The sequence below is a fragment of the Brachyhypopomus gauderio genome, chromosome 20, assembly GCF_052324685.1.
Source record: "Brachyhypopomus gauderio isolate BG-103 chromosome 20, BGAUD_0.2, whole genome shotgun sequence".
In the NCBI taxonomy this organism is placed as follows: domain Eukaryota; kingdom Metazoa; phylum Chordata; class Actinopteri; order Gymnotiformes; family Hypopomidae; genus Brachyhypopomus; species Brachyhypopomus gauderio.
In genome coordinates this window covers 14322351-14456174 of record NC_135230.1, presented here as the reverse complement: position 1 = coordinate 14456174, position 133824 = coordinate 14322351, and the positions used below count along the sequence as shown (strand labels likewise).

The 133824-nt window shown below is 44.0% G+C and overlaps 10 protein-coding genes and 1 long non-coding RNA gene across 15 annotated transcripts; 8 read left to right on the top strand and 3 right to left on the bottom strand.

Moving 5' to 3' along the window:
• The first annotated feature begins 12218 nt into the window (after positions 1-12218).
• LOC143484061 (helix-loop-helix protein 2-like) lies at positions 12219-12587 on the top strand. Its single transcript, XM_076982523.1, has one exon. It carries the CDS (start codon positions 12219-12221, stop codon positions 12585-12587), a length of 369 nt encoding a protein of 122 aa, XP_076838638.1.
• An 8029-nt stretch (positions 12588-20616) lies between these two features.
• On the top strand, positions 20617-62390 carry LOC143484667 (vang-like protein 1). 2 transcript variants are annotated; one of them, XM_076983520.1, is made up of 9 exons: positions 20617-20807; positions 34215-34486; positions 41012-41141; positions 47341-47772; positions 48000-48175; positions 50713-50846; positions 54692-54848; positions 58284-58521; positions 58916-62390. In XM_076983520.1, the coding sequence occupies exons 2-9, from the start codon at positions 34416-34418 to the stop codon at positions 59174-59176; spliced, it is 1599 nt and encodes a 532-aa protein (XP_076839635.1). In that variant the 5' UTR covers positions 20617-20807; positions 34215-34415; the 3' UTR covers positions 59177-62390. The 2 variants fall into 2 exon arrangements, with proteins under 2 accessions (XP_076839635.1, XP_076839636.1); XM_076983521.1 differs by lacking the exon at positions 20617-20807 and adding an exon at positions 32927-33131.
• Positions 62391-63949: 1559 nt separating this feature from the next.
• Positions 63950-72065, bottom strand: LOC143484668 (calsequestrin-2-like). 2 transcript variants are annotated; one of them, XM_076983523.1, is made up of 12 exons: positions 71999-72065; positions 70580-70823; positions 69763-69847; positions 69507-69607; positions 68926-69037; positions 66159-66232; positions 65771-65901; positions 65638-65683; positions 65498-65552; positions 65275-65375; positions 65113-65187; positions 63950-64516 (listed from the first exon to the last, which is right to left on the bottom strand). In XM_076983523.1, exons 2-12 carry the CDS (start codon positions 70814-70816, stop codon positions 64298-64300), a joined length of 1236 nt encoding a protein of 411 aa, XP_076839638.1. In that variant the 5' UTR covers positions 70817-70823; positions 71999-72065; the 3' UTR covers positions 63950-64297. The 2 variants fall into 2 exon arrangements, with proteins under 2 accessions (XP_076839638.1, XP_076839637.1); XM_076983522.1 differs by lacking the exon at positions 71999-72065 and having other exon boundaries at positions 70580-71011.
• On the top strand, positions 71668-77985 carry poglut1 (protein O-glucosyltransferase 1). Its single transcript, XM_076983524.1, has 11 exons — positions 71668-71803; positions 72211-72301; positions 72417-72560; positions 72653-72788; positions 72937-73058; positions 73249-73308; positions 73480-73579; positions 73750-73808; positions 76781-76948; positions 77120-77176; positions 77280-77985. The coding sequence occupies exons 1-11, from the start codon at positions 71728-71730 to the stop codon at positions 77434-77436; spliced, it is 1170 nt and encodes a 389-aa protein (XP_076839639.1). The 5' UTR covers positions 71668-71727; the 3' UTR covers positions 77437-77985.
• A 1073-nt stretch (positions 77986-79058) lies between these two features.
• timmdc1 (translocase of inner mitochondrial membrane domain containing 1) lies at positions 79059-83486 on the top strand. Of its 2 annotated transcripts, none has more exons than XM_076983525.1 (8): positions 79059-79186; positions 79695-79961; positions 80305-80467; positions 80830-80918; positions 81013-81080; positions 81205-81283; positions 82228-82338; positions 82446-83486. In XM_076983525.1, the coding sequence occupies exons 1-8, from the start codon at positions 79137-79139 to the stop codon at positions 82570-82572; spliced, it is 954 nt and encodes a 317-aa protein (XP_076839640.1). In that variant the 5' UTR covers positions 79059-79136; the 3' UTR covers positions 82573-83486. The 2 variants fall into 2 exon arrangements, with proteins under 2 accessions (XP_076839640.1, XP_076839641.1); XM_076983526.1 differs by lacking the exon at positions 79059-79186 and adding an exon at positions 79197-79539.
• A 456-nt stretch (positions 83487-83942) lies between these two features.
• On the top strand, positions 83943-98698 carry LOC143484666 (glycerol kinase). 2 transcript variants are annotated; one of them, XM_076983518.1, is made up of 21 exons: positions 83943-84125; positions 85522-85595; positions 85902-86008; positions 87648-87725; positions 87833-87912; positions 88889-89026; positions 89346-89455; positions 89621-89687; positions 90022-90039; positions 90980-91015; positions 91130-91197; positions 92573-92615; positions 92716-92796; positions 93242-93320; positions 93648-93744; positions 93904-93988; positions 94083-94203; positions 94353-94496; positions 94697-94783; positions 95419-95505; positions 96693-98698. In XM_076983518.1, the coding sequence occupies exons 1-21, from the start codon at positions 84033-84035 to the stop codon at positions 96701-96703; spliced, it is 1704 nt and encodes a 567-aa protein (XP_076839633.1). In that variant the 5' UTR covers positions 83943-84032; the 3' UTR covers positions 96704-98698. The 2 variants fall into 2 exon arrangements, with proteins under 2 accessions (XP_076839633.1, XP_076839634.1); XM_076983519.1 differs by lacking the exon at positions 90022-90039.
• Positions 98699-101704: 3006 nt separating this feature from the next.
• LOC143484672 (indolethylamine N-methyltransferase-like) lies at positions 101705-103179 on the top strand. Its single transcript, XM_076983528.1, has 4 exons — positions 101705-101881; positions 101912-102148; positions 102226-102433; positions 102558-103179. Exons 2-4 carry the CDS (start codon positions 101989-101991, stop codon positions 102979-102981), a joined length of 792 nt encoding a protein of 263 aa, XP_076839643.1. The 5' UTR covers positions 101705-101881; positions 101912-101988; the 3' UTR covers positions 102982-103179.
• Positions 103180-103242: 63 nt separating this feature from the next.
• LOC143484675 (uncharacterized) lies at positions 103243-105254 on the bottom strand. Its single transcript, XR_013122680.1, has 3 exons — positions 104960-105254; positions 104043-104215; positions 103243-103874 (listed from the first exon to the last, which is right to left on the bottom strand). It is a non-coding gene; the product is annotated as an uncharacterized LOC143484675 (long non-coding RNA).
• A 4264-nt stretch (positions 105255-109518) lies between these two features.
• On the top strand, positions 109519-110523 carry LOC143484673 (indolethylamine N-methyltransferase-like). Its single transcript, XM_076983529.1, has 3 exons — positions 109519-109678; positions 109753-109960; positions 110100-110523. Exons 1-3 carry the CDS (start codon positions 109519-109521, stop codon positions 110521-110523), a joined length of 792 nt encoding a protein of 263 aa, XP_076839644.1.
• Positions 110524-113650: 3127 nt separating this feature from the next.
• Positions 113651-124203, bottom strand: pwp2h (PWP2 small subunit processome component). The gene is made up of 21 exons (XM_076983517.1): positions 124079-124203; positions 123776-123888; positions 123543-123637; positions 123292-123391; positions 123046-123189; positions 122606-122741; positions 122175-122443; positions 121791-121929; positions 121554-121629; positions 121333-121469; positions 121064-121212; positions 120410-120557; positions 119869-120019; positions 119405-119585; positions 118852-118999; positions 118526-118634; positions 118227-118292; positions 116906-117124; positions 116594-116744; positions 115714-115788; positions 113651-114085 (listed from the first exon to the last, which is right to left on the bottom strand). The coding sequence occupies exons 1-21, from the start codon at positions 124094-124096 to the stop codon at positions 113911-113913; spliced, it is 2799 nt and encodes a 932-aa protein (XP_076839632.1). The 5' UTR covers positions 124097-124203; the 3' UTR covers positions 113651-113910.
• Positions 124204-124744: 541 nt separating this feature from the next.
• LOC143484674 (thymosin beta-11) lies at positions 124745-126987 on the top strand. The gene is made up of 3 exons (XM_076983530.1): positions 124745-124870; positions 125775-125887; positions 126073-126987. Exons 2-3 carry the CDS (start codon positions 125788-125790, stop codon positions 126102-126104), a joined length of 132 nt encoding a protein of 43 aa, XP_076839645.1. The 5' UTR covers positions 124745-124870; positions 125775-125787; the 3' UTR covers positions 126105-126987.
• The last annotated feature ends 6837 nt before the right edge of the window (positions 126988-133824 follow it).

Sequence of the window (133824 nt, the reverse complement as noted above, 5' to 3'; positions counted from 1 at the left end):
CTCTCTCACTCCCTGCTTTAACTTGCCCCCCAAAGCCCTTGTAGCCATGGCAACAATGTTGATCGATCCAATGCCATCTGATGCCAAACCCCTTGAATAACTAAAAAAGACAAGAAGGGGGAGACGGGCGGTTTGGATTGACAAGCTGCACCTTTTCATAAGTGAGCCAATGAAAGAGGTACTTGAAAGCAAAGAGTAAGTTGTTAGTGATGAATTAATGGAAATTTGGAGAATGTGTTTTATTAGGCTAACTAATCAAACCAGAGTGATCTATTCAGACTGGAGTGGTAAACAGAACTGTGATACGTACGATTCATATATATCGCGAATCACACAATCCACAAACTGAGACTCCTGTCAACATATTAGAACTGGAGCTTCCTCTCACTTGTGTATATGCACGCTTGGTTCTTACTGTAACACCGTCCAGATGAGGCAGGCTGTGCGTGTGGCCTAACCTTCAGTCGCAGGGGCCGAGCTTCCTGCAGGGTCTCCGTAGCCGTGTGTCGTGTCTGGGTCTCGAGGCTCCGACCACACGCACGTGTCACGCTCCGTTTCTTCACTCGGACCGAACGCCACCGGGCTGCCTGCGCGCAGACACGGTATTGCGCCTCGCCGTTTCACACTAAGACAAGACGGGAAAAGACTCCATTTGAACAAAGATGTAATCAAAATCAAACCTACTTTTAGGTGCTTCAATAAAACCAGCCCAGTATCCACAGCAGCGGAGATCAACTACTGGTCCAGTAATGGCAGCTGTACTCCGAGATCCCATCAGATATACAGCAATTTATCTTTGCCCTCCAGAAATATTGTCAAGATATAAGAAAGCCTGTACATACGGCAACTTGACCAGAAGGTTTTCTCCTAGCAACCCTGCATCCATAAAACAGCACTACTGTTGCTGTAGCGATAGAATAGATGACGGATTTGTGGCCCTTGATGACTGTTGAATGGCGATTAAGGCTATAAGAAGGAGAAACTCCTCTGTTGATCTACTGTGTGTGTGTGTGTGTGTGTGTGTGTGTGTGTGTGTGTGTGTGTGTGTGTGTGTGTGTGTGTGTGTGTGTGTGTGTGTCAACTACACACTACAACTACATGCTTTCGTCACTTTGAGGTAAACTACAATAGGCGTATACAAGTTTATGTATGCCAACTCTTTACATGAATCGAATATATTGCTATATTTTATAGCACATTTTCCAAATGCAAGTGGTAGTTCATAACTACTGACACCATTACTGACTGACTGCCAGGTGACTCAACTGGCTGAGCACTGTGTTGATGATGTCAGCATTAATTGGCTTCTTTTGTCTGTGATCTAGTTTTGGCCAAAAGCCAGATAAATGTAAGTGCAAATACTGATCACAGAAGTACCTACGAGTACCCCATAAACTGATAAACAGGCACCTACATATACACGTGAAAGAAATCATGGAACACGTGGAACAATTGGGCAGAAAAAAAGATCAATTAAGATCAGAAAATGATCTTCTGCCCACCAAGTCCATATAACTGACGGCAAACGTTTTGGTGCCCTAAACACAGAGCAAACATTCCTACTGAAGGAGGAACTCTGGGTAAGTATAACAACACGCTGTTTGGTGCTCGTCTGGTTGGAGCTCTAAAGCCAGTGATAAACAGCAGAGAATAAATAAACAAACAGGGGATTATGTTCGAATAACATAATTGAGTGCTAAAGAGGTGTGATTACGCAAAATGGTGTGAACAAAATCAAATATGGAGAAAGAAGAGAGGGAGATAAAAGGAACGAGAACCCAAAATGTTATTAGAGGAAAAGCAGATGGCTGAAGTCAGCAGACTCGAGGGAATTTGGGGATAACTTGCCACACCTACGGTTACGAGCACCAGGGAGGGTTTTAATAAGTGCCTGGGCGCGTGTGTGCATGTGCACGTGAAGATGTGTGTGCATGTGAACGTGTGTGTGCATGCACGTGTGGCCAAATACAGAGACATTTTGGAAAGTGAGTCAGGGCCGCATGTATGATGTCATAAGAGAGATGAAAGGAGTCTCCGTCGAATGTTCATAACCTCACCAACATATACAAGAAAAATACACTTGCGCACACATGCACGCACACACACACACACACGCACACAGATGCACATGCTCAGATGACAGGCAGAGAGTGTAAATGAAGGATTTGGGGTTCCATCCCGTTACATTATGCAGCAGATGGTGTACAGGCCGAGCCAGGCCGGGGCAGTCCCAGGGGTAACACACACACAGGAGGGGGAGGGGAGGAGAGGCGAGAGGGGAAGAGGGAGAGAAGGGACAAAGCTGCCCTTCTGCCCCACTCATCTCCTCTCCTCTCTTGCCCCTCTCCTATCCTCCGCTCTTCTCCTCTCCCCCCTCTCCTCTCCTTTCCTCTCCTCCTCTCTCCTCTCCTCTCCTCCTCTCTCCTCTCCTCTCCTCTCCTCCTCTATCCTCTCCTCCTCTCTCCTTTCCTCCCCTCTCTTCCCCTCTCCTTTCCTCTCATCTCCTCTCACCTCTCCTCTCCTCCTCTATCCTCTCCTCCTCTCTCCTTTCCTCTTCTCCTCCTCTCACCTCTCACCTCTCCTCTCTCTCCTCTCCTCCTCTCCTCCTCTCTCCTCTCCTCTCCTCTCCTCCTCTCTCCTCTCCTCTCTCCTCTCTCCTCTCCTCTCTCCTCTCCTCTCCTCCTCTCTCCTCTCCTCTCCTCTCCTCCTCTCTCCTCCTCTCCTCTCCTCCTCTCTCCTCTCTCCTCTCCTCTCTCCTCTCCTCTCTCCTCTCTCCTCTCCTCCTCTCTCCTCTCCTCCTCTCTCCTCTCATCTCTCCTCTCCTCCTCTCTCCTCTCCTCCTCTCTCCTCTCTCCTCTCATCTCTCCTCTCCTCCTCTCTCCTCTCCTCTCCTCTCCTCCTCTCTCCTCTCCTCTCCTCATCTCTCCTCTCTCCTCTCCTCCTCTCTCCTCTCCTCTCTCCTCTCCTCTCCTCCTCTCTCCTCTCTCCTCTCCTCCTCTCTCCTCTCCTCCTCTCTCCTCTCCTCTCCTCTCCTCTCTCCTCTCCTCTCCTCCTCTCTCCTCTCCTCTCTCCTCTCCTCTCCTCTCCTCTCTCCTCTCCTCTCCTCCTCTCTCCTCTCTCCTCTCCTCTCCTCTCCTCCTCTCTCCTCTCCTCTCTCCTCTCCTCTCTCCTCTCTCCTCTCCTCCTCTCTCCTCTCCTCTCTCCTCTCCTCTCTCCTCTCTCCTCTCCTCCTCTCTCCTCTCCTCTCTCCTCTCCTCTCTCCTCTCCTCTCCTCCTCTCTCCTCCTCTCTCCTCTCCTCTCCTCTCCTCTCCTCTGGCCCTGTGTTTGAGACCCTCTGTCCTTCACTCTCCCTCTTTCTCCTCCCTCACTGATTCTGCTTTTCTTCTCGAAACCTTCCTCTCTCCTACTCTTCCTCTGTTCCTCTCGTCATATTTCTGCTCTGTTCTACTCAGATAACCATCGCTTTAACCTCCTGTCTCAGCCTCTCTCTGTCTCTCATTCCCTCTCTTTCTCTCCCTCACTCTGTCTCTCTTTCTCTTTCACTCTTTCTCTGCACTCATCTGAAGCTGCACCTGAGGACCACTGCAGAAGGTCGTGACCCTGAAGGACTAGAAAGTGTGGGAAGGAAGTGTGTGTGTGTGTGTGTGTATGTGTGTGTGTGTTTGTGTGTGGGTGAATGAAAGAACATTTGTAAACAAAACCAAAGAGATATGGTACCAATTTACGTATGCTACAATGTTAGTTATGGCAGTTCATTTGCTTCTATAGAGAAGAACAATTACCAATAGATTGATTATGGTTTCTGTTTTTAGAGTTACACTGATAGTGTTGTTTATGCCCACTGAGCTGTACACATCTGTTAGAGGAGCAGTGTTCACTCCAGCCTGCTGCTGTACCTGTAACACACACAGCCCACACTGCACTTGATCTCACTCTGTTTTACATATACTGTTTTGCATATGAATGTCTGGACCAATGAAATCGTGTACGTGGTGCGAAAACATTCGCATTGTTTACATCTGCTCTCCTATGGCAAGACATTTTATTATGGGTGGACTCCTTTATCTTTTATCTCAAATTTCACTTGAACTGTATAATAAAACATCCGTGAATGCAGAATAATGTGTTCTTTAATTAAATGTCCTTGAATTATCTAGTTGCATTAAAGCAATTTATATTTGCAGAATATAAGATATAAAAGATACTAATAACAACAGCATAAACTATAAAAGCATAAAAATATTACTATATTTTAACTTAAAAATTGATGCAAAGGAGGATTATGAATCGATCCACAATTCCATATTCTAAATGTCAAAAAGCACCTGGTGAAGTAAAAAAAAAAATGTAGTTGAGGCTAAATACAAGAGACATTATTAAAGGAGACAATGATGAATGACTTTTCTGGGGCTAGCATAAACATGGCTTAGAGGCTTCGTCATGTGTCTCTTGACATGCAGAATTAGGCTTGTGAGAACCTGTTACCACAGCACAGAACGAGAACTACATAGTACAGAGACAGGTCTAAACAAAGATTGGTTCAGACCAGCATAGTCCTGTTAAAATGTGTGGACTTGGTTAATCTGGCTGTGGTGATGGATGGAGTGGTGTGTGTCCTGGCCATAGAGCGGGATGAAGTGGTGCGTGTCCTGTCGTGGTGGCAGAATGCAATGGCGAGTGTCCTGTCCATGGTGCGGGACAGAATGGTGCATGTCCGGGCCATTGTGAGGAACGGAGCAGTGCACGTCTTGGCCTTGGTAAGGATTGGACAACAGCGTGTCCTGTCTGTGTGACGGGACGGACTGGTGCGTGTCCTGTTTGTGTGGCGGGACGGACTGGTGCGTGTCCTGTCTGTGGGGCAGGATGGACTACAGCGTGTCCTGTCCGTGTGGCGGGACGGACTGGTGTGTGTCCTGTCTCTGTGGCGGGATGGACTGGTGCGTGTCCTGTCCGTGTGGCGGGACGGACTGGTGCGTGTCCTGTCCGTGTGGCGGGACGGACTGGTGCGTGTCCTGTCTGTGTGGTGGGACCGACTGGTGCGTGTCCTGTCTGTGTGACGGGACAGACTGGTGCGTGTCCTGTCCGTGTGGCGGGACGGACTGGTGCGTGTCCTGTCTGTGTGGTGGGACCGACTGGTGCGTGTCCTGTCCGTGTGGCGGGACGGACTGGTGCGTGTCCTGTCTGTGGGGCAGGATGGACTACAGCGTGTCCTGTCCGTGTGGCGGGACGGACTGGTGCGTGTCCTGTCCGTGTGGCGGGACAGACTGGTGCGTGTCCAGAGGCGGAGGCTCACTATAAATGCTGCTGGCTGTTCTCACTTCACAGTGCTGCACCCCCATCTTCCTAACAGTATTCTCAACACCTTCTGCTTCAACATGCCAAGAGATGCCTCTAAGTATCCTGTGAGAGAGACAGATGTGTGTGTGTGTGTGTGTGTGTGTGTGTGTGTGTGTGTGTGTGTGTGTGTGTGTGTGTGTGTGTGTGTGTGTGTGTGTGTGTGTGTGTGTGTGTGTGTTTATTGAATGTGTGCTTGGGGGTGAGTGTTTCTGACGTAAGGGACCAAGCTTGCCATTGTCTCTAGAGGTCTTTGGTTGGATGTGTACAAACCTCCCCAGTCTCTCTCTCTCTCTCTCTCTCTCTCTCTCTCTCTCTCTCTCTCTCTCTCACACACACACACACACACACACACACACACACACACACACACACCCTTTCAGCCTCCAGGCTGATCTCAGGTTTGGCTTGTTCGATGCGTATGTCCAGTATTACACTTCATTTCCTGTTTCTATCCTGTGCCACTTCATTTGTAGCCGAGTGTGTGTGCGTGTATGTGTGTGTGTGTGTGTGTGTATGTGTGTGTGTGTGTGCTGTGTCACACAGCCATGCACTTCGCAGTCAAACGGGTCGCCCATGTGCCAAGCTGCTGCTTGGATGCTTGTAATTCAGGGGCTAATGAATGAGCCAGTGCACAAACAAGTTCATTAAAGCAGAGAGACCCATGTCCAAGTCCACCCAAAATGGCCTCTCCACGCTGCCATGTGGCTGTCCTGCTCGCTCGTCCTGGCACCAACCCTGATGCCAAGGGAGCAGTGAGGGGTCTGCAAATCACACATGTCCAAATGCACACACACACACACACACACACACACACACACACACACACACACACACACACACACGCACACTTACCCTTGCGGTTATACTGGGGTGCCGTGGAGTCCTGGCATGGCTGTCTGTCTAATGAACCCATCGGCCAGCTGGAGGAGCAAAAGAGGAACGATTTAAAGAGTCGGAGCAGAGCTGTCATACAAACACAGGCCAGGAGGTAGGAGAGAGGGGGGGGGGGGGTTTAGATGTGAGGAGTTAAATGAGGAGGGGCAGCGTGTCCAGTGACCCAGGCCTGGAGGAGAGAGAGGAGGAGAGGAGGAGAGGCGAGAGGGTGCAGAGATGCGAGCGTGCTTACGTCCGACCGAGCGGCAGCAGAAACAGGCGAAAAGGCAGAGGGCTACTGGTTACAGGCCAGTGATGTGAGGCCCAGCGAGGGGAGACAGAAACACGGGGCAGACAGACAGGGGGAGTGAGAGCGAGAGGAAGACGCTATTAGCAGAAGCATTAGCAAGTGGGAAAGGGAGGGAGATCATGCGTTCTCGCAACCAGATGCTGGAGACATCTGCACCCACCTGATTCACTAGCTAACTAATGGGGCCTCTTCTCACCTGACTCTGGGACCCTCCCACCAACTGATGCTTTACGTCGTTGTGTGCCTGTTTCTCTCGCCCCACGTTATTTTGGCCCCGTTCCCTCCGAGCCGCGATTCAAGCCAAGAATTCTGCAGTAGCATCTGGATCCAATGCAATTTCACAGTGGGAATGAGCGGTGTCAGTTCTGGGCCCCACGCAAGGATGGCAGACCTCAGACTGACGGACCACATCCCTTTTGTCTGTCCATCATAATTTGCTGTGCAATTGATGACAGGGAGAGGAACTTTACTTACTACGTAACAATCATGGCTAAATGATACTATATGTGCAATTGAAGAAGCTGTCAAAAATCAGATCAAAAACGTAGATGTATATACAGAACTACATGTAGATATGGTACTCTATGGTATATGTATCAGCTACAGCAGTGGTCACCCCTGCTCTGTATGGACTACTAGAGGGTCATGTAGTGTTCCACACTCCAACCCACATGGCTCAACACCAACCTCCACAGAGCTGAAGCGAAGGCTTCTCCGACCGAACACACAAACATGCCGGGCACGCATACACCTTTTTGATCTGATGTTTGACGGGCCGCTTCAATGATCCTTCCCAAAACCACAACCCAACTGTAGTGAACCACATAATAATACGCAGATTTGTTTTATGCAGTCAGGAAATCACTGACATTCACAATATGCCACTTCATATTTCCATGTGTGAGTGTGCATGTGAGCGAGTACATTAATGTACATGTGTGTGTGTGTGTGTGTGTGTGTGTGTGTGTCCCTGCTGGGACTACAGATGGTGCAGAAGGCTGGCAGGAGACTCAGTGATGGCCACATTCTCACATGGGACCACAGGCGCCCTGCTCTTTCTCCCACACCTCCTGTTCATTACTGGCCAGCTCCAGTGTTATTGTCAAGGCCCTCTGCCACACACACACACACACACACACACACACACCAGACACACATGGTCAGCCAGGAGCAATCAGTGGAGAGTGCAGAGGTGGCAGGCTGTATCGCTAAGCACGCCGTGCCGTCCGGTCAGAAACCAGCGTTGCGTTTCTAGCTCAAGACGTGACGTTCGTGCGCGATACGTGCCAGACAGCTGACCGCCCCCCCAGCAGCATAAACAGTGCAGACTCCTGCATGGCAGACTGCAAACTCATTGACTGCCCCCGAATCCAAACTATTGACTATTGTGATAGAGACTATTGTGAGGATCTGAACATCTTCAGCGTAGCTGATCCCCGATGGCTGACGCTACACTGTCAGTGCTCATTCACTCCCAGTGTGTGTGTAAACAAGCCTCTGATCTGCTCATCCCTCAATACCCACGTCCCCCCCCTGACCCTCCCAGTTTAAAGGGCAGATCAGGAAAACATCGCTCTCTCTTTCCTTCTCCCTCTCTCTTTCCTTCTCCCTCTCTCTCTTTCCTTCTCTCCCTCTCTCTTTCCTTCTCCCTCTCTCTCTTTCCTTCTTCCTCTCTCTCTTTCCTTCTCCCTCTCTCTCTTTCCTTCTCCCTCTCTCTTTCCTTCTCCCTCTCTCTCTTTCCTTCTTCCTCTCTCTCTTTCCTTCTCCCTCTCTCTTTCCTTCTCCCTCTCTCTCTTTCCTTCTCCCTCTCTCTTTCCTTCTCCCTCTCTCTTTCCTTCTCCCTCTCTCTTTTTCCTTCTCCCTCTCTCTCTTTTCTTCTCCCTCTCTCTTTCCTTCTCCCTCTCTCTCTTTCCTTCTTCCTCTCTCTCTTTCCTTCTTCCTCTCTCTCTTTCCTTCTCCCTCTCTCTTTCCTTCTCCCTCTCTCTTTTTCCTTCTCCCTCTCTCTCTTTTCTTCTCCCTCTCTCTCTCACTTGGTCTTCAGTCCACTCGTCTTCTTCCGTATTGCATCGCACTCTTCCAGCATGGTATTGGCACGAGCCAGAGAGACAGAGGCAGGGAGGTGTGGACTGGGCGCCGTAAGGGAGTAGAGAGTAGGGAATAGGGAATGGGGAATAGGGAGTAGGGAGAAGGGAGTAGAGAGTAGGGAATAGGGAATAGGGAGTAGGGAGCTAGTCCTCAAATAGCACCACAAGAGTCCTTTACATAGCCCAGGGCATTTGTGTAGAGTCTTGTGCACTTCTAACACACAGCGTCCTCGGCTGGTTCATTAAAAGCTCGTCTGTCCCCTGATGAGAGAGTCTGACCCCCGCCTGTTTTTCGCCTGTTGAGTGGACGTCGGATAGCGTCGGCTTCAGGAGGTAGCCACTTACAGGTAGGGGTCGCGAGCGTGTCTAATTGAAAGCGCAGGTCGGCGCTCCGTCGGTGACCTTTGTGCAGAGTGTGAGTGACACGCTTGTTTGTCGTGGGGCCAGCTTGTGTAGCCTAATTGCTCCAGTCCTGCGGGTTGGAATCTTAAGACAGAGCGCTCCTGTTCACCGCTACCAGCACGACACAATTAGGGACCGTTCGACCCCACACGTGCTCACCATCAGCAAAGCATCCTTCCTCTGTCCTGAGGTGTCAAGACACAGTACACTGAGAGTAGCTTGTCAAGCAACTGCTACTCCCCTCCTTTTGCTTTAAACCCTCTCTCTACCCTCTCCCTGCCCCAACAGCCCTTGAGCCCACACCCCTCCATCCTCCCAGTTTCCTCCAGTGGACGGCCCTCTTTTGCATCCACCACCACCCCCACCTCCTCACCACCACCACCCCTGCTCGCCGCGCCGTGGCTCAGGGCCACGGAGGCTCAGTGGAGCCTCCCTCATCGTTTTAATCAGCTCGTTAGGCACGGTCGGCCGCCGCGACACCCTCCCTGTCCCCCCACCGCAGACACACCGACCCTCGCGTGCCGCCCTGACCCGGCCCTACCGCTCTCCCCGGGAGGGACGTGGAGCAGAGCGACGCCGGGGTCGCGTTACTGACCCGCCCGCTGCCAGGAAGCCGGGCGAGTGCCAGGAAGGCCCTACACCACGACTGCCACACCGACTCACTTATGCAGAAAGCTTTGAGAGGGAAGCTCTCTAGATGAGCAACCGTCAGAAACAAGCCATGACAAAGTCTGTGTGGATTGTCTGGATATTGAACGGTATGCTGTTTGGAGACGGTGCTTGTTTTGTTTACAGAAACCAATAAAATTATGTAAAATTATGTAAAGCAGTAGCTTTAAAAAAATTGGCTTTTTTATACATGAAATAGTATAGAAATAAAGCATGTCTTAAAAAATGGGAACTTTATTTGTCCATTTCCATGGTGTAAGGGTCAGTACACAGCCTGGACTTGCCTGATGAATTATCCTTGCTCCTCCTGGATAAAAGTAAACACCCCCCCCCCCCCCCATTCATGCCAGTCGCGGGTTCTGCTTGATTGACGTTTTGTTTTAATTCCTGTAGTTTGTCAGCATGCTCCTGGCTCTAACAGGGGGGGATGTGCACAGCGCTGAACCGTTTGCTTGGGGCAGACTTTCTGGTGGACTTTAACATGTGATGTGATTTTCTTGCAAAAGAACAGAGCAAGAAACAAAAGCATATTTCACATGTTCACTGCTGATAAATTGCATTAAAAAATGCTCATGCTCACTGTTGTGTTCTTTATATATATATATATATATATTCACAAAGTTTCCTGTCATCCTGTTATTGTTCTGATATCATCAAATTGCAATTTTTGTGAAATATGTTTCTTGATTTGACATTTTCCTGCCGTCTATAAATTAATCTATAAAACATAATGTTTAGTTGAAATAGCATCTTCTATTTTTCCTTTTATGTCGGTCTATCCTCAGCACCCTGTTCCAAGGGCCTTCGAGGGGTGGGGGGTGTGGGGAGTGCAGGGGGGGGGGGAGGCGAAAGAGGGAGGTGTGATGTTAGAAGGGGGCGGTGTTAGACAATACCACCCCACAAATATATTCCATCTTCCCGTCATTCCAGAGAGCGTTCAGTAGGAAGTATTATTTTTGCCTGATCTCAGCGTTTCCAAAACCGGACCCGATAGTGCTTGTTAAACAGAAAGGACGTGAAAATTAAGCTGAAATGCTTTTCGATTTCAGGACTGTAAACCTTATCGGCATGTTGTTCTTGTAATCGCCGTCTCATTCAAGAGGACTGGCAACATTTGTGCACTTTCTTTATAATCTTATCGGCTCTGCCATCTCTATTGTCTGAAGCCAGGGGTCAAGAGACATCACCTCTTCAAGATTTTTATCTCCGAGAGGCAAATAGAAGCCTACATGTGTTATTCTTCAGAAAGATATCTACAACATAGCCTTAATTTGTCGCTACAATTCGAAATACAATACAATTCGAGATAAAACACAAGAAACAATTCGGTCGTTTTATACGTTTATGATTCGTAAGTAGGGTAAATGAAGTAATCTCTGATGTCCATGAAGGATGCTTGGTGAAAGAACGCACGGAAACGTACACGATTAGTGGAAAGAGTTGGAGTGAGCAGTTCAAGGACATCAAGGTTCTAGTTATTGGGACCTAACAGCATATTACGGTTTGTTAGATGTTTCTAAATACGTAATATATATACGGTTTAGAATTTTGTCAACTTTGCTGAATGGAAATAAACTTTCTTGACGTAGAATAATCTAGGTTATTGTATGAAAATGTATTTAAAATTATTGGCTAGATCATGCATTCTTTTATATCTTGAGGTTTTTCCTAGTTTGTCCATAAGTCTATTTTAACTGTCATTTTTAATTAGAGCTTATTTGTAGTTTGTGAATCATGCAGTCTCAACGTGATTTTATTAAATGCAATTTAATTTCAACAACAGGGCTTTCTAAATTAAACTATATGTACACTAACGAGGAAAATTTATGTTGATCCAGTGTTGATCCAAACCCAAAGTTCCAACAACAGATGTTAACCTTTTGAACCTCTTATTATTCTTGTTCCGTTTTGTCCTGTCAGACAGCACGCGCCAAACGTTATAGAGTGACAGATGGATGATTTTAATTACGAAACATGACTAGAAAATTATCATATTTGCGCAAATGTTTTGGAGGGTTGAACACCTAACCTATAGGCTATGAGTAGAAATTAGGTTGAGGTCTTATAATAATATTAGAGTTTAATACAAAACCTTTTAAAGCAGTAACATCATATGCTTTTTTATTTACTCGTTCAATTAAACAACAGAGAGAGACACCGAAAAAATGCATGGGCTTTTTGTTTTCTGGGTTTTAGCTGCCTAAATATTTCGGGAAATATTACGTTTAGCTTGTTTTGCTTTTTGGGTAACTTTAAAGACAGAACCTTAAAACACTATTTCAAACTATTTTTATGACACCGTGTGTATGTAGCCTCATTTGAACTCACTTAATCAGTAACTTTCCTTACTGTTGCCTGCGGGGATATCAAGAAAACAACAAAAATGAACCTTTGCCGAGCTTCTATTGTGATTGTCAAAACAAAGAACCCAAACAGAACTCTCTTTATGACTTCATAATGCATAGATGCGCACGTGGAATGACATGGGTGCTGTTATTTCAGGTCCTGTGGAACTAATTTCCAGGAAACCCGTCGACCGAAAATGATGCTGAGCCCAGACCAAACTGATCCCGACCTCCCGTGGAGCCAGTCCGACGCCGAGACAATGCTCAACAATATCAAGGTTAGCTGCATTTCGGACGAATCGACGGAGGGAGAGGGCAAGACTAAATCGCTAGCCCCGCAGGCCCTTACCAGAGAGGAAAAGAGAAGGCGCCGGCGCGCGACAGCCAAATACCGGTCGGCGCACGCCACGCGCGAGAGGATTCGGGTCGAAGCCTTCAACGTTGCCTTCGGCGAGCTGAGGAAACTACTACCTACCTTGCCCCCTGACAAGAAGCTGTCCAAGATCGAGATTCTAAGACTAGCGATTTGTTACATCTCATATCTAAACCATGTTCTGGACGTTTAGCAAACGACCCCAAGGACAAACGAGGGTCAGCTTTTAAACCCCCTTCAAGGTGTTATTATTTTGCAGTTTGTGGTATAAAATATTTTCTCCGCGTTATTTAACGCAGAGTTGTTAGGGGAGAGGGGGTATTGATGCCACTTGATAGCTATCACCCAAGTGTTTGTCAGACTTTAGGTATTAGTCTAATAACTTTAATGACTTCGTTTTCAACATAGAGTGTCTATATTATCCCCTTTAACCATGGTAAGCACTCCAAGAGTCGTAAACCATTTAAAAGTCTGTGGTCCCTTTTGTAGGCTATATGTTGAATAAGAGATGCAATAAAGCCAAAAGGGACTTTAAAATAATTCGAATAGCTTCTGCTGTGGCAGTTCTATACGACCACAATAGTATAGACATCACATTTTGTAACTGGAGAGTGCGATATACAGATCACCAGTTGCACTGAAACATAACGGTTTGACCAGGTAAGCGCTCCCCCATCCGTTTAGCTGCTCTGTAGATCTAGCAAGTAGTTTTCCAATCAGGAAAAAAATTAAATACGTATACGTAAGTGCCGCTTAAAATATAACATTGTGACCTTAACTATCCTTTTGTACATTTATTTATTTATTCATCTATTTATTTATTTATCTATCTATTTATTTATTTATTTACCTAATTACTTATTTCGTCGGGTTTTTTATTATTTGCTTTAAGGAGGCGATGTTTTAGATAAGTGTACAGTATGTTGGGTGTTTGTATGTAGGTTACTGCATAAACAGCGTTACTATATGTGTTAGACTGTGACATTTAACCTTCTGCAAAAAAAAACTGCACTTTTCGGTGTTTATTTATATATTATATATATTTTTTGTGATTAAACTAGAGTTAGACTATTCTGAAAACTGATTTCTTCATAAGTCTATCCTTCATTAGATATGATAGCTTACATAACTGAAGGAGCTAAGAATGATGTAAACCCCTTGAGGCTGCTATCCAATCGTGGCCATTTGAATCGTGGCCATTCCTGTTAACAAGAAGAAAAAATAACAAGTGGTCCTGAAATACATTTATGAGTAACATAAAATCTAATTTGCCAACAATAATCCCCTTTATGGTCGGACCTAAAAAATATGACTTATGAAAAGGTAGAGGAAGTTAAGAACACACTTCCTGATATGACCAAATATGACATAAGACGTGATCCGTTTTGGTTTTTTTGGGGTTGTTTTTTTTGGTGTTTACGTGTCGCCGTTCGAAACGTTTTATTTGTGCATCCATGAACGCACTGAAACAGATAATACAGTACGTTATTTTATAGTGGGGGAAACATATCTGCTATCCAAAGAATTCTTGTCTTTTCAGGGTCGTGCCCTTGTTACGTTATGCACATATTTTGTAGTAGAGTTGCCGTGACTGCTGGTTTTTAACAAAGACATTTTTCATATTTTACTGGTGAGTTGTTTTTTGAAATAAAACAAAAATAACAGAAACTGAAACGTCTTTTGTCTTTTCGTGTTTGCAAAAGATGAATGATGGCTCCCCGTGTTGCGCTCTGACATTTGATCACATTATTGATCAAACGGAAAGGCTAGAGTTCATTGATCCTTTCCCTTGATCTTACAGTTTGTATATGGGCCCACATATATTTGCCATTTCTGGGGAATGTAAGTTAAGCATATGTCTTTACAATGGCTGATGTCAGTTCTCACCGATCATTTCAAATAGCCAAAATTAGGCTACTTGTTCTAGAAACCGCAGTCGTATTTTGTGCAGATGATGGTTTATTGCATAACGGAAAAGGCACAGCACGCAGGCGGAGTGGTCAGTCCGCATGGTTAGCTTTAGGAGTGAGATTTTTTTGCCCGGCGAGTGTTTGCTCCTCGTCCTCCCTCTTGGCTGAAAGGCCGTTTCCCCAGAGAGGGGGCAGGTGTTACACCAGACGAGCCAAGACAACCAAATTACTGGCCGTCTGGCACCTCCCGTGGGAAACAGACTGAGAGGGAGAGAGCAAGATGGAAATTTATGTGTAGGAGGGAGCTTTGTATCATCTATCCTAATACAATATAAAAAAAAATAAGAATTGCACGAACATATATAGCTACTAGTTAAAATACGGTTATAATACATGCATTAGCTGCATCAATATAAAACGTAGACTGGTGCAAACTGTGACCTTCGCTTTTCAAATATAAAGGTCCACAAATATTTTGGTCAAGATTGCGCAATGCGAATGTCATCCTGCAGGAAGAAGGCGTCACACTGGCAATAACCCTGTTTCGATCATACCTAAGAGTTAAGCCACAGATAGGAATGACAAAGCAAGTTCATGACCTAGAACAAACCATGACGTGCACGTTAGACCTATGCACGAGACCGTATTAAGCCCACAGCTGCCACTGCTCACGATGTAATTATGTGTCTTTTAATAGCACGTGTGTCTTTTTTAATTTTTGTCACTTACAAAAATCTTGTGTGGGCTCGATTTCAAATTCTTGGGGTAGCTTTTGTCGCAGTGTGCCGATGCTGAAGCGACACTTCAGCATCTTTGGCCCAATTCAGAGGCCAAATTCTTTTGCAGTTCTTTGTTTTGAACAATGTGCCAATTCTCTTGTGCACGCGAGTGCACACGCGCTAGAGGATTTGAGAACGCGTCTAATCATTAAAGGCTTTACACGTTTTTAACAGCGTAGATATAAATACAGACGCAATGTTTTCCAAGTTCTGAATCAGCCCTGTTTCAAGGCATCGTATTGTCATGGACCATGGGCCAAGAACATTTATAAATATTTTTGAGTGACTCACCATATATTACGATATTGTTTTTAATAACTGTAATAGGCTATATTTTTACCTATCCAACTTGCCCACATTCTACATAAAGGAAAGTATCAAAGTTTACTGGATGAAAACTTCAGTATAAGTACAGACATATAGCCCATCTTATCGCACTGGGTCTAATAATGCTTCTAACCTAAGAACATTCCAACCTGGGGATCTTCTAAACTGAAAACCTCCTAACCTGAGAATCTCATATTTCTCTTAGTTTATGTGGCTCAAATATTTGATGCAATTTGCTAGACATGGTATTTCTAAGAAATAACATGAAAGACTTTATCTTTCAATCAGTTTTATGAAAGAAAAATGAAATAAAGAAATGAAAGAATCTTTCTTTCCCCTCTAGATTACCACTGAATGGCTGAATCCTTGCAAAACAAGTGCACTGCCCAGGTCTAGCCTGAACAAACATGTGCTCTTGTTTGAATGTTGATGACATAGCCCTGTGTTTTCTGTTTTCCTTGACATGATGCACCTTAAATTAATGTCATTATAGCGAACTGTCGTGTTGCCCACCAGATGCCTCAATCTATCTGTAAAACCTGAAATGTGAACAGCAATCAGGAAAAAAACAAGATGTTTTTAATTTTTGATTTACAAAATCCTGGCTTTCATCTTGGACTGTAACTCCATCAATACTCAAGACCTTTCTTCATTAAATGTTAATACCCACATGCATGGCTTTATTTGGTCATGTGACCAGTTCCTACATCTGCTGTTTCTGATGCATCACTTCTCAGTGTTCTTCAGCCCAAAGCTCCTACCAGTTGAAGCACTGCACTGGGTAGTCACCGCCAGTGTAGCCAATGTGAGTATGTGTGTGTGTGTGTGTGTGTGTGTGTGTGAGAGAGAGAGAGAGAGAGAGAGAGAGAGAGAGAGAGAGAGAAAGAGCCATATTGCTCCTCTTTTCACCATGGATTATGTAATGGCAAAAGCCTACAAGTGACCATATGTCAGAAAGTGTACAGACGGGCACAGAACCATAATCACTATTGTCCTCCTTTATGAGAGCTTGCTTTCTCATCATTCAGGTGGACTTTTGCAAAAACCTGAAATGGGACAACACACACACACACACCCACACAAGTACACACAAACCCACACGTTCTCCTTTGTTCCAAGGTGGAGCGTCTTGTCTTCTGGCTAGAGTAGAAAACATGACAACAAGCAGCCATATGTCCACAGGTCTGGGAAAAGCATCTCAGAGTGAGAGGGGGGCTAGTTAGTGTGTTCCCCTCTACTCCCCCCCCTCCTCCTCTCCCTGCACCTTCATTATAAGTGTGTATGGTCTTCAATGCCTTCAACCCCTCCCACACACACACACACACACACACACACACACACACACCCTCTCAGAGTACTCTCCACCCTCCCCTTTTTTCTCATCCTCTTCATAGCCATCAGAGGTGTGTGTTGATGCACAACGTGCACGCGCGCCTGTGTGTGTGTGTGTGTGTGTGTGTGTTACACTAGCTGTAAGACACAAAGGCCGATCCATGTGTTGAAATGTGGCCCCCGGGATGGACCACATTATGCCTGTCTACTTCACCAGCAGGGTCCCAGGCTAGTGCTGGCTCATGGCCCTTTGTCTCCAAACAGATGGAAATAGACTGAGTGGAGTGAGTGGAAGAAAGAGATAGAGAAAAGATAGAAGAAGAAGAAGAAGAAGAAGAAGAAGAAGAAAAGGGAATGGGGAAAAAGAGAAGTCAGTCTGTTCTCATTAACTCGGATATTGAGAGAGTCCTGTTCACAGTGCGTCAGATAGCTTCGGTCTTATTCAAGCTCACGCTCGGACCATCTGTACACACTGGACCTGTCATACGGCGCATGCTTGTATTAACGTTCATACGTGCGCTAACAATTCGGTCTTAAGTTCTAATTTACTATGGGCCAGTGAAGCGTTTTTTACGCCTGATGGTAATGGGCTATTAATCTATTATATATACGCATTTGTTCAATTATAAACACTGTAGAACCACAAGCAGTTCTGGCGTTTTTGCTGGCTAAGCAATTGGACATGTATATGCCAAGTTAGCAAAGTGTTAATATATTTAGTCAATCAATAGGATGCCTCATGGTAACGGAGTATAAAAGTAATATTAATAGAGTTAGAAATATTTTGAGCCGAACAAAAATTTAAATGGTGCTTTTGTTTCGTTGTCAATTGATTTGACCGTAAAATAATAAAACAGAAGTTTGAAGTAAAAGTTTGGCAAAATACATTCAATGGAATTCATACGGAATCTCTGAAGATTAAAGCGCCTCTTTGCACTACTAATGCAGATTCCTTACAATGTTTAACGCGACTATAACGGGACTACTACCACTAATAATAGTAATAATCATCATCATTATCATCGTCATCATCATCATCATCATCATCATAAAACAAGAAAGAAACTAGGCCTTTAAAATAATTTAGTTAAATAATTAATGATTTAGGAGAAACGAATAAACTTCAAATGCAGGCTGTCGTCTAATTGGCGATGCAGATATTGTCTATACGCTTTTTAAACTGCTTCTTAATTTTACATGTCCTTTGTAAACCTCCGATCCTTAAACTTATAAAACTTATATCCTCAGGGAGAGAGAACCATCCGTCTAACAGACACCGAATTTAATGGTTTCAGGGCCAGACGTCAGCCCTGAATAGCGACCATCTGCAGGCTGACTTAAATAATCGTGAAAGGCGCGTGTGATCGGGCCCGCTGTCCCCTCTGCGCGTGCCCTTTCAAACGTCAGAATACGCAGTGTCGTTCACAGTCCCACACTAATCGATCAATTCGTCCAAAACTCACAACACACTACGCCGCTTCCAGGCAGGTGCAACGACTTTTGTTCCTAGGAAACAATCGCGGAATGTTTTTTTTTTTTTTACAACACGGGACGTTTTTCGAAAATGAGAACTAATATACTATGAAAAAATAAATGTCTAAGAACATGTCATCTCTGGCTCGCGATGCTGTTGAACTTACGAAAGAGAACTCGATTTATGTAGAAAACCTGATGTCTGGAGACTGGTGCGTATGAGATTGTATCGCCCCTTATCGGACAAAGGTGGTGAAGGTTTACAGTGTTATGCACATTTAAATGTTGTCTTCTGATATATTTTAATATTTTTATGAATATTACACGTTATAATGGTAGTACAACACGCGATATAGTGATTCTATTAGTAGTAAATCATGATAAGATGTTCGCATCATGACCTGCGTTGGCCAAAAAGACCATCTGTCATTGAGTATATTTGGCCACAAGGGGGAGGTCTTTCCTTTTAATAAAAATGTAAGGTGGGGAAAAAAGTTACTTTTGCGCTTATTTATAATGTTGGTGTCGATCCACGAAATATTTTTTGAAGACACGACACCCCACAATTACAAGTGATGCCGTTTGTGTCAAAATTACAGACGGCCCCACATGGGCTTGCATGCCTCATTCCCACTAACAACTTCACTTCAATTATCATGCGAGGTCTCCATTAGCCCTTCTTCAGTGAAGAGCCCATACTGATTAACTGAGTGGCGGTAAATCATATGGCCCGTCGTGTTTGTCTGTTCCTTGGGGGTGAAAGAAAGGAAATGTCAGAGGTCATGAACTCAGTGTGACCTCGTCCCCTTTAAGCTACGGTCATAAATAACAGTAGGGGATCCAAAAGAAGTGTTAGGGTTAGGGTTGTCCACTGCAAATAGCAACTGCACAGCCTAAACACTTATAAATGTGACTGCAAATGTGGGCCTACAGAGAAAAGGTGCAAGTTGTGAGTTGATGGCACGAATGGCAAATAAATAGGACATTAATTATTTCTTCTGAGATTCACTGACTTTGAAGTATACCTTCAAAAGACCTTGCTTAGAACCATTCTGGAATGCATATTGAATTAAGATGACAAGAACACAATCTGAGATTTAGGTCATCGTTATTCTGCTTGCGTTGTTGGGCCAGCAGTGAGATGCATCGATCAATATGGTGATAACACATGAGGACTGCTTAAAGCACCGAAAGCATTAGGATCCTTTCATCACTGATCACTCATTACTCACACCACTATTTTCACAATTTTTCTCCCATTATAAAAGATAACACATGTCTCAGGTCTGCAATAAGAAGGTGAATGTTCAGGGAGTCAAATAAATTGAACTGGTAGTTTCAAATGTTCTAGAACTTCAAAACTCTCAAGAGACAATGAGAGATAAAGCAATATTTGCATTCACAGAATTCTAGAATGCCTGGGTTTGCCTCTGCTGTCTTCACATCCACGTGGCCATCTAAATGTCTGTACCAACATATATTTGCACTTTGTGATTTGTTCTAAAGTGGTTTTAAAGGGATTCTAAAGTTTCAATAGTGGAGATCAGTTCTTTTTCTTTGAATTTCCTCATTTCATTACTGCCATAGCAACAACTGGCTATGCAAACAGATATGTCATTAATATAATTTCCACTAGTATTGAAATGCCTTGACACTGGAAATGACATATCCTCCTTAATCCTGATGTGTGTGTGTGTGTGTGTGGTCTTGTTTGTGTGTCAACACTGCAAACTATACATGTAGACTCAGGACCTCAACATAGAGGAAGAGGAGGGAGAGAAGGATGAGAGAGTGAGTGAGTGAGTGAGTGAGTGAGAGAGAGAGAGAGAGAGAGAGGAATGAAAACCATCTAAAAATTGCCTGCCAGATTCCACTTTGTTTTTGCTATGTCTATTGCAGACATTTTAGCTCAGACGTTTGCTCAGAGAGGACTGAGCTAGGTTGTACTCTATAAGGGTATGTAGACTAAATCCTGAACCCTCTGCATCATGCACTGGGTCCGTCCCATTAGTATAGGCCTAATGCTTAAATTTGCTGAACGTATGTGAGAGGGGGGGCACTTCCTTCCCTAATCTGTAAGTCTTTAATGTTGACTGATAGCCCGTTCATTTTTATAAACTCCACTCTATTGTTTTGATAAAGTCCAGACCCATAGATTACATTTAAATTCACTGACTGCTATGTCTCACGTTCAGAGAATTAATTATTTATCCTTGTATGTTAGCACATAGCTACATTTCCTGAACAACGTATCACACACATTAGTAACAAACAGTAGGCTACTATACAAATGCAATTTTGGATGCAACACGTGAAAGTTGTGCAGTTGAACAATGCATATCGTACAACGTTACGAAATATTACATTGAACCGAATTGTCTCCCGTTCCCCTAGCGCGTCGCAGTCGTTATTACACCTTCCTTTCACTTCCAAGGGAAACACTGCCCCCCTGTTATTACAAACGTGTCGAGGCGATTCCACAGCTGGGGCTTCGAAACCGGGTCAGTTTAGGTGCGAGGTGAACGGGGGGATTACGTGCATGTCATTTTTTCCGTCCTCGTGTCTCTGTCGGAATGCCACGCTTCGGTAAAGGTAGGTCGCTGTATTATTCACGATGTCTGCCGAGCGTTTTCCGCGTGCCCACCCGGTAACACAGCGTTAGGTTTAGTTGGCTAGCACGCGACGTGCGAGTGCCGCGAGCTCGCTTTACATTATGACGTAAAATTTAGAATCAAGATCCATTTCTTTTGCATCACTGACCGTCTCACTGTCTTATTCTGATTTATGTGGGTTGTGTGTTTCTGCTCATCCTGAAATTGATAACGTGCAGAATTCCGCCAGATATTCTTCTCCCCCGTCCTCAATTGACCACCAGCTAGCGTATCTTATCTTCAGAAATGTTTTAAAGAAGAAATGTTTTCCTCTTTAAACGACTTCAGTCAGCGGTTTAGTTTAATGTGAGCAACTTGGAACAGTAGGCTAACATGCTTACTCGCATTTAAAAAAAGTACTCAAGTGCAGTGCGCATACTGTCAGTTCCGCACTTTTCTCGCCTTGTAGTTGAACGTTGTATGCTGGTGCGTACAGTGTCTCGTTTGAGAGCCCGTGGGTGTCCTACACAACTCCACATCTTGAGTGGGAAGCGTTGACACGCTGCTGGAAACGTTCATGTCGCCTACTTTGTTCTCCACCACTTCTGGTCCTCTCTGTCTCTGGGCAGGGTTGTGTTGTTTCATGTGTTCTCTGCTTCTACCGGTTTGTCGAGAGGGGTTTGTATTATATTGCTCGGTTTATGGAGCTGGGCTGGGCTCTTAAGGCCTTGGAGAAGACCGGGGAGTTTCCTACCGCGTCCGCCATTTGTTTGGCTTGCGGGAGGCTACAGGTAGAATTGGGACTTGGCAACAGAACACACATAACCGGAGAGGCAATAATACACATAATCTCAGGTGATTTCTAAAATTAATTTCACTGAGGTGAAGTTTCGTGACTACAACGTCAGCGACTGCTGTGAATATTACACGTTTCACTATATTAATATTTAGTTTTGACTAAGGCACTTTAAACACTTGAGACCGAATCTGATTCCCAGTAGAAGACTGAGTGTATTGCTAAGCAACGTTAACTGGGTGAGTCTACCTGCGTGTTTAGGCTGTGCTTAGAGTTTCAGTACACTCAACACTGAAGCGAATACACATGAATCTTTAGCACAGTGCTATTTGTCCTTCAGTTAGCCTAATCCTGCAATAATAATGAGTTTTATTTATATAGTGCCTTTCACAAACCCAAGGTTTACCGTGCAACATTTATAGACAGAAATACTGTTGAAAGATGAAGGACTTCAGATCAGACATAAAGAAAGAAATCAGTTCAGTTTCATAGAGAATTTCGAAATGTTTTGACATTTTATTAAAAGGATATTTTTAACCACTTAATGCATTTAAACTGTCCATGTCTTTCACCTTCCACATTCAAATCTGAAAAAAAATCCCTGTTACGTCAAGCAAATGCCAAACAGTGATTTTCACTTTAAACACACCTTGGCACCAAAGTGGGATTCTGGTTGTGTTTTCAGGAAAATAAGGGTTTCTTCCCTGCTGTTCCATGAATAATTCAGCACAGACAATTATATAGTTTGTCTGCGCTGGGAATCTGACAGCAGAGAAAATGTGTGATTATTATACCTGGTGTTCATGTGGATTCCACGTTTGGTTTAGAAACACTGCTCACCTGTCTTACAAGTCTGTGACTAGGACATTTTCCAATCCATATCCTGTTCAAAAATTAATTCATCCTGCAGTGGTAATCGGTTCTCAAAGCCACATGATCTATGAAGCCTGTCATATTTACAGACTGCACTAGGATACGTCTGTCAGCATTTTGGCTTAGTTATAGCGTAATGCAAAAAGAAATAGTATCTCTGTATATGGTTGGAGGATTTGACCAACATTTTTCAGAGGCTTGTGTATGACTACAGAAGTGTACGTCAGAGTCTAATGTCCTTATGAATTCTTTATCGCTGCTTTTTCTTACTGATTCACCTCTTAGTTACGTCCTGGGTACTAAACCTCCATTTAGGTTACTTTTTTACTTTTTTATATGGCCCTGGTTCTGTATATCTGTTTTAACATGTTTAACTGGAATACAAAGGCATTGTCGGGCTTGTTTTCAGATTATTAGTTTTATTATAGGGAAAGCTGTGTGATATTGTATTGTATGTCAGTTGAGGATTTCTATTTTCCCCTCACTGTCTCTGTCCATGTCTTTATCTATGTCTTTGTCCATTTCCCTTGTTTGTAAGTTTGGTCCTTTGAAGCTGGGCGTGTTGTCATTTCTGGTTTGGACAACAGCCAGCTCCTTTTCGTTTGTGCCTCAAGATTTGTGCCTCTTCATTTCTCTCTCTCTCTCTCTCTCTCTCTCTCTCTCTCTCTCTCTCTCTCTCTCTCTCTCTCTCTCTCTCTCTCCCTCCTCTTCCTCTCTGTTGAGGTCCATAGTTCAGGAGTGGTCGCAGTGCTGACACTCAGGAACTGGACCCAAGTCAAAGAAAGTTACACTGCCATCAGCGATTTAGCTTACAGCTTCACACAACCAGGACGTAAAGATCAAATCTGAGATTAGCTGTCGTAATGCAGGCCAACCTGGGTCTAGATGAACACGGTCTCCTTCCTCAAACTCCTGTGCTTTCGTTCCATTGAGTGGCATGGCGAATCGATTGCCTCCTCGCCTTTGCACATTTGAGCTTCTCTATTATTCCATTCTCATGTCTTTTGTTTCTTTTGTTGTCATCCTGTTACTTGTGTTCCGCTCTAGAAGTGTGTGTGTGTGGGGGGGGGCTCTGCTTGTTTATAGAGCAGTTTTGCACGATTGATATGGTCGCACCACACCGACTGTGAGATGAGGATGATTTTCAGATCTCCTGCGTCTGTTGGCAGGTTTGTTTGTTTGTCTTCTCCCGCTCCGGCCCTCTCCTGTTGCGCGTTCCTCGTCCCTCAACTCCGAGAGCCCAGCAGCTTAATGATGGGGGCGGGGGCAACATACTGTATGTAATAATATCTCACAGGTCAGAGGTTACGTTGAGAGATGCCTTGGGTTTGGTGTTGGGTTATTATGCTTTTTTAATGCTATGCTACTTTATGGAGTTCCACGTGCGTGTTTGGGAAAACGCTTCTCCAGCACTCTCTCCTCGCCTGCTCCTGCATAGCAGTTTGAAGGTGCATCAGCTCCTTCAGACTTCTGGAATGTTCTGATAGGGGGTGTGGCCAGTCCTTACGGGAGGATGTTTACGCAGAGAGAAATGAAGCGACAGAACAGACGTAAGAAAATAAACACGGTTGCCGCTGGTGAAGGCTGGCCTGCCTCCACCAGTCACCGCTGTTCATTTTGATATATGCCATTTGACAAAACAGTTCAGCACAGTCCCCTGTTGATTAGAACGGGGACTTTGTTGGGTTTGAAGTTGCAGGCTATGTTCCAGTATTCTATTTCAGTGTTTACACAGCTTTTAAGAAAATCCTCCCTGTGTTAGACTTCAGTCTCCGTCTTGGTGTTGAGGGACCGGAATGGAAGTGCTTGGTGGTGTTCAAAGTGGAGCTCGTTAGCTCATCTGTAAATCTCTGCATGTCAGTGTTCAGGGCCTCGTCCATGTCCTGTTAACCCCATCAAAGCCATGTTGCTCTGCCTGCGCTAAGAGGATTATTTGTGACTGATGGAGATGGTTGCTGATTAGACATCTCCGTGTCGTTTCCTGCCAGAGACGTTGAGCACCCCTGACACACACGCCCTCGCGAAAAGGTCTTTTGGTATTGTGACTGAGCCTTAAGGGCCATATAGGACACGTTAGGAAATTCCTGCTATTCGGCATGTCGTGTAAACGGAGAGCTTCTCACGTCGAGCATATTTGGGAATATGAGGGTTGTGAGTAGCGCGCTAAACTGAGTGTTGCAGAATGACTGGAGCTTGTCATGCAGCAGGCAGTCTGGCGGGACTCTGGCAGTGATGAGGTCCTGGGCTTCAGGGTCCTGAAGTCCTTCCTCAGGGCTGCTACCAGGCAACCAGTGCTTTCTAAATTATGGCTGAGGCTTTCTGAAGCTGCAAGTGTATTAGGCATGAGGAGACTCACAAGCTAGCAGATCCCTCTAACTGACGAACCCAGGACAGAACATGTTTATGCCACTGCAGATATGCTGAGGGTGTGGTGGAGGTTATATTAGCATTTTAAGAGAATTATTGAGAAATATGTTTAGAGATCATTTGAAAAATATTGCTTCAGTTGATTGATCAAAACGACAATTATTCTAGTGGATAATGGTAATATTGCATGAACTGATCTAGTAATGCTTTTGGTTCTGATACTGTATGGGAGGATTAGTCTCAGAATAGTCGCCATGTCATACATCATGCTGTCTGGTCTAGTGACCATCAAAAGCACTGAGCGCTTTAAAATCACTCACAAACACTAATAAACACTCATTCGTACACATTCGTGTGACTTGCAATGCCACGTCATGTGACTAGCCATCTCGCATCACTCATAAACACGTATTCATAAACACTTCTGTGACTAGCCATCTCACACCACTCATAAACACTCGTTCATAAACACTTCTGTGACTAGCCATCTCGCATCACTCATAAACACGTATTCATAAACACTTCTGTGACTAGCCATCTCGCACCACTCATAAACACTCGTTCATAAACACTTCTGTGACTAGCCATCTCACACCACTCATAAACACTCGTTCATAAACACTTCTGTGACTAGCCATCTCACACCACTCATAAACACTCGTTCATAAACACTCATTTGACTAGCCATCACGCATAGCTCATAAACACTCAATCATAAAACTTATTCATAGACACTCATGTCCATCTCACATCACTCATAAACACTCAATCATGGACATTCATAAACACTCATTTGACAGGCTATGTCAATTGACTCATCAGCACTCATTCATACCCACTAACTATAATTGTATAATTAAGCTTCTGCCATAATTCACCCATTATAGCTGTTCCAACACATAACATGGATTCAAAGTAAACACCTTCTGTCCTAATCGACATGCTGCTTTCTTCTAGTCCTATTGCTCTTCACCACCACCAACTCTCTTCTGAGAGGTGCAGGCGTTTTCACTGTGCTCAGTGAAGTTCCCGTGATGATTAACCTCTTCTCACTCTCCGTTTATCTCTTGGAATGCTCTGTCTGAGATGGAGCAGGCATGGCGGATGAAAGAAGGAGAGAGTGCGTCTGTTTTTCGTTCTGACCCGTGTGTCTTACTGCGCCGTTATTAATCGACTGCGGGTAAGTGTTCGGGAGATGTGATGTGATACAGGAGCTTGCGGGACATGAAGCTGGCACACACACACACACCCCTACAAGTCACAGCAAAAATAAATAAAACCCCTTGGCTACATGTCAGGGCGGTTGTGTATGGGTAAGAGAGACAGGGGTGTGGTGTAACAGCAGCGTGGGGTCAGGCGGTCCGCTCCCCAGGGCAGCTGTGGTACTGTGGGCAGAGAGCGAGGCTGGACCTGGACGTACGGGGGGGGGGGGAGGTCACCTCGCAGCCTGCTGGGTCCACAGCAGTGACAGGTGCTGCTGAACATGCAGGGGGACAGAAGACCCCCCATATGACCTCCCTCCTGTTTTTGCATTGTTTTTGCTTATGTGTCGAGAGCTAAGAGGTTAAAAAAAAAGGCAAAGCCCCTGAATCTCAGGACTGCAGCAATTGATAAAAAAAAATACTCCATACCGGTTGTTTTGTTTTCAGAGCTGTGCTGAAGTAAAAGTTCAAAACTAGGCAGATCTTACGTGTACGTTTTTCTGCATTTGGCAGACGCTCTTATCAACAGTTTCAATCGTGTTCGAGAAGAAGGCAAACGTAGCGTCAGGAGTCCTGCCCAAGGCCCAATCTCTCCCTCAGTCGTCCTACATTACAAGTGTGTGTGATGTTCAAACGCAGGAAGCGACTGCTCGCAGCTTGTAATGCCAAAGCTGCCATTTAACAACAAAGGCGTCTCCAAGAGGATGAGCGAGGAGTCGGCTTCCAGCTGTGAACACACGGGAACACACGGCACCTGTTCGCCAGGGCCGCTGTGCTGCCGTGCGCTGTGAAGACCGCGTCTTTGTCGTCTTTTTTGTTTCTTGTCATTTTGGTTTTTGCTTTGACACAGTGCACATTTCCAACAATTATAAGGCACGCCGTCATTTTGCCATCTTAATAAATGTCCTTCACTTTGAAGTACTTGAATATGATTTATCGTCACGCAAGCAGGCCAACTGCATTAGACACTTGAAACGGTTGTTATTTCTTGACTTTTTCACAGATGGTCTGTCTTGGCTTCATTCGAGAGTCCATGTTCTTCCCCAGAATCATGCAGAGCACTGTCATGGTGCTCTAGGTTGTACCACGCAGATTTAACTGATCTCCAGTTCATTTGTTCAGCAGAACTACACGTATCCCTGTGTGTTCTGTTTCTCTAGCTACAGTAAATGCATTATTCAGACTTATTACTGCTACTAGCTTAATACAGAATTCCTGAATTCATGCTCAGTTACCAAACTGGAATCGCTTGCGTCACCTAATTCTTTGCTGATGTATAGTATAGTGCCAAGTAGGCCTGTGTTGAAAAAATCGATTTTCCGATTCAGAATCGATTCGCATATGATGATCTGATAATCGATTCGTACGTCCAAAGATCGATTTTTTTAGTGAACTTTTACCCCCGCCTCGTCACTGAATTCACGCAGGCGCGCTCGGTCTAACTAACTGTAAAACAAAATGGCGTCGGACAGTGACGGTAACGACGATAGTCAAATCGGCAATCTAAAAACAGAAGGACAGTTTATCCAGTGTCAGTGACTATTTACAGTTAGTCCATGTCACTGACAGTTTACCCAGTGTTTTTACAGTTTAAAAAAGTTGGAAATGTTCTTGTAACGTTGGGCGCAAGGCGATGGACACAGTTCCTTTGCATTTTCCAAATCGTTACGTTTATTACATTTACCGAAGCGCAGACAGCGCACATAAAACACGTTTACATAGAACATGTGTGACTCAAACAAGACGAGCACAGGACGCTGCGCGAACGCACATTAAATAGACAAACCACACAAACCCCCAATGATGACGAGACGAGCCACAGGTGAGACCAGTGACTGTATATACCAGGGGTACTCAAATAGAAATGATGACGGGCCACATTTTATTTTTTCAATCACTGACGGGGGGGTAGCGAACGGGGGGGGGGGGGGGGGGGGGGTGAATGCATTTGGGCGTCTGCTACCTGTTTGTTGTTGCCATAAAGGCAATCCCCGGCATCGTCTTGAGATCGCGGTGCGCAATTTCAAAATAAGAGCGGATAGCGCGATTGAAAAAAAAGATTCCGTAAAAAAAAAAAAAAACACTTTTCATAACAGCTCGCGGGCCAGAAATAGATAGGGCCGGATGTGGCCCGCGGGCCGCTATTTGAGTATGGGGGGTATATACGGTCTCTGGGTGAGACGGATTATCACAAGACGCACCCGCACCCACGGAGACGACAGACGATTAGACGCAGACAACGTTAACACACGCCCAAAAGGGAGGGGTCGGGGACCGTAACGTGACAGTTCGGTTCTTATATTCGCACTTTAAAGAAAAATACACGTTTACATTTTATACTTTCAGTTTATTAAGTGTGAGCACTTTTAAAATAAAAATGCATTTGGTAGCAACAGCTTTTGGGTGAATTCTTAATTATTTCAATCATAATAATAATGCAGGAGTCCACTGTTGCAGATATAGACACCTCAAAGATGTCCTCTGTTTATTGTCCTGGATTACCTTTCTTGAAGGTAGATTTATGATGACCCTTTTCACCAGTCTTCTAGCCATCAGTAACTACCAACTACCAGTAACTATTTGCTGATTAATATCGATATAATACTAGTTTTAACATGTTGCTTTTGTACATAGTCAGGAAACAGCTCAAATACATTTTTAATAACACTAAACCCTGAATTGGATCGAATCGAATCGATTAAATGGAAATAAATCGATTCTTAATCTTCAGAATCGGAATCGGATCGATTCTTGGAATTTGAATCGATACCCAGCCCTAGTGCCAAGATATACTAAGAAGGTGACCTACAAGGTTTATTAGGCATGGATAACACAGCTTCTCTTCCGAGAAGATAACCTCTTGAAACAATGAAATGCAGTAAAAATAAGAACGCGATGAGAAGACCATAAAATGCCTTGAGGATGCTCTGGTTTTTAATGGCTGTCATAAAGATGCTCCTTCTTCATGTTCTAGGATAGATAAACTCAAAAAGCACCTGCATGTTACTTTCCGCAAACCCCTGCTTTTCCTCAGATTCATCGCTGACCTCTGGTCAGTTTCTCACTATGTTCAATCACAAGGCTTCCCATATGACTAAATGTTAAGCAGATCCAGGAACAGCACTTGTACATTTTTAATCAGCACAGCCGCTTATAAACCGCCAACTGCAGTTTAATCAGCCGTGAACGCTGCAGGTACTGCGCAGCAGGTTAAATCATGACCTGTCAGACACTGACAGCCTTCTGACTACTGAACACACACCTTCTGACTACTGAACACACCTTCTGACTACTGAACACGCCTTCTGACTACTGAACACGCCTTCTGACTACAGAACATGCCTTCTCACTACTGAACATGCTTTCACGTGGCCATCAGAAGCATCGCATGCTGGGCTCAACCTAAGTGGGCTTGCGTGATGCAGACAGAAAAAGTTACATCACGATTACATTGGTATATATTACCAAAAAAAGATGAATATTCTTAAAAAGTGGCCTTTATATTTTTCTTCATTATTCATCAGTGAATACTGAAACACCCATCTGCAACATCTTAAATTGGTCAGGATTGTCACCCACCCCCCAAAAAAAAAGAAAGAAGAAGTAATTACTAACAAATGACATTTGTGGCTGTGTAAGTGTTGCCGATGACATTGTTGTTTTAGAATGTCTTGATTCCTAAGGGGCTGTTTTAATCCCCTGTGTTCCACGTTCCTAATAAAGAGTGCGCTGCTATTTGCATAATCCCTTGAAGTGTTGTGACGGGGAGGGGAGTGTGGAGTGAGGCCTTGTGAAGTGCTTCCTCACCATCCCAGGGGATTCTCCAGGACCCCTCGTTCTTAACTCCGGCTGCAGAAAACCAAGAGCAAAGCTTCTCGCCAAGTTCTGTCTCTTAAAAAGCCCGTCTGCAAGGGCACGCCTCGCATGCCTAATGCAATGGTAGAACTTCAGAGAGCGACTGTAAGATGATTTCTTCAGGTCATACATTTGCAATGTCATCTGAATAAAACTTTAGGAGGAAGTTTTGGATTGTTATTGTTCCATTCCAGCTCTCTCATTGGTCCCTGCCGTCTGTCATAAGTGGAGCAGCAAGAATGTGTTAGCAGAGTTAGTAGTCCTTCTCTGAGAATTGTGATCAAAATGGACAGAATGGCTAAGAAACACAGCTGTCGCGTACGTGCTCTTTTAAGGGAACAGAAGCTGTCTGAAGGAGATGACCATGTACCCTAGCAAGGGAGGACACTGGGAGAAGGGCTTAGTAATCTCAGATTGAGTGAGTGAGTGCCTGTGATTGGCTGAAGCGAAAGGAAGCATGTGCATGTGATAACGAGTGCATCAAAGAAGAGTTAACGAGTTTTCAGGGCGGAGTCTGAACAAGAAAGGACCAGTCAGGAGCAGAGGAGCACGGAGTCTTCTTCGATAGAGACGCCCGGACATATCGCAATTACGCTCAAACTGGCAACATACAGGACATCCTGTTGATAAGTGGACTAGTGAAGGCTAGTCTGGGGCTGCAGGGGCTGAAGTAGATGCTGTCAACTCAGGAACATGAAAGGAAGATTTTGCACTCTCAGGTTTCGTGAAGCCCAGGTATATGTAACATGGTTTGCTGTCTAACACCCCCAATTTGGACACCCAGGCACTTCCCAGGCACACATGACCAAGCATCATTACTGTCAGGATAGTCCACAGACAAGGACGCAGCACACAGAGTCTGTCATCATAGACGCAGCACACCAGGTGAACGGGACAAGACTGGGGGCATTATGGGATGGAACATTGGTTTCATGGTCAGGGCGAGAGTCCTGCTCACAATGCACCTGGGAAATGAATGTTTGCCTCCTTTCGGTTATAAGCACGCTACCCACACACACTGCTAACTGGCGACGTGTGTGTACGCCCTTCAAAGAGCGCTGGTCTCTGAGGGGGGGCACGTTTGCTGGAAGCGGAAAAGGGGGAACTGGGTAGACAGCCATCACTGGGAGTCTTTCACTTTCTCTTTCTTTCTGTCCTCTCTTTCTCATCTCTTCCCTGTTTTCCACCCCCTCTTTCAGTAACGCAACTTCAGCTCTTCATCACACGCTGCTGGCTGTCTCAGTCCCCCCCTCCATCCTCAGTCCCCCCCCCCCCCCCCCCCCTTCCATCCTCAGTCCCCCCCCCCCCCTCCATCCTCAGTCCCCCCCCCCCCCTTCCATCCTCAGTCCCCCCTTCCACACTCACTCAATCTCCCCATCCACCCTCTGTCATCCACCCAGCCCAAACTAGGGCAGGCATTTTGTTATCGTTTGTTCTACTTTTGTTGTGACTTTTTTGTTGTTGTTGCTTTGTTTGTTGTGTCGTACTTTAAGGTGACCTTGAGTTTGAAGGCACGAAATCTAGATTTTTTTATTTTTTCAATCCAAACCCTGAGGCTTTGTTTATTGTCTCTGCAGCGGGGTTATCAGATTACCGAAGTCGGCAGATACTGCAGTGGAAACGAATCCTGATACTAGTTTTGTGTACCAAAGGCAATTAGTAACAGCCTGATCATATTAGCAGTCTACCCCAAATACATCTTCACTATTAGTGGACTCTAATGTCAAAAGTGTGTCAACCGTGCGATAAGAAGTCAGCACAATGACATCTCACGTTGCTCAATCATCCCGTTTCCATCGCACACGTGACACGTGAGGTTTACGCTGGAGGGCCAGGCTTGCTTCTTTCGTCTCCCCACCTGCCGTCCGGGGCATTTGGGCAGACATAGCAGGTCATGCACATGGTACCTCTGGACCTTTGACTTCACCAGGGCTAGGGGTAGAGCTACAGGTCAAACTGCAAAGTGCTGTGTCAAGGGTCATCCTCAGGGGGGAACTACACATGATGACCTACAGCCTTCAGTCAAAGTCAGGGTCAGCAGAGCATTTCTAATGCTTAGATGAACATATATAATTTACGTTTTTAATTATATTTCATTTATATTATGTCGTAGGGTGCTGGGCTCATGTCTTAGCTGTTGAAATATTATTGGTATACAGTAGGTTTGGTATAGAATTTGGTTAATCCAGGAAAAATTGTTAAAATCCCAAGATCACGATTATAATTGTCATTGTGTCAATGTTTATTTTTTATTCCTTAAAAAAAAGTAATGAAGTGGATTGATTTGGGCTGAGTGTTCATTGTTGAGACTTTTTAGTAATCCAGTAGGTAGGTGTCCTGTGTGCAGCAAGAACTCTTATTAAATCTCTATCATAAGCGGCATACATATGAGTTGTCCTTTGATTTGCAAATTGAGTCAAATTAACATCAACCTCAGATCGAATCGGAGCACTGTGAATTTAAATCACATTGACTCAAGCCAGACCTAATTATTGTAATGGAATATAGTATGGATGCTGTAATACTGTTATATACTGTTATATAATGGTACTGTGCAGAAAGGCTAGATAGAAAGGTAGAAACTATGTTGTTTTTGTCGTATTATTTCGGGGTGGGGTGACATTTCTCAATAAGGTATTAAATGAGTCGTTTATCACATCTGTCATACTTTTACTATCGTGTCTATCATGTTTTTATTGGCTTTGTCTCCAGAAACAAATGGTACAGTAGAGAGTGTGGAAGCCTTATTTCTCAGCAGTTAATAGGACTCACACACACACACACTGACACTCTCGTACACACTTGCACACACAGCAGTGTTTCAATGGGGTCCTACTTGTTAGTTCCTGCAGGTACCTTCCATATTCAGTCTATACAGCTGTCAGTTCCAAGAGTACAGTGAGAAACGGAGAGTACAATGAGAAACACAGTACAGTGAGAAACAGTGTAGCATGTTGTCTCAGACTGGCTCTATGCTTTATTCCAGCCTGACTGGAGACTTCCACAGCCGTTTGTATGGGAAATTGAGACTCATTACACTGTTTTAAAGTGACAACTGCACATCCTCAATGATACATCAGCTTCCTTGTCTCTGTCTGTGTCCCCCTTTCTGTCTCTCTCTGTCTCTCTTTTTCAGTCTCTGCATGCACTTAATTGGGTCTTCTGCATGTCTACTTCGAAGAAAGGTTCTGGTTATAATTTGCAACATGCAAGTGTATCATAGAGATCTCTGGTAATGAATCTTACACCAAAGAAAGAACACACACATGCACACATACGCACATGCACCCACATACACACATATGCACAGACAGACAGACAGACAGACAGACACACACACACACACACACACACACACACACACACACACACACACACACACACGTGCACAAGCCACACCAAAGTTTCTCATTGATACATCATTGCTTCTCCTGTTTTAGCTGCTTCTGTTAAGATGACACAGTCCCTCCAGATTGCTACAAAGTCTTCTGAAAAATATCTTTGTGTCCTTAATATAATGACATAGTTTCACATGACATGGACAAAGTATTAGCTTAAAATGAAGCCACAGGTTATTTCTTTATGCACAGAAATATGAAGATTGATAAAATGTCCAGGATGTGAAGATTGGTAAAATGTCCAGGACGTTTAGTCCTGCAGCGTCTTTCCTGAATAAACGTCCACTGATTCTCTAAGTGTAATTCTTTGACTAGAAGGGACATCATCTGTTTGGCTTTAGTCTAGCATTGCAGTAAAATCTCAGGATACCGCTCCATAACTGTGACTGGTGAAACAGTCTGTGCTCTCTCTCTTTCTCTGTCTGGTGGTGATGGCTTGGTATTGTATGAGTGCAGTTGATAAGTTGTATATTTGATTACCTGATGGGCATGTTATTTTACTTGTGATGAGTTCTTAACATAGTGCCCATTGTCCTACATTTCTAATAACTGTTTATACTTCAGCAGTGCTGATCAATACAAACGAAGGAAGAACCACCCTTTAGACATCTGGGTCTCCTGCAATTTTACTTCAGAATTTACTGGATTGAAATGTTAAGAGCCTCACCAGCAGTATTCAGAAATGCTAGCAATGCGTTTTCTGCAGATTTTCCCGTCTGACTAACAGAGCCGTTGGCAGAAATGCTTGACTGGGTGAGATGAGTTTTGGCTGAAAACAGACTCAGGAGAAGATGTATTTGGGAGCGCTTGAGTTTGCTTGAGTTTGCTTGAGTTATTACTTGCATTAAAGAAAAAACTCTGAAATTCGTGTTGACGGTGGACTGGGTTCTGAGTGTACTTTTGTTCACTCTTTCCAGACTGACGTTTAACGGCTGGGAGCCCCCCGGCTCGTGTCCAAGATTGACACCCGAAAGCACACAGTCTCCGCCAATCTCCTGAGTGAGCTCCGCCTACTGCCAGATAAGACCGCCCACAAGCTCCCACTACGTCTCCCCAGCACCAAGTCGGCCGACCTCCAAAAGGCCCTCGGCCAATTGCTGGGGCAGGAAAGCGTCGCCATGGACACTGAGTCCACCTACTCTGGTTATTCATACCACTCTGGACGATCGAGGGGGTCCCACAGACATGGGTAAGCCTGCTCTATATGCACTGAAAATGCTGTGGTCACTTCAGGTGTATTTCAGAGAAAATGGTGTAATCTGTTGAAATAGGAAAGAAATACTAGACTTTTGTTAAGTTTCAGTTAGAGTTTCACGTTTTTCCATCTTCCCTTCTTTTGTCATTTTTGGGAATATTTGTCTGTCAGTACTTCAAAGTGTTTGAACTGACAGCTCAGGAAGGCAGTGGGAGAGAGGTGTTGAAGGGTCCTGGATACTGATACCTCTCTCTCTCTCTCTCTCTCTCTCTCTCTCTCTCTCTCTCTCTCTCTCTCTCTCTCTCTCTCTCTCTCTCTCTTTCTCTTTCTCCAGCTCTTATGCATGCTTTTACAGGGCCTTGCTCAGGCATGGGGCCGGCACCTGGCGATCTTTTCTTTTTATCTGTCTGCCCATCCGTGTGTTCACCTGTGCATGTGTCTTGTCTTTTCAACCCTCTCTCTGTCTGTCTCTCGCTCTCTCGTGTTGTGGTATGTGAATGCACTTGATAATAGAGGTCAGCTGCTTCTTTCCTTCTCTCCTCCTCCTTTCTTCACAGGCCCTCTCTCTAACTCTACCTCAGGCTCCCTCTCTCCTTCTCTCTCCCCCTCTCTCTCCCTCTCTCCCCTTCTCTCTAACTCTCTCCCGCTTGCTCCCTCTCTCTCCCTGTTCTTATCTCCTTACCCTTACTTGACGTGTGCCCCAAACTGAATATACTGAAGCACTAAACAGCTGGATTGCCTCCGCTCTTGGCTACTTCTCTATCCCTCTGCCGCTCTATCCCTCTCTCCTCCTCTCCTCTACACCAGCTTCTTCTATCCCTCTTTCCCCCTTCAGCACTGATAATCTGACGATTGACTGTATTTGAAGCGGTGATGACATAATCTTTCTGTCTGGCTCTATCCGCAAACTGAGCCGTGCGGTCTCAGAAGTATTTCATGATATATAGCAGAAGATCAAGAGCAAGTAGGAAGTATCAAGGAGGCCTTTCTGGAGACTCCGAGCTCACTCTTATCCCATACTGACCTGTCACTCATGCGGATGTTCAAGGGACATACACTTAGTGGTACCACAGACCTGAGGGCTTTAATACACCTTATATCTGTCTTTGCCCACAAGCCCGCCATGAGCATAATAGGTCTCTGTGGGGTTAGTTCATAAGGGCCATTTGGAGCTGCCGCTCTAAGAGCATGCACACACACATGAACACACACTTTTTCAAGGCTCTTTGCAGTGCTAAAGTCATAAGTCACAGCGCCCTGCTACCGTCAGAGCAATACACGAGGCGCTTGGCTTTTGAAGTGCGAAACTGGTTATCCTGGTTTCAGTGCAGTTGCTCTGCCAGGCGATCACGAAAAACCGCGTACATCTGGACAAGGGATAATTTACTGCCTGTCTGGGTTGAACCCGCTTTTGCAACATGTGCACGTTAAGCTCCGAGGCGCTCAGAGAAACACTCGCAGAAGGAGCCGTAACACCGAGCCCACACGTCCCTCGCCGTGTTCAAGCTACTCTTGGCTGCACGGTGCTAATATCACCTCTCCAAATGAAAATGTAAGTTCATGTATGTCCTGGCCTCCGTGACACGGCCAGGGTTACCTGATGCGGCCCCATGAGAATGCTCCTTTTAACGGGTAAATACATTTGGAATGGCCCCTAAAATGACTTTATTTTTCATAGAGGTAATTTTTGTTCATTATCACGACGTCGCATAATTTGGTCAAAGTTACATCTTGTGGTTTGCGGTGTCATTGCAGAGACTTTTCTGATAAGTTTAGGTTAGGTTGCAGTTATGTACTATAAGTTAAATGTGCCAAGATTCAAGTACCAACATGTCTAGAGGCTAAGTGGGTTACGTAGGTGAACCCAACAACACTGATCTTTTTTGCTTCTTGTATCCACCTTCCATTCCAGTCCATAAGTATAAAGCAAGTCTGTAAGATCGAGTCCAGATTTCTAGGTTTACCAAAGATGTCATGACAGGCATTCCCACCTCTGCCTCTGACTTGGGTTGCCAGATACCATGACACCTATTCCACACAAAGAAACTACCATTTGATTTGAATCACTATGACATTCGGGGATTAACGGGTGAAATTATCAAGCAGGAACATGGTCAGGGAAAAGGTTAAAAATAGACGGATTCCCATGAAAGTCAGGTTGCCAGGTATATTAAAGCAATAAAACAATTTAGCTAATTATAAGTATAGAATTCAAACGCTTTTAGTAACGTGTAACTAAAACTACAGCTCTTTCTAAATCAATTAATTCTTCTAAAATTTCTAAAATTGATTAATTTTTCAGTCCTAAGTAATAATACACCTGCCCAGTAATCTCTCAAATAAATGTAGCTCAGTCTAAGTCTGTTAGTTGGGGGTCCAGATCTCTCCAGTGTCCTGGGCCCATACAGCTGCTCATTCATGTGGATAATTGGCCCGTTTGATTTGCCTAATTCTAATTACATGCTACCACACTTGATTTACACACAGAACTGAATGCGTTAGGCAAGCACCCACCGAAAGGAAAAAGGGGGTTAAGCTTGTAAGCGAGCTGAGATCAGTATCTCAGCTCTGATTTACACTGCTTGTCCTTCAGCGTCATCTACTGTGTGTGTGTGTGTGTGTGTGTGTGTGTGTGTGTGTGTGTGTGTGTGTGTGTGTGTGTGTGTGTGTGTGTGTGTGTGTGTGTGTGCAAATGCACGCACTTGCACAGCATTTCCTCACAGCTACCTTGCATTGCACTGCACTTGTGACTTGCCTGTTTCCATGAGGCCGTGACAGTTCGTAGCCTCGCCCATCATAACAGAGGACATGAAGTGGTAGGAACCCTGGACTGGCACACTGTAGCTGCTGGGTTCATACTGACCTGAACTGAATAGAAAGGTCAGTCTTACAGTGAAACGTTACAGTGAAATGCACATTGGCTTTATTGGTTCGGTGATGAAAATTATATTTATGCTATTTTATGTCTTTATGGCTTTCTGTATTGTTCTGTCTTTACAGTGTCTTTATAGCCCTGTGTGTTTAATATTGAAAGTGTTGAAGGATAGCTACTCATGCGTAGCAAGAATCATTAAGATGTTTTCAAGGTATTTACTATTGGGAGTACAGGAGTGAATTAGAAGTGCTTAACCCTCAGTAACACAAGAGGGATTTAGTTATTTAGTTTGGCAACCATGTAATGCCATGGAAACCTGCTGCTCATTCATGTCTGAATGAGAGAGCCTCAAGAGCTGTTAGCGTCTGGCTAACCGGTTAGACTCTCGCCATAAATTACCTCAGCTACCGGTTAGCAATGGAAAGTAGTCTCGAGCAGATGCTTGAACTGGCATGAAGATTAAGTACAGTTTAGTTGGAGCAAGATGAGACAGGGAGGCATACAGACGTGTTTTGTGGGTGGATTGCTAGGTGAAGCTTCAAAAAACTGTATTCGCTCTGAATATCGTCTCGAACGTGCAGAGATCTGGCAGCTCAGACGGCCTCGCGAATCACATCCAGTTCACGCAAATACTTCTATTTGGAAGCGACGCATGAGGGGTCATTAATCAGACGAAATCGTCTCCCGCAGAATACAGAATGAGGCAGCCCAATTTAGATGCCAAATTATCTACCATTCCAACATTAGGAGGAGGTTGCTTTGGTGTGACTAGCAATAGTAGCATACCTGTTCATAGGACCGACCGTGGAAGCTGTGCAGGGGCGTAAGTGTGAGAGAATCTGTAACAATCTACCCTGTAGACCCTGTTAGACCCTGATCTAACTGTAGAGACATTTCTGTTACCTCAGACTATTTGAAGCGGGGTCTCCATATGTTGATAAAAGAGTGAGAAACAAATTTTAACTGTGTTTGAAACACGTAACTGTACTATACGGAACAAACAGTAAATAGTAAATAAATAGCCTTATAATACCTTTAAATATACCTAGTTGTAAAAACTACAGTTAAATAAGGCAATTGTTAGAACTGATAAACATAAGAAAACACTTCATATGAAGTTTACACGTTCAGAATATACAGGGATATACTCCAGTCTTTCACACTGATCTAACATGGCACTGCCCAAGTCTGTTCATATTCACATTAAATACTAATACAGGTCCTAGATCATCACACATGAGTTGTGGTCAATAAACCCAGTTCCTTCTTTTGAATTCTGAGCAATGCATTGTTTAATCAAACAATCAATAAAAAAAAGAAAAATTGTGCCCCCACCACCCCCACCCCACTTCAGCCTCTGGGCCTGTCTCAGTAATCAGATTCTTACTGTATTTGAGCCGCTTTGTCCTACACTGCTCTGTATGAGCTATGGTTTTGGGTTTGGCGGGAACTCTTACCTATAGTTCCCTGCTCTGAACTCTCTCCCACTTACTGCAGCCTCTGGTGATCCTGTGCTGCCCCTGCTGCACTAATTATGCCAATACATAACTTAGTGCACTTAAATGAGTTTCTCCTCTGCTGTGCTGTATAATCCATCCCCTTTCTTGTTACTAAGGGAGTCACTACCATTTTTCCTAATGGGATTCTCGGAATTTTAAATCAGCAAAGTACTTCCCCCGCAAGCTAGGTTTCCTAACCAGAGGACGAGGCACATGGGGGTGCTTTGAAGTCACTTTTCAAGATGATTCACTTAGACCTGGACATAGTACTTGGTACTTGGCGAGACATGCATATGAAAGACGTTATAATGGATCTAAAATGGTAGCATTTTCTTAACGATGAACATCGTATATATCAATACATTACGATATATACAAATAAACAGACAGAAATCTCTCTTGGCAGCTTAAGAATACGTCTTGACACTAATGAGCCGCAGTTGTAACGTCTCGTTCCTTGTGAGCGTAGCGAGGCCAAAACACACAGCCTGCGGAATATATCACAGTTCCCATCCAGTTCCTCCTATTGTTCCTCTAAAAGCCAGAGCACCACTGCTGCAGGGTCCCGCGCTACACATGCACGGACGCTGCTGGGAAGCAGATGATGGAAATCACAACATTTGCGCTTTCCCTCCGCATGGCCCACAAACCGGACAAGCTGCGTGTCCGTCAGCAGCCCGGGATATCCGCTAGCCGCCTGCTTCTTGTGAAAGACTTTATATTAAGCGGTTTCCTTTCTCTGATTACCGATGTGCAGCCTCCAACAGCCACCAAGTCAACGCGCATCAACAGTGTCATGCAGAATGTTGGATTAAACCAGGGTCAGATTATCCCCAGATTATACTGTGCCACCCTGCTGCCAAACTCCATATATGGAAATATGCTCATTCCTTAAAAGAGGGGGGGGGGGGGGGGGCATTTAGTAGCTTTGTTTGTTTGCTGTATTTATTGTGTTTGTTGTGACTATGTCTGGCTAAGATGAGAGCCAAGAAACACTTGCGCCAAACATAACACGACGTGTTTATGCTGTCAGTCACTCCACACGTCATCCCTTCAGTTTACACGGCAGCTGTAGAATCCTTATCGAAGATCATTCATATGACGTGTTACCACTTATCTTGCCCCAGAAACACTCTCCTCTCATACAATTGTGGGTCAACAAAGAAAGTTGTACAAAAGGAAAGTTATTCACGTCCTGAATGAGGAGGTCTTTTGTTGTAATTGTAATTGTTAAAGGTGTTAATTAGATTATTGCTAATAGCACCTATTACTAGAGCTTAAGTTTAACGGGCAGCGTGTACTCCAGAGGAGTGACTAAGTGATCGGTAGATTGTTCATCAGAACTAATAGGCTTAAGTAATCCCTCTCGAAAGCTCTTAAATTTAGTGGGTTTGGACTTGGGGATTAATCCGTGATAGTGGCTGAGCAGTCCTCCGTGAACATATGGTGGGAAATTACAGAACAGGACGAAGAGGTGGAGGATTAAGTCCCTGTGGAGCAACACAGCTGGGGTCAGGTATAAATTTAGCCCTCCTCATTTAAGTGGTTGGGAGAGGGAGTGGCTATGAAGAGGATTGGAGAACAAAGGATGGGGGTGGGGCTAACAGCGAACCAGAGCAGGAGTGGGTTGAGTTAAGAGATAAGAGGGGCTTAGGCTGTTCTTATGGGAAGTTTACTGTCTGTCAGTCATTAGGTCACTGAGGAGATGTGATTAAAGTTCAGAATTTCTGCCACAAAGGGTGATTGTGGGAAAAAGCAGACAGTTCCCTCTGGGTTTTCCCACTTTATCTGGTTTGAACAGCCAGTCTGTGTGTTAAATCAGTATTTAAAGAAACACAAAACTTTACACCCAACCCTTAGTTCAGTTGTTTTCTGTCGATTCTGTGATTTAAATCTCTTCTGAACATTGTTTGCATGTAAACGATGTAAACACACACACACACACACACACACACACACACACACACAGCGGCGCCAGTGCTCCTGGGGAGCTGGGGGAGCTCTGACAGGCCGTTTCACATCGCCCTCGAGAAACAATGTGGAGCTGAATGGGTTGTACAGAGCTGCTGTTCATCTGTGACCGCGCTGGCGTTCCTGGCGGGTCAGGAGGTCCGACCTTCACCTTCATCTCCGTGTGCGTTGCAGGGAACGGAGTCGAGACCGACACAAGTCACGCAGCAAGGACAGCAGTCGCTCGGAGAAGTCCGTCACCATCAACGCCCCGCCCGCCCAGCCCCTCTTAGGGGACCAGACCCTGCGTGGAGATGAGACGCAGGTGAGATGCACCAGTGTGGGTCTGTCCCGGTGGTGCTAATTCGATGTCGTTCAAACAGCAGGTATCTGCTGCTCATTACACTAGCTTGGCGTTCAACTTTCCTATGCTTGTACACTTGTGTAAGTTTAATTAATGAAGTTTAATAATCAATCAAATTGTGAATTCTGAATTCTAGCACCCATGCATTGTGAATTCTACCTGAGCTGGATTATCCATAAATTAGCTGAAGTGTTTTTGTATTTAAGTTAGAAACAGGGAGGGACAGATATAGATATTTGTGAGATATGTGTGTCATAAGCCAAAATGCTTTGTATGTTAAAAACACTTTATTTGATTAATTATTTCAATCACAGCTATGATTGTGTGATCACATAGTTAATCAAAACTCAAGAACTCGTGTGGATCACCTGAAACTGAGATGATGACAGCCCGAAACAGTCTCCTGTCATTTGTTAAGGGGCCCGATTGCATATTACTGCCTTCTTGCCATATCAGTATGTCTTGTGCAGCTTGTGTTTGATGGTTCTTTTTATCACTGGGGACGTGGGTTTATGTGGTGTGCCACAGTGAAAGCTAAGATGTTTGTGGGTTTTAAATCTAATTTAGTGCGTGTGTGGTAGTGGTTTCTGGGATTGGGTCAGGGTGTGTATGATTTAGTCTGGCCATGTGTCTAGTACTGGGTGGGATGCATGCGTCTGATTGGGTGGGATGCGTACATCTGATTGGGTGGGGGTGTTGTGAGAGTTCTCTTTTTGTGTGCCATAGACGAGCCTGGGTGGCTTTAATCATGTTGCCCATTCACAGTACTCTGTGTGTGTGTGTGTGCGTGTGTGTGTGTGTGTGTGTGTGTGTGTGTGTGTGTGTGTGTGTCCAGGCCAACAGTCAGGGCAGATGCTGGATGTGCTATCACTTAAAGCCCCATGTTTTGCTCTCCAGTGAGGACTGAACGTTTTTATTAATATTATCTTATTACAGCCAAATGAAAGTCAAGCATTGACTCCACTAAAAAACCATCTAAGCTTAGTTATTTGTATTTCCAGGTACGTAGCATCGTTCAGTAATGGAATTTGGCTTTTTATGTTTTATGTTTGTTTGTTCTCCCCATAACGATTACAGGTGGCTGCCTAGCTGGTTTACTACAAACAGCTGTTAACAGTGTGTTCTCTGTGTTGTGCTAATTAGTTAGCAGCTTAGCAACTTTTGACAGGAAATAGTGTTACCCTCACCTGCACCTCTTTAATTAAAGAGAGCAGTGATTGTTGGACAAGGTCACATCCAAGGCTTTATTAACAAGACGCAGCAGGACAGACAGGAGTACTTGCTGAGGTGCGGCTGTGTTGTGTGTTTGTACACAATGTTAGCTAATACCCTGACTTCCTTTGGAAGTTCAACTGAACAGACTACTAGCTGGGAACACACTTGACATGAGTGTGTGATATTAGGTTGGTAATGACTGAACTCACATTTCTGAGTGTGTGAAAGCTGTGGTGATATGACTTTTTTCTGAAGTGTTTTATTTCTGAGTGTGTGAAAGCTGTGGTGATATGACTTTTTTTTCTGAAAGTGAACTGAACAAATGAGCCGTGAGGCCATCATATGTGTCTGAATGGCAATGTCAGGCAATGTTGTTAAACTCTTTTGAGTCTATCACTCGGTGAGCTGCTGAGCCTCAGGTCTAAGCTCCCTGTCGTTTGTCTTCACAAGCACATTATAACTCCAGATATAACATGGGGCTGAGAGTTTCGCTCCAGCAGCCAAATGCCCCGATGTTGATGCAGCCTGATTACCTAAGAGCAGCTGTCTACTTCTTCCTCCTCCCTTCATCCACCCCTCCACCATGGCACTCGTTCATTCCCAGGGGTGTCACTTAGTTATTTGTATTACACTCATAATTAATTTGTCCAGGTTTCCAAAACTTGGTCTTGTCTTTGATGGATGGCCATATTTAGGAGGTGAAATGCCCTGGTGATTCTCTCTCGTTCTCCCTCTCCCACTCTATCTCCCCTCTTTCTGCTCCTCTTTCCCTCACTCCCTCTCTCTCTCTCTTTCTTTGTCACGCTCGGACAACATCAAAGGTTTTTACCTTTTGTGTTGTCCGAGAGAGGCATGCTGAGATATAGAGAGGCAAGTTTTCTCAAACGGACAAGAAATGAAGTGAAATTGAAAGGGACCAGAATCTACAAAGAGGGAGGGAGGGGGTAGGGAAAGGGAAGGAGAGAGAGAGAGAGAGGGAGGGAAAGGGTTTAAGAGAGGGGGAGAGGGAGAGAGGGTTAGAGAGAGAGAGAGAGAGAGAGAGAGAGAGGGTTAGAAGGAGGGAGGGATAGAGGGGGGAGTAAGGGGAATGGATAGAGAGGGAGGAATAGAGAAAGAGAGAAGAGAGGGAGGGAGGAAAAGGGTTAGAGACAGAAGTCATCAGGGACTGTGGTAGAGATACAGCTTGAGGGGGTTTATCACAAGTTACTGGCACCTGCAACACTCCAAACTGTTCGAGTGTGGTGTTTGTCTTCTCTCGGTGTGGGGGTCAGGAGTGTTTGTTTATTGCACACCCCTCCGCGCCTGCTCTCTCTCTCTTCATCACCACTACCCGGAGCCCTTATGTTAAACTGTGACGTTTGTGAGCGTAAGATCCAATTGCATTATGGGATGTTGTTTGTTTATTTATTTATTTATGTCAGAAAAATGCAGGAAATTTTGCATTCACATTCCACAGCATGTTTGTTTCTCCTTGACTGCTGTATCCGGGGACCACTTCTGGCTATGGTGGTGTATGCTCAGAGCACATTCTCCATCAAAGCCTCTGTCTGTGTGTGCATGCATCTGCAGGTGTGGGTGTGTGGGTGTGTGGGTGTGTGGGTGTGTGGTGTGTGTGTGTGTGTGTGTGTGTGTGTGTGTGTGTGTGTGTGTGTGTGTGTGTGTGTGTGTGTGAGATCACTGCTGTCACACCTTAGACCCTCAGCAGCTAGGACGTGCGCACTCAGGTGCTCACGGGTCATTATCGGCCAGGGTGCGCCAGTGACCCTCGTCACCTCTGACCTCCGCTAGCCACACAGACTCTCCCTGTGCACTGACCCCAAAGGAGAACATTGTTTATTATGTGCAAATGATTTCTCAAGGCTGTTTAGACAAGTGGAGGCAGGTGGACAGTGTGTGTGTGTGTGTGTGTGTGTGTGTGTGTGTGTGTGTGTGTGTGTGTGTGTGTGTGTGTGTGTGTGTGTGTGTGTGTGTGTGTGATGGATAGAGCCGAAGACAAACAGGGTCACCAGGAAAGACCCAGTCTCAGCAACGTCTTCAGTGTGTACAGGAATATGGGAGTGTCTGCTGATACCGGCTGGATATTTACAGCCCTGCAGGCTTTAACTTCCAGTATCCTGGACGTCTCGGCTGGATATTTACAGCCCTGCAGGCTGTAGCTTCCAGTATCTTGGACATCTCTGCTAGCCTGCATTCCAAGCCAAGGGTGACAGAGTCAAGCGGTGGAAGAAATGCTACACGATTAGGATCAGCCTATGTGTCTGTTATTGGACCGCCTGAAGAATTTTTGATGTGTGTTTTTTTTTTTAAGCCCTTGCCTAAGGCATCTAAATTTCAAATGAACAGCCATTACAGCTCGAGTCTTCCAGGATGCCCGTTCTCCAGTTTACTTTACAACTTAGTTGTGATTTAAAGGAAGAACTGACACCACTGAGTTTTTGCATGTGTTGATAAAGACCTTCCCTGCTAGTGTTTAGGTTGGGGCTGTTTCCCGCGTTATTGTTTCTTTATGCGATACGTAAGCTAGTGCTCTTCCATGAGATCGGCCGCAGACCCATCCACGAGAGCACTGCAGCCCCGCCCTGTATGGCCCCGCCCACGTGAGCACTGCAGCCCCGCCCTGTATGGCCCCGCCCACGTGAGCACTGCAGCCCCGCCCTGTATGGCCCCACCCATGAGAGCACTGCAGCTCTACCCTGTATGGCCCCACCCACAAGAACACTGCAGCCCCGCCCTTTATGGCCCCGCCCATGAGAGCACTGCAGCCCCGCTATGCATGGCCCCGCCCATGAGAGCACTGCAGCCCCACCCTGTATGGCCCCGCCCCTGAGAGCATTGCAGCCCCACCCTGTATGGCCCCGCCCCCGAGAGCATTGCAGCCCCGCTATGCATGACCCCGCCCTGTATGGCCCCGCCCCCGAGAGCACTGCGGCCCCGCCCTGTATGGACCCGCCCCTGAGAGCATTGCAGCCCCGCTATGCATGACCCCGCCCTGTATGGCCCCACCCCCAAGAGCACTGCAGCCCTGCCCTGTATGGACCCGCCCATGAGAGCACTGCAGCCCCGGCCTATATGGCCCCGCCCCCAAGAGCACTGCAGCCCTGCCCTGTATGGACCCGCCCAGGAGAGCACTGCAGCCCCGCCCTCTGAGCAGACCTGGGTGGACACGCCTGTTGGCACACGGCACATCCTAGAGGAAGGCGGGGCTTGCAGACACAGGGTCAGCCCCTAAAGTGTGAGTTTGATGTGGGGCTGATCAGCGTCTCTGCAGCTCCTGGATTCAGCACATCTGAACTGGACCTCTCTGCTGCCAACCGAGGAGGTCACGGCTCTGCGACGCATGCCCGTTCCCCTCCAAGCCACTCCGTTTTGTAATGTGTGTGTGTGTGTGTGTGTGTGTGTGTGTGTGTGTGTGTGTGTGTGTGTGTGTGAAGGAGAGAGACAGGTAATGCAGTATCTAGGAGTAGGGGTCTATAGTAACAGGTTTATCTGCTCTGGGTAAACCATCCTAATACTCTCCTAATAATTGCACTCTCTCTCTCTCTCTCTCTCTCTCTGTCAATTGCTCACTCATTCACTTTCTCTATTCCTTCATCTCTGTTCCTTCAGTCTCTTTGCCACTCCCAGGACAGACAAAGTACTCTGCCAACACAGCACATTATAGTACAGTCTCACTCTTCCTGACATCATTTAAGTATCTCTCTCTCTCTCTCACACACACACACACACACACACACACACACACAGCCAGGCCTTTGTGCGTATTGGTGTAGGACCACACACACACACACAATGATGGCAGGAAGTGCACTTAGCCCTTTGTAAGTGGATGTCAGACTGGTGCTGTTATTACTGCTGTTTGGGGAGCATTATCTGTGTTGCTTTAACAACAGCTCTCTCTAGACCTGTGACCTTTTTAACCTTAACCTGGCACTCCCTGACAGACACCGTTTATTTTTAAATCTTTATTTTTAATTTCTTCACTTTCTCTCTCTCTCTATTTAATGATTTGTATGACCAAGGAACAATGGATGTTTAAATTGAGTATAAAGAACTTAACCATCCCAATTAAATTACATTATAAATCGCCATATATCGAATTTCATTCGCAGCAGTTGTTTTAAGCAAAGTGGTGACTGCGTTTGTTACTGTGCTGTGGTTTCAGATTTCTTTCCTTTAGCCATTTCATTTCGTGTGGAATCAGTAACCAGACTGCTACTGTATCCATGCTAATGTGTTTTGGGGGTTTTACAGCGCGCTAGCTCATTTCAGCGACTGCGCTGCTCATGCGAAGTGACCTCAGGTCAGGGGCGCGTGTTTGGCGCTCACTGATGAGGAATCGCGTGCAGGACAGCCAGCTACGTCATAGTTCACGGCACGTCCTCTGTATTGTTAAATCGAGGCTAACCACTGAATGGACGCTAATAGTCATAATTTAGCATTATGTCATTTGCGTTCATTTGTTTTTAAGCAGCATTATGTTGTTTGTTGACAAATTTGTTTTGTTCACTTTCTTCATCAGTAATGTTAATTATCCGTTTAAGTTAGTCCTAGCAGTACGGCCCTCTCTGTCACTTGTCACCTCTACTGAGTGTATTTCAGGGACCGATTCTAAAACTCAAAAAAGGAAGTGCCCTCCCTTATATCTTCTAGTCATTCTTCTTGGATGTGATCCATTTTGTGGGAGTGCAGAGTTAACCTGCATTGTCTAGTTCCAGATAAAATCGAGTAAGAAGTAGCTTTATTTCTTCAGCAAAGTCTCTGAGCTCAGTTAAATAATAAAAAGCTAATTTGTCACTGTAGCAATAATTGAGAAGAAAGAACTAGGGAAAGTGTACAGGGAATCGTGGTTTTTTTGTGGAATCGGGCCATTACGCTTAATGAAGGAACACACACTAGCAGCACCAGAGTTGCAGACCAACCTGTCCGGTGTAACACCTCCCTCCAGGACGACAACTGGGGCGAGACCACGACGGCCATCACGGGGACGTCGGAGCACTCGCTCTCTCAGGAGGACATCGTGCGCATCAGCAAGGACCTGGACGACAGCGTGGGCCTGGACTGCGGCCGCTACCTGGCCGTCTCGCTGTCGGTTCTGCTGGGCGTTCTGGTGCTGCTCACGCCCGTCGCCTTCCTGTTGCTGCCGCGCCTGCTGTGGCCGGAGAAGCTGCGAGCGTGCGGGACGGCGTGCGAGGGCCTCTTCATCGCCGTGGCCTTCAAGCTGCTCATCCTGCTGCTGGCCGTGTGGGCGCTCTTCCTCCGCGCGCCGCGCGCCGCCCTGCCCCGCATCTTCGCCTTCCGCGCCCTGCTCGCCACGCTCGTGCTCCTGCTCGTGCTGTCCTATTGGCTGTTCTACGGCGTGCGCATCCTGGATACGCAGGTGAGGGGTGGGGGGAGGGGCATAAATATATGCACATGCCCATAGAACATTTACCTCAGTCTTAGCCTAACTAAGACAAATTATTTGAGTATAATTTACGATAAAGCTGAACTTAACGCTTGGTTATAAAATCTAAGGCCGCTGGGACACTGTTCGCTAGATGCACGGCAAAGCCGTAGCCTGGTACAGCGCTCTCACCCTGTCCTCTGCGTTTTTTGCCCCCGCAGGACGAGGACTACCAGGGGATTGTCCAGTACGCCGTGTCCCTGGTGGACGCGCTGCTCTTCGTCCACTACCTGGCCGTGGTGTTGCTGGAGCTGCGTCAGCTGCAGGCCTGCTTCTCGCTGTGCGTCACGCGCTCCACCGACGGCCAGACGCGACACTACAGCCTGGGGCAGCTCAGGTGAGCCGGGACGCCGCTACGCCTCGCCCCACCGGGACGTCGGGCTGAGCTGGGAAACAAACCGGTGTCTGAGCAGGAAACATATGGAGGTTTTGGCAGGAGCAGAAACAACAACAAAAAAAAAGTCAATCATGTTTGTTCTCTGCTGTGGCGCACAAGTTCTCTGCGGTACTCGTCAGGAGAGCGGCTGGCTTGGCACCGGACTCTTGGGTGTTTCATTAATTAATTAATTACTTTTTTTTTTTTTTTCCTTTGTGATTCTTGCCATGTGGAGAAGCCCAAGCAGCTCTGGTGAGAGAATCTGAGTCTTGTAGCTGTGAAGCAGGAAGCGAGGGATGGTAGTGGTTGGTGGCCTCCCGCATTAGCGGAGAGGGGAGCAGACATCAGGAGGAGGGTGTGCCATGTCATGCCGACGCTTGTTAGGAGCACGAGAGCCCTGGAGATCACACCAGTGTAGTAGCTTGGCATGTTCCCACTGCCAGAAAAGTCTCTCTCTCTCTCTCTCTCTCTCTCTCTCTCTCTCTCTCTCTCTCTCTCTCTCTCTCTCTCTCTCTCTCTCTCTCTCTCTCTCTTTCTTCTCCTCACTACCCAGCCCAAAAGAACCAGACCTCCCTGCACGAGCAGCTTTGCGTTCATAAATCTGCACCTAGTCTTCAACGGCTCGAATGGTGTCCCTAATGTTGCTGTTGTTTATACACTACCAAGTCCTATGAGGCTGGAAGGCGTGGCTACACAGTCGGCTCCCGGGGAGGGTCTCTCCTCCCGGGGAGGGTCTCTCCTCCCGGGCTACTCTTTGTCATCATTAGCCAGGCGGCGGTGCAGACCCGCCTGTCTCCCCCTCGGGATGGTGTCTGCTGTGTGTCATCATAATTACGTCTCTCTCTCTCTCCTTCATTCCTGGGGTTCTGTCCTGTTCTCTCTCACCTGCTCTCGACCCTCATGCAAACGAGACATCTGGCTCCTGCTTATCTAGTGAAACAGCGTTGAGCAATGAGCACGAGATGAGCATTGAGTCAGCGTGGTAAAACTGATCTCAGGTCAGCGCTGAAGGGCAGCTTTTGTTGGGATTCAGAATCAGGCCAGTTCAGAGCTCCATGTTCCGAACAACTAAAGAGGAGCTACCCAGTATCCAGCCTCACAGTTCACCAGCGGTTTGCCTTCAATGCTCTGCTCAGTCCTCACAGCAGCATGAATTATTAATCAAAGGGGCGGAAACACTGAGCCCTGAACATGGACGACACATTTAGAACAGATTTTGGCTTTCCACAATCTGCTCGTTGGGTTGGGCAAAAAAATATCTTCAAGCCTGTGCCTGTTTGTTCACTGATGACCAGATTGGAGTCATTTTTTTGCGCGTGTCTCGTCCCTTCAGGGTAGACACAGGAGCTCCTGTGTGGCGGTGTGTAAATAAGAAGCACATGCTTAAGGCACATGCTGTGTTCACAAACATTACGTTAGTGTGTCTTAAAGCATGATACAGGCTTCCAGGCGGGGCGTCTGGACCAGTACTGCGGCCTTACACACACACACACCACACACACTTAATTACAGAAGAAGATGCTCTCAGCAGCCAGTCGAATCTGCTGTACTGGTTTGGGGCAAAGTGAGTTACTTTTTCTCCCAACGTCAAGGAAACAAATGTTCCACTATATATAGTTCCAGGCTCGGTCCAAGTGCCAAATGGTGTCAGATTCACTCCAATTGTGCATGAGTACACTTGTGTTTTGCAATATTGAGTTGTTTTGTGGCAGTATTATCTGAATACCTGCTGGAGCTATTGTTTCAGTTCATTCAGAAAACGTAGGTGTTGGTGACAAACAATGATACGTGCCGTTTCCATGGAATATTTCATTGTTGCTTCTTTTCTAACAGTTGATTGGATGCTACTTGGGAACGTAATTAGCTAGTTATCTTTTTGTATCTGTTTACCTCGCTTTGAGCTTTACAAATAAGTCCCACTGATCTAGACATTGGTGAGTTTTATCTGTGGCATCCAGGTTTCCTTGATGAATATTGCATTTGAATGCATATGTGTGAAATGGACTGTGTGAAATGCTTCTTATGGGGTTCAGTATCATAGTCGAAGTGTTACTCTCTGGGGCAGAAAAAGACCGTGTGCGGTGTGCTAGGAAATTCGACTTGTTCGTGGTGAGAGAAGTCAGCGGGGCGAATGAATTATGGAGGCCGTCCGGCACACAGCGTAGCCACGTCCTGACAGTTTAGAGGTCCTAGTGACTTATTCCTCCGCCTCTCGTTTGGTTCGGGCTTCCTTGGTTCAGCTGGCATGGGCCCCACTGACTCACTCAACCACTTCAAAGAACACTTCATCCCGAAACGCTTGTACTGGGAGCGGCAGCTGAAACCCAGCGGAGGGCAGTGAGCGTTATGTAAATGAGCACGGGCTAATCGCTGCCTACTAGCTGGCATTAATTATTAGTAATGCTAGTGTCATTCTGCTGAACTGTTCTTTTAGTCTTGGCCCTTTGCCAAAACCAATTCATCTCTCCCTTCTTTGCCCTTTATTTTCCTCATTCTAGTATTCAGAGGGCGGCGGTGGCCATACTGGAGAACTATTACAGAGACTTCCCCGTACATAACGCAGCGCTGCTGACAGCCTCAAAGTCCCGCCCTGCCAAGAACCTGGGAGAACTGAAAGTCTACAGCGTGGACGGTGAGTCGACAGGCCTTTTTCCGCCTTCAGGGCTTATTACGAATGTATGGGTCGGGGTTCATTTGAAGTGTCTTCAAAGGATTTCTCTCAGCGGTCAACAGCCTGTCCTTAAATTTACTCGTGTCAACAGTGCAGCTCACAAGGTGGAAGCGTCGCCTCGTTAGCAGCTAGCGTACCGCGGCTCTGACGGACCTCGCCCGGTCTTTTGCGGTCGAACAGCTTTAGAGCTACGCCAAAAGCCTCCCTTTTGGCACACCGAGGAAATTATAAACGTGGTCACATTTCTAAGCCCCAACACCTCGTTAGAGAAAAGTAGGAACTCATCACATCACCTCACAGCCCCTTCACAGGAGCGACACCTCCGGCACGCCAAAGAGCTGCGCGATGTTCACCAAAGGCTTCTGTTCCCTCAGCTGCGTTTTAAAAACGGTCCTGCTCCACTTCCTCTGACGGTTTTCAAATAACGTGTGCGGACGCCTCTGCCTGGACTTTCCCTGTACACACGGCCTTGCTCGATCCACTGCAAGATGTAGGAGTCATTAAGACTTCTTTCCAGACTAAAAACTGTGAGGCAAAGATTCCTATCGTGACTTTTGGGGAACTCTGTGGTATCAGTGCACTTTGCTGTTTACAGTGCATTCACCATCCCAGAGCCCTCTGCAAGAGTCACTCTGAATTGCAAAGGAATGCATCCTTAGATTCTGTATGTATGGGAGTCCTCAAAGACCAGACGGCTAGATGATAGCTTTGAGTGTATCTTTATAATTGGTGGCACATAAGTGTTTGAAGAATTCAGCTGAATCTGACATTTTCAGTTCCAGGTCCATATGTGTTACTGAAATCGGATACGTATCTGAATTATGATAAAAGTACTCGATCCAAGCAGCCAGATCTGAATTTTTGGCACTTTTTTATGTCAACTTGATGTACATCATAATTTTGTGTTGCCGGGAAGAAAAATGGACAACAGTGAGGGATGGCGGATTTCAGTGGTGGGACAGTGAGGCTACAGACCTCGGCAACAGTGAGGCGACAGACCTCGGCAACAGTGAGGCTACAGACCTCGGCAACAGTGAGGCGACAGACCTCGGCAACAGTGAGGCTACAGACCTCGGCAACAGTGAGGCTACAGACCTCGGCAACAGTGAGGCGACAGACCTGCCATGACTCCAGAGAGACCCATCAGTAACACTCTGGTGTCCTGGATCATACGGTGTACCACATGACGAGTTCAAGATGTCACAGCATAAAAACACAGGCAAATTGTCATTTCTGTCGTCTTGCACTGAGAGTGGTTGAAACAGCATTCTAGTTTTGTTTGCTGTCAATAGACTAAGTAGAAACTATACACAATGAAATATTTAAATAGTTCACATATTTACATTTGCAACCTGTTTTCATTTTCAGTCTTTAAAATGCTTAATTGAAGGTGTATATTTATAGTAAAAAATTAATTTTTCTAATTCAAGTTTGTGTTTTGTCTCCAATATGTTGATAAAGTAAAAAATGAAACCTACCTATGTCAGATTTTAGATGTTGTTTGCTAAATAAAGATACAAATCACTGGTGTAGTAAACATTATTGAAGGTGGTAGATAAAGGCAAAGTCAGAGGTATTCAAAAGTAGCCCAAATAGAGTTAAAAGCCCTCCTAAGGGTTAAAATCGTTTCCTTCTTCTACCACCTCTGTCTGAACTGTGTCTGTTGCTGGTGAGCCCATTGTGATTGGTAAAGTGCTTTGTGACAACATGTGTTGTGAAAAGCGCTATACAAATATATTTGATTTGATTGTTGACTTCTGGAGAAGCTGTGTGATGCGTTGTTCTTTTACACGTGCGACCGTGACCGTAACATCGGATATAGGTCACTTTAAAGAGATATCGTGAACAGCCTCGCAGAAAAATACCCAGATTTGGTCAAACCCCAGATCTTGGTCAGTTTGACCTGCTGTGTGAATATTGCCTACGAATGGCCATGGGTTTAACGCTGGTGTTACAGGCAAGTCGTTGTGTGTGTGTGTGTGTGTGTGTGTCTTCCTGAGATGATGTTCCTCTCTTTATCTGTTGTTCACACACACTCTTCATCACAGTTCTGTGTTCCCCTCACTGTTTTCATTTTAGATCAAACAAACCAGTGATCCTGTGAAGTGCCTTTTTGTTTTAGCAGGTTGGCTTATAACGTTGCCCAGTGAGGAAAAGAGACTTAATCTCAATGATTCCTGCACCTGAAGCTGAATGCTGAAAAGGACGTTGTCTGATTGCTTTCAGATCCTGCTTCTTTGTAGGCAGGCTGAGGGGGTCCCCAGCCACCCGGCGGCTTTGTCTGTCTCTTAGGAGTCTCTTCTCTGTCTCACAGAGTCTCTTCTTCTTTCTCCGAGTGAGACAGCAGTAGTGTTAAATCAATAGTCACGGGGCTCTGATGTCTCGACTCCAGAGAGTGCCCAGGGGAAGCAGACATTCCATCTGTACAAGAGCCTGAGGATGACTGTACAGCCATGGTGTCTCTCTCTCTCTCTCTCTCTCTCTCTCTCTCTCTCTCTCTCTCTCTCTCTCTCTCTCTCTCTCTCTCTCTCTCCACTTCGTCATGCTTGATATTCCAACAGCACATGAGAAGCCTGGACAATGGGGTTCAGTGAATGTTTTCCCATGCAATTTTTCTTGAACTTCTCCTATTAAACAAATTCACTTTTTATTAATTTTCACTGTAATTCCCATGAAGTTACTGATAGCCCATCACAAGTGTGCATCAAAGAACCACACGCCGTTATAACTAATTACCACACATATTTATGATTTCTGTATTTAATCTTTAATTGAAATGATCTCCCACTATCAAGGCAGAATTAAGGCAGTCATTTTGATTGTTTATCCCTAAATCGCCCAACAATACTAACAGAGCCACTTTAAAATGTTTTGTACGTTGTGTATCATTTGTGTTCGTTCTGTGTAACTTCTGGATTGTAAGATGCCCTTTATGGTATTGTGGTGTCTGTTTAGGTGTCACTTGTGTTAATTAAAAACTTTGGCTGCTTCGTGCTCGTCCTTTGGGCCCCCTGCCCCAACAAACCTGATGGTATTCCTGTGTTCAGTTATGGAAGACACAGAAGGGCTCAGGAATGGGATTGGAACTAAGATTAGGATTAAGATTAGGGGGAGTGGGATTAAGAGGCACTGATTCATGGCCTCGCTGTTCTCTGGTAAAAACACAACCCTCACATCAGTGGTCCAGCGATTAAACAAACTCCTGCATCACGTAATGATGGCAGACCACCTACCTTTATCACACGTTCATGTCAGCTTCAGAAAGTCACAGACCCTGATGCATATTAATGTAGTCTTCATTAACATGCGCAAAACAATACCTTTGATGTCAGGAAGGATGTTTACGAAGACGGACACTTGGCACTGCCTCAAGACCAGGTACCAGGGAGAAGTTTCATTTGAATAGCTGAATTTTAATGTCTCATTGCATATGTGAGGGAAAGAATGTGGGGAATGTCGTTTAGACTTTCAGATTTTGCAGCTCGTTTCATCATGAATATTTGTGCTTATCGAAAAACCAGGTCTGGGTTATGGAAAAAGAACCAGATCTGGGTTATGGAATAAGAACCGGGTCTATTTTATGGAGCTGGAACGAGTTGTATCGTCGTACTCAAACTCCTGCGTCTAGGACCTACATTCCAGAGTAATTCCCCCACTTTGCTGTTTTCACTGGTCACCAAACCGGCTGGGTCAGGATGGCACAACCAGTGAGACCTCTCGCGAGATGTTGGTGATGGAGGAGAGGGCTCGGTGTGGTAAACGTGGTGCCAGACCCTGATCCTGGGCATATTGTTCTGTCATTTCAGGCCCGGGGGCCACCGGCGCAGCTGGGGCGGTGGGCATTAGCCAATCACAGTCGCGCGCCATGATCGCCGCGGCCGCCCGTCGCCGTGACTCCAGCCACAACGAGCTCTACTACGAGGAGGCGGAGCACGAGAGGCGTGTCCGCAAGCGCAAAGCCAGGTGAGACGGCCGGCCGCGGGAGCCATAGTTACGAGACCATGAGCGGTTTACGTCACGGTTACACGGCTACACGACGGCTCATCGTGGGCGGTTTCCAAGGAGAAGTTTCGATTAAGGTTCTTCTCTCCAGACATGGAGACCCCCAGGCACTTCACCGCCTTGTTTGCCCTGCTCAAAATACACCTGATGCAAGTGATGGAGTGACAGACTAGCAGCTGAGCTGAATGAGGTGTGTTTGGAGGGGCAGGCTGGGTACTGAGTAGCGTAGAGCAGTTCACCTGGGGCCCCCTTAGCTTGAGCAGTCAGAATGAAGCCAGTCATGTGCAGTCAGCCCCGGTTCTGGACTGCTTTGCTTGGGGGGGCAGTAAAACATAATGAGGGGGCATGTTGATAGTCATGTTTATGAAGCCAGAAATATATTCAAGGCTTGATTTGTGCATGAATGATGACTATTGATACTGGCTTAAAGTGATGTATTAGGTAAAGAAATAAAAATGCACATTTTCGAACTTAAAACTTAAAACACAATGATTAAAAAATACATGTTGATTATGTAAATGGAGAACAAAGATTATCTAATTGTATTTCATTTCAATACTGCCATTACTAATAGAACAACTCTATTTCATGAAAGGCTGACAAATGTACCTATACACAGACTGAGAATATTCAAACATGGAAATAGGAATGACTGAGAATATTTATATTACTGGGAAATTAAAATATAAAGAAAACAAAAGAATACAAATTCTGTTATAAAAGGGAGTATTCGTCACATTTCTATTTTGAAAAAGAAAAAAATATGAAAGTACATAAAATAAGAAATCTATCTACTGCACTTTAATTGTAAAAAATCTGGTAAAGTATTGAAGTTTTTATTGATGTTATGAAACGTACTGGTACAATGCGGTATTTATGCACAGTATAACAATACTGGCTGTGATGGCGAGGAATCGTTTAAACCAGGGATGTCAAAGTCAAATACACCGAGGGCCAAAAAAACAAATTTGTTACAAGCCGAGGGCCGGACTGGTTCAATGTTTATTAAAACATATTGAAATGATTGCACATAGCCTATTGAACCAAGACCTAACACAGTGTATATTATTTAATGTTTAAATGAATAAAGCAATATTTTCTTATGGATCTGTCAGTAATTTCAAGTGAAAACATTTTTCAACAGGCAAACAGATAAAAGCAAACTTCCTTCAAAGAAAAATCACATGAAGACACACAGAAGACACACAGGTTTACCTTTTACCTCCGTGAACATGTACTCTGCCTCCCACCTGGCTTGAAACCCGTTCTCAGTGTCCACCTTACATTTAGTCATTTTTGAGAAGGGGGATAGCTGAACGTTGATGTCTGCTCTGACTGCTGATTTAGGTTTATACTTTCGCGAGTGACCATAGTGCGCGACTCCGAATTTTAATGTTGCTTTGTGTTGCAGGTTTGAAAAGTGCTGCAATTTAGGCTAAAGTACTTGAAAATGTTTTAAATTGTAACTACTTCGTTTCACAACAAATATCTGTCTGACTGAACAGTTCTCTTGTATTACGTTAACAAATACGAGCCTCTTGTAATTCCAGGACGAAACATGAGAGAACGTGAAGACGTTAAGATTGGGGAAAATAAACAACCATTAAATAATGTGAATAAAAAGCGAATTATTTCGAATCATTTCGAGTATATGTATAAATATTTAACATATTTAAGTTTAACGTGCTGGAAAATATTGAAATGGACCTTTAAAGTGACGTACAAGTGCTTGAATTCCACCTTATAAAGGTGTATGAACCCTGCAAACATGACTTTGTTCATTGCGCTGGCGGAGCCACTGCGATTACGTCATTTTCGCCGCGCGGACCCTCGCGACGCTTCGCGCTGCAGTGACTTCTGGCCGGCGCCAGAACATATACAGTGAGGGGGCGTCAGAAAATTTCGGGGGGGCGAACGTAAGTTGTTGAGCGGGGGGGGGGGGGGGGGGGGGGGTGCGTGTAACGATTGTCGAGCGGCCGAGGGAGCACCATGTAGCGATTGTTGTAAAATAAATGGGTCTTATTTTTTACATTGAGGGGGCGGGACACCTCGACTGAGGGGGCAAAGAGCAGCCTCGCGCGCTGTCGTGCACCTCTCGAATTTTGTAACTTCGCGCGCGCCGCGCCTCAGCGCAATGAACAACGTCATGTTTGCCGGGTTCATACACCTATACAAGGTGGAATTAAAGCACTTGTACCTCACTTTAAAGGTCCAGTTCAATATTTCTCAGCACGTTAAACTTAATTAAGTTAAATATTTATACATATACTCAAAATAATTCGCTTTTTTAATCACACTTTCAAAACGCCCAATCTTAACGTCTTCACGTTCTCTCATGTTTCGTCCTGGAATTACAAGAGGCTCGTATTTGTTAACCTAAGACAAGAGAACGATTCAGTCAGATATTTGTTGTGAAACGAAGTAGTTACAATTTCAACATTTTCAAGTACTTTAGCCTAAATTCCAGCACTTTTCAAATCTGAAAAAGCAACATTAAAATTCGTCAGGTAAATGTTCATTCCCGTTTTTTTTATTACCACATATGGTTTCGGACAACACTGCGCGGCAAGTATTTAAACGCTTCCGCCGTTCGCGCAGGTTTAGGAGAACCAAGTTAGCCTAACCGCTAACGGCTAATAAAATAATTTAAGCAACACCTATGTAAGAGGTGAGTAACATTAAAGCAACGAAAAACCACAGTTAAGCAAATATTATCATGTGGAAGTCAGTTTAAACTCAGAAGAGTGTTTACCAGTATACCTGTCTTTCACTCACACTAACAGAACATATACTGCCGAACTGAACCATTTGGGGCGGTCTGCCGATTTTTATATGACTCAAAGAGCCAATCAGGAATAAGCAAGGAAATATCTTCACGCTGTAAAGCAAAATGCATTTTTGTGATTGGTTCAGAGATAATTAAAAAAGCCGTTGCTTGCATTGTGCTTGGGGGGGCAAAGACACAATTTGGGGGGGCAATGCCCCCCTCTGCCCCCCCCTAGCGCCGGCCCTGTGTGCAGTCATAGTCATCATCCTAAACACGGTGATATTTGAACTTAATTCCTCCAAGTGCATTAAATGACTAGTACACGCAGAAACTATCTGTTTAGACTGACCTGTCTGGCCCCATTTCTAGTGGCGTCTAGGTAAAATGAAACCACACTGGTGGACTCTGCTTCCTAAAGCTCAAATCCAAGGCAGTCTAATCTAATTCCATGAAGTTCCACATATACCATGAAAAGCGTAATGCAGTGGAATGCGTGGGCGCAAATTCAGCTTGACCTCGCCGAGTCCAAAACGAGACTGCAGCGAGTCCAGGCCCCGGCCTGGGAGGGGGTGGGGCTAGCCAAGAGCCGACGCCCCTCACCTCCGCCACCCTCCCCTCCCTGACTCCAGGCTGGTGGTGGCGGTGGAGGAGGCGTTCACGCACGTCCGCCGCGTCCAGGAGGAGGAGCAGAGGAAGGCGGTGGCGGGCGAGGGGATGGACCCGCGCGAGGCGGCCCAGGCGGTCTTCCCGTCCATGGCGCGGGCCCTGCAGAAGTACCTGCGCACCACCCGCCAGCAGCACTGCCACAGCATGGAGAGCATCCAGCAACACCTGGCCTTCTGCATCACGCACGGCATGACGCCCAAGGTCGGCCCAGCCGCGCACGCACACGTGGGCCTTGTTGGGCCGTGCACATGGTGCATAGATACATGTGTAGGTGGACAGAGATATACGTGTATCACTTTAAAGTTAGCCAAAAGGAAACCAGGTCACCCTTTTGACCTCTGGTTTGCCTTCAGTTGAGGCATTTTTGTTTTGAGGATGAATGGAGTGAGAGTGTGTGAGTGTTTGTATCTAAAACGGTACTAAATCACATCCAAATACCTTTTATTACACATGCATGCATCACAGCTAATATACTGAATTCATTGAAGCCCAAGTAAAAATATATTCAGTTTGTTTATTACTTTAGTTCAAAGGTTTAGTCAGCATTAGTCATAGCTCCATCGATAAACGTGTGTGTGTGTGTGTTTCTACGCAGGCGTTCCTGGAGAGCTACCTGAGCCCCGGTCCCACGCTGCAGTACAGCCGTGATCGCTGGCTGTCCCGACACTGGACGCTCATCAGCGAGGCCTCCGTCACCAGCAGCCTGACAGACGGCACTGTCTTCCTGCTTAAATGCATAGACTTCAGCCTGGTGGTCACCACTAAAAAGATCCCCTACATCAAACTCTCCGAGGAGTTCATTGACCCCAAGTCCCACAAGTTTGTCCTGCGGCTACAGTCGGAAACGTCGGTTTAGCCCAAATCATCTTTTTCTCTTTATTTTTTCTTTTGGTCACTCACAAATTGTTTTATTATTATTTGAAAAAATATTATTTTTTGTGATTTTTGGGGTTTTGCAGTTTTTGTTTTTTGTTTTTTTTTTTTTTTTCATTTTAATGTTTTATATTATATATATATATGTGTGTGTGTGTGTGTGTGTGTGTGTGTGTGTGTTGGCCACATCTTTGCATAATCTGTTTGCTTTGCCCTTTTTCTTTGGATCTGACAGATTATGCAAAGATGTGGCCAACACTGTCCGCCAGGTCATGCAGAGTGTACAAAAAATACTAATATAACAAAAGAGAATATAGTACACAAAACTCCATTTTTGAAATGACAGTAGAGACAATAAAACGGACGACACACAGAAGAGAATGGAGATGCTCTGCAGTTGGAACTCTCTTGCGGGCCACTCAAAACGGCTGTCAGGCCCTTTAGAAAAGAGAGACGGATCTCTCCCACAGTTCTTCTGCGGCTGAAACATGTTCGCGTTTGAGGTGAACACACTGTGAATCGCTCCAGACCACCTGTACTGCCGTAGCCTCCGGTCTCTCTGGGACTACTCCTCCCACTTGTCATTGCTATAGCGACGACCCTTTTTGCTTCGCAGGGTTGGCACATGCCACGGTGGTCCCAGTCACAGATCTTTTAACACTCCGCACAGACTCTTCCCGTCTCTTCCAGATATTTTTTTTTTTCTCCCGTCAATATTCGGTCCGTTTCTGCTTACGTTACGTTTTCCGTTTGCACAGCATGGTATGCTTGAGCGCGGTGTACAGACATGAGGTGTTAGTGTGTACATAATGGAGTGAGTTCATAAAGGTTCTGTGTTAAGTTCCTTGCAAAAAAAAAAATGTAATAGACCTTGAGGTTTTGGTTTTATGATTCTTGGTTTCATTTAAATCTTTCGCTTGCAAGCTATAGCTTGTTCAGAAATTCTGGTGTTTGATTTCTGAAGAAGAATCTAGGCAAAGACGTCTTCAAACATCTCAAGATCATTATTGCAGGGGCCAAATAAATCAAGTAGCCTTTACTGTGGGTCTCATAAAACTCCTTACTAACACACTCAACAGGTCAAAACCAGCAATGGTCCAACAAGATAATAGTACCAGTACTGTTGCCAAATGCTGAAGTCTCATTGGTCCAGAGCACTTTGCGGTGGGAATGAGTCTGTCCGACTCCTCCCACAAAGCTGACGATCATGTTTCATATTGTTATTCCGAACATATTCATATATGATTTCATATTTAAAGGATTTGCCCTGAGAGTGTAGATGTTTTAATTCAGAGCGTTGGCCTGACCCAGAATGCTAATGTTGAAATGAAGTGGTCTTGGCGGTTAAAGCAAGCCGGGTGTGGATTAGCATGAGCTCCCACTACACATGGTGCTTTCTAGGTTTACTGTTGTTTGTGGTGGAACTATCCTCGTAAGAGGATCTTCTCTGGGCTTTGTTGAGTTCTGTCCGAACGAAGGCACATTTTTGAATGTACAGGTACGTCCTGATCTCTTTCCACTACTGCTCTGAGAAAACCCTGTAGCGCAGGATTCTGATGTCATCTGGTTCTTTGTGAGGTGTTTGAGAAATGGGATCCAGTGACCATGGAGGAAGCCCTGAACAGACAGGATCTCTGGTGCTAGAAGACTACAGGCTAGTCGTCATGAGTGTTCAACTCCAGTGCTGCGTTAAGCCAATAGCTTACAAGGGCTAAGGCTTCCCGGAGGGCCATGCCCCATAGGTCGGCCATATCCTGGGAACATAATAGGAACCAAAAGCGTCATACAGATAATATGAAATTCATTCACTCATTTTCTAAACCACTTAATCAAGTTCAGAGTCATGGGAGGTCAACCTATCCCAGCAGCACAGGGTGCTAATATGAAATGTAAATATAAATGACACAGCATGTGAAATCAGCAATTAACTTTAAAAATATGTTTAAGACCGGTTTTATTTTTGCCTTTACCAGATCATAAGTGTACCACAAGAAAAGTGCAATTGTTCTAGACAAAAAATGACAGTGGCTTAATGTATAAAACAATGGGACACAATAGAAACAACTTAATGGTCAGAATCTCATAATGTCAAGACAAAGGGCAAGAAGAGCTTTTACCTCAAATGTTTTCCAACTTCATTTATTTTCCACATTTAATCTAAAGCAAAAACCCAAGAATACCAATATTTTCCCATGTCTTAGGAGTCACAAGCAACACCAAAACAATGAGACTTGTTTGTAATCTGTTAGGTTATGAATCTACCCTATTTTTTGTTGCAGTTTCTAACTCATTGTTAGAATACATTAAGATTTTTCATGTTAAGCATTTTAGAATGTCTGGGCTTCTCTGACCTCATTTACATATCCTCGCATATTCATCAGGCATCAGTGATGAGCACTGCAGTGTACCGTGTCTGTGTGAGGAAATACAAATCCATTTGTCATCATTTGCACAGCATGTTTTCTTGTCATCTGGTGTGACTTCTTTTTTTAAACCATTATTTGTCACATCATAAGTGTTTTATCATTGCAGAGCATGACCAAACCTGGCAGAGCAAAACAGAATACATGTGAATGCGTTTATGAATGCAAAACTAATATGCATGCACTTGAACCCTGGGGCAACACAACAGAATGTATAACCATGCATTCTGCCATCATCCTTTCATATGGACGACCACTTAGCGCCCTCTAGGAGAGATTACTGGAAAGTGTCAGCCTGCTGATTAGCATAACAGTTTACTGTCAATGACCAATTATGGGTTTTTGGGTTTTTGTTTTGTTTTGTTTTTTTTCCTATCCCTAATTTTATATGGTATTTTTCTGCCACAAAATCAAACCAGGCAAATGTTATTTTTTTACTTTCATAAACAACCAAACAAAAAAATGTCGCCTCCTTTAAATTCATTCAGATGTTTTTTGATGATGAATACTTTTTATGAACTTCTCTTGCGTGACCATGCCTCTGTTTTTACATGGGGTGTTTGTATTTATATGGTATATCTGCTTAATTCATTCCTGCTCTCACACACACTTTAGTCACTGAAGTCCCAACATTGTGAGAAGAATCCTTTCTCACTTTACACCCGTCACTCTGAACGGCCAACATTTCTATACCTGATGTTATGTTGTTATTAATATGTTTCAAAACTCACAACACAAACATTTGTATGAAATAAATATTTGTATGAACATTAAGGCTCTCAAGTTTTTTTTACATAGCAGCGCATATTATATAAATGTTGTATAGATATTAAATTGATTTTATACAGACTTGCATAGAAACAATAATTACAGGATTTCTAGTCCACCATCACTCTGGCTGACGAATAATCAGTTCCTAACACTATTGTAAATTAACACTGTTTTATTTACTGCTTTTTCTGTAGGCATAGTGGGTTTTTTTGGAGAGGGGAACTTGGGGTGACAAGTTATTATCCCCGAACATCATTTTAGCATAGTAATTAGCATAATTTGTGCAGCAAAACAGAACATTGTATTTTTAATCAAGGATTATAGTAATGTTACTAATCATTGTAATGAAAGCCATACGTTGTGATTTTCCAAACCCATTCATGTGTACACCTTAGTACAATCACAGTTGTTTTACCTTTCAGCTGTAACTGCACATTTGGACATGACCCTCCAAACTCTGGCCCATCTCAGTGACAGTAAACAGAGCTCTAGACACGAGAGTGACTCCGTACCTTGTTGGGTTGGGTTAGTGCTTTACCCTTACTTGGGGTTAGTTGAACTTTAAGGTTTCATTGTTACTTGAGTCATGTGCCTGGTTTTTGACCCCTGTGTCATAAATCTTGGAAGAGTGAATTCTTTGTAGGGAGGAATTGAGAGGGCGAGTCTGAGTGTGAGTAAGTCAACAGCTGTTCATTGTCTTTTATGAATCACTCTCGTGCCCTGCAGTGCATAGTTAACCGACGAGGTTGCGTGGAGGTTGTGCTGTAGGCAGGCTGGCTGGTGCAGTAGAGACAGAAGATCTGATTCACCAGGGAATGTTTTGGCTGTCAGCTTTAACAGTATGAGAGTATGCTGTTTTTAGTGGACAGACTTAGAGTTTCAATGTCCTAATAATCATCTGATCCTATACGGAGACCTCACTGCCCTTTAATACGGCATTCAAAACCAAGTTTGTGCCTACTGCCTTTCCTATTTCCAGAAGAGAAGTCCGTTGCCATACACCTCCAGTGGATGTCCCGGGAGACCATGCCTTCGCCTGTGGCGTGCACGAGATGTGGCGGCCCAGATCTTAGCCAGCGTTCCACGCTGCTGCGAGCCCTCCCGTTTCTGGGGAGGCCTTCACTATCCGCTTGTGATGTAAAACACAAGCAAATGATGCCACAGAATACAGGATCATGGGAATAATTCAGACCCAGAGGGTCACTGAGGAGAAGGAGAGAGAGAGAGAGAGAGAGAGAGAGAAGTGTCATCAGACCCAGCTGCCTCGAATCTGCCACGTTTTTGACCAGGTCTTCATCAGATCGTTTTGAGTTTGCTGCAGGAAGCTGTTGTTCAGGATGAACAGATGGAGATGAGCTGCATCTGTCCACTAAGCACCATGTCCTGTATCCCTCCCTGCGGGACCATCACACAAATGGGGCTTGCAGGATGCCTTTATGATTATGCTTATGGTTCTTTGTAGCCACAATTATCCCATAATGAGCACAACTGAGCATTCATAAAAAAACAATTACAGTATGTTATGAAATACAGTACAAATGTCACCACAGTCAGAGTTTAATTACCATTTGTTTGGAGCGACTCAGAGAACATACTAAATCTTGTACATCTTTCCTGCTGAGTGGCTAAAAGAAATGATTTCTTACACATGGAGAAAATTGAAACAGTTTAGGCAATATTCTTATATCATTAGTGTTTAAGAACCAGTCTGTTTATGTAATGATGTATTTTACAATTCAGTTTTTAAATACATTTCTAAAAGCACCAATGAAATCATATTTTCATATTGTAACCAAAAACTTCTCAATCCTAAATGAAGTGGAGTCTAGGCTAAAAACTGCAGCAGTACCACAATACATTACAAAACAGTAAAGCCAGTCAAGTGATATACTGTAAGATATATCGAACAATCAATCATCATCATCATCTCCCTGTTCATTGTCGTCGTCATCATCATCACTATCATCATCACTGTCGTCATCGTCAGACTCATCGTCATCAGCATCGTCATCATCGTCGTCGTCTTCGGTGTTGACCTTTCCAGAGAGGACGTCTTCGATCCAGTCCTCCAGCTCCTCGGCGGTGGGCAGTGCCTCGTCATTGGGCATGTTCAACCACACGCTGTCCGCCTGTCAAAGTCATCCATCAATTGTGCAAGTGATTTACAGGCACTGACGTTAACCTAGATCAAGGTCCACCTAACCTCAAAATGAACATCATACCTAAAGTCATTAACTGGATTTTCAAAGGGTGGGATTCCAATTCTCAGATGATGTCTCCTCCTTGGTTTATTGCTAATGTTAGAAGGTCTAACTTCAGTGTAACTTTCAAACTGCTCTATATTTACAAGGCAGAAAATAGACTGGGTTGCCTTAATTTTTGGGCATTTCCAATAGAACCACCAGCGGATAGGCTGTCCTTTTAAAATAAATTTTCATGTGATTTAAAATCCTGTAAAGCTGCTTTGCGACAACTTGAGTTGTTAAAAGCGCTATACAAATAAACTTTGATTGATTGATTGATGTGATTTAAAAGTTTATGATGGAAAATGAAGGTGAGGATTCAAGCAGGGTCCCACCAAACTGGGTGGGACTCTTGCTATAACAGCCAATCAGATACCTCTAGGCTTGATCTCAACAAAAACTCTTTTCACCAGCCAAGCATCTTTGCATCTGTGCAGAGTTCAAGGTATCTGAAATTCCGTGTGGTGTTCAGAGCAACTCACGTCCGTGACATTGACCACACCAATCTGAGGTCTGAAGAGGTCCACTTTAAAAGTCTTTTCCCAGTATGCAGTCATCTGTGGGGGGAGGATGAAGCATTATGACCTAAAACTTGTCATTTGGAAGCATGTGCTCTACCTAACCCTAACCCTGTGAGGTCTCACCAAGGGGAAGTCATCAGGGTCAATCCACATTATGCTCAGATCTGGATTCTTGGTGTTGTCTCGGGCCACTTCTTTCAGGATCTCCAGGAATTCGTACCCATCTAAAAGGGAAGCAGTGTGAAGTAGTGTGAGCAGGATCACTGATCCTAGAACAAAGCCCCTCACCATGGGGTGTTTAGACAGAACATGTTCAGCAGAAGAATGAACAGATCCAAAGACAGACCAGGGTCCTCCTCTTCTGCGAAGGCAACGATGTGGATCCCATCCATGTCATCTTCCTATGAAACAAACGCCACAAAGGCCTCAATCTTACACTGGCACTTCTGAGGCGACGGGACTACAAAATGGAGTTTTGTTACGCACCCATGTCTCAAACATGTCTTCTGCTCGTAGTTTCCTCAGGGTTGGCCTGAGATGAAACGGCACAGTCAGCAACGGCAGATTTAACCGCAGTGCAACTAGCTAAACTGGCAAAATGTTTTGTCCGTTGATTCACCTCCGGTGCCTATTGACAAAATCCACTATCTCGCCCTCCGAGTTGGGCTTGTCAGGTATTGTGACCGGCTCATCCATGAAAGGCTCGTAGAAATCCACTTCGTTTATTCTCAGCGTCAGCTGCTTGGCCACCTACAGCAAGGGAAGATATGAGAAATGCAGGCTGATTTTCTCTGCATTCCTGTAGGTAAGAGGCATGCAGCAAAATCTTGCACAGATATTAGATGAATAACCAGGTTCAGTGTGAGGACCCCTGATGAGAGGTGTGGGTGTGGCCCTGATGAGGGGCATGGGTGTAGCCCTGGTGATGCACGTTGGCATCATTTTCTACCCACCGTTAGTAGTAACACGTGTGCCTGTTGAAATTTGTAATGAGACGGCATGCTCACCCCTTTGTCAAATGTGGCGAAAAACTTCACGTATGGCTGAAACTGCTCTGCGGCCCCCTGAAAAGCCTTGTAGTCTGAAAGAAATGGAACCTTTACGTGAGAACACTGACAGAATGGAACCTTTACGTGAGAGCACTGTGACAGAACGGAACCTTCACGTGAGAGCACTGTGACAGAATGGAACCTTCACGTGAGAGCACTGTGACAGAACGGAACCTTCACGTGAGAGCACTGTGACAGAACGGAACCTTCACGTGAGAGCACTGTGACACAATAATAACCAGAGAACAAGACCCCTCCCACCTCCTTCAAAAACCAATAATGTGGGAAATCGCCGATAGAACGGGAGGCGAGCCGCTATCGAACGGTACTTCAGGAAAGCAGCAGCCTTAACAATGTGCCTGGAGGTCAGGGCAGAGGCCTCTTCAATCTCCCCATCTTGAGATGGGATTTTTAATAAAGGCTCGGGAGCAGCCGATAGCCCCGTTCTCACTGCAAAGACACTTGATCTACATCACCGATGGAAGATCTGGGTATAGACTGTCGAGTTGTGGCGAGAGTGGGGCTTTGGTGTTGTACGACAGGCAAGCATGCATGTTTTATTTTGAAATTAGACCTTGGTAAAACTCAAGCTGCCCTAAGAATGAAATACTCCTATTGCTGTCAGGCAGAGAGCAGCAGGGATGACACTGTGAATCTGGTCTAACTCCATTCAAGTGACGACTTTGAGACTTAAGACACAAGAACACTTCAAATGGATCACAATAGAAGTGTCTCTTTTGTCTGTGCAAGTTTTTCATACATCATATACTATGTGCAATAGATGCATATAGTGTATGACCACACATATCTTGCGTCACTATTTGAGCAAAATAACAAGCATAAGACAAATGACATATTAGCCTCAATGATATCAGCCTATAACGGCCTATTTTAGTTGATTCACACCAATTATAGCCGTCATTTTTTCTAAAGCGTTAAATTTAAATATTATGCTTTCTGTTACCCATGCACAGCCATAACTGTTTATGTATTAATGTTTGTTGTGTATTACAGTTTTTGACGACTGCTAACGTGCGTTTGTCCAATCTGTAGTCACATTTTCAAAACTCCAAACACAGTGAACACAACATCAGTTTTCAGTGGCTATACTATTAGTTCAATTCATGTTGTTATGGCACAAAATGCAGTCATTTTACATGTTTTTATAATGCTTAAATTTTCTATACACACAAGGTTATCCAATAACAAAATTCTGGATCGTTTTTGTCTTATTTACAATTGCTTGTACACAGCATGCCAAAAATGAAAACCTAAGGTTCAAAACCTTCAATATCGTATAAAATGCCAAGTTCTGCAAAAACAGCTGAAAAGTTATTACTGTTGTACACATTTTTTGCACATATAGATAAATGAAGTATATTATAATATATATATATATATATATATATATATATATATATATATATATATATATATATATATATATATATATATATATATATATAAAGTATAAAATGAAGTACAGTAATGTACCGGGTCAGAGAGGACCAAATATAACAATTTGTCCTGCAATCTCAAGTGCTGGTTTGGTCCTTCACAAATGCCAGATTGGTCCCTATAACAGTGACCTCCTTCTTTTGTTTTTGAATGAACTCTACCAACAACTGGTTCCAGAAGCAGAAAGGGAACAGGTGAGAGGAAACACGAGGACATTTGTGATGGGACGATGTAGCATTCTCATTCTCATGTCATCACAAACTGGTTTATAGACCACCCAAGAGTGATGTCCCTTTTCCTCCCGCCCTACTTGCCTTTCCTCAACCCCACTAAGGAACTTTTTTCAGTCTGGAGGTGGAAGGTGTATGATCATCGGCCCAATGACCAAATGTCCCTCCTGGATACAATGGATCCCGGCTGCAGAGACATTTCAGCTGAAGACTGCCAGGGGTGAATAAGGCATACCAAGCTTTTCTATCCCAGGTGCATGGCAAGGGCCAACATCAGATGTGATGTGGATGAAAACATGTGGCCAACTGCTGAAGGCCGTTTAGATTAGACCTAACAAGACTGTTCAGTTTTGTATTCTGTATTTCCCCCTTGTGTGGCTTTTTTTGTATATGTGTATTTTTACACATATGGGACCATGGCTAATTATGTTTACAATTACGATAATTCTTTTTTGGGTTAGGCCACAATTTACAGTAATGTCCCTAATACAGTCAAATATACCCTTTACTGCAAAACTGTTACTGACTCCTTTTTTGTCTAATCTACATTCCATATAGTACCTAACAGTAAATATCACTCATTGTGTAGACAGTATGTTGCCAAAAATGCACACATTTGAAAAAAAAGTCCAAATGAAGCGGATTACAGTAAAAATGAACTGACTAAGAAAACAACAGATGTTACTGTAAAATGTCTGTTGTTTGCTGGGAGAGGGTAAAATATTACATGTAATACTGTTTCTGTATTGCCATCAAATGTTAGTTTTTTTACAGTGGTTGTGCAGTGATTGACTATGTTAATCTCGAAACGCTTTTGAACACGATATTAACTATTTGGCTATTTGTGTGAGGTCAATGTGTTGCTGTGTTTAGAGTTTTGACAATGTATCACAAGTATTGGGAAACGCATGTTAGCAGTCGTCAAAAACTGTAAAATACACTTATTAAGTCTGCAAATGCTCAAAATGAGAAGTCTCCAGTGAACTCCTGGATGAACGTGCTCACACTAGAGAGTGCTAGCGGGTGGAGAGACTCACGCTCAGACTCTTTGCCCTTGAAGTAGCCAATGAGGCGAATGTCTTCATCCATCCGCTCAAAGGCCCGCTGCTCCGTGGGGTTACTAATCAGCTCCACAGCATCCTCCAGCAGCTAGAGTTCACACACACACACACACACACACACACACACATATGCAAATATACACATGCAAACACATAAACACATACATGCACACTTATGCACACAATCTTGTATTATCTTTGTGGGGTATGGTGTGTATTGAGGTAGCTAAATAATTCAGTAACCAGAAGAAAATCTATGCATATTGCAAAGAGCTAAATACATGCAAAAACACACATGCACGCACGCACGCGCTTGCATGGACAACACACGCAAGCACACAGACTTGCACTCACTCCTCAGATATACATGTGTTTCAAGGTCTGTAAGATTTCCCACTCCGGAGATTGAGAAATTCTGCCGAATCTTCACTTTTGCTAATGTTATTTGTGTTCGCTAGGAGCATTCAAATTACATATGCATGAAGTGCCATGTGGACAAGCCCCTGTGATACTTGTGAACCTGCTAAAAGTGCATAAACCTACACATCTATACTCACATCCAGCAGGAACTCCACCAATGTGTCTGCGGAGAGCTCTCCATCAAACTCTATCACACGCTCATCCTTGAAGACATAAATGCTGCCCTCTTCCTCCAAACCTAAGACAGTGTTGTTTATAAACAAAAGGTGAATCTTTAACGCCACTGTTTGATGGTAACGATAGGGCTGTGTCTACGGCCAAAAATTGATCCTTTCATGGGAGAAGAAGGTTTTTCATCAAGTCATTGTGTTCGAGTCTTAAGCCCAACCCTACCGAGTTTCCTCGCCACCTTCGCATCCTTATGAGAGTCCACCATTCCGAACCCTATATCCTTGTCTTCCAGGATTTGTGCAGTGAGCTGGAAATTCAAGCGAGAAAAAAGGAGAAAACACCAGGCTCAAATAAAAATATTGTATATATCTACAGAGTAGTAAAGCAAGAACCGGCTTTAACCTGTTACTGCAGTGCCTCGGTCATTTAAATAACATATCCGGGGAGAATCACTGACACTGATCGGTGTGGCTTCAAAAGACATTATGACTTAGATCAGCACAGGTGTAGAGAAAGATTCTGAAAGAGAGCACTGTGAGATACGAGAGGGGCGCATACTCTGGCCCCTGGAGATAGCTTTGGTCTTTTTTCAGCCTCTGAATCAGGTCACTTCCTTCACCGACGTATGCACCAATTATTCTCCAGGCCCTGACGGGCAGCTTGTGCAAACTGCTCTGGCACCTGCAGCCTCCCAGCACATTGGGAGGATTTGATCTGAGGCCACTGCTGAGATCATTCAGTCAGACTGCTGCTGTAATGAGTCCACCCACTGCCCACTGCCCACCGTGCAACACGGGGACCAGGAAATGAGAGACTTGCAAGCTTGCAACAGATTCTCTTTTAACCCGTTACGCACGAAGCCACAGAATTATGATATCAGATGCAGGTAAACTGGCATTGTTGCTGTCAGCTCCAGACATAAACAATAGTACCACCACAAAATGAAATGTAGGTTTTTATAAATACGGAACACTCATGTTTTAACCACCATCATGACCAGTTAACCCAGTTGCCCAAAAAAAAAGTCTACCTCTCTTACCTCCAGAACCATCTCCCGCACCTGGAATTGCTGCTGCAGTTCCCTGTCGGAGGGCAGAGGCTCATGGTAGAGCAGACACAGCATGTCATACTTCTTCATAGCCTTCTTGAAGTTCCTCTCGTTGATGTCCAGCACGCGGTCCTTGCCATCCAGGCTGGGGAACTCCAGGCCCTCCTCGGCCAAGCCGCGGTGGAGGAGCCCCGAGCAGGAGATCAGGAGAAGCCAGAGGGGCGGCATGGCGCTTCTGGAGAGTGCAGGGTCCGAAGATGAGAGGAAGGAGATATGAGAGAGAGAGAGAGAGAGAGAGAGAGAGAGAGAGAGAGAGATGAAGAGTGAAGAGTGCAAAGAGTCCCAAAGGGACAGTAAGGGTCCCTCGAGAGAGATCAGCCCCTCCCAACAAAGATAAAAGGGAGAAGAAGGATTTCAGAAATATGAAAGTGTGGCAAGCAGCATTTCAGTTTCATCAGTCAGAAATGGCTGAAACGTTAGCACCAGCACTCTCTCTCTCTCTCTCTCTCTCTCTCTCTCTCTCTCTCATTCACTCTCTCGCTCTCTCAGACTAGTCATGTGGAGACCTGACTGCTTTAACAGATAACTACATAGGTCTAACTTACACAAGTGTGTCCATTCCCCAGTGTCTCTAGGCCATTTTTAGGACCCCCTCTTGTTTCTGAGATAAATATAGAGGATGTGCCCATGAAAATGAGGGCAGTTAGGAGTATTACTGGGAATTACTCTGAAACCTTCTATGTAATAGAAGTAATTGAAGCATAAATAGGGCACTTCATGTTTGCACAGGTGGGTCTTATTAGCTTCGATTCTCATACTGCTTTGATACTATTGTAATGTACTACACTTCAAATAATAAACCTACAAACAAGTATGGTACATTTCAAGTAGGGAGTGACAAATTCAACTCTCTATATTTATTTATTATTCTTTTTAAAAATCTATTTCTTATAACATTTACAATTTTATAAAACATTTTATAACATATAACATTTACTGGATTATTTTGAGTCCAGTCGCCCGAGAGGGACTTTTAACGTATACGAGAGTTATTCAGTGACTTTTAACTTTCAGGCTAAACTAACAGCCCGTCGAACAGGGGAGAAAGTTTCCCAGTCACAACTAAACGAAGCACAGAAATGGAGCTGGTCTGGTTGTCCGTGCCGCTTTCCTTTTTGCTCCTGAGTGGGACAGACTTTAGCCTTGCGGAAAAAGGTGAGCACTAGCGTGACATGTAGGTTTTGTAACAATTTAGCCTCATTGTCCACCTCCGAGTTTTTAAATATTGAAACAGCGAAGTATTCATTCATTATGACTGGGTGACCGGCGTCCTTTTCTTAGAAGGTTAGTTAGCTAGTTAGCATTAGCTGCGTCTGTCCGTTAAATCCCCGTTGATTTAACGCGTCTTACCTTGATTTAAATACCTGTGTGATTTAAACTCCCACCAGGCTGTGAGATCGTGTACGTGGTGCCCGTGAAATGGGAGTAGATGGTCCTCGTAGTCACAAACAATGCAGTTGCAACATTTGAAGTTGAACTTTACTCTAACATTGTTTGCACCAGATGAGTGTTTGAGTTGTTAGGGTGTTCTAACATCTCCTAAATGTTCACATTTACTCTAGAAAAACGATGGCAGAAATATCTCAATAAGATCATAGCGGCAACCAAAGACTACCAGCCATGCAGCCAGGAGAATTGCAGCTGTCACATCAGGTACATTTATCAAAATAGCTTTCCTTTTGAAGTAACAGAAACAATAACAACAACATGTCAATCGCAAAGCAAAATTTTCACGAATTCGTATTAACTTTGTGTTTTCACCCTCCAGCGTCCTGAAAAACGATCTGATGCCATTCCGGGACGGCATATCAAAAGAACTGATGGCAGACACCGTGCGGCGTGGTGTGGGGACACATTACCAGATTATTGGCCACAAACTGTACAGAGAACAGGAATGCATGTTCCCAGCAAGGTGCGCACAATAAACCAATCAATCTACTATGTGTTTAATGTATGTGAATAGACACACACATATAAACAATAGCCTACTTTCTCTATGTGCAGATGCAGTGGGGTGGAACATTTTATCCTGACAATGATTGACCGATTACCTGATGCAGAGATGGTAATCAATGTGAGGGACTATCCTCAGGTGCCTAGATGGGTTCAGCCAGTGCTACCTGTGCTCTCCTTCAGCAAGGTGTAGAATTATACGCACACAAACCCAAACCTTAAAATGCCAATACAAAAATATCACTAGTTTACCTAGTGTGCAAAATTATTCTGGTGCTCGTGATCGCCATGTGGGTCTCATTGTAGTGAACGTTGACTCTCCTTCGTGTTGTCAGACACCAGAGTACTGGGACATAATGTACCCTGCCTGGACGTTTTGGGAGGGAGGTCCTGCAGTGTGGCCCATCTACCCCACTGGACTGGGTCGCTGGGACCTGATGAGAGAGGATCTGAAAAAGCAAGTCAACCCCCCCCTTACTGTGTCCATCCTAAAACACATCATCACAGCAAAGGTTGAATACATGTCTGTAGTACTTGGTACAAAGGGAAAATCTGATTTCGTTGACTATAGGGAGAAATGACTATCTCCAAGGTGTTTTTGTAAATCTCTCTTGGTTTGTGTGTCTCTCTTTGTGTCTCACTCTCAGGTCAGCAGCTCAGTGGCCCTGGAAAAATAAATATTCCAAAGGGTTCTTCAGAGGATCCAGGTCAGTCTCGGCGTTCTTCCTCAGTGTTGCATTGCTTGCAGTTCTGCTCATCTGGGGCACTGAAGGGCAGACTGGTGTGCTATATTAGTACAGCTCTGCGTGTCCTCCTTGTACTCTGCATCAGCGTTTGGAGATGTTTCCTGAAAGCAGCCTCTATGTTCCCGCACGCAGGACGAGTTCAGAGAGAGACCCTTTGATCCTGCTCTCGAGGGAGGCTCCTGACCTGGTGGACGCTGAGTACACCAAGAACCAGGCGTGGAAGTCTGAGAAGGTCTGGCCACCAACCACATGCGACGTTTACTTCACTGCTGAATAAATCGGAGCCAGTTCCCACTACTGTAACTCGGATGAATTTGATGAGTGCAGAACTCTGGTGGGAAATGTTCTTTTTCAATTCTTAATGTCCCCTCCCCTCACTTCCTCTCTCACTCCGGCCCCCAGGACACTCTGGGAAGACCCCCGGCCAAAGAAATTCCTCTGGTTGACCACTGCGAATACAAGTAAGAATATACCGTATGTTAGCATATTGATGCAAATAAGAAAATGGATCATCATGTGAAGGTGTCACAGTGTGACATCTCGTCGCAGTGGTGTTCTTTGTGCCTTCGGTGTTTCCGTAGGTGGTTGTCCTTGTGAGGAAGCCGAACAGTCTCATTTTTCTTGCGTTGTGTTGTAGGGCCAGGGAAACATTTACCTGTAAGTATGTCATGTTCAGTTGCTGCATAAATTTATATTGCGTTATGTTTGATGTAAACTAAGATACGTTTGTATGTCTATATAACAGTTTTTATTTACAAGTGAGAATCGAGTAAAGCTTTGAGGAGAATTCAACTTCTGGCATTTCTTGGGATACCCGTTGTCTGTCTGCCTATGAAGTTCTTGATGAACAAAGCAACAAGTCACTGGGCAGAGTTCTTTGAGCACTTAAAGGAGAAGGATCAGCATACACTCTAAAAACATGCTCAGGGTCGTTCAAGACTGCAGGATGACGTGCTAGTAATGGATATCTCTCTCCCTGGAGAGAGAGCTGGAGTTGGAGTTGGCCGTAGACCCTTTACCACTGCAACGGAGTCTAGGACTTACATAGAATCTAGAGTCTGTCACTTTTACCATCCACGTATCTAGAGAAAAGAAGCCATTCACTAGAAGGGGCATCTTGTCTACTGTCAATGGCCTTTACGATCTCCTGGGATACGTGTCACCTGTAACTATCCAAGGTAAGGCTCTTGTCAGAGAGCTGTCAGCTGAACAAGCTGGATGGGATGATCCTTTACCAGCGCCGAAGGAAACACAGTGGAGACTGTGGGCTGACTCACTCTGAGCTTGAACCTATGTGTCCTTTTCGCTGTGCTCAGCAAGACCCAGAGAACTTCTTCTCTGATGAATCCACTATTGCCATATCAGCAATGGCTTACCTCAAAGCTTCAGACATAGAGGGGAACAGTCACATTGGATTTCTCATGGGTAAGTCAAAGCTGGCCCCACACCCTGTGCACACCATTCCATGATTGGACCTTTGTGCTGCTGTCATGGCCACAGAAATAGCCGACTTGATTACTGATGAACTGGACACAGACATCCACAAGCTCAAATTCTGCACGGACAGTTGGGATTGTTTTAGGCTACATCCACAACACAAGCAGAAGAATTTATGTGGATGTAAGCCAACAGAGTTGCCCACATTAGGAAATCCACAAGCCCTGAACAGTGGCACTTCCTCAGCACAAAACACTAATGTAGCAACCGTATTGGTAAGGCATTGCCACGAACAGAGTGCAGACCAGGGCAGACATCTGACGGAAGGTGCTGTCCGTTCGACTGGTCTGTGGCTAGTTGGAGATAAAATGCTGGTGATCTGCAACAAGTTAAGAGGTAAAACAAAAGATGTCAAATGTACCTGTTGAACGACTCAACCCAGGTCCACCATTCACAAATGTAGGTGTCGACGTATTTGGCCCATGGACCGTCAGTGCAAGACGAACTCGAGGTGGCATTCCTGAGAACAACCGCTGGGAGGTTATCTTCACCTGCCTAGTTTCAAGGGCTGTGCACATCGAAGTTTTGTAAATGCATTGAGGAGATTCTCACAACTGTCCGTGGCTTTGTCCATCTTTTCCGTCCTGAAAGAGGAACGAACTTCGTCGGGGCGTGCAAAGAAATCAGAATAAACTTTTGAAGACCCTGAACTGACAGCGTATCTTCAAGATCGAGGCAGCACGTGGACATACAATCCTCCCCACTCCTCACACATGGGTGGAGTGTGGGAGCGGATGCTCTGCTACAAAACTCTCCACCTAACTCATGAGGTTCTGGTCACGCTTATGTCCGAAGTTATGGCCATCAACCACAAGGACCTCTACGGCAAGCAGTGGAAGCAGGTTCAGGCTCTGGCTGATGCATTTTGGAAACGCTGGCGTCAAGAGTATCTGGTGTCACTTCAACGTAGGTGAAAGTGGCATGTGGACAGGCCAAACCTGTCAGAAGGAGATATTGTGCTTCTTAAAGATACACAAGTCAAAAGAAATGAGTGGCCTCTTGGAGTGTTGGTGAATGCCATTCCCAGCAAAGATGCTAAAGTCCACAAAGATGACGTAAAGGTGGTTAGACAGGGTACTCAGAAGGTTTACTCTAGGTCTATCTCAGAAGTTATTCTACTTGTGAAAGGGGAATAGTGTTATAACACATAAGAGGCGGGGAGTGTGATGTCTCGTCTCAGTGGTGTTCTTTGTGCCTTCAGTGTTTCCGTAGGTGATTGTTCTTGTGAGGAAGCTGAACAGTTGCATTTTTCTTGAGTTGTGTTGTAGGGCCAAGGAAACATTTACCTGTAAGTATGTCATGTTCAGTTTGAGGAGAATTCAGCTTTTGGCTGTTCTTGGGATACCTGTTGTCTGTCTGCCGAGCTTGTAGCCACACACACACACACATGAGCAGGGGCAGGACACACAGAAAATAAGCAGACAGCTTGCACCCCACTAACTTGTTCCTTACAGTTTTGTTCCTTACAATTTATGCCAGCAGAAGAGAGCAGAAATCAACATTAATCCATCTGTTCTGCTGTGAGCTTTACAGTCATACTAAAAATCTCAAAGACCAAAGGAGTCTCTTAAGAGATATACTAGAAGAGCTCCTGTTCACATGTAGTGCAAGTTTGATGTGTTTTAAAATCTCATTGATTGATTGATGTTAACTTAGTAAAAGTTTAGACCCACTTTAAGTGGATACAGATCTTTGGATACAGAGACACTTGAAGTATACAGAAGTTTCTTGTAAGGAATAAAAAGCGCTTTTTTCTGCTGTGAAAAGTAGTTTCAGGTTTTCTGGTCATGATTGGCAACTAGCCTCTTTAAATCTGGTAACATCTCACCCACTGATAATGTTCATCTCATTATTCCTCAAAAGTTCTTTACAAGCTTGAATGGTCAAATCTTAAGTCCAATTTGCGGCTCCCCTCCCTCCGTCTTCCACCTGATAGATACCTGTTCAACTTTCGAGGGGTAGCAGCCAGTTTCCGCTTGAAGCACCTGTTTCTCTGTGGCTCCCTGGTGTTCCATGTAGGGGAAGAGTGGGTGGAGTTCTTCTACCCGCAGCTCCGCCCCTGGGTGCACTACATCCCCGTCAAACAGGACCTCTCAGACCTCAGGTGAGTGCCACCTCCTGGACACTAAGAATATGACATTGGAGTCATTAAAAACAAGTGAAAAGCATGTTTTACTCTTATTCTTTTATACAGGAATATAAAGGATTTCATAATCCTTTCATAATAATTAACAATAATCTTCACTTATCTTGAGTGTTGCAATTTGTTGAACAGAGAACTGCTACAGTTCGTTAAGGAAAACGACAAAGTGGCAGAGGATATTGCAATAAGGTAATATTGCCCAAATTCCACATGCACAGTTTAAAATCAGAGTGGTGATGTTTGTAGCAGTGTTATGATGGACTTGTTGAGTGTGCCTGTTTCTTGTCTCTAGGGGGCAGCGGTTCATCGAGGAGCATCTCCGCATGGAGGACGTGTCCTGCTACTGGGAGAGGCTCCTCACCGACATCAGCAAGCTGCTGCAATACCAACCCAAACGCAAGACTAGTTACAGCCAGATCACCCGCAAGCCCAACAGGAACGAGCTTTGACCTGCTGGGCTGTTCCATTCTATACTGGGGGGGGTGTCATGATCGTCCTTCATCCTGCCATTTTTATACAGACATTATTTGGTGCTGCTTTAAATATGGATCATTTAGTGGGGTGGGGGGGAGGATCAATTAGTGATGTTGTGTGTAGGTTTGTGAACAGTGCGTCTGCAACTTGAGCACACTCCAATGGAGGGGTTCCTCTCTCCATAATGGTAAACTGCCATATCACAATGACGCCAGTGTTATGTCACTGTAGACCTGCTCCTCAGCCCTGCACAGCTGTCGTCACAGTTAAGGTGCTCAGCTGTGTAGTGTCTTTTACAGAGAGGTTCCCTTAATGTAGCATAAATGTGTAACGATGGACTGAATAGTCTAAATCTGTTGTCGTAGTTGATCGTTTGTTCTTGTTAGCCAAATAATGAATGACTGTCTTTCTGCAAGCACAATGAATGAATTATGTGCTAGTATTATGAAATGTGTTAAGATAAATGTTCTGAAATTTTTACAATGTGCTTCAGAATGCCCCCTCCCCCCCACAAAAGGATTGCATGTAATTTGATGCAGTTAGTCAATAGAAAACTAAATATTGTTACAAGATAACCATTATAATTTCTTTTTGTAACAAACAGCAACAATTTTTATTGTTTTGCTTTGGTTTTTGTCGTTTGCTACATGATCTAAAATAAGTGTAATTTAACTTGTTAAGGAGGTAGTCTAGATCAGCAAGAACTTCAACTTGTTTTGAATTTGAAGTGGAAACGTGTCTTTATGTCTCTAATGCAGGGGTGTCCAAACGTTTTGCAGTGAAGGGCAGATTTGGTGAGGTGGAACGTGGGGGCCAACCATTCAGCCTGCCATTCTGGGGGTGTCTGCGTGGGGAGGGAGGGGAGAGCGGGGGATGTGGGACTGCAGTATATACTGCCATCTTCTGGTGAAATCTAAAATCGTATTTTTAAGTCTACTGCCATCTTCTGGTGAAATATAAAATGCTGTGGTCACCAGAGGCTGCGGGCCAATGAAAATTTGAACACGGGCCACACTTTGGACACTCCTGATCTAATGCTCTAGTCCATGGTTCACCAACATATCCATCTATGTGAAGACTGATCATGTTAATGATTTTTTTAATTAGATGCAGCTCACGTATGTGGTGAGCTTTAGTGAGCTTTTTATTAGAAGCTCTCGGTTTCAAAATGCTGGTGGCCCCTGCTTTAGTCTTTTAGGTGTTTTGTGCCGTCGTGGATACTATAAGAGGGTTGTCACGAATACTGGTGGCATTTTGATTATAAGCAGTTGCCAAATTCAACAAGTACCACAGAAATATGAATGTGAACCATGTTACTTTGCCGTTACCTAAAGCCACACCGGCCCTGAAATGTTGAATATGTTCTAGTATTCTAAGATTACCTGAGCAGTTTCTTAGTTTTGTCGAGCACTGTCAGTCAAGTAGATAAACACTGCGGTCCATTTTGTTAATATAATAAACGCAGTAGACCAAAAGCCAAACAAGCAATAAACAATAAACGATGAATGGCCAAATGCTGTGTACGAGTGCCTAATATTCGTTTTATATGAGAAAAGTTGCTAGTTGATGTACTCGTGTAACCTTTTCGAGCAAAAATGTTTTGAGTTTAGGTAAAACATGACCGATATTATTAAGAACTCCAGACCTCCACCGTTAGGTGGTGCCATGAGGGGAAATGCACAAGGGAAGTGATGACTTTGTAGCAGACTGTGAAGGTGTACTGAGGTAGGAGCTAAGCCCATTTATGCATATAGCTACATATCTAAGACGATATATTAATGTTTTACGTGTGATTGAGCGAGACGTAATGTTGAGAAATACGTCGCCAGATTTGTTATATCGCTATACTAGCTGCTCATTCAAGTTAAGACTTTAGTGGTCAGTGCTAACTGGACAGTTCTGAGTTAAAGTGCTATGGTAGATGTTGTTAACGTTTTATAACAAAATTATTACGGGGTGAAAGATTCTGTAGGCTTCACAGTTCTTTTGTAGGTTCAGTTAGCTGGCTGGCTAATACAGCAATGTGACATTGCGATACAACTAGCCAGTGTCTCCTCGCTTGCTTTTGGCTTACTAAGGTTACTATTCTGATCTGGCTATCTAGGTTTAATCCAGCAGCTGTGTCGCTTTAGGCTTTAACGCAGTCTGTCTGTATATCTCCCCTTTTCTCCCAGGAGGTCATGGGTAGTGTTGTGGGTAACGCGAAGCTCCTGTCCATGTGTTTTTTCCTCAGTGATTTACCAGCTCGCTGGAGCACGATGCACCCTGCGCGCCCCATAACGTGCGCGTCCACGTGTGGTTCAAGGGACGCAGGTCACAGGTGCCCCGGGGTGTCGGCTGTTGAAGTGCTGCGGGGCATTTGCGGGTCTGTCCTGCCCCGAGTACATGCAGCTGACGGCGGCGAGGCACAGGCTGCTCTTAGCACCGTACCGGCATGCGTGGGCAAACCAGAGTTCCCAGACACGGGATGGGACCGCGTTAAAGACCTGTTCGACCGAGGGTTAGTCTGTCTCAGCCCCTCCTGTGTGTTATGAGGAATGACTGTTTTTTTGTTTGTACTTGTATGCTGATGGGTAATGGTAAACTTAATGTCATAAACAATAGCAAGATTGTGTGATCATAGATTGATGATGCATTGTAGTTTGCAAGTGCTTTTTGAAATACACTGACATAGGTGCATGTTTGAAACATTTTGAACACCCAATCAACAAGCAGACTTTGTTCACATTCACAATTCAGATGCTCTCACTTTATAGAAAAGTCTTAAGCCTTATTTTTAAACCTCGGGCACGGTAATCTTGCATCTGCCTGACCTTGACGCTGACTGCACGCACTGGCCCTAGAGATGGACAGACCTCGGAGGAGGTGCGGAACGTCGGAAAGAGTGCCGTGATGGCAGCCGTGGTGGGTCTGCTCTATGGAGGCTTACCCGCAGCACGACACGCCCGCCAGAGGTTCATCCAGCTCAGCCATGCGGAGGTCTACGAGAGCCGAGTGGAAGCAGTGGTAAGGGCAAAAGTACCTGAATGTGGACATTAGCGTCGGGGAGATAACACTGGTCAATGATCTTCCTGCAAGAAAACATCTGTTTTAGGACCCAAATATGACTTCGGAATTTCCAGTTCACCTATATTTAATGTGGGTATGTGTGTGTGCGCGCACTTTAGTTATTTAAAAAACATCCACAATGTTGGTGAAACCGCAATCACCATGTATGTGATGTAATTTAGTGGCAGTATAAATTTGCAAACTGCACGACTGCACACTGAACTGTTCTACAGAGACAGGCCAGAGGGATCCACTCTGGAACTTCTTTAAGTCATTAAGCAAATCTCAGTGTTTGTTTTTGTTTTCCTTTGGGACGCTAGCGCTCGGCCCACAACGCTGCCATCCGGGGTTTCATCCGGTACGGCTGGAGGTGGAGTTGGAGAATGACCGTGTTCGCCACCATCTTTAAGTGAGTTCTTAAACATACGCAGTGGCCTCGGCTGGAGTCCAGCCGTCTTGCCTGTGAAGGCCGGTTCTGATGGGCTCCTCTGTCGTCCCTACAGCACCGTCAGTACTGGACTTTCTGTGTACAGAGACAAAAATGCCATGTCCCATTTTGCCCTGGCTGGCGGTAAGGGTCTTCTCCTCCTTTAATGATCCGCGGCTAGTATAGTTGAGTTGCACGGTGTATATGTTATTTTTCATTGTCTTTTGATGTTCATTGACATAAGCGAGTCCTCTTCTTCTGTGTGTAGCTGTGACTGGCGGCGTATTCCGGATGAACCTCGGGCTCAGGGGATTGGTGGCAGGATCGGCTATCGGAGCTGCTTTGGGGTGAGTAGAGAAGGATCTGCTTGAACTCGCTGATTCCGAAGGGGTAGCTGTTGTTGGCGGGGGGGAAACGCAGTGGTGAGAGGACTGGGATGTGGGTGCCTTACTGTGCTGTCACACTGGGTCTCGAGAGGCTGCTTTACCCCGGGGCAACTCTTCACGCCCCACTCTCACAGTCACCCTTTAACCCCTCTCCATCTCCCATCTCCTTTGGCATTCTGGTGGACAGCTGCGCCCTCTCCCGCAACTCTGTGTTCATTTGCATCTCCTCCTTCTCCGACACACACACTGCCAGAGGTACCCATGTGCCGTCCAGAAGGCCCAGAACTTGAGGGCACAGCAGCAAGATTATCTTATCCAACAGCTGCACTGGGCGATTTATTTATTTATTTTAGCTGTCACTATTCCATTTCATTTTGTTCTGCCCCTCTGCCTGGCTCCGCCCATCTATGCTTTGGCTTGGTGCTCGGCATGGGCTCCCTGCAGCTAAAAACAAACCAAAAAAAAAAATAAAAATCACCCATCCGCTTCTGTGACTCCGCTGCTGAGATGGCCCATCCTCCCCAGCCAGTGGCGCTGTCGTGTTTAGCCTCTCCAGGGACCGCCACCCCCCCGACCCTCCTCCCTCCCTGCCCGGAGGCGCTGGCGCTGGAGTGCTGGCTCGCACCTGGAGTGCCTGACGGCTGCGTGAACGGCGCCAGCGTGTGGCCAGGTGCAGCGAGGAGGCTGGCCGGAAGAAACCAGGCAGCTAATCGAATCACCGCATAACGCTCTAAATAACGCCAGGCTCTGGGACGGCTCGTGTGTGTGTGTGTGTGTGAGTGTGCGTGCGCATGCATGCGTACGTGTGAGTTTGAGTGATCGTTGGGCAGACACGTTAATGTATGTGGTAAAAAACAAAAGGAAAGCATGTGTGATGAGGCTGACCTGTGGTCACGTGGCTGCAGGGTCCCTGCCGGGCTGTTTCTGGTTGGCCTGCAGAAGCTGAATGGAGAGACCATGCGTGAGCAAAGACGGCGAGAACGACGAGAGCTGTATGAGCTGAGACTGGCCGAGTGGTAGGTTGCCATTCTACCGAAAATCCCCCTACGAATACAACAATGACATATTAATAAGTTTATTTGCAAAAGCAAGTCTACTTTGTAAGAGCTGTCTTCTTTTGTAGGAACGCACGGCTGCAGCTCACAGACGACCTGATTGGTGAAATCAGTGGGCAGGACCAGAATGTAGATGCTCACCTTCAGCGAATTGAGGAGCTGCTTAGTCAGCCCAGGAACGAGGGCACCCAATGACAAAAAGCTTGACTTCAGTGACGTAACACATTATGGACAAAAATACAGAATCCTAATGCTTGGAAAATGTTTATTTGAGCTCAAAACTAAAACCTCTGGAGGAGAATTTGCCTTTGTTCGTTTTCCTCATATGTAAACTTCTGTACTACATTCAAAGACTTATTTCATGCTTTTCGTATTTATTTGTCAGCAATAAAAGTAAAACTTAGAATATACTTGTTTTCTTAATACACTGCCGTATTTGGAAAGAAGTTTCGTATGTGCATTTTGCAACAACTCCAAACATGTAATTTAATTTAAGACTTATACAATTCTAAACTTTTCAAATGGGTTCGCTTTGCTATAATTGGAAAAAAAATCGCACTCGTGATTTTCATGGACTCGTAAAGGCTGGTGACGACACAGTGCGTACCAGCACAAACTAAGTTATGACGTTGTAAACTATTGCCATGCCCTTTCGTTGGATTAAGAGATGGTTCGTGAGTTTGGACGGGAGGACTGGTTCCCCGAGACTGTCAGATGCTGGAACAGTGTCTCTGCCCCTTGTGTAAACAAGACGTGACGGCAGCTGCGGCTCCGTCCCAGACGGAGACAAACCGTTCACAGCTCAACAGCACCGCCAAGAGTGCAAACCATGTATTGCAGTGTTCTCGAAACGGCTGGAACTCGTGTAATTTAGGTTTTTATAGAAATCAAATGATTTTTAAAGAATGTTTATATTTGTAAAGGTTTGTAAAAATTAATCGGTGTGTTATTTTGGAAAATATTTTACTATTTGGTAAAAAGGGAAGCAAAAACAAAATTACATTAAACATTAAGTTAACTTTTGTTAAGGAAGGAATATGTGTTATATCTTAATGTGTGAATTAATAGAATGAATGGAACAAATTAAAAGCAATATGAATATGAGAGCATTCGGGTTGTATGCATTGTGGCTTTATTGTAATTACACATTGGTAGAAATGATTCACTTTATTAAAAAATGAACAAAAACCGGTAGTAATATAAAAGTCAAAAACATTTTAGCATAGACAGATAGATAGATAGATATTTTATTGATCCCAGAGGGAAATTCCTGCATATCTGGAAGTAAATTTGTATTTACTTTAAATTACGTTTAACTGGGTGAATAAATGAACATTTGAACGTTGGAATAATGGTTTTAAAACATCCCTAAAAAATCCAAAACAGAAATCAGGTGGCAGGAAGCAAATTTAAAGTAACTCAACAACACAAATTTTCCAAAACTTGAGATACATTTTTGTAAACAAATAACGAGGGAGCTTAACGATGCCCGTTAATATGACCAAAACCTCACAACCTCATTCCATAACCCCGCCCACATGTCCCTACGTCATCAGCCCGTGCCGGGCTCGCTCATCGCTGTCAGCGCGTGCCGGCCGGATCTGAGAAGCAGGTGCGATTCCGTGCTCGGGTTAGTTCGCCGGCAGACCTTTTTAATGAACGGAGCAATGGCCGCGTCGTCGAACAGGATCATGCTGGGACCTCTCGTCGCCGCTATAGACCAGGGCACAAGCTCCACTCGTTTCTTGGTGAGTCGAGAGTTTTCGCCGTGAGCGTGCGAGCGGCAGTGCGCGTGCGCGTGCCCGTGCCCTTGACCCGCATGGCGCCTACTGGGCGAGATCAGGGCGCATCCTGCGTGGTCCGACCTCCTATTTCGGATCTGGATAAGACTATCTTCATAACAGCTAGCCTAGATTGTCACATTAACAGCCAGATTGTCTTTCCTGACAGTATAAGGTGACGTTTTCCAGAACCACAACTTATAAAAACAACAAATGGCTGCTATCAAGCACCAGAGACGCTCTTAACCAAGAGTGTTGTGTTTACAATGAAAAGTGCGGACTGTGAGCCCGTGTTGTGTTAATCATCGCAGTCAGTAATCACTAAAAGGTTTGAGTGAAATATTGAAACAGGCTTATCTGCCTAGCAGCATGGCACGCAATCACACCCTCGGCTAATTATCTTGTGGCTTGGGCGAAAGGGAGTATTTCAGTGGGGAATCTTTTTGAAGGCTGTTCACTTCTTCAGACTGCCCTGCCGACATTGTAGAAATAGTTTTGCAGCTAAATAAAGTCTTAATCGTCCCCGAATAACAGATTGTGTAATGGTTGTAGAAAGAAAACTGCTTTTCATAATTGAAGTGTTATTACTCTATAAGAACGTTTGTTATTGACTAGCATAAACAAGTAACAGGCTTATTTTTTGCATGTAAGAAAGGCATGTGTAATTTTTCTGAGTCCTCAAATTTAATCCAGTTTATAAAATTCGCCCTATTCAGATTGTTGTATACACATAGCAAAAAACGTGATGCAGTGCATATCAGTATAAAATTGTGAGGTCAGCTCAAAGTGGACATACCGGACACAAAATACAAGTGTCCATAACTCTCTCTGTTTTGGACATAAAACTTAAAAGAACTGAGCCTCATGAATGGTGTTATCTGCATGCGTGCAGTGATTTGACACTGCTTTGGCGCTGACGGTATGAAACATCGCCATTGTCTGTGAAGACTCCTGTTGGATAGACTTCACAATGAACGTGCTCACCATAATACACTCCATGGATTTAAAATGAGCTCATACGTAGTTAATCCCTCATGTTGTCTAAGCATATTTGCGCACCTCTTGAGTAATAATGTGCCTGGGATTATGTTAGCAGACAAGGTATCAGAAGGGAACGTGGGTTTCTCCAGCCACATTGATGCCTGGCAAAGGACACTGCTTGTTTGTAAGAGGCTTAAAGGAGAGACCTGTCCTGGGATCAGTTAGTCTGCCACGCAACACATCTGGCAGCTGGTCTGATGATATTCCCCAGAACAGACAGAGCTCTGATTAGCCAGAGGTCTGTTCTGTCTGGTGAAACATGAAAGGTTTATACGATCATTCCGTCCCCTTACTGACCCCTGCTGCCTTTTCTTTATTGCAGGTATTCAATGCTAAAACAGCGGAGCTTCTTAGCCACCATCAAGTGGAGATTCAGCAAAGCTTCCCTAAAGAAGGGTGAGTCTTCTCACTTCACATCCCTGCAAATAACCTGCTACATCATAAAGGTCATAACACAAATGGCCATATACATGTTAAGAGAATACTCCCCCCTCACCGATGATGAAATTCTGCAGTTATTGCTTCAGAGTTATAATCACAAGAGCACTTGTGCACAAAGGAGTGCCACCTGTTTGGAAGGGCAGGACTTCTCTTCTTTGACAGTTACTCAGTGACTAGGAGGACGTGTTCTGTATATCTCACTTTGCTCCATAAAACTCCCACCATGTTCCCTGCATCTTTGTTTTTATTCCCTCTATGCAGCTGGGTGGAAGAAGACCCCAAAGAAATTCTCCAGTCAGTGTATGAGTGCATGGACAGAACGTGTGAGAAGCTGACCCAACTCAACATCGACATCTCTAACATCAAAGGTATATCAATCAATCAATCAATCAAAGTTTATTTGTATAGCGCTTTTCACAACACATGTTGTCACAAAGCGCTTTACAGGATTTACAAGGTTAACAATACTATGGGTCCAAATCCCTAATGAGCAAGCCAAAGGCGACAGTGGCAAGGAAAAACTCCCTATGATGGTGGGGAATAGGAAGAAACCTCGGGAGAACCAAGACTCAAAAGGGAACCCATCCTCCATTGGGCGGCCCGTTAACACACAAATTACACAAAATACAGACAAATACACAAGTCACACACAAATCACACAATCAGACTAAGTAAAGGTAAAAATGAAAGTTCTGGGTTATGATATTGTCACTGTAAATGTCTGTTGATGAACGCCAGGCTTTCATTCCGTGTCGGAGCAGCGATGCTGGTATTGTAGGCTCCGACTGCAATGTTACTCTCCAGGTGAACCTCGGAGAAAAGATACGAGATGTAGTAAATATGTAACAGATTAATCAAAGGCCAAACTAAACAGATGAGTCTTTAATCGAGTTTTAAACATTGAGACTGTGTCTGAGTCCCGAATAGAGGCAGGAAGATTATTCCACAATTGTGGAGCTTTAAAAGAAAAGGCTCTTCCACCTGCTGTGATCTTTTTGATCCTAGGAACAGTTAATAACCCTGCGTCCTGCGAGCGAAGTGAACGCGCTGGGTTATATTGTTCAATAAGTTCACTAAGATAGTCTGGAGCTAAGCCATGCAGTGTTTTATATGTTAATAAAAGTATTTTATAGTCAATACGGAATCTAATTGGCAGCCAGTGTAATGACGATAGTACGGGACTAATGTGATCAAACTTTTTAGTTTTTGTTAAAACTCGTGCTGCTGCGTTCTGAACCAGCTGGAGTTTATCGATTTACCAGAACATCCAGCTAGGAGACTGTAATAATAATAATAATAACTGCAATAATATAAATGAGAGGATATGAATGCATGGATTAGTTTTTCTGCATCACTAATATTTACATATGTTTCTAATTTTGGCAATGTTGCGCAAGTGAAAGAACGCTACCCTAGTTATATTATTAATATGTGTATTGAACGAGAGATCTGGGTCTATTGTGACGCCCAAGTTATTTACCTCTGCGCTGGGGGTTATAGTAAAAGAATGTAGATTCAATGCTACATTATGTATCTTGTCTCTCGCAGCCCTAGACCCAATATTATTAATTCTGTTTTATCGGGATTTAGTGCTAGAAAGTTACACGCCATTCAATGTTTTATCTCTTCTACACATTTCCAAATCTTACTGTTTGCGCCTAAATCATCGGGTTTTGCCGATAAATATAGCTGAGTGTCGTCTGCGTAGGAATGGAAACTGATGTCATGCTTATGCATAATCTCGCCTAAGGGTAACATGTACAGTGTGAATAGAAGTGGTCCTAGGACTGGTCCTAGGACTGCCCCATATAGCAGTTTTTAAAATGGATTATTTAATTCTGATGTAAGTTCATCTGCAGGTTTTCCTGCGGTTTTTACAATGTGTGGAAAAAGCTGGTGTCAACATGTTCCCCACCTTTCTTCTTTTCCGGTTTTCTCATGCATGATTGGCCTGTTGTTCAGGCCGTCATTGTGATGTTCTCTGAATTTGCTGTAATCTCCTTCTAGCCATCGGTGTGACCAATCAGCGAGAGACCACACTGGTCTGGGACAAGGAAACAGGAGAACCACTTTACAATGCAATTGGTGAGTATGCTCATCACACCAACGAAGGCCCAGTTTTAATGAGTCAATATATACTGAGAATGGTAATGAATGTATACCAACTTAAACACTGTTCTTCACCTGTGCAGTGTGGCTGGATCTGCGCACACAGTCCACTGTGGAGAGACTCATTAACAAAACACCAGGCAGGAACAAAAACCACCTCAAGGTGGGAGAGCTGCCGTGCACCATGCAGACACAACACACATGAAGGCTGCGTGAGACACGGCGCACGTGTAAGCTGCGTGAGACACGGCGCAAGTGTAAGCTACGTGAGATACGGTGCATGTGTAGGCTGCGCACGTGTAGGCTGCGTGAGACACGGCGCACGTGTAGGCTGCGTGAGACACGGCGCACGTGTAGGCTGCGTGAGACACGGCGCACGTGTAGGCTGCGTGAGACACGGCGCACGTGTAGGCTGCGTGAGACACGGCGCACGTGTAGGCTGCGTGAGACACAACACAATAGCTTCTGGCAGCGCTAGGTGTGAGCGGCAGAGACTTGGAGGTCACGTGGAGCCCAATGCTACATTTATTATATTTTTACTACTAGTAATAATAATAATAGTAATGTATTTATTTAACACCTTTGTCGTACCCAAGAACGCTTTCCAAAATGCATTCATGGATGCACAACACACGCGATCAGCAAAACAAATTGAAACAAAACAGGGAGAAGAAACACAGCGTTAACAGAGCAGAAAACCAACGATCCAGATTAAATGAACAACAAAATAAGACATATCGTTGAATGAAAATATAGAAAAAACTAAAGATATTATTTCAGATTTGAAAAAGAAAACTGAAGGAGCGAAATGGAGAGTTTGCAGAAGGGTGTTCTAACATTTTGGTGCCAGTCCGCTAGTGGATCTGGCCCCAGCAGAGGCCAGTTTGAACTTAGGAACTCTGAGAAAGCCAGTGTTTGTACACCTGTTCTTAAGTATTTACACTCATTCTGCAAACTTGCACTGCAATCTCTTTGAATGTCTGAACAAGCAAAAACCTGAATTTCTCAGAGATCTTTCTTTAGAACGCTGTGTCTCTCTCACCCGTGTCCTAGTCAGTCACCCCGTTCCCACTCTGTATTGTCGCCAATATTACTGTAGTCCCATGTGTTCTTGATGACCTCCGTGCTCTTGCCGACAGCACAAGACGGGTCTTCCCATCAGCACCTACTTCAGCGCCGTGAAGCTGCGCTGGTTGATGGACAACGTGGAGGATGTGCGCAGGGCCATCCTCTCCCACAGGGCCCTGTTCGGCACCGTCGACTCCTGGCTCATATGGGTGAGACCCGTGCACGTGTGCGGGCCGCTACGCACAGGCTTGAGTACCTGTTTTTTTGGTTGTTTGTTTTCTTTGAAAGGCTTTGAAACTTGAAGTCGGGTGCTAAAATCAACAAAGTAGTTACAGTGTGCACTGTGGTGCCTCTGAGAGTTTAAGGGCTAATATGCATCATTAATGAAGGACAACAGGGTTAAAATATCAGCCCAACTCTCTCTAGAAGTCTAGGCCTGTCTCTAGAAGTCTAGGCCCATCCCTAGAAGTCTAGGCCTGTCTCTAGAAGTCTAGGCCCGTCTGTAATTCTGTGTCATCTCTTCTTTAGTGCCTGACTGGAGGAAAGAAAGGTGGTGTCCACTGTACAGATGTGACCAATGCTAGCAGGACCATGCTCTTCAATATTCACTCTTTGGATTGGGATCCAGATCTCTGCACGTAGGGGACACACACACACACACACACACACACACACACACACACACACACACATCTGCACATTGTTCCTGCGTCTTTGAATTGCTCTGCTGAATTCTAACCTGAGCATGTCTAGTCTGTTTATGCTATATTTGAACAGGTGCCTGCACTGTTTTTTCCTTTTAGCTATTTTGGTATACCGATGGAGATTCTGCCAAGGGTTAGGAGTTCTTCTGAGATCTATGGTTTAATGGTAAGCCAGACTGTTCTTATATTTTGTATTATATCCTCATTTAATAATTTTTATGTATTGCATTTCTGCGCAAGTGTAAAACTAATTCAGCCTACAAAGAATGGAAGTCTGTAAACGTGAGGTTTGTGTAGGAGAGCCTTTTAAACGTATTAAAAGAGACTCCTAGGTCTGTCATTTTAACATTTTACAGGTGTAAACAGAACGTGTGTACAGCATTTACTTTATTCGCTGATCGGGTTTGGGTTTTATGGGTAGACTTGTTTGCCCTGTGGAAGGTCGTTCCTTATCGCACTCAAACCTCTGTGTCTTATTGTCTCTTTGGGCTCACTGATAGAAAATCAGTTCTAGTCTGGTGAGTAGGTCTTAACTATACCCTGATTTATTAACTTCATCCTCTCAAGGGGAAAAAAAAAAACATCTTTTCTCCTCCTGATTGGCTTCCATGTCCCTTTGACACCATCACGACTTAAGGTGCATTTCCAATATGTAAACATTTTGGTCACGTGACCAAAGCCGTGCTGTGGCTTCTAAGGTGGATGCGGTGGCACACGTGAAGGCCCCACCAGCTCGGCTCCTGTTGGAAATGTACCGCCCCACCAGCTTGTGTGCTTCCACGCCATCACGGCTTTGAGCCACAAGGGTTGACATCACCTGCTGTTAGACACTAGGCGGACGGCCATCTTTCCAGGGTTCCTTTGCTTCTTTCTTTGCCTGTCCCAGGGCCCCTTCCACAGCGGTGGCCGTGCTGTCATCCTCTCTTCTGTGCCTCTGCATGCTCATTCCCTTTCAAGACAGTCCACTGGTGTTTTGCTCAAGTAATGGGTGCTGTATGATTCGGCATGCTTTAGCCACTGATGTGGGGATTCTGAATTTTGGGGAAGTGATGCTGAAATGTAGCTTTGTAGCGTTGCTGGGTCATGATTACTGATAGCTCGTTTTATTTCGTCTATTTTCAGAAGTTTTGTGTGATTCTGTATATGCAGTGAGCCAAAAAATAATACAGTCTGGATTTATTATCTTTATAATATATTTATAACAGATATTCTTCTCAAAGCAGATTCGAAAACAAAACAAACACCCCCACCAGATAACAACCAGGAGTTGTTTTGGAATAGATCTGTAGTTCTGGGTTGGAGCAAAACACTAGCATTAAATGAACACGCGCTAGAGACTCGTATTGAAATGATACGTTTCTTGGCGGCAGTTTTTAAAATGAATTCTTAGCAGAATGTTGGCGTAAGCATTTTGACGTCCCTCGTCTTTATTGCTTTTGTTTTCTGTCTCTCCAACAGAAATCTGGTGCTCTCACAGGCATTCCGATATCTGGGGTAAATCAAACTTGGTTTCTTCTACTCTCACACATGTTTTTTTTTTAACGGGCATGTCATGTGACCCTTCTTTAATATGAGATGGGGTGTAAAGGCGTGATCTTCTCTACGCAGTGTTTAGGGGACCAGTCCGCCGCCCTCGTGGGTCAGATGTGCTTTCAGGACGGCCAAGCCAAGAACACGTAAGACTCGTCTAAGATCTGCTTACGCTCGTCTTCGTCTTTCAAGTCATACGTTTTTAGGTTGGAGTCGATGTCAAGTCTCAAGTCAATACCAGGATAAGCTTTGGGACAAGAAATGGGAAAAACTATTTTTATATTAGCTGTATTGACTGCTTAGTGGCTAGCATAAGCTGAACAAACCCGTGTGTTTTCACAGAGGGTGTGGGTGTGTTTTCAGGTGCCTTTAGAAGTTCGATGTGGTCGTTCCAATGTCTAATTTGTTTGCCACATTCACATACACATTGCCATCCTTTGGTTATGGCATTTTATTCTCCCTATAACCAAAGGCTCCATGTATGGACCTCATTTGTTTACATTTGACACTTCTCTCCGATGTCTCACTCACGATAATTGGATGTTGTGATACGTCACAAGAAAAGGGGTTGCGTCTCAAACCACTAAAACGAAAGTAAGGAATAATGGCAAAATAAAAACATGCAGAAAGTGTTTTTTTTTCTTTCTAGAACTTTCGCACACAGCACCTGGAAAACGAAAAATGAGTTGAAAGTGATTAGGAACAAGTTTCAAGTTGTCATTGAAATTTAAACCTTAATGGTGAGCAAGAACAGTCAAAAGCATTTGGGTATGGTATCAAAGTAAAGTACAAAGTTTATTAAAGTCAAAAGACAATGGAAATGTGGATCAGTCCAGAGATCTGCGTTACACACCCTCAAGAGCGTCTGCAAGAGAGAGCTACCCCCCTCTCACAGACCGTAGTTCATACTATTTTGTTACATGATTACATCATACTTCCGTGATATGAGTTACACGTTATGCCTCATTGGTGGCCCACATGAGGTGATCGGATCAAGGCCTCCTTGTTCCTCCGGTCCGACAGATATACTACTCTGATGCCAGGTACACCAGATATACTACTCTGATGCCAGGTACACCAGATATACTACTCTGATGCCAGGTACACCAGATATACTACCATTCTGACGCAACTCATCCTTATCAACAGGCCTGAGACATTCAGGACTATCTGCCTTCAACTCACAAGGAGAACTCACACACACAATTTACTACTAGAGATAGATAGAAAGAGAGAGAGAGACTACAAGCATGTAAAGCATACAATGAGCAACGTGTACTAGGCCTAACATGTTCAATATACCTTAATAAAGTGATTTCCATTCTACTCATTACTAAGAGTGATCAATACATATATGAAAACTAAATTCAAATGATTACAAAGAGACCAAATATGAATTTTGCCCCGACAAAGTCAAGTCTGAAGTCAGAGAGTGCCCATCTCTGGTGTGTGTGATCTAAAACATCCCTTACTCCCTTAATCCCTTATATGCAACCGTGTTGTATGCTTCTCTTGCGGCAGGTACGGGACCGGCTGTTTCCTGCTCAGAAACACGGGAGCAAAGGTACGGCTCTTGTTCACCTCCCCCTTCACCACCTCCTGCGCTTGCAGACAGTTGATGCATTTCTGAGCTCACTGTTACTCCCAACCGATTTCTCCTGCAGCCAGTGATGTCAGACCACGGGCTCTTAACGACGGTGGCTTACAAACTGGGGCGGGACAAGCCAGCCTGCTATGCCCTGGAGGTGAGACCGTTACTGCCACCTTCGAAAAATATTTGTGTCTACAGCCTGAGAGCTAAGAGCCGGGGTTAACTGTTACCTGGAACGTTTATTCTCTCATCCGAGGACAAAGAGTAACGCAGTCGTCTTGTACCTTCAAGACGGAGGCTGTTGAGTGGAGAAAACATTGAGAAGATTAGGAGCAGTGCATCATAAGCTGATCTTTAAATGTATTGCACTTACAACAAACTAACCACAGAAGAGTCTTGCGAAAACTCACGAGTGGTTAATGGGTTGCTTGATAATCCTGACAAACAATTTATTCTGTGCCTACACATTAGATCAGTCTTTTTCCCCAGAACTGAACGATGAGTTATTTAAAAAGAAAAAGACCAGTGGATAAGTGTTTGTAGTAAGGATGGCTTATATGCCATTGCACAATCACTGACCTACAACTTGTCCACTTCAGGGTTCGGTTGCCATAGCAGGGGCTGTTGTGCGTTGGTTGAAAGACAACCTTGGAATTATCCAGACTTCAACAGAGCTTGGTGAGTGCTTTGGTGGCTGAGAAAAAGTCAGGAAATGTCAGACCAGCCCCTTGGACTGGCCTAGTATTAAGTGTCTGATCCCTGACCCCTTTACTGGCAGCCAGCGTGTTAATCAAATGGTTGAACACGCTAATCTCATAGCATCCTGGTGTTTTTTTGAGTGCCATTGTTGCATCATAAAGAACCATCCTGTAAATTCTTGAATAATTTTACATTGTGGAAATTTAAATTCCAAAGCAAATTGTATCTTGAATTGTGGCTATGTCCTTGTTTCTGCTCTCCCTGATAGAGCCATGTTGAGTGTGTGCTGGTGTTTTCTTCCTCTAGAGAAACTGGCTGCAGGTGTGGGCACGTCCTATGGTTGCTACTTTGTCCCTGCGTTTTCCGGCCTGTACGCCCCTTACTGGGAGCCTAGCGCCAGAGGGTATGTGAGAGATTTCTGTTTGAAGAATGATGTTAAAATACAAGACTGACATGAAAATGGAACACTGTGAACTTGGGAGTCATGACAATACTTCCATTTTGTGTTATTTGAAGTTAAGGTTGGATAGTTGCACGTATTTTTTTGCTTGCCCCCTGACAGAATCATCTGTGGTTTGACTCAGTTCACGAATAGGAGTCACTTGGCGTTTGCAGCCCTCGAAGCGGTCTGCTTCCAGACACGGGAGGTGGGCCCAAATTTCCTTTTGTTTGGGTTCAATTATTGTTGTCTGACCAGATGAAGACCTCAAATCTGAGATTTGATTTGTGCAATTGGTTCAGATCCTGGACGCAATGAATCAGGACAGTGGGATTCCTCTGACGCAGCTGCAAGTCGATGGTGGAATGACCTCCAACAGACTCCTGATGCAGTTGCAGGCCGATATTCTCTGCATTCCCGTAGGTAAGAGACACGCAGCTAAACCTTGTGCAGATATCTGAATAACCAGGCTCCTGGTCCTCACTTTCAGTATAGCTGGATCTGAGTGAGATCCCAGTGCTGGAGGGATAAAAGCAGCAGAAAAACGTGTGTGTGTGTGTGTGTTTTTGAAGTGAAACCCTCCATGCCCGAGACGACAGCTCTTGGTGCAGCTATGGCTGCAGGAGCTGCAGAGGGAGTCAGTGTGTGGAGTCTGAGTCCTGAGGATCTCTCGGAGGTCACCTCTGAGAAATTTGAACCCCAGATTAACCCAGAGGGTGAGACCATCTATTGGTTTCTCTTTAGACCAGTGGTATTGACCTTTGACCTTAGAATGATGCTGATAGAGATTAAGGAGTTAAATAAAACAAAAACATGTTATTTCTTGAGATCCATCACCACAGGACGAAAGTATAGATTGGCAATGTTGGCTCTCGTACAGGATGAGCATTTCAGCATTCCTTCTGTGCCTGAACAGAGAGTGAGTTCCGGTATGCTCGCTGGAAGAAGGCCGTGCAGAGAGCCATGAACTGGGAGACCACAGAACCAATCGTCAACGGAAACGGTTTGTGTCCCGCCTTCTTTCTGTTCTGATTAAAGAGCCAATCAGAGACTTTTACAGGGAGTAAATAGTAGGATGTTCAAACATTCCACATCAAGGAAACATTTAGCAGATATATTATTATTTTTCCTAACAGCGAAATTACTGAGATGCTTGTTAACGTTCATAAACATTTAACTGCTACAAGATTTCACAACCAGCTTTGATGCTACATGAAGTCCTTTAAAAGACCTGCAGTCTTTGTGTTTAACCACGATGTTGGCTCATTGTTAATAAAAAATTTAAAAAATCTAATAAGTAATTACTTAATTGGTAATTATATACTTAATTATGTATTATGTGTCATTTAATTAAATGTGTACTCACATTTCTCATAAAAAATATGCTGGAGTTTCACTACACAAATTTTAATTAGTTGCCAATGGTAAACAAGGCAGTGTGAGGCAGTGTAGGAACTCTTCCCGAAGGACGTGGGAGGGCGGAGAAAACTCCATGCACTCGTACAGGGTCGTGTCGGAGCTTGATGATGTCACTGAGTCCAAACCAAACGCAGTAGTCACTCACATGTTGCCCTTGTCTCCTTCTCTCTCTCCCCCCGATACTGCATGAAATGGCCCTGCGTTCTGGACGGTCTGCAGCGGACTCTAGTGTCTTCAGTAGCGTGCCCCTGGGCTTTTACATTCTGGGTAGCATGTTTATGTTAATTGGAGCAAAATACATTGCAGGTCAGTGCGCGTAATGTCAAACTGTAAGTGAACCCAACGTTTGGCATTTGTAGATGGGTGGCTGTGTGTGAACATGTGTACTATGTAAGATTTGAAGTTCGGATGCCGGACATCTTGACTTAAAAGCCAACAATGTAAACTTCCTCTCAGCTGATCTCCTCATGCTTTTTCTTGGGACCATGAATTGTTATTTGTGTTTCAAAATGACTTGTATCATGTCATTCTGTCAAAGACATTTGATAATCACATTTTTGAGACATTTACAAGTCTCTGAAAATGTAAAAGTAGCTGTTTTTAATTTCTGCAGTACTAAAAATGTTTTTTCAGAGTCTAGATATGGAAATATCTTGGAATGTACTGTTTATTGCAGCTTAAATCCTACATAGTATTGCTTTGACACTGTGTGCACAGTATACTGGGCTATAGGTGTATAGCCCAGTATAGCCCAGGCCCAAACGACACCCAAAGCCCTGTGGCCGTCCCCCACCAGTTTGGTGACATCACTGATGTACAGCTCAAGTGCTTGGGAGCGCTTGATTTAAATAAAGACTTTAATATCTCCACAATTAATATTACTTGTTTTCACTGTAGTGCTTGTAATTGCCTAACAAGTGAGAATCCTTACCAACTATAAATACGTTAGCATTAGAAATGCTGTTTTACAGATCTCTGCCATGATGCTCAGGCAAACCATCCACTCTGATTGGTCCTCTCATTAACCTCACAGCCTTTTGGGTAATGGGCCATTTCTGAGCACATGTTGTGGTCCATACAACAGCAGCAAGGGCACATAGTGAGCACCCCTCTAACCCTTAAACCGCCGGAAAGGGAGACGGCCCACCCTTCACCCTCGCAGTCCTTGCGTGCAATTGCGGACTCTAGGACCATGAGCGCACCATTTGGGTCTGGGCATATGAGCGTGGACACGCTGGGCAGATGTTTGAACTCCTGGGTCATCTTCTGTTCATCTTCATGCCAGTGTCCTCCATGACACTGCTGTCTCTGTCACTTCATGCTCAACATTTCCTGTTGCCCAACCTTATTGACCGACTCCCTATTTTAACTTTGTTTTGGACCTGTGCTTCTTTCCCACTGAGCTATTCCACGAGTTGTTCATTTAAGTAAACCATTTATCATTATTATTGCTTATTAATATTGTAAATAATCACTCCCCTTTTTTTTAACAGGCCACCCCTAAAGTTGGATCCTCAACCAAGGTGAAGAAAAAGGGAAGACAACAGGGTCTCAACTCAAGACAATGGTCCAGTGTCCTGTTGGTATGGTTACCACGTCCACAGACATTCCAGCCATAACTGTGAATCCAACTGTTTGCGGCAAAGCGTTTCCTGAACCCTTTTGCCTAGGACCCTAGCTGGCAATGCAAACATCATTATCTGTCCTCTGAACAACACAGGAATTCATACCCCAACTCCCTATTTATAAATGTAACTTAACATGGCCGTCACTTGATGCTTGCGGAAGTAGTTTGTTTTGTTGTTGTTTGGTTTGTTTTACCAGTCCTCTTCCCTTAGCCCGTGCACTGGGGCTTCCGCTACACTGTGAACTCTATAGTTCACACGCAGAGTGAGCAGTGTTGAACTCCGGCATTTAATCTTTACTGACCTGCATTGAGAGTGGCAGAGAATGGTCTTCCTCTCAGCCGTAGTACGTTTGTGAGTGAACAGGACCTTCAGAGATGACCATTTTTCAGAAACATCTATGAAGGAGATCAGCGTTTTAGAGCACTTTACTGAAAATGATTTGCCAAACTGGTGTTCTGCACTGTAGAGGGAATGTTCTGTCTTTTGTTTCATAAGAAGTTTATACGGTTTAACCTACACTTTGCAGTTTAATTTACATTTTAAATGTAAATGTAAACCTACTGAGAAGGTATAGTGAATTATAGACAATAATGTTTAACATCAGATCTTCCTGATCCAAAACACTGGATACTATTTACACCAGTCTAGAACCAGTCATGCCAGCGTTAGAAAAACGACAGTGAAATTGGTCATAGTTTGTTGGGTAGCTTCTGCCCACGTGAACTGTCTGTGTGGGTTGTAGATTCGTTTTGGGCAAATCAACAAAGTTATCTGAACTGCTATTGTATTTGGGGTCAAGGTACTGTTATCCCTGCCCGAAGATTCCAGGTATAGAGAAATGTTCATTACTCTTTTACATTTTTTAAATTATGTTTCTTTTATAAGTTAATAGTCCAAATGTTCAAATTTTGACTAACATAAAGCCTACTCTTGAGGGAAGGTGTATACTGCATTATCACGGGTCGGTTTGCTCTCACATCTCTCCTTTTAAGTCGTATGCCGGTTGTGCCTCTTACGCTTTTATTGTTTGGTTTGTTTCTTTGTTTAGCATTTGTTTTCATCCGTTTAGTATTTGTTAATATATTGTATTAGTAGCAGTGGTAATAGGAGTAGTAGAGTCATTAACTCTATCTGGTACTTTAAATCATTACCAATCGTTTTGTCCTGAGACACAACCAGTGACTCTTTCGTTAAGTGGTACGTCAGCTAGTGGTGACACCCACCACCTCTGAAAGAACAAACGTTCTCTTATTATTTTTTGCTCTTAAGCTGATTGGCTGCTGTTGAAGGAGCTGCGTGGTATTGACGTACACTGTTAAACTGCTGTCTTGATGCAGCTACTACTATTAGAAGCGTAATGGTTTTATTTTAACATTAAAATGATATTTTTCCACCATGCTCTTTGTATCTCAGAAACAGGAACAAGACGAACTTTGGCGCTACGTTGTCGTGTCATATAAAAATATATGATAACTCTCCATACATTTTTCTCTCTTTATTATGTAGCGTGCCAATTAACATGTTAGTAACCGTGATGTAAGCATTAAAGCATTAACCATAGAGCCAACCAGTTTGTAGCTATGATGTTACTGATGTTGTTTTTTTTTTTTTTTTTTTTTTTTGTAATTTTCTGTAGATTTGTAAAGGGACATTTTGGGAGAGTATTTTTAATAATTTATTTTTTTCCACCATACTTGAACTGACCCACACACTGTTATAAAGCATAGCAGTGGCCAGTGTTACCTTAATACCCTTTTGTTTGATGTGTTGCTGTGAATGAATGTTATGTAGATTTTGCATACATCACTCAAATGTTCTAATCAATGGAAGTTCAAGTGTTGTGCTGTCTTCATTAAAAGCTGTGTTATTTACATCTTAACATTTCATTATTGCACAGAAGTATATTGATGCAAGTCAGAAGGCTGTAACGCTGAAGGGTGTAACGGGCGCTAAGCACCATCTCGTTTACAAGCACAACCTGATGCTGATAAGTATTATGCTTAAGGCCCTTGAGGAGTATTTTACACCGGTGAAGAATGTCATCTATGAATCATACTACTATGGTTGTTGCAAGCAGGAGAAATGCAAGCCGGTTGACAGTTTCATCACACTCTTGCATGAAAGAATACATTCAATGAACACAATGACCTCAAAGAGACTAAAGTCCGTAGTTCTAGACAAACTGCCCATAGACTGTGCTAACACCGTGGCTAGCAACCAGTCAGGCCTAGTGTTGCCACCTGTCCCAGTTTTCCCGGGACTGTCCCGGTTTTCACGTGCCTGTCCCGGTTTTCCCGGGCTGTCCCGGTTTTTCTTCTTTTTAATATTCGGTCCCGGCAAAAAAAAACTAGGGTAGTTCAAACCACGATTCAGACCGTTTTTGCACACCTTAAATCAGTTTTTTTTCTCGCTGTGTCCATTTTAAACCCCTCTGGTAACATTTTATGTTCGCCAACCCCCCCCCCGCTCAAAAACTTACGTTCGACACCCCCCCGTCAACAGATTACACTCGCCAACCTGTCTCAGTATGACAGTGTCCTTGTTTTTTGTCGGACCTAGGTGGCAACCCTAGTCAGGCCGGCCACACCCGCAGATATCCTGAGTGTTCAATGCCACTACAGTTGCACCAGCCACACAGCGGGGAAGGAACACTAGCATTTGAGCATTTTGCCTGAAAAATGAACAGAGGTAGTTAGAGGGCAAATGCAGTTTTGGGACACCAAGCTGGAGTTCAGTGACGCTCTGAGTCAGGAGTGGTTTACCACCGAGCCTATTGACTCTAGGTGGACAAAAAAATGGCATGTCAGGTCAGCTTAAATTTCAGCAGTCCAGCTAGACACCATTGCTTGCAAGACTAAACTAGCATCCAAGTGCCCATGAAACACTAAACTGAAACTATATTCTGGTCAGCTCGTGCCCTCATTTCAACAGCGTGCGTTGTATGTGGCAAATCACACTTGGACTTCGTGACATTGAGATAGACCAATGCCACTCCTCTTGGGGCTTACATGCCAACACTTCAGTTCACAGTCCATTCAGTTCACAGTCCCAGCCCGTTTTAAATGCGATGTCTCTTTGCAGCCACAGATTCCAGCAGAGCTTATGTACTGACTGAATTAACAACACGGTCATTGTTAAGAAACCAGACAAGCTGCGTCTCTGCATTGATCCAAAGCATTTCAGTAAGACCGTTCACAGTTTGTGTTCAGTGATTTAGAACTATACACGTGCTGAGACCACAATGCCAAGCTGCTTGCCCTTATGGACTGCTGCAGGGGGTCAAACTCCAGTGTCCAACAGTAAAGATATTAGCAGTCCACTTCCATTGCCACATTTTATTGGTGGCAGGTTAAAAGATGGACCCAAAGACGGCACAGGCAGTAATGAACATGCCCTTGTCATCAGATAAAGTAGCACAGTGGTTTGTGTGATAAGTCACCTCGACGGGTTCTTGCCTAGACTGTCGGAGCAGTGCAAGCCATGGCTAACAGATAAAGATAGTTTGTCCATTGCTTCCAAAATATGACAGCGGTACAAGAAATTCAGCACCTTGTCACATTTGCTCCAGTCCTGCAATACTATGATCTGTAACAAAACAGAGTGACACCAGCCAGCATGACCTCACGGAAGATGATTGGACAGTCGCATCCAATGCTCTCTCTATATCAGAACAGAACTATACCTCATGCGGAATAGTTGGCCAATTGTATCCTGAGCTCTCTACATCATAACATGCACCACAGCACCTCCAGAGCTTACACTTGGCCCTACAACAGCACAGCAGAGATGATCATGGCCTGCCAACTGAACTTAGCACTTCCTGTCTGACATGGATTAATGGATGGATCCTTATTCTGTCAGAACAGTGAACATGTGAGTAGCCAAACCATGTGTATCGACTTCCATTGTGAAACCACCTTCTGCAGACGCTCTGATCTTCTGCAGATACCCCGAGTCTGCCGCACGCTAAACACCATAAATCGCCTGACCACACCGTCACCCATCTCTGTAGCCGTTCTGCCTCGGACATCCCCACGTTGCACCAGCCAGCTCACCCTGGTCTGTTTAGTATTGATGTCATCTCCCTCAGAGATGCTATTAGAACAAATATTGCTTCTTCGGAAAGGGACGTATTAGGTTCAAAGCCAGCTAGGTACTACCAGCGACTGCAGTGGCCTCTCATTCTGACACTTGTAGTCATTTGTGCTACGTGTGCCTTCAGCAGAGCTCGTTGAATCCAGGAGATTGTGCGGCTGCATCTCTGTTTGTTTCATGTGCCGTAACGATAAACAGACATTCTGAAGTAACAAAATGTGGTTAATGTTGTCATTTGCATAACAACAAACGTAGACAACAAATCTACTATTAGAAGGGACAGTGGCACAAGATCAGTAGGTCCAAGGGCCTTTTCTCTGTTTAAGCATATTTTCTTAAATCTGTCTCTAAACATACGCTCACCAGCCACTTTATTAGGTACACCTTGCTTGGACCCCCAGCTTGGCCCGGGGGTGCCGGTTTGCATACACCTCAGAAAGTAAGTAATTGCAACCCTGGCTGATTCGATATTCGCGTTAATGAGCAGTTGGACACGTGTACCTAAAGTGGTCGGTGAGTGCACTTATAGCATTATATCAATATCTTTCAAATCAAAATGTTCACAACAATCTCGGCTCTCGTCATAATGACCTGGCAAATACTTCTTTCGAAACTGTTTAGAAAATGTTCGTTTACCAGAGTGGGGAAACAGTTTACGCGAAAAGGGGCAGCGCTTAAATATAGGATATCATTAGTTTAAATGGAGGGCAGACTCTACAGCCCCCATACTCTAATAGCGTCCCGCGGACCACATGCGATAGCAGACGGCCAAATGCGTTCGCAACCAACCCCCGTCGACAGTTTACGGTCGCCCGTCATCATTTCTATTTGAGTACCCCTGCTCTACAGATTCAGCAAATATTTTAATCATGTTGCAACGATGCAACATCGTAGAAATATTAATAAAAACATCGAGACATTGATGATGACGCGTCAGCAGACATAAGAGGGTTAACGGCTGGTCTGTTAATACAAGCGAACTTTGCCGCAATACGCGTCCCATATTTACATGGGTTTTTTGCGCACGTACTTTCACTATTGGACGATTCGTAGAATACACTAAAAAATGGAGGAAGGTGCTAGTTTTACTGAGGGGGATTTTTATCAGGCCCATTTTGATGCTAGGACATATATCAACAACTTTTATTCTTCTCCACAAGGCCACGCAAAAGAGAAAAACTTTCTTTCTTTCGTCTTAGGATGTTTAAGCAGTACATTTTCGACAGGTAGGTCGTTTACCAACGTTGTTGTACATTTTCCGAACCGATTTCTGAATCTCTTTTGACACAATTGTAATTTCCAGGCAGATACAAAGGCCAAAGACTCATTGAAGTTGGGTCCGGACCGACAATTCACACCATAATAAGTGCTTGCGAATACTTCCAGGAGATTGTGCTATCAGATTTTGCTGACAACAATCGCCAAGAAATTGTGAAATGGTTGAAAAACGAGACGGGGTGTTTCGACTGGAAACCTATCATTCAACACGTCTGTGCGATCGAGGGGAAAAGGTAGGTCTCTCAAACACGGTTCATAGTTTTGCATAACATTTACTTTACTTAGGGTAAGTTTGTAGTTTTAGTGTAGTTTGTATCACAAAGAATTGCCTCAATGTAACTCAAACTATTCCACTAGCCCATCCGATGTGGAAGTGAAACTAAGACAGCGGGTGAAAGAAGTGCTGAAATGTGATGTCCACTTGGAGAACCCTTTCCATCCTCACAACCTTGGACCAGCCGAGTGCGTGATAACGTCTCTGTGTCTTGAAGCAGCATGCAAAGACCTACAGACTTACAGAAATGCACTACGTGGAGTAGCGGCGCTGGTGCGCCCCGGCGGAGTTCTTGTGATGATTGGCGTTTTAGGACAGACTTTCTACTACATCAATGAAACACGCTTCTCTTGCCTACACATAAGTAAGTCAAGCATTGAAAATATACTGGAAGACTTGGGTTTTACTGTCCACGATGTCAACATTTATCCTGCGGAAGACCGAGAGAATAACACCGTTTCTGATTTTGAAGCTGTTCTTTATCTAGTCGCCCTGAAGTCTATGTAGAGATATGATGTAATGTATAAAACATTTTCAAAAACAAGTTTTAAAAAACGTTATTTACGGGAAAACGAGTTTTCCCGACTTATTTCGATCTTATTTTGTGTTAAAGATGAATGTTTTTGGACATAAAGTCCAGATGAAACACATTTCACTGTTTTGTGAAACTGGCAAAGTATTGCTAAGAAAAAGGTGATAATTCTGTTGGAAATCAATTAACATTTTCATGAATAAAAAGAATCAAGGTTACAATCGGGGGTCCTTTGCTTTTTCTTTTTTTTTTTTTAGGTTTTTTTTTATTTTTTATTAATTTGGTTATTATATGCTGGCCTACAAAATCAGTTATCCTTGAATAGGAAATAATCATATCAACTTTATTAAAACCAAAAAGGAATAATTGGACAACAGGGGGGTTGCCTGGGTATGGAAAGATCCAGGACTCAGCCCAATTTTTTATATATATATTTAACAAAGGGTGCACAAATTCTGCAGAATGACTGTTGGTGACCTAAAGATAGGGAGCTTTTACTAAAAGACATGGACCAGGTATATTCCATCAGTACATCCATTCCTCAATAAAGTATGAAAAACAGTATGTCAACAATGGATTTCATGCAACTGTGTAATAATGTAAACAATTCACTTGTTTCTAAATTGTTCTTTTACCTTTTATGACAAACTGAAACAAATTATTGAAAGACATATTAATAATTATTAGTGCTAAGGGGTCTACACAATTAATACCCTTTAAGAATTACTTATTATCTATCCTGTATGTTTTTGCAGTCTTTCTTCTCCTAACCTGTTCTTTCTTTAGATCAGTCCAGTCCTGATCAGTTCAGTTCATTTCAGGTCTCTCCACATTTCATATATCTTCGCTCTCCACCCTCTCGTCTACCCTGTTAAATAGTAATTCAGGAAAGCATGCTTAAAATAAAGCTGGAAACAATATTTTAAATACAAAAGACTGTGCTAAAACAAACTACATCTGGCATTATTTTGCTAGTCTTCATACTAAAAACGTGTATTTTATTAATAATGTGTTTATTAGGCATTGTTTTCCATACCACTTGTATTGTCTTCTCCCATCTCCTCTCCTCTCCAGTTCTATTCTGTTCTCCTCTCCTGTTGTCTGTTCTCCTCTCTAGTCCTCTGCTCTCCTCTCCTGTTCTCTCCTCTCCAGGTCTGTTCTCCTCTCCTGTTGTCTGTTCTCCTCTCCAGTTCTCTCCTCTCAAGTTCTCTTTGTTTGTATTAGGAAATAAATTACACCACAATACTTGAGATTTGAACAAACTCTAACAAACCCTAACCCTCAACTATTAAAAGTAAATTATTTTTTACAACATTCATTCATTTATGCATATTCTAAAGTTTTCTTTTAAAAGCACTTGATAAAGTAAGTGGTGATATGCTGTGCTGTGTAAACTCAATAAAGGATTGTTTATTAGTTGATCAGTTGGCTCCAGTGGAAAACACACAATTTTAGGGAAGTGACTAGGGTTAAGAAACTGCTTTAAACTACCATCATAAAGTATTGTACTAAATTTTGACTATCCACAACGTCCACCTTCTAGCTAACTAGTTAACTGCTAGTTAACTAAATGGATTTTCATTCATTATAGCTTACAGTCCTACAATCCTAAATTATTAAACACAATTTGAAAATGAAATAGATATTAGCTTATCAGGTACATCAGAGCATGTTGAACATACTAACTATAACTATAGCTATAACATAAATAGCTATATAAGTTTTTTTTCCTCAAACCTTCACTACCTAAGCTATCTAGGTTAACTAGCTAGATAGGTTAACTAACTAGGTTAGCTAACTAATTCCGAAGCTGACTTGTGACAAGCTGCATTTTTAATAAGCACACAGTGGGTTTGATATGTGTGTTTCGATTCGGAGACGTGTGTTTTTAACCAGCTATCAGATAGCTCCACAAACAATGTCATCACAGTTTACATAGTTAACTCCCGTTACCTTTCTCCTTGAAAAAACGCCGTATATCCATTTTCTTTCACCGTCAGCTACCTGCAACCTGCTGCCAAAAATGGCTAGAGCGCATGTGCGCTCCCCCACGGGGGTGGGGGTGGGCTCTCCTCCGCGCCAGCAAAACCAGCAAGCTGATTGACTGTTTCTCCTGAAAGGCGGAACTTTATCCTTGAAGCGGCACTATGATTGGCGTTAAGAGATTTCCTATTCTCACAGCAGCATTGGCCTCCTCATTAATAGTACAGCTGAGCGAAAAGGTTCGGGGCTACTGGATAATCATTCGGGGCTGAAGCCGCGGAAGCCCACCCCAGGTGACGCCCCTGTTGAACAATATATTTAACACATGAAAGAGACCATTTTACTGTGTATTAAAAACAACACACAGTGAGTTTTGAACAACATGTACTATTATTTTGTGGTTGCTCAAATTGTATCCCACATATTCATCACCACCGTCAGATATTTATAAAAAGCAATAAAATCAGACGGCTACAAGGGAAACTACAATGCTGAGGACAACCTTTTTGAAACCATCAACTCTACTGCATATTTCAAGATCACTCCTGTATGTTTTGAACATAGTCCTTTATGTTTTCAATTTTCTCTTAAAGTTGTTCACATTTTTGGATACTGCTACCGCCACAACCATAACATCAACACCATCTCTTTTGTACATTTAAAATATTAGATTGTGACAAATGTATACTTTTTAAGAAGACATCTGACATAGCTAGCAACAGGGTAAACAAGATGGCTAATGTGAATAATTCATGCTTCTCAAGTGAAAGAGTAGGTTTTTGACCCCACTGTCAGGGATGAGGTATGCCCTCCTTCTCCCAATTCACTACACAACATACACAAACGTATCTAGAGAACATTAAATATGATGACTGTTAATGGGTACTTTTAATAATCATAGCCTATAGCTAATTCAACCTATATGAATACAATATACATATATACAACCTATATTTCATTTCTAACAATGTGGCATGTCCCAGACTAATCTCTTCTTGGGAAGCATCACATATGATCTTGATGGGGAGAACGGTCTGTTACAATAGCTACGTTATTTTTAGTTACCATTAAAGATAAGTACTAGTGGTGTCAATTCCAGGTTCCGCGATTAAAAGTCCTCACCAGGATTGTGCTCAAGCTTGCTAGATTTTCTAATTAGCAATCCAGGTAAAATTTGTGGAATCAACACAATCCAGGAAGCCTGAGCAAAATCCTGGTGAGGACTTTTAATCGCGGAACCTGGAATTGACACCTCTAATAAGTACATTATTCATTAAGGGTTATAAAAGTTAGTACCTGTACATTAATGCTATGGATGGATTTTCTGTTTATGTAATCGCCTTCATGTTTTAATGGTGCTGTAATAGGTAGCATGCGGGTTCCATCAATGCAGCCAATCACTCTAGCAAATCCTTAAAATGTAAATGGAATGAAGTTCGTTATATATTGCTTCTCCTTTGCTTAATTTCTTTATTGTCCGTGTGAATTAAAGACAAACCATCGATGTTGTGGAATTCCTCTTTAATGTCCATAACTGGCTTATGCCCAGGAAATACAACAAAACCAGGCACTAGCCGTTTTAATGCTAGACATACTTTTCGGACAGACCGACATACAGTAGCTTTGCTGACAGGTTCCGCATCTCCTACACTATAAAGAAAACTTCCACTAGCAAAAAACGAAGAGGGATGTGTAAAAATCTCAAGAGAATTGAGGGCTGATCCGCTATGTGTGATATTTGAAATGTGACGCTTAATAATGTTAATAATGTAAGTAATGGATTGTGCTGAAAAATGATAATGTTCATGGAAAAATTATCCGAAAATGATAGCAGGCCTATGTCTATTCGGGGTTTTATAAGGCGTTCCCGATGAAGAGCTCGATGAATAAACTGAGCTTCAATATCCACATGATCCTCGAGGAAAGGACACGTCATGATGACGTGTTTGTAACTCAGGCTTAGGTTCAAGTTAACCTGCCAGCGAGCAGGTTAGCTTCAGAGCATAAGTTGCTATAGTAACTGACTCAGGTTCTCTCTAAGCTTGGTTTCTGGAAGGGAAAACCCTGAGTTTCCGTGAATTCTGAGTTAACTTACACGGTTTTATGGCTTAACCCGCTTCTTGGAATACCCCCTGGTTATTGTATCCTTTATTTGGATTATGTCACGGGTTTTGCATTGGTGCACTTTATTCATTAAGTACTATATTTCAAATGAGACCGGTGTGATCTCAGCCCTCCAAAGAAATGCCTCCCCACACCATTTCTGACCCAGTGCCAAACCGGTCATTCTGGACAATGCAGGCAGTGGCGGAGCCAAAGGGGGGGCCGGGGGCCACCCCTAGTGCCACCCCACTGGAAATGGTAACTTTAACCACTAGCAACCGGTCGATCGCAACATATTTAATTTGTGTCCATTTTACACTCGACACCCTCAAATCCCCCCCCCCCCCCCCCCCCGTCGACAACTTACACTCGCCACCCCCCCCCCCCCCCCCCCGTCGACAACTTACACTCGCCACCCCCCCCCCTCCCCCCCCCCCCCGTCGACAACTTACACTCGCCACCCCCCCCCCCCCCCCCCCCCCCCCCCGTCGACAACTTACACTCGCCACCACATCCCCCACCCCCCCACAAATTTACACAGATTACCAAACTTTTCAGAAGTGTGTGGTTTTCCGAGATTCATGACTATACTGCAAATTAATCACGGATCAATCCCCAAATATAGTCACCCATCGTGTTCTCGTTATATTGTCCTTGGTAACGGCGTTCAAAGTTCATAATGTCCTGGTGGAAGCGCTCACCTTGCTCCTCTGAATAAGCTCCCATGTTCTCTTTGAACTTATCAAGATGAGCATCAAGGATGTGGAATTTGAGTGACATCCTGCAGTCCATTGCAGCATAGTTCTTTATCAGATTCTGAACCAGTACATAGTTTTCATCTTTATGATTGCCTAGGAAGCCGCGAACCTCTGTGACAAAACTGTTCTAAGCCGCTCTCTCCTTCCTATTCAGCTTCTTGGGAAATTCACTGCACTCTATGATCTTCTTGATTTGTGGTCTGACGAAGACACCAGCTTTGATCTTTGCTTCAGACAGCTTAGGGAAAAGATCTTGGAGGTATTTGAAAGCTCTCGACTCCTTATCTAGAGCCCTGACAAATTGTTTTATGAGCCCCAACTTGATGTGTAGTGGTGGCATCAGCACCTTGCGTGGGTCCACCAGTGGCTCCCAATTTACATTGTTCTTCCCCACAGTTAACTCTGTCCGCTGAGGCCAGTCCCACCTGTGGTAGTGCGCTTTAGTATCCCAGCTGTCCCAAAGGCAAATAAAGCAAGGATACTTAGTAAAACCACCTTGGAGGCCCATCAGGAATGACACCATTTGACGCCTGCAGAGTACTTTTTCGCTCTTTCGCTCTTAGAAAATGGCCACATACATAGCAAAAAGCGTCTGCTGGATGTATACAACCTCTTGATGCCATCTAAATTGACTAAGTTGCTGTGTACTGTAAGGAAAAATGATGTCTCTCCAAACTCTAAAAAAAAAAAAAAACTCTCCAAAAATGGTCAATCTTTATTCCATGCAGTATCTAAGTACAAGAGTGTACTGAGGATTCAGCAGAGCAAGATTGATCACCCGGTAGCAGAGTAACACACAATATATACATTTGAATGTAGTAGTCCTTCCTAAGCTCCTCCTGTAATGGGTGTGAAGTGAAGTGTGAATACTGTTGTTATCAGAATCTGAATAGATATTGAATTCACACCTGTCTGTCTAGGACAATTCCCCTTTGTGATGGCTGTTGCCCACTTACTATGCAATCCCAATCAATTAGATCATGTCTCTCTGTCTCTCAGGAAGTGCTATAGTGGCCATATATAACTGTAGCTATACAACTACCTACAATTCTGTACAGTCCCAGAAAGTTCTAGAAACTTCTTGATAGTTCTCACAATTCCAGAAGCTTCTTAAGTATCTTGAAATATGGCAAATATCCTTAAAAATAGATCAATTTCAAAATATCATTGTGCTGACCACAATAGCAAAGTTTACAGGGAATAATAACTTTTTTCTGTTTATTTAGGGTACAAACAATTAGGAAAACACACAACACCTGGGAACAAAAATGTTTTTTTGAAAATTGTTACATGGTGTTATCATTAAACTTTGAAGAAGTCTTTCCTGACACCCGTGTGTTGTGAATCTGTTCTCCTGGTACCAGCTATGGAACACTGAGAGCTGAACAAATTTATAATCCTGATTATGAACCCTGATGGTTTTGATCTACATCTAGAGGCGATTTATCTTGTCCGGGATCTTTCTAGGTAACATTAACTTTAAAGTTCATTTAAAGGGCAGATTCTACAGATTGAGGAAATATTTGAACCATGGTGATACGATGTCCTATAAAAACTCCAAGAGACATCAATGATTACATAAGACAGCATACTTAAGAGAGTTAACAGGTGGTCTGTTAAAACAGGCGAACTCATCCCATATTTATAAAGTAGAATACACTAAATGAAATGGAGGAAGGCGCTCGTTTTACTGAGGGGGATTTTTATCAGGCCCATTTTGATGCTAGGGCATATATCAACAACTTTTATTCATCTCCACAAGGCCACGCAGATGAGAAAAAATATCTTTCTTTCATCTTAGGATGTTTAAGCAAGACATTTTCGACAGGTAGGTCATTTACCAATGTTGTACATTTTTCTGAATCGGTTTCTGAATTTGTTTGACACAAGTGTAATTTCCAGGAAAATACAAAGGCCAAAGACTCATTGAAGTTGGGTCCGGACCGACAATTCACACCATAATAAGTGCTTGCGAATACTTCCAGGAGATTGTGCTATCAGATTTTACTGACAACAATCGCCAAGAAATTGTGAAATGGTTGAAAAAAGAGACAGGGTGTTTCGACTGGAACCCTATCATTCAACATGTCTGTGCGATCGAGGGGAAAAGGTAGGTAATTAATAATAGTTTAGTCTCTCAAACACGGTTCATAGCTTTGTATAACATTTAATTTATAGGTAAGTTTGTAGTTTTAGAGTAGTTTGTATCACAAAGAATTGCCTCAATATAACTCAAACTATTCCACTAGCCCATCCGATGTGGAAGTGAAACTAAGACAGCGGGTGAAAGAAGTGCTGAAATGTGATGTCCGCTTGGAAAACCCTTTCCATCCTCACAACCTTGGACCAGCCGAGTGCGTGATAACGTCTCTGTGTCTTGAAGCAGCATGCAAAGACCTACAGACTTACAGAAATGCACTTCGTGGAGTAGCGGCGCTGGTGCGCCCTGGTGGAATTCTTGTGATGATTGGTGTTTTAGAAGAGACTTTCTACTACATCAATGAAACACGCTTCTCTTGCCTACACCTAAGTAAGTCAAGCATTGAAAATATACTGGAAGACTTGGGTTTTACTGTCCACGAAGTCAACATTAATCCTGCGGAAGACCGAGAAAACACCACCATATCTGATTTTGCAGCTGTTCTTTATCTAGTCGCCCTGAAATCTATGTAAACATGTGATGGGAGAAATGTATAAAACATTTTCAAAAAAAGTTTAAAAAACATTATTTACAAATTTTGTCTAGACTTTCAGATGATTTTTCCTGAAATTTTTTTTTTGATCTTATTTTGTGTTAAATAGATATTTTTGAACAAAACATCCAGATGAAACACATTTCACTGATTTGTGAAACTTGCAAAACATGTAGTATTGTCATAACAAAAAAAGGGATAATTCTGTTGGAAATTATTTAACAATTCATGAATAAAAAGAATCAAGGTAACAATGGGGGGGGGGGGGGGGGGGGGTTCCTTTGCAAATATTTAAGGTTCTGTGAGTCCTTGCCTCAGGAGGAGTTCAAGTATCTCGGGTTCTTGTTCACGAAGGAAAGATGGAACGGGAGGTTAACAGGTGGATCGGTGGATCAGTGTTGCGGACGCTGTACTGGACCGTGTTGTGGTGAACAGAGAGCTGAGCCAAAAGGCAAAGCTCTCGATTTACTGGTCAATCTACATTCCAACTCTTACCTATGGTCACGAGATCTGGGTAGTGACCGAAAGAATCGCGAACACAAGCGGCTGAAATTAGTTTTCTCCCGGTGTCCGGGCTCTCCCTTAGAGATAAGACACGGAGCACAGAGAGGCTTGCAGTAGAGTTGCTGCTCCTCCACGTTGACAGCTAAATCAACCTATATGTTTCTTATTGAATGTTTGCCACAGTGCTCACAATTGTTATTTGTTATCTGTTCTTCATGTCCAATATACAGTTTACAGGATAATTTGATGCTCAGTAGGGGTCACTAGTTTAAAATAATATCAGTGATGAATTGTACATTATTCCTACTGGTAATTACTTCATTTTATACTATGATGAGTTGATATTTGATAATATGGGGATGGGGTACTTTAATAATTATATTGCTTAATTGTACCTTATATTCCTTAAACAATTATTAACACAGTGCTTGGGATTGTTTTTTTTTATGGACCTAATTATTAAATAAAGTTGTTAAGCAAGAAGCCATTGACTTGAGTGGTATGAAGTTTTAATTGAATGTTGTAACTAGAGGTGTGCCAAAAAATCGATTCATATATCAAAAATCGATTCTCATTTACTACGATTTAGAATCGATTTTAAATGTCCCAAAATCGATTCTAAGTTGTGGTGAAGTCTCGCGTTATGCAATTACAAAATTACGCGAGACTTTACGCAGCAGGTTCTGGGACACACTCATGCGCGGAAAAGGTTCAAAACAGATATTCAACCTGTCCGGTCTTCATTTAAGGTTCATTTTGGTTTTTACCGAATGCCGGGGAAGACCGAACTGGACACAATGTAGCTCGTGTGCAAGGCTTGTGTAACGCGGTGAGCACGGGAGCGTTAATATAGAGAAGGGGGAGAGATAATATAGAGAAGGGTGGACCCAAGTGCCGGTTTGCAAGATCAAGACGTTTGACGTCAAATGTGTTAGCGAGGGAAACGCGCACAGTGACCCAGAACGAACAAACAAAACAACACGGAAGACTCAACGTGAGGGCACGGAGTAAATAGAAACAAAAAAACAACGCGGAAAATACAACGCGTGAAAAATAACACTCAACCGTAGTGAGACGGGAGGAACAAACAAAATATCAATGGTAACTAAAAAACAGCGCGGATAAATGCAATGCGAAAATGAAACCAAGGACGCCAGCAGAAGTAACTGGCAAAAAACGCTGCAGCAAAAAAAAAACCCTTCCCAAAAATAAAGGCAAAACGGATAGGAAGAAATACAGGATTGGGAAAACTTGAGATGGGTTAGGAAGCGACGCAGGAGATAGATACTCGAATAAGTAAAGAGAAAACATAACAGAGAGAGGTAGTGAGACACCATTAAACGAGAAGCAATCACAGAGAAAGCAGAGACCTGGCTGTGTACGGTTACGCCGGTTTAGTCTGGGACTGACTCTGGTGCCCCTAGCAACGGCTGGGGGAACTGCATCCGAGCCAGCCCTGACAGCTTGCAAAATGAAGCTCAAGAATTTTGGTAACACAACAAAAACCATTTTATTTTACCAAAGCACTTTATTTTTGTTAATTAAATGTGAAAGACACTTAATTTTCTGTATTTGTCATTCTGTCTTGCAAAGCAGACTGTAGTAGATCATGCAGATTTTATAGACTGAGGCAGACATTTTTATAAATCAAATCGATTTTGAATCGAATCGTGGCCCCCAAAATCGGAATCGAATCGTGAGATAGTAAACGATTCCCACCCCTAGTTGTAACGAGGCCACTGTCACCACCATCAGTTCTAAAGTCACTACTGTCAGTTGTATTTGTTTTAAAATATGATGCTTACAAAATGTTTTAGTGCTGTTGAGTTATTCAAGTAATAGTCTCATCTCCTTATATGTACTTGTGGATATGTGTTCACTCATCTCCTTATCTTAATGTGTCACATGCAGGGCTTGTTGTGTGTTGAATATTTAATGTCCATGTTCATCTTTGCGATTTCATTCAGTATTGAGTTGAACAGTTGAACATTCAGGTAGTCATTCTCCAGGACTGGACTTAGATACTCAACCTAGTATATCCCTTTTCCCAACACCTTCCTGCATCGTCAGAACATACTTAGAACTGAAGTCATTTGAAAACCAGAGGTCTGAAAACGAGTCCTCAGAGTTGTACAATTTATACACATTACAACAATTGTGCACTTATGAGCCTTGGTGGTCTGGACACTATGACATCATGCCTGCTACCAAAAATGGCAATTATTTATTGGGAATTAATAAAATTCCCTTTCCTGTAACACTGCGGTAACACGTGAATTTCCCCGTCGTGGGATCATTAGTTCTATTCTTCTTATTCTTCTTCTTCTATTAACAATGTGGTTTGTGTTTGGAGAGCTGATGGTGTGGTTAGTGTTTGGAGAGCGGTTCTCTAGCCTAAAAGGCTAAATATGCCTTATATTCTGTACATGCCGAAAAAAAATCTAAAGTATGAGACTGTGTCAAACTGTTATATTTTCTTTCCAAGTACTTTTCAAATTCAACCATTTCTGATGTGCAATAAATCAGAAACATTTAAAATGAGAATGAAGATAAATGAAGATAAATAATATTAATGAGCTATAATACTACTGCTTAGAAAAAAGATGTTTTCAGTATTTATTTTCAAAAAGATATATCACACAGCACAAAATGTTTGATGAGCCTCATCAGTAATATCAGCATATATAAAGAATAATAAATCGGTCCAATTTGACTCCATGTAGGGCAATGTTCATTCGGACTGGTAAACACCTAAAAAAGGCATCATCCCAGTAAGACCCTACAGTTGTCTTGTGCCACATTCTAATGGTTCCAGATGCCATACTGATGTAACTTTGGGTCTTTGCTGAGGTCTACATGAGAATTAGTCTTCCACCACAACTGGATCACTCATCATATCCTCCTCTTCGTCTTCTGAGTCCATGACCTCTGCCCCGTCTGCCTTTACCTCAACAAGAGGGTCGGTTGCTGTTCTTTTCACCCCTCTCTGTTTGGAGAGAGCTGAGGCGTAGCGGATGGTGTATATGTTCCAGTCACAGCTAGAATGGGGGAAGAGAAAAGAGCTCTGGTTTAGAAGTTACTTAAGGACCTGGGTCAGCCAAACAATTCAGTACATCCTCTTCCATGGATCACCACCTTTTCGTGGTGGAGGGTTTTGCGTGCCTACATGATCCTAGGAGCTAGGTTGTCAGAGGGAAATGCCCCCAGTAGGTGATGGGCCAGACAAAGAGGGATTCACAAAAAAACCCAATGAAATTTACAAATAGCAAGACCCCAGATATCCTTATCCAGATCAGGGTTACAGGGCTCGGTCAGGTAACCTGGCGAGTGCCTGGTGGCCGAGTCTTTACCCATGGGGCCCGGCCGGGCACAGCCTGAAAGAGATACATGGATCTCTCTCATGGACCCACCACCTGTGGCAGAGGTAGTACTAGGGGTCCTGTGCATTGTGGATTGGGTGGTGGCCGAAGACAGGGACCATGGCGCTCTGATCCTCGGTTACTGAAGCTGGCTTTTGGGACATGGAAAGGAATTTATTCATTTCTGGAGTTGCCCATGGTGAAAGCTGGACAGGGCAGGAGTGGGTTTACTCATAGCTGCCCGTGTGTTGGGGTTTTCCCCGGTAGACAAGAGGGTTGCTTCCCTGCACCATCAGGTTGTGGAACGGGTTCGGACTGTTTGTGCTTAGTACTCTGCCTTTTTAGAGTCCTTGGAGGGGATACTAGAAGGTGCCCCTTCTGGGGATTCCATTGTTCTGCTGGGGGATTTCAATGCTCACATGGGCAATGACAGTAGGACCTGGATGGGCATGATTGGGAGGAACGGCCTCTCCGATCTGAACCCGAGTGGTGTTGTTATTGGACTTCTGTGCTCGTCACAGTCTGTCCATACTGAACACCACGTTGGAGCAAAAAGGTGCACATTTGTCCTTTGTCACAGATTCTATTCATGGCCAGAACTTTAGGGACAGAATTTCTCGGTGTAGCCAAGTGGATTTAGTTGGGTGGCCCCAGGATTCCACGTCTCCTTTTTGTGGATGATGTGGTTCTGTTGGCGTCATCAGGCCAGGACCTACAGCACTCGCTGGATAATTTTGCAGCCGAGTGCCAGACAGCCGGGATGAGAATCAGCACCTCTAAAACTGAGACCATGGGACTCAGCCAGACATGGGAGTGCCCTCTCCAGGTCAGGAGTGAATCCTTGCCTCAAGTGGAGGAGTTCAAGTATCTTGGGTTGACAGGCCACTGCTCCTCTATGTAGAGAGGAACCAGTTGAGGTGGTTCGGGAATCTGGTCCAGATTCCCTCTGGGTGCCTCAGAGCACGTCCAACTGGGAAGAGACCCCGGGGAAGAACCAGGACATGCTAAAGAGATTATATCTCTCAGGTGTCCTGGGCATGCCTCGGTATTCCCCCAAAAGAGCTAGAAAAAGTGGAACGGGAGAGCGAAACCTGGGCTTCTTTGCTTAGGCTACTACCCCTGCGACCCGGATAAGCGGATGTAAATGGATGGATGGATGGCATCCAATGAAAGAAGGTGATCACACAAACAGTAATGGTGTCTAACTATTGCCAAAACCTGAATAAAGCCAGCCACTGGTCCACTTTATTGCCATTTCTCTGTGTTAGGTGTTCTATGGTGTATGTTAACGGAGAAGATGGACTCACAGTTTTGACAGGTCATCGTGGTGCCTCTGTATGCTCTTCAACAGCTGCTGAATGGTTGGGAGTATCGCTGATGACCTGTTAAGCAAATGTGCATGCCGTACATGTTCCATCAGAATCAAAATGAGCCAGAGGATCACAGAGGTGGTTATATGGTAAGAGTTTGCAGTGGGGAACCGTCAGGGCCCTCTACGCCCTCTCAGAGGGCCTAAAATATTCTTAAAACATTATATATATAATTATCTAATTTTATTTGATCTTACAGTTTTACAATCAACATCTAAAAAATTACAAAAATGTAAGCAAATAAATTATTCACCCATGTCTATTCAATCTGTGTTGGAAGGTGAGGGGTTTAGTGGAAGCCTGTGAGCCTGTGTCTCCCCCTATCAGCACTGTGATGCCCGCTGTTCGTTTACAGAGGGCCTGGCAGTTATAATTCAGCACAATACCACTTTCAAATGACAGTAAAATTGACCAATCATATCTTCCCTCTTAGTGGGCGGGCTTAACTGTATGATAATTTCCGCTGTGGCGATGCTAGCTGTCGTTAGCACCACCGCTAGTTAGTTTCGATTTAGTCCTTTGACGTCCTCATTTACATATTCCGCTTCCGAGAACCACGGAGCTGTGAAAACTTATTTTGTTTGGAAACTTATTTTGCTTAACAAGTTATCTAGTACAAATGTTATTGTTTATTGCGTTTCTAAAGCTATACTGTCATCTCGGTTTTTTCTTTATTCTTTATTGCAGTTTATTAGGAGAGGGAAAAAAATTTCGGGGGGGGGGGGGAGGAGGAGGAGGAGGTAGCGGTTTAATGGTCACGGTTCGCTACTGAGAGTTTGTATGTCGTTTCTAGTATATGGAGAAATGTTTACTCCACCTGTTCTTGAGCTTCTGTCCGTGTAAGGTGAGAAGGCTCTGGGCCCATGTGAGGTAGAACTGGAGGTGTCTGGACTTCTCCAGAGATGAGGCCACAAAGTCCAGCAACTTCTCCACATACACGTCTGGAAGTGAGCTGGATACCAGTTCCGCTAAAAAAATTAAAAACAAACCCAAAAACAAAAGCAGACAAGTTACACAAACATGCATCTAATGCTGTCAAACAAACTTCAAGCAGTGTCTAAAGAGGTTCTGTAATTGAACAGAGGTTTTATGACTAAGTACATACTGAAAGAATATAACTTAGACATACTTTGATCATAAGGCACAGACTCCAGCACTTCTCTAATTAAACCGGTCTCATTCAGGCGGAAAGCTAGCACAATTGCCGACGCCCATTCCTTCTTCTTCAGCTGATGACGTATGCTGACTGGTGTAACGTCCATGTCCAGGTCATAGGGGTCAAACACTAGCGAGGTGTCTAGAGAGTAGATGAGCAATCCTTCCGTGGAGGCTGCTGCCCAGCTGCGTCCTGATTGGAATGGAGGTATATCTCAGTGTGTTGGTAACAGACAGGCATCTCTCATTATTGATTGATTTACTCCAATTGGACCATAGGCATTTCCATAATACAATATAACTTAAATTTACAAGCTAATTAATCATTTTTTTATATTACCTAATATAAATTACATATGAATTCCTTCAAAAAATGTCCTGAGATCTTCATACAAAACTGCAAGCTTATCAAATAGCTGTAAATACATGTGGTTTAAATATTTACCTCTTCATTAGAAAAATTAAAAAACAACAACAAAACACATAGTGGAATAAACTACAACACTCCAAAAAGATGTAGATCACATGACCATGGTCTAAACTGAGGTTCTGGGCATTTCACACAATGCCGCAGTAAACAAAAAGCCAGAACTGGCCTGTAACCCGTTAAATCTTTAGAAAACTTTGGGAGATAAAAAAGGCCACACCATGTTACAATTCAACACTGGTGACCACAAGACACCATCAACTGAACTTTGTACCAAAATAAACAATCACAGTCAATGACCACATTAAGACCTGATGTTCACGAAGAACAAGAAAGTACATATTCAGAAGACACAGCAGCATCAGAACTGAACCTCAGAGGAGTGGGAAATGTCTTGTTAGACCCATACTGGTTCATCTACGGAGCCAGTCCACTTTGGTGTCAGGAGAACAAGCCACGAAATGAAGCATGAGGATGTGTGGCCAAAGTGTTCCTAGCTGGGAGTGCCTGGTACCCAATTAAAAATGTCTGAATAGCATGACAGCTCTCAACATCTTCTAGCATAATAATGGATAAGACACAAACCATCACCGTGTGGATACAAGAACACAACACATTTTCAGTGCTTCAGTGGCCTGAAGGGAATGAGGTGAATGAAGTGGAAATAGATGGAGACGGTCGTCCAATCTGCAGCACAATCACTTCTGCATGGTACAATATACAACCTGCATCACATATTCAGTATTTTGTATAATCCAGACCATACGAGAGGCCCAAAAGGGTAGTGAAAACATATATGTGACAAAATGCACAAATACACCTAACAAAGAGTAAACCTGTCTTGTATAAGAATCTAAGGATTACATACCAGTGGGGGAGAAGTGGAGAGAAGAGACACGAATCTCTGGCTTAAAGTGTCGGGAGCTCATATCGCCTGGGAGGGGGGGGGGGGGGGGGGGGAGAAAGTTTAATTTGCCACAAATAGATTACTTTTAATCTTGGATGACATTAGATCATTACTGCGGACTCTCTTTGAGAATTGATCACTTCTACTAATACCACTACCACCACTACTACTAATACCACTACCACCACTACTACTAATACCACCACCACCGCTACTACTACTACTACTTATACAACAATACACAGCAAGAGTGTGTTCACCTCGCTTGACTCCAGGCAGGCTGAGTTCCACTCCATCTCCATCTCCCGCACCCTCGTCCACAAGTGCCAGGCTACCAAACTCCGTCATCTTACGCCTGTCCAAGAACTCCTGACACAGTGACACGTGAGGGTTAAGTTACCAGTAAATTGGCATTTACAATACTCAGATGACCAGAACACCACACAAAGCCAAAGACAGAAAGATTTGCTTCCGACCATCACACAGGAGAGTAATACCACAGTAGAACACAAGTGATACAAGAAGAGCAACAAACAACCTGCACATGTCATTAACCCCTGTTGGTTGATAACAGATGGAACCGTACCTCCATAGCATCCAAGGACATGTTGCAGGAGATTTCAAACTTCTTCATGAGGATCTGCTCCTTGATGTTGTAGATGCACACAAACTTTGAGTGGCCACCAGCCAACATAGACTCACCGTCAGCAGAATAACACAGGCACGTGAAGGCCCTAATTACAACAGAATAGATAGGGGTGTCCATTTTACATGCCTGATGAATACATGCTAATAATGAAGGACATTACATATTTGGTTACTTTGTTGTTGTGTTTGGATAGACCTATTCAATCATGCCTTGGCACATCTGTAGATGTGTGTGCAAAGGATATACAAATCTTTTTGAAAATAATTACAGATTTTTTTAGTTAGTTTCACCCATCAGCTTATGTCAAAACTGTAGATTAAGACCACGATACCATGATATTTTTGGGCTAGAGAATCACACAGTGAATATTTCCATAGTATATAGTACATATTTCCATAGTACACAAGTCCCGACCACTGGAGTATGTTGAATGGTCTCCAGGATTTGGGTGCATGTCACCTGAGCTGATGTAGGCCTCAGCCACACTCACTTGCCCTTGGCAGACTGCTTGGCTGTGATCTTCTCCGTCTCTTTGCGACCCATCTGCAGGTCGTGGCGGCCGACGATGGAGGCGATCTGCGTGGCCGCCTGAGGGTTCCAGAAGGTGATCTCGCCGTCCAGGGTGGCCACCGCCAGCTCCTGGCCATCTGGACGATACGTCACCGCCAGACCTTCCCGGGAGGGAGAGGGCCCCATGTCATACAGAAAAAAATTCTCCCACACCCTTCCTATTCTCCAGTCGACAATTCTCAACAATTCTCCATCAATATTCTGATTCCCCCACACAATATTCTGATTCTTTTGTTCCCATTCTGGCTTATTGTTTTCACTGGTTCTCCTCCATGTTTAAACACCAAGGTTTTCCTGCACTACATACAAGCAAGTTGACTATAATTTCAAAAACAAAAACATGAGAAACAAGAGCCTGTGCCTCAGGTGAGATGGTCCCTTTACCATCAGAGTTGAGGCGGAGCAGCTCCCTGGTCTGCCAGCTGTCACGCATGTCCCACAGTCTAACTGTCTTATCCCAAGACACGCTGGCCAGCACAGACTGCACCGGGCTAAAACACAGGCAGCTCACGGGACCCTCGTGGCCACTCAGCACCTGCTCACACACACACACACACACACACACACACACACACACACACACAAGGTTACACAGCTGGACATCACTGCCAAAAATTGACATACTGCATAAAGGATGTGTACTGACTCATGGGTAATAAGAGCCATTTCAAATTTGTGCTTTGCTCTTACTAGGATTTAATAATTTACCTGAACTACAGACACAGTCAGTAAGTGCTCAGTTACAAGACGATTTTCAAACTTAGTTAACAAAAATACATACAAACGTGTTACATCAACATGTCATTAAATGCACACTTCATTTTGAAAAGATAATGTTGCCAATAAGCAAGCCTTTCCACATTACTGGATACATCTGCATTCAAAAGGTGAAACATTATTTTAAATAAAATGAGTTCGGACAGACCTCCAACAGACGTCCTGTCTGCATGGACCAGAGGAAGATCTCGAACGAGTCCTGGGATCCGGCACACACCAGCTCGCCACTCACATCTGCCGCCAACGAAGAGAACTGAGTCGGCCGCGGAGACGTCATTGTCCGGAAGTTACGGTATCTGAGGAGGAAACCCGGAAAAAGTTGCAAAAGTTCCACACGGCCTTATCAGACTACAAAGTAGAGATGGGACCGATCCGATACAATATCGGTATCAGGGCCGATATTGACATAATTTAACGTATCGGATATCAGACGAACGTGGCCGGTCCACTTACCAATCCATTTTACATGGGATGTTTATTTCAGTTTTGTGTTTTAAATATTTGATATGAAAGACAATTATTGTTTGTATATGCCTTTGGAATGCATGTGTGTACTCTTCTAAGTACTGTGTCTATTTCAGCCTCATTATGTAACCTTAAACATAATACCAATGATAATAAACTAAAGAGCCCTTATATCGGTATTTGTATCGGTATCGATATCGGTATTGGCAGTTACATATCGGTATCGGATTGGAACTGAAAAATACTGGATCGGCCCATCACGACTACAAAGCCCACAATACCAGAGAGAAAACCTCAAAGCTCATGCAGGCTAAATGGTGCCTGGCTCGTGCACTACCTGTGCAGATCGAAGGCGCGCACGGTGCCGTCCAGCGAGGAGCTGAGCACCACTGTGCCGCTGCCGGTGAAGGCCACGCCCGTCACGCTGCTCCTGTGCTCCTGGAACGTGACGAAGCACAGCCCACTGCTGCAGTTCCACACCTTCACCTGAAAACCAGTCGCTTCCGTTACCCACATGTCCTGTACGAATTAAACTTTGTTCTTCTAAACACAGACTGCGAGAAGCTAGAATGCAAAGGGGGAGGTGGGAGATGGGGGGGGGCTCACCTTCCCATCATCCCCTCCGGTGGCGAGGTACTGTCCATCAGGAGAGTAGGCTAGAGTAGCCATGTTGTTGAAGTGGCCTTGTTGCTTGAAAACATAGGACTCACTCTGCCACTCCCAAACCAGCAACTGACCAAGACCTTGAGAACCAAGAACGCATTTCAACTGCACATGCTCAGTGTACATACACTTCTACATCAATACTAGGTTTTTAGAGGCTGTACCTGAACAACCGAAGCCAATCCAGTCTCCAGTGGGGTTCATAGCTATAGCGGAAATCCTCTGATCTGAAATGCTGAGGTTACATGAGCACAAAAAGTTTAGAAAACACTAATTACATTACTATTCAACACAGAAAAAAAAAATCCAACTGCGAAGTTACAATTTGTCAAGAGACATCATTTAGATGGAGGGTGAAAGGATGAGCAGCTGTGATTGAACATGTGTGACAGTCACCTGAGTGAGTGAATGAGGTCAAACTCAGGCAGCTCGTGGAGGTAAAAGGCTCCTGAGGCAAAGCCGGTGACCAGGATGTGCGTGCTCTTGTGGAAGGCAGCAGCCGTCAAGTTGTTGAAGTCGCCCTCCTTGTTGAAAAAGTGTCTGTTGCAAAAAGAGATTCATGAGTCTGATGAGTCTTCAATTTCAAATGTGAAAAGTTAGTTCAGGCAAAAAAAGAATAAAATCCAGATTAAAAACCAGAAACAAAGACGGTATTCCTTCTGTGAAAAAGACCCGTTTGCCTTCTATGAGCATTTCAAAATACCAACCTTTGACAAATTTATGTTAAAAGACAAACTCAACTATTTTTTTCATTATTTGTTTTAATGATGTGGGCAGACACTTACTTGCTTTTTTGCTTGTAGCGGACGTTTCTCACACCTTCCACTTCTTCAGGCGCGTGTTCACTGCCTCTAATCACCTCTCCCCTTGGCTCCCCGTCTTCTCCCATTACTTCCACAATCTCATCCTCCTCATCAACTTCTGCCTCAGTTCGCCTCTTCCTCTCCTCAGCCATCTTCTTTCGCTCTGAGTATTTGGGGCCCTTACGTAAGCCATCGAGCTCCGTGTCGCTCTCCCACACGCAAAGTGTGCCGTCTCGACTCACGGTGTACAACTGTGATAGAACCGATATAACCAACGTGTCGGTGTGTGTTCGATGGGTGGTTTACAGTCGTCTAATGAAATAACACTACTGTTTATCTACAGAACAATAGTTAATAAAAAATTAAACCATTAAAGAGATCCTTGGTAAAATCAGGAGATGCTGAAAACTTACATCCAGACTGCCTTTCTCGAAGAAGCAGCCCACAATGACGTCTTTGTGGCCGCCCAAAGAGTAATAGATCAGATTGGCCCATCGTTCTGCCCCAAACACCCATGTGGTCATGTCTTTGCTCCCCACAGCAAAGCACCTGAGGCAGTAGGGTAAGAGAACATGAAGCTGCACCTTTCTTATTCAGCCCACCAAGGAGCAAACGGCACTGAGGCAACAGACACGGAGAATGGTGAGTACCGAGTCCAGAGCACTGGGTTAATTACAGTCACTTTTATGGTACTTTTGCGCCAAAACACTTATCTGCCTATATTCTAAAAGAACTTCAGTTAACCTCATTTGCATAATGATTATTGACACTATTAACATTACAAAGCTAAATTAAGGAATAACAACAACGTGAGCGACTAGCAGTATTGACCAGCTAAGCTACAGTCCCATACTTAGAATCTTCAGTCCAGTCAATACAGGTCGTCTCATCGTAAGGTCCGTAGTAACTCTTGTCCAGAGCAAACGCATTGAATTCTCTGTTCTTTCCAGGGGCGTGGTACATCAGGGCCACATTTTCTTTAGTGACCACAAACTTCCTGTAAAGAGTAAACAAAATAACACATGTGATATGTTGCAATTTCAATAAGCAGGTATAGGGGGAGGAGGTAGGTAATGAGTGAGTGTTAGCAGCTACTGACCTGCCGTCAGGTGAGAAGCAGACACTGCTAACAGGTTTGTGAAAGTGATGATGGTAAAGTTCTGCCCGAGTAATCAAACTGACCAACACTACTGCTCCATCTGCAATACAAACGATTTAACATTAGAAACCATCCGTGTGTAACGAAGCAAATGAGAACACGCATCTTGTATAGTCTTCTATTGGAATCACAAATTACCTCGATTACTGCATCTTTAAATGAGATACACTAAGCGGGTCATTATTAGTTACCTTCATCAACAAGTATGGCCAGATTTCCATCAGGCGAGAGGCCGACACAGGCGATATTCTTCTGGGTGCTGACTGGCAACGTCTCGGACTTGTTGCTGAAATAAAGGAAGCATCACTGTTAATAAAGGCTGAGGTCACATCATTTAGAAAAGATGCACAAGAGAGAACGAAGAGCAAATGAAACGCGTCGCTCGAGGGTTACATTTATTCTCCATCGGACGACAGACACTTACTTTTTAAGATCAAATACTGAGATGCGATTTCCAACAGGACTGATGACTGAATTGCCATCTTTGGAGAAGGAGAGGTTGCCGTGTCGATAAACAGCCCCCAGCAAGTTAGAAAACTGTGGAATCGTGATGTAAGAAATGTCATCTAAATATATCTTCAAAATGTGTAGTTACCAGTATGGCAAGCTAATATTGAATAGCTCAGCTAGCTAACGTTTATAAGTTCTCATCTCCATCTCCAACTGCGTTCAGTTGCTAACCTTACTAGACAATAAAATGAGCATGTCAAAACTGTCACATACATACCTTGTACGCAAACTTCATTTTGGAATAACGTTTAATACTTCATATTATTTGCCACAAAACCTAATGTACACATGCATTGAAAGCTACTGTTTCTGAAACGAGAAGAAGCACATGTGTAACCTACGAATAGTGTTTCCGGTTCAGACATTTCAGGCAAAATAAAAGACATTTACTTTTTTCTCCAATATGAAATAACTCTCATCATACGATACGTTTTCTACAGCTATACCAAAGCGTTTGGTAGACGTATAAATGTATTTTGACATAAGCAGTATAATGGACGTTATTCAAATGTGTATAAAGTCATGAAAATGGCTGCAACAACAAAAGTGACTAATTGTATACACGCTATGAAAAAAGGTAGCTAAAATATTTTAATCCAGCCTCATAAATACAGCGAAAAATCAGAGAAAATTAAAATTAAAATCTAAGATAATTTATGCGTCTAGATTAGACGTTTAACACCTCAATAGCCACAAGATGGCGTCGTGGCACATGCTGATGTCGGTATAACTTCAAACACTGGTTAGTTACGAAATATTTTTGTAAACCTTTAAACAAGCTCATTCTATATACTTGAATGCATGCATACACATTGACAAATCAAACTTTTAATAGTATTTTTGGCGCGCCGTGTGAATTCTGTCTTCCTCGTTTCAAGGGGAACTGTGTAGTGACGTAACGGTCTGATTTGCATATCGCCCTGTATATATTTGACGCTTGCGCATTGGCGCGCCACAGTGCTGCGACGTAGAGTTGACTGAGATTGCAAACGCTAACCTGTCTACCTAGGTAAGTCTCATCAGGTTTTTATTAATCAATTATCATATTCGTCATGCAAATAAAAATGTTTTAACTGATTTTTTTTTTAAATGGCTGTCTGCCTTATCTTTCTGGACTAAAGGCATTTTGGCCTCTTCTATTTTTGAAGATTTTATTGAACAGGACGTGTGTGAATGATCAAAGAGTACTTAATGTAAGGCGCGGTAAACACGAAAGAAAATCATAGATCATTTTTTCCTTTTTTGTGTGTGTGTGTGTGAGAATCAAACGGGCTCGCAGTCTGTTTCCTTTGTTACGCGCCTTTGTGTTGCACACACTAATGTATGAACGCTTCATGCAACTGATGCGTGTAAATGGTAGAATATAGTGAAATAACTGGCATCTGTGCAGCACAGCAGCTTGGGAGTATGATAGCAACGTAAAAGCGCTGTGGTGCGAGATAAAGGAGGTTGGGCGGTGGTTCCAGCAAGCGCACGTATTCTTCTTGATTCGCTGGGACTTGGCAGAGTCGAAAATCTTTGTGCAAGCACGTGGAGGTCCACAAAATGCCTGCACATTTTATATAACCCATGCAAAATATTTAACTGTTTCATCGCAGCGTTTAGTCATTGGCTTTTTAATTCGTCTTTGCACCCTTGACGTGGGTAGTCAGTCGCGTGGTCGTGAACGTTTATTAAAAAAAAATGACGCCATTCAGAAAGGGTGCGGTTTTGTTCACTTGTGTGAAGCAATGATCAGCGAAATAAACGGGATGTGATGCAAATCGCTGTCGCCACTGGTTGTTCCTGAACAAAGGCTCTCGATATCTTCATTGCCACATGCAGTTTTAGGGAGTGCTCTGAGCGGTCTGAGGGTTTTTCAGACAAAGGGAAGAGGGGGGGAGAAAAAAAAATCACTTCTTGTCTTCCAACAGACACTCAACAATCATGTCTGACAAGCCCAACCTGGAAGAGGTCACCAGCTTTGACAAGACCAAGCTGAAGAAGACCGAGACTCAGGAGAAGAACCCGCTACCATCTAAAGAAAGTAAGACTGTTGGGCAATAGTACATGAATTTAAATTAATATTATATTGTCAAGTGGTGCCAGAAAGACTGACCGGATGTTTGAATCATCTTCATGCATTATTCATATGTGCAGTGCACAGAAATGCGAACAGTGCTAAATTGAAATGGGGCGTATGTTCTGATTGTTCTCCACCTCCCTCCACAGCCATTGAACAGGAGAAGCAGGCGACGTCGTGAAGACCCTGGTCTCCCACACGCACTGTGCACAACCCCCTCCCTGCATTGCCTTCTTTTCATTCACTTTTAGCTGTATAACTTTGTAACCGAAATGTTGAAAGAATAACAAACAAACAAATGTTGGAAAAAAAGAGCCAAAAGCTGCCACCAGTGTTGGATGGAATTGAAATCACCCTCCACCAACAGCCTGAAGAACCCTGCCCTCCTCCTCTCCAACACAGCAGAGATGCTTCAGACTCGTGGAGCATGTAGCTTGGAACCATCCAGTAACCATGGCGGGCCACTTGATGGTGGCCTAAGCTATTGGCATAGATTCAGAAAAGGGCAAAGGACAAGGGGGTGTGGCCATGGAATGTGGATGTTCCCAAATTTATCAACCTGTTGAGGCGTGGCTTTGTCAACATGTGACCTGCTCACCAATTTGAGGCATTGCTTTCCTATTTTTTTTTTTTTATTTTTTTTTTTATTATTTTTTTTTTTTTTTTTTGAGTTTTACGATAATGCACAAGATTTGCTTTTTATGTTGTCAGTGATTAACACCTTGTTAGCGCTGCCTCAGGCAAATGCTTGTTGACCAAGAGGAAGAGAAGGTGGGGTCGATCTAGATCTGCGAAACGCTCCTAAGGAACTTGAGGGATTTTGTTTTAGTTGATTGTGCCCTGTTAGTGTGGATTTGGGGTAGCTTTTGTGTTGCGCCCTCTGTTGGTCGTCTTATGGAAGCTGTCATTTCTTGAAATGAATTCCATGTGGTCGCTTTCAGCTGTAGATCAACTTTGTTTTTCTTGGTTTTCGTAAACTCAGCAACCATGTTATTTTGCCACAAACTGTTATCAATAATGGAAAACAAATGTTGTAATAAAAAACACCTTTGTTATCAAATGTCTCTCTTGACCATTGTTGTACATTTTTGTCTGGCTCTCGATGTGAATTTTTGCAAATGGTGTACAAGATGAAGGTAATCTTATATTGACAAACCTCTTAATCGCACAATAAATTTAGAGACTTGCTTGGATGCCTTCTGATTAAGTGTAATGCAGTTCAGGTGGGATTAGTTTTGTAGGTCTCTTAATTCATTGCAGTCTGTCCTGATGGCTGGTGGTGTGGTGTCCTGAGCTCTCACTAAGGGGCTTACTCACAGGAGGTGACTTGGCACTTTGACCATCCAATTAGCTTGCAGGATCTCCCATGCATGCTGGGAGATTCAAAGCCCGATTCCCTTGGCTAAGATTGGCATTTGCCTTTTGAGGTCTTTCAGATATTACCAGAATCTATTTTTCTTCAAATTGGCCATCTGTGATTAAGGGTGAATACAATATTATGCATTTATACGGCATACCTATAAATCTTGTCTGTGTAACATTTTGAGAGCTTATGTTGACACATGGTCATTTTTAATGTCAACAGGGTTATCTGAGGTGTGCAGTAGTGCATACATAAAGCAAATGCATCTTGAGGTCATCTAATGCACTGTGCTGTTTCATGCACTACATTATGCACTGAGCCATTATCATGATGTAAGATGCTTTTTCTGCTCTGTAGTGCACAGTTAATACAGTCTGATACAGCTAGCTCTGCAATTATTGTACATGTTGGTGTAATTGGATTCTTAAAAGTAAACAAGTCGTAAGTAAATTGCCACTAATATGGTGTTAATCTGTTGCACAAGTGCAGTTGTGCTGGGAGTTTCATGCCGGGATGCGTTTTGTGTTTGTGCTTCCCGTGTCATGCATCCATAAAGGCAGAAGGGTTATTAAAGGCCTTTTGCATGTACGAGTTTGTGTCTTGTACCCGTTCACACACAAACCAGCTCTCTTCTCGCACCTCCCCCCTAACAGGGAAGATCCTGATTAAAGATTCCTAGCCCTCGGCAAGCTCCTTGGTCGTCCAAATCAAATAGCCCGTGGGTCCATAGCAGGTGTGCTCCTGCTAGTGAAGACAGAAGAGGCAAGAGATCTGGGAGATGCTTCTGTTCTGAAGTCGGACAGGTCCAGGCTTGCCTGCAGAATTCCACAGCAGTCAGCAGTGAGGAACAACATGCATTGTATCTGCTCCCTTGAGCCCTGGTCAAATAGTTTCAAGAACTACAAATGGACGGCCTTGGTGAGTTGCAGAACGATGCATTGTTTCGGTATTCCACCCTTTCCTTATTAAGTTATAAACAACACTTGTATTATCCAGCTGAGCTCCAGCTAAACTCACTAAAGAACCGAGCGGATCCTTCTAGTAGTTCCGGGTCTTATGGGCATGGTCGAGGCGGGTGAAGTAGGCTGGTGTTCAGTGGCGCCGTGCGTCCACCGCTGCCCTGCACCGATCAGTTCAACGTCCTGACTGAAGTCGATGGGAAGCCATTCATCTTTTCACGGCCCACTGCGCATGGCACTGTGGGTCACTGCCCCTTCATATGTTTTGACCTAAACTGTCACACGAGGTCAAGGTTTTGAGATACTTCTTTGATTTTGCTAATGCGGTGTTGGCAGACGTCTAGATCAAACTGCAAGCTGATCAAATATGCTATGACATTCAGCGTAATGTACAAAATAAATTGCGCAGAATCATTGCTTTAACTGCCGTCGTCATTTCTTTGGGACTGAAACGTAAGCGTGTTCCATAAAGGACACTCCTCACAGCCGCCTGTCAGTGTAACTGAAATGCGAACAATTTAAGCTATTGCTCTCCGCAGAACAGTCCATCTGTTGCTCATGATGCCGTGCTAAATTAGCCGGGGTAAACACAGCGCCAAGCTCCTGTTTCCATGGTAACCCCCAAGGCTGCATCACCTCCGAAGTCACTTCTACTGCAGATCTGTGACCACACTGTCTCTCACTCCAAAAGGAAACTTAACTAGGTCCGTTGCCTGTCGTTGGAATGATAAAACCCGATTTCCTTCTCACCACAAAACCTGCTTTGTCAGTGTCTCAAATAATAATTTACATCTCCATCATTGCTCATTGGATTAGGGCGCATTCGTTTCTGTATCAGATCAGTAGTCTCTCAGACGTGCGTTCGCATATGTACTGTTCCTAATCTGAGAAAAACGGATGCAGGCAGAGCCGGATTCATGCATGGTGCATGTGAAACAATGACCATCAGTGAAAAAGCTTTTAATAAAGAAAACACTACATCACACTAAATTATAACACTCCCCACTCGGATGATTTTGTAGCTTTGAACTATAGTGTGTCATCTGTGTTACAGTGGTTTGTTCTGTCTTCATCTAGAGGTTTTTATACAACAGACTCCATCTGTGCTGTGTGAAGGAGCAACTGCAAACACAACAGGCTCACACGCTTCCAGATCGCCGTGAACACACCGAGTACGGATGTGATTTAAGGCAGCTGTGCGTCACGCAGCAGACAAATAACAGCGGAACACAAAACAAATGTAATCAGTAAAACACACGTAAAACAACACAAAAAAATTAACAAAATAAACAATGTGGGGAAAACAGAAGAAATGAACATATTGTATAGAAGATTGTGCTGATTGTGTTACAGTTAAACATGATCTTCAGCCTAGGTCTCCAAGACCCGTATTCAGAAGTACACTTGCTCCTTTTATAACTACAAGCCTTCTACAGTCCTCTGGCCTCCTGGTGTGCCTAGCCAATTTGAGGGGCTTTGGTGATGCTCTATAACTTCATTACGAATGTGAGAAAGCTGTTGTTGTTCCACAGGCCACACCCCCATGCCTGCTCCTTTCAATTAGCCCCGCCCACACCCAGCAACATTCGATGGAACAGCTGTAGGACAGTGTTCCAGGAGGTTTAATGCACTGACTGACAAGAAAGGGCGATCGATAATGTGGGTTGGGCATGCTGAAGATTCTGAGGCCTCTAGCGAAATCAGCTCAGTGTGTCTGTGGGTGGGTTGGTGATTGCGCATGAAAGTGTGTGTGTGTGGGGGGGGGGGGGACTAGGGTGTGGGCACTCTCATGTTACTTGGTCTGAAGTAAATCTCAATCTCCTACTTTTTCATTTGACTATTTTGTTGTGACATTGTTTTACTCCTAAAGATGTCACACTATGAGCTAAAACAAACACGGGTTTTAATAACTGGATGTTAGTAATTCCAGCGAACATTGCCTACTGCTAATCTAAGTTTTCATATATTCATATGACACATTGTTTGGTTGAAGCATCCCTACAAATTAATTCTTACAGTCACATCTCGTTGCCTGCATTCATATCACTAATGAAACTTTCATTAATTGCAGAGACTGTGGGTGGGTGTGTGTGTGTGTGTGTGTGTGTGTGCGTGCTTGTTTTAAATCCGATGACACACATAGCTCTGGCTGCACTGACCTTTGTTCACGGTGAACAAAATGAAGGCTTGGTGCTTCGCTGCTTCCTTGAACGGTTTTTGAGGCCACGTTATGGAATTTCCCTCCTTTGTATAGCTTCTCTACGCAAAACTTAAACATCCCTTTACAGCGACAGCGTCATGAGAACGTGTAGGTGTGTGTGAGAACATTTGTACTGACACTCTCTTCATGCTTGTCGAGGACAGCCGTTGCATTGTGTGCTATGACCCCTATTAATCATTCTGAAACTGAAGCTCGGAACCATGACAGAACCGCCGTCATTTGACGCTTTCAAAAGAGCCGGTGGCCCCAACAGCCTGTCTGCAAGAGTGGGAGACTGGCGCTTTAATTACCTGTTAGCTGTTTAATAGCAGTGCCTGAATCAGTCCTCACATGGGAGGATAAGGCTTTAATTAGAGCTGTGCATTAGGCAGACGGCGTACTTTGTCACACGTGATGCACGGCCTTTGATCAGCGCCGTCACCGGGAAAAGGCTGCAGCCACACCCAGAATCTGTGCGAATCTGGTTCAGCTGTGTTAGAGCTGTTCACTGGGCCTCAGTACATCAAACTGCTGCAATGTTTCACAGCTCCAGTTAGAGAAGAGTTTTCTAAGACGTGTTTGCATATTTTCATCCAAAGGGCGCGTGATTGGTGGAGACTGGGTTCATTATTGGCTCTGTCCTCTGAGGTACGAAAAGATGATTTAATGGGAGTGAACTGGGCCAAAATATGGGCCACGGTTAAACTTATGTTTGCATGCAGACAGTCAGACAATCAACACCCCCTGAAACAGCTTTACAGTATTGGCAAAACAATAACAAATAATTAGGGAGATGGCTGACTAATAGGTACTGAACATGCCTGAGCAGATCCCCAAAGGTAAAGCAATTTGTCATTTGCAACACGCTAAATGCTTCACATTTAGTCTTTAGTGTGTGGATTAAGCTTGATCCTCTCGTAGGCTTTAAATTGATATCTCATCCTTTGCTTAAGCTTGAATGTGCAAGTTTGTTTGCAATAAAACTTCTCTATCGCATTCCAGGAATAAGAAAATGCCATCTAAGTTTGGCATTCTGGCTGAATGGCCTAGCATGGATCCATGTGGTTTTACTTACAATCCACTGGTACATAGACAGAAGCTTCTCAGTATCACATTCATGCTCTTGCTAGTAAACGATTCAGCCTGGCCATTAAGCCCAAGACTTAGCAGTGCAAATAGCAAAGGACTATTTTGTTTGCTTAGTTCCTTTAAACGGAATGGTGCATATTATGTGAGTTAAGAACACATGCCTCTATTAGTTAAAACTGATAGCATTTTTATATGTTGGACCTGCAGAACATTGCTAGTCCGGGAGTGAATAATGATAATGCTACTTTAATGTGTGAGATGTGTTCAGTGTTGTGGTTATGGCCTCAATGAACACCATCACTCCGGGCATGCAAGACAATCCTCAACGAATCCTTAGTCTTATAGGAAAACCTTACTGATGATGCTTCTGTTGTTCAGTATTTAGGAGTTTGCTCAGCTACTTGGGATGGAGTCAAGAGATCCAGTGAACCAAAGTGCAGAGGAATATCAAAAAATAGTTTTTGCTTAAAGTGTAATGCAATAGATATAATGGGACTATCATCTAGGGTTTTAAAGATCTTACACCAGAAAAGTTATGGTTAAGTGACTGATCTTCCAGAGTCATGTAGACAACAAACACCAACGAACACCAGCGAACACCAACAAACACCTATGAACCAATCAAAGCTGAGTTTTACAGCCCACAGAGGACATCTATAAGGTTTAGGATTCATTGAGGATTGTCTTGTGTGCCTTGGGTAATTGTGTTCATTGGTGTTCATTGGCATACATTGTCAATGTCTTTGATAGTTTGCTCGTTTTTTAAAATAATGGCAGCAACAGGAACATTCCTTCAGTGAAACCTAACTATAGCACAGGGGAAACAGTTGACGAGGTTTACTGGATACGTAAAAAAACACATGAAGTAGGCAAAAGTTGTACAAGTGAAAGTGGTCATGCTTTCTCGGGTTCAATTTGGGACTTGTATCAAAGGTTAAACTACCAGAGGAAGAAAGAGATACAGTCAGTACATTAACTGACTACTCAGAAATGGGAAGAAAAAACGTACAAAAAAATTACAAAAAATGTGTGCTTCAGTGCAACGAGATTCTGTTATTACTGCAAGAAAGACCATCAGGGAATGTTTTCACTATTTTTTTCCATGGTGGCACAAAGACAGGAAGTGGCACTGCTCCAGATCCAGCTGGTTGTGTTCATAGCCTCAGAATAGAGCGACCACCAAACAAGATTCATGGGGGGGTCAAGACTACGACGCTGCACATTTTTTGGTATGCACTGTCCCACTCAATGCTAGTGGGGGATCGCAGGAAAGCCACACTGTAACTCGACAGTGGAATTCTCTAAAACACTGGAGAACTGGACTGGTGCCCAATCAGAACGCAGAGCTGAGGTCTGAATGCAAGACCCCGCAGTGGGAGGAGTAAGGATGTGCGTTTGGGGCCTTGTGGTGGTCTGGCTGCATAAGAGAGAGAGACACAGCCACAGCCTAAATCCAAGAAATATAAACTGGCTAATAAATTGGTTAAGTGTATATCATTCGTAAACACCAGAGTCAAAACATTTTGGCTTATAGCAGTTTTAATGAGCAAAGAATACATCCAAAAGGCTATACAGTTTCTGCGCGCGCGCGCACACACACACACACACACACACACACACACACACACACACACACACACACACACGTGGTTAGAACGGAAAATGGACACTGTGTTATACATAGACTTATTGAAGCCAAAACACGTCAAACAAAGGGGCATTTCCCCTGACTCCATCAGTTTGGAAGGAGTGCTCCTACTAGAGGTATCACAGACATGATCTGTAATCCCGTAGACGTGTTCGCGCAGCAGCGGGGAGATGCTATCGCCCGCGCAAGCTTGTGGAGGCATGCGCACGCACATCTCGTGCGGTCTTCCGGAATGCCAAGGTATGTATGAAACTGCAAAACAGGTGTTATTTTGTCTGGGGAAGCACAAATCCCCTTACTGGTACGTGGCATGCGGAAAAGATCGCAACTTACAGCATGCATGCAAAAAAGGGGTTTCTGCCTTATCAGTCGTAATCCTGTTTAATCACGTGCAAGTGTGGTTGTCATCGCGTACACTATCCGAACTGCAGCGTACCTGGAGCATCTGTGATGCTGCGTGCTCTCTGGTGCGCTCGGGATGCTGCAGCTTTGACTCACGTTGCCGAGGAAACAAAAGAAGTGCTGGATCAAGTTCTTTCTTTCTTTTTTTCTCAATGGGAGTGTGTTCAGGAAGACCTCAGAGAAGAGGCACAAGAGCAATGCAACAGAAGTGGAGTGTACTGCGTCGTATTGATGGCTTAG

Bases quoted from the DNA above. Each gene is read 5' to 3' on its own strand.
- LOC143484667 (XM_076983520.1), top strand. From the start codon at position 34,416: ATGGACACTGAGTCCACCTACTCTGGTTATTCATACCACTCTGGACGA. The intron at 54,849-58,283 runs GTGAGACGGCCG...CCCTGACTCCAG, and splicing joins GTCCGCAAGCGCAAAGCCAG to GCTGGTGGTGGCGGTGGAGG. The intron at 58,522-58,915 runs GTCGGCCCAGCC...GTTTCTACGCAG, and splicing joins CGCACGGCATGACGCCCAAG to GCGTTCCTGGAGAGCTACCT.
- LOC143484666 (XM_076983518.1), top strand. From the start codon at position 84,033: ATGAACGGAGCAATGGCCGCGTCGTCGAACAGGATCATGCTGGGACCT. The intron at 89,027-89,345 runs GTGAGACCCGTG...TCTCTTCTTTAG, and splicing joins TCGACTCCTGGCTCATATGG to TGCCTGACTGGAGGAAAGAA. The intron at 92,797-93,241 runs GTGAGACCGTTA...TGTCCACTTCAG, and splicing joins CAGCCTGCTATGCCCTGGAG to GGTTCGGTTGCCATAGCAGG.
- LOC143484674 (XM_076983530.1), top strand. From the start codon at position 125,788: ATGTCTGACAAGCCCAACCTGGAAGAGGTCACCAGCTTTGACAAGACC. The intron at 125,888-126,072 runs GTAAGACTGTTG...CTCCCTCCACAG, and splicing joins CCCGCTACCATCTAAAGAAA to CCATTGAACAGGAGAAGCAG.
- pwp2h (XM_076983517.1), bottom strand. The intron at 123,392-123,542 runs GTAACTAATAAT...TTTGTATTGCAG, and splicing joins GGCCATACTTGTTGATGAAG to ATGGAGCAGTAGTGTTGGTC. The intron at 121,213-121,332 runs GTGAGCCCCCCC...ACTGGTTTTCAG, and splicing joins CCGGAGGGGATGATGGGAAG to GTGAAGGTGTGGAACTGCAG.
- LOC143484668 (XM_076983523.1), bottom strand. From the start codon at position 70,816: ATGCCGCCCCTCTGGCTTCTCCTGATCTCCTGCTCGGGGCTCCTCCAC. The intron at 69,608-69,762 runs GTAGGGTTGGGC...ACACTGTCTTAG, and splicing joins GAAGGTGGCGAGGAAACTCG to GTTTGGAGGAAGAGGGCAGC. The intron at 65,553-65,637 runs GTGCGTAACAAA...TTTGTTTCATAG, and splicing joins AAGACATGTTTGAGACATGG to GAAGATGACATGGATGGGAT.
- LOC143484672 (XM_076983528.1), top strand. From the start codon at position 101,989: ATGGAGGAAGGTGCTAGTTTTACTGAGGGGGATTTTTATCAGGCCCAT. The intron at 102,149-102,225 runs GTAGGTCGTTTA...TGTAATTTCCAG, and splicing joins AAGCAGTACATTTTCGACAG to GCAGATACAAAGGCCAAAGA. The intron at 102,434-102,557 runs GTAGGTCTCTCA...CTATTCCACTAG, and splicing joins TGTGCGATCGAGGGGAAAAG to CCCATCCGATGTGGAAGTGA.
- LOC143484061 (XM_076982523.1), top strand. From the start codon at position 12,219: ATGATGCTGAGCCCAGACCAAACTGATCCCGACCTCCCGTGGAGCCAG.
- poglut1 (XM_076983524.1), top strand. From the start codon at position 71,728: ATGGAGCTGGTCTGGTTGTCCGTGCCGCTTTCCTTTTTGCTCCTGAGT. The intron at 73,580-73,749 runs GTCTGGCCACCA...TCCGGCCCCCAG, and splicing joins AGGCGTGGAAGTCTGAGAAG to GACACTCTGGGAAGACCCCC. The intron at 73,809-76,780 runs GTAAGAATATAC...TCCACCTGATAG, and splicing joins GTTGACCACTGCGAATACAA to ATACCTGTTCAACTTTCGAG.
- LOC143484673 (XM_076983529.1), top strand. From the start codon at position 109,519: ATGGAGGAAGGCGCTCGTTTTACTGAGGGGGATTTTTATCAGGCCCAT. The intron at 109,679-109,752 runs GTAGGTCATTTA...TGTAATTTCCAG, and splicing joins AAGCAAGACATTTTCGACAG to GAAAATACAAAGGCCAAAGA. The intron at 109,961-110,099 runs GTAGGTAATTAA...CTATTCCACTAG, and splicing joins TGTGCGATCGAGGGGAAAAG to CCCATCCGATGTGGAAGTGA.
- timmdc1 (XM_076983525.1), top strand. From the start codon at position 79,137: ATGCACAAGGGAAGTGATGACTTTGTAGCAGACTGTGAAGGTGTACTG. The intron at 79,187-79,694 runs GTAGGAGCTAAG...TTTTTTCCTCAG, and splicing joins GACTGTGAAGGTGTACTGAG to TGATTTACCAGCTCGCTGGA. The intron at 81,081-81,204 runs GTAAGGGTCTTC...TTCTGTGTGTAG, and splicing joins CCATTTTGCCCTGGCTGGCG to CTGTGACTGGCGGCGTATTC.